This window comes from Stylophora pistillata, chromosome 3, assembly GCF_964205215.1.
Source record: "Stylophora pistillata chromosome 3, jaStyPist1.2, whole genome shotgun sequence".
In the NCBI taxonomy this organism is placed as follows: Eukaryota; Metazoa; Cnidaria; class Anthozoa; order Scleractinia; family Pocilloporidae; genus Stylophora; species Stylophora pistillata.
In genome coordinates, this window is record NC_142521.1 from 13,753,109 (window position 1) to 13,893,160 (window position 140,052).

The 140,052-nt window shown below is 39.2% G+C and overlaps 15 protein-coding genes, 2 long non-coding RNA genes, 1 other non-coding gene and 2 pseudogenes across 35 annotated transcripts in view; 7 read left to right on the top strand and 13 right to left on the bottom strand.

Moving 5' to 3' along the window:
* Positions 1–5,979: 5,979 nt before the first annotated feature.
* On the bottom strand, positions 5,980–35,644 carry LOC111342072 (uncharacterized). The gene is made up of 10 exons (XM_088751745.1): positions 35,456–35,644; positions 35,183–35,238; positions 16,410–17,638; positions 15,573–15,674; positions 14,993–15,237; positions 14,449–14,713; positions 13,672–13,776; positions 13,027–13,274; positions 12,293–12,557; positions 5,980–11,602 (listed from the first exon to the last, which is right to left on the bottom strand). Exons 3-10 carry the CDS (start codon positions 17,608–17,610, stop codon positions 9,075–9,077), a joined length of 4,959 nt encoding a protein of 1,652 aa, XP_088607871.1. The 5' UTR covers positions 17,611–17,638; positions 35,183–35,238; positions 35,456–35,644; the 3' UTR covers positions 5,980–9,074.
* Positions 29,354–38,182, top strand: LOC148734616 (uncharacterized; annotated as a pseudogene). The gene is made up of 5 exons (XR_015998579.1): positions 29,354–29,436; positions 29,965–30,575; positions 30,832–31,063; positions 35,759–36,152; positions 36,267–38,182. The product of XR_015998579.1 is annotated as an uncharacterized LOC148734616 (transcript).
* LOC148734617 (uncharacterized) lies at positions 36,989–37,699 on the top strand. Its single transcript, XM_088752801.1, has one exon. The coding sequence runs from the start codon at positions 36,989–36,991 to the stop codon at positions 37,697–37,699; it is 711 nt and encodes a 236-aa protein (XP_088608927.1).
* Positions 38,183–39,660: 1,478 nt separating the features above from the next.
* LOC148734618 (uncharacterized) lies at positions 39,661–41,069 on the top strand. Its single transcript, XM_088752802.1, has 3 exons — positions 39,661–39,943; positions 40,024–40,287; positions 40,366–41,069. Exons 1-3 carry the CDS (start codon positions 39,721–39,723, stop codon positions 41,067–41,069), a joined length of 1,191 nt encoding a protein of 396 aa, XP_088608928.1. The 5' UTR covers positions 39,661–39,720.
* A 3,021-nt stretch (positions 41,070–44,090) lies between these two features.
* On the bottom strand, positions 44,091–46,446 carry LOC148734619 (uncharacterized; annotated as a pseudogene). Its single transcript, XR_015998320.1, has 2 exons — positions 46,102–46,446; positions 44,091–46,000 (listed from the first exon to the last, which is right to left on the bottom strand). The product of XR_015998320.1 is annotated as an uncharacterized LOC148734619 (transcript).
* A 19-nt stretch (positions 46,447–46,465) lies between these two features.
* On the top strand, positions 46,466–47,423 carry LOC148734620 (uncharacterized). Its single transcript, XR_015998318.1, has 2 exons — positions 46,466–46,667; positions 47,101–47,423. It is a non-coding gene; the product is annotated as an uncharacterized LOC148734620 (long non-coding RNA).
* Positions 47,424–49,756: 2,333 nt separating this feature from the next.
* Positions 49,757–53,003, bottom strand: LOC111342070 (uncharacterized). The gene is made up of 2 exons (XM_022949105.2): positions 51,415–53,003; positions 49,757–50,183 (listed from the first exon to the last, which is right to left on the bottom strand). Exon 1 carries the CDS (start codon positions 52,948–52,950, stop codon positions 52,339–52,341), a length of 612 nt encoding a protein of 203 aa, XP_022804840.2. The 5' UTR covers positions 52,951–53,003; the 3' UTR covers positions 49,757–50,183; positions 51,415–52,338.
* Positions 53,004–57,387: 4,384 nt separating this feature from the next.
* Positions 57,388–60,126, bottom strand: LOC148734621 (uncharacterized). The gene is made up of 3 exons (XR_015998321.1): positions 59,405–60,126; positions 59,047–59,100; positions 57,388–58,374 (listed from the first exon to the last, which is right to left on the bottom strand). It is a non-coding gene; the product is annotated as an uncharacterized LOC148734621 (long non-coding RNA).
* A 10,043-nt stretch (positions 60,127–70,169) lies between these two features.
* LOC148734622 (multidrug and toxin extrusion protein 1-like) lies at positions 70,170–81,299 on the bottom strand. 6 transcript variants are annotated; one of them, XM_088751757.1, is made up of 13 exons: positions 81,208–81,299; positions 78,362–78,459; positions 77,768–77,865; positions 77,076–77,189; positions 76,284–76,351; positions 74,979–75,087; positions 74,536–74,611; positions 74,069–74,138; positions 73,089–73,221; positions 72,672–72,709; positions 72,498–72,554; positions 71,469–71,553; positions 70,170–71,153 (listed from the first exon to the last, which is right to left on the bottom strand). In XM_088751757.1, the coding sequence occupies exons 2-13, from the start codon at positions 78,388–78,390 to the stop codon at positions 70,741–70,743; spliced, it is 1,290 nt and encodes a 429-aa protein (XP_088607883.1). In that variant the 5' UTR covers positions 78,391–78,459; positions 81,208–81,299; the 3' UTR covers positions 70,170–70,740. The 6 variants fall into 6 exon arrangements, with proteins under 6 accessions (XP_088607883.1, XP_088607884.1, XP_088607885.1 ...); XM_088751758.1 differs by lacking the exon at positions 81,208–81,299 and adding an exon at positions 81,028–81,126; XM_088751759.1 differs by lacking the exon at positions 81,208–81,299 and adding an exon at positions 81,028–81,125 and having other exon boundaries at positions 77,749–77,865.
* On the bottom strand, positions 81,204–87,768 carry LOC148734623 (piezo-type mechanosensitive ion channel component 2-like). The gene is made up of 5 exons (XM_088751762.1): positions 87,400–87,768; positions 86,400–86,483; positions 82,692–82,811; positions 82,046–82,088; positions 81,204–81,645 (listed from the first exon to the last, which is right to left on the bottom strand). Exons 1-5 carry the CDS (start codon positions 87,461–87,463, stop codon positions 81,204–81,206), a joined length of 753 nt encoding a protein of 250 aa, XP_088607888.1. The 5' UTR covers positions 87,464–87,768.
* Positions 87,769–93,575: 5,807 nt separating this feature from the next.
* On the bottom strand, positions 93,576–113,183 carry LOC148734624 (uncharacterized). Its single transcript, XM_088751744.1, has 9 exons — positions 113,088–113,183; positions 101,788–103,017; positions 100,949–101,050; positions 100,366–100,610; positions 99,838–100,102; positions 99,054–99,164; positions 98,408–98,655; positions 97,674–97,938; positions 93,576–96,989 (listed from the first exon to the last, which is right to left on the bottom strand). The coding sequence occupies exons 2-9, from the start codon at positions 102,986–102,988 to the stop codon at positions 93,718–93,720; spliced, it is 5,709 nt and encodes a 1,902-aa protein (XP_088607870.1). The 5' UTR covers positions 102,989–103,017; positions 113,088–113,183; the 3' UTR covers positions 93,576–93,717.
* Positions 104,007–105,632, top strand: LOC148734625 (uncharacterized). The gene is made up of 3 exons (XM_088751768.1): positions 104,007–104,270; positions 105,074–105,160; positions 105,452–105,632. The coding sequence occupies exons 1-3, from the start codon at positions 104,224–104,226 to the stop codon at positions 105,630–105,632; spliced, it is 315 nt and encodes a 104-aa protein (XP_088607894.1). The 5' UTR covers positions 104,007–104,223.
* On the bottom strand, positions 104,394–113,138 carry LOC111342074 (uncharacterized). Of its 5 annotated transcripts, XM_088751765.1 has the most exons (9): positions 113,020–113,138; positions 109,858–110,913; positions 109,495–109,642; positions 109,111–109,274; positions 108,794–108,873; positions 108,113–108,605; positions 107,185–107,222; positions 106,611–106,761; positions 104,394–106,315 (listed from the first exon to the last, which is right to left on the bottom strand). In XM_088751765.1, exons 2-6 carry the CDS (start codon positions 110,050–110,052, stop codon positions 108,578–108,580), a joined length of 615 nt encoding a protein of 204 aa, XP_088607891.1. In that variant the 5' UTR covers positions 110,053–110,913; positions 113,020–113,138; the 3' UTR covers positions 104,394–106,315; positions 106,611–106,761; positions 107,185–107,222; positions 108,113–108,577. The 5 variants fall into 5 exon arrangements, with proteins under 5 accessions (XP_088607891.1, XP_088607892.1, XP_022804846.2 ...); XM_088751766.1 differs by lacking the exon at positions 107,185–107,222 and having other exon boundaries at positions 106,611–106,719; XM_022949111.2 differs by lacking the exon at positions 107,185–107,222.
* Positions 113,184–114,760: 1,577 nt separating the features above from the next.
* On the bottom strand, positions 114,761–126,461 carry LOC111342073 (multidrug and toxin extrusion protein 1). 5 transcript variants are annotated; one of them, XM_088751748.1, is made up of 17 exons: positions 126,276–126,454; positions 125,612–125,678; positions 124,705–125,214; positions 123,350–123,392; positions 122,992–123,036; positions 122,517–122,614; positions 121,950–122,047; positions 121,260–121,373; positions 120,522–120,589; positions 119,127–119,235; positions 118,684–118,759; positions 118,239–118,308; positions 117,285–117,417; positions 116,868–116,905; positions 116,694–116,750; positions 116,044–116,128; positions 114,761–115,721 (listed from the first exon to the last, which is right to left on the bottom strand). In XM_088751748.1, the coding sequence occupies exons 3-17, from the start codon at positions 125,193–125,195 to the stop codon at positions 115,309–115,311; spliced, it is 1,938 nt and encodes a 645-aa protein (XP_088607874.1). In that variant the 5' UTR covers positions 125,196–125,214; positions 125,612–125,678; positions 126,276–126,454; the 3' UTR covers positions 114,761–115,308. The 5 variants fall into 5 exon arrangements, with proteins under 5 accessions (XP_088607874.1, XP_088607872.1, XP_088607875.1 ...); XM_088751746.1 differs by lacking the exon at positions 125,612–125,678 and having other exon boundaries at positions 126,276–126,453; XM_088751749.1 differs by lacking the exons at positions 125,612–125,678; positions 126,276–126,454 and adding an exon at positions 125,351–125,470.
* Trnai-aau (transfer RNA isoleucine (anticodon AAU)) lies at positions 117,919–117,991 on the bottom strand. Its single transcript has one exon. It is a non-coding gene; the product is annotated as a tRNA-Ile (tRNA).
* A 1,305-nt stretch (positions 126,462–127,766) lies between the features above and the next one.
* Positions 127,767–128,951, bottom strand: LOC111342076 (dolichyl-diphosphooligosaccharide--protein glycosyltransferase subunit DAD1). The gene is made up of 2 exons (XM_022949114.2): positions 128,651–128,951; positions 127,767–128,056 (listed from the first exon to the last, which is right to left on the bottom strand). The coding sequence occupies exons 1-2, from the start codon at positions 128,865–128,867 to the stop codon at positions 127,926–127,928; spliced, it is 348 nt and encodes a 115-aa protein (XP_022804849.2). The 5' UTR covers positions 128,868–128,951; the 3' UTR covers positions 127,767–127,925.
* Positions 128,951–131,468, top strand: LOC111342078 (DNA replication complex GINS protein PSF3). The gene is made up of 2 exons (XM_022949117.2): positions 128,951–129,595; positions 130,953–131,468. Exons 1-2 carry the CDS (start codon positions 129,194–129,196, stop codon positions 131,178–131,180), a joined length of 630 nt encoding a protein of 209 aa, XP_022804852.1. The 5' UTR covers positions 128,951–129,193; the 3' UTR covers positions 131,181–131,468.
* Positions 131,469–131,565: 97 nt separating this feature from the next.
* LOC148734627 (uncharacterized) lies at positions 131,566–137,431 on the top strand. The gene is made up of 5 exons (XM_088751769.1): positions 131,566–132,547; positions 132,774–132,882; positions 133,176–133,180; positions 133,324–133,489; positions 133,766–137,431. The coding sequence occupies exons 1-5, from the start codon at positions 131,720–131,722 to the stop codon at positions 133,948–133,950; spliced, it is 1,293 nt and encodes a 430-aa protein (XP_088607895.1). The 5' UTR covers positions 131,566–131,719; the 3' UTR covers positions 133,951–137,431.
* Positions 133,522–135,879, bottom strand: LOC148734628 (uncharacterized). The gene has a single exon (XM_088751754.1). It carries the CDS (start codon positions 135,877–135,879, stop codon positions 134,521–134,523), a length of 1,359 nt encoding a protein of 452 aa, XP_088607880.1. The 3' UTR covers positions 133,522–134,520.
* LOC111342077 (sodium-coupled neutral amino acid transporter 7) overlaps positions 136,611–140,052 on the bottom strand; it is a 12,576-nt gene continuing 9,134 nt past the window's right edge. For all 3 annotated transcript variants that reach the window (XM_088751752.1, XM_022949115.2, XM_088751753.1), the window contains 2 exons: positions 139,943–140,052; positions 136,611–139,178 (listed from right to left, as the gene is read on the bottom strand). The exon at positions 139,943–140,052 is cut by the window's right edge and continues 90 nt beyond it. In XM_088751752.1, the coding sequence (XP_088607878.1) occupies positions 139,015–139,178; positions 139,943–140,052 (274 nt within the window). In that variant the 3' untranslated portion in view covers positions 136,611–139,014. The remainder of the gene's footprint in view (positions 139,179–139,942) is intronic.

Below are 140,052 nucleotides of genomic sequence, written 5' to 3' on the forward strand. Positions count from 1 at the left end.
GATGGAATTGCCGTTTTTGGCCCGAAAATCCGCTCTAAAGGCTTGTGGTCGGTAAGGATCGTAAAATGTCGACCATAAAGGTATAGATGGAACCGCTTTAATCCAAATACAATTGCCAGAGCCTCTTTATCAATCTGACCGTACCGTTGTTCGTGTTCGTTAAGCGTTCGCGATGCGTAAGCGATGGGACGACGTATGCCATTGGAATAGACGTGCATTATAACCGCGCCTAGACCATAAGGCGAGGCGTCGACGGATAGTTCTACAGGGAGTTCTGGGTTGTAATGCGTCAAGGTAGTTTCTGATGTGAGCGCTTGTTTCACGTTGCCGAATGCTTGTTCACAACTTGACGTCCAGTTCCACGGTCTATTGCCCAACAATTCATACAGAGGGTGTGCCATAGTTGATAGCCTCGGAATAAAGTTGCTAAGTGCTGCTAGCATTCCCAGGAAGGAACGTAATTCTGTCACGTTACTTGGCGAGGGGGCCTCTCTGATAGCTTTAACCTTTTCGTCCGTCGGCTGAAGCCCCCCTTCAGAAAAGCGTAGATCAAAGTATACCACGGAAGGTGCCAAAAACACACATTTGGGAAGCTTGACTCTTAGCCCGTACTTCTGAAACTCCTTGAAGACATTTTCTAAATTACGAAGGTGTTCCTCATCGTTGACCCCTCCTACCAAAAGATCATCCATAATCACACAAGTTCCCTCCAGACCTGCAAGCACTTGCTCAATAAAACGTTGCCAGATAGCGGGACTGGATGAAATGCCAAATGGCAGACGCGTATATCGAAATAGGCCCTTGTGCATAGCTGTTGAGAGGCCTTATCCAACACCAATTGTTGATAGGCGCTTCTCAGATCGATCTTGGTGAACTTCTTGCATGTAGAAACTTTTCCCCGAATCTCGTCCAACGTTGGAATAGGGAATTGTTCCGTCTGAATTGCGGGATTAACTGTACCCTTGTAGTCCCCGCAAACTCGTACCGACCCATCGGTCTTAGGAACGCTGACAATGGGTGTGGCCCATTCACTGACTTCTACTGGCTCTATGATCCCCTCCTCTTCCATTCGCTTCAATTCTTTCTCCACTGCGGGCCGTATTGCGTAGGGAACTGGGCGGGCTCTCTGAAACACTGGTTTCACGTTTTCTTTCAAATGCAAGGTGGCTGTTACCCCTTTTACCGTACCAAGTTCTACCTTAAACATTTCTGCATATCGCTCCTTTAGGTGCTCAATTCGCTCGTCATTTTCCTGCCCCACCGCTAGTTGGCCATGCGAGGGCGAAAACAAGTTGTGCCAGTCTAAGTGGATCTTCGTCATCCACGCCCTACCAAACAGTGGAGGGGCGTGCCGCTTAGCCCGAACAATGAGTAACGGAAGAGTCATCTGCTGGCCATTATAGGCCACGTCAACTAGGACTTGCCCTGCAACGTCTAGAGGTGTGCCGGTGTAGGCATGGAACGAGCGATTGACTGGTCGTAGTGCTAGGTATTTGAAGTTCCGCTCGTAATCCGCGTAACTCATAACAGACCCTCCTGCCCCAGTATCCACTTCCATGAGAACTTCAACATCCTCAATCCTGATTGGGACCCTAATAGCGGGGGTTGAGATCTCTGAGCCCTGTATTTTAGCCTGGGACGATTCATTTACGCCGAAAATAGAACTGAGGAACTCATCTTCAGTTCCCTCTGGATCCTGATCTGTGTGGCGGACGTGCTGATTTTCTACCCCTTTTCTGTAAGGCCTCATGCTACGACATTCCGATTGTAAGTGACCCATTTTATGACATTTATAACACTCTGCGGTTTTGTATCTACAATGCTCATGTGTGTGGTTCGTTAGACCGCAACGATTACACCTTTTCGGTTTTGTTCCGCCTTGGGCGTTTGCACCGCGATGTCCACTTGATCTTGCCCCGAGATTGCGTGACAGAAATTTGTCACGCTGGACCTTGTTGACGCGTTCGTCGGATTCTTCTCCGTGTGAACCTCCAAGATTACGAACGTCCTTGTGTGCAGCTTCTTGTGCAATAGCAGTGTCCACCGCCTCTTGGAACGTAAAGTTTCACGATAAAAGTTTCTGCTTGATTTGTTCCGAGTGCAATCCACAAATAAATCGATCGCGTAAACTTTCATTCAGTTGCTCATTTGTGAATTCGCACGTCCCTGCGAGTTTTTTTAAAGTTCGCACACACTCAGAGATTGACTGACTTGGTTTTTGACAAGCTGCGTGGAACCGATATCTTTCTGCTACCGTCAAACGCGTAGGCCTAAAATGTGCACGAAGGAGTGTCGCCAGCTGATCAAATGTTTTCGTGTTGGGGGCATCCGGGAACGCTAAATCTTTCAATACTCTGTACGAAGTGCTCCCAATCGACGTCAGTAAGATCGCCCTGCGTTTGGCTGCGTTATCCTCATCATCATTGATGTCATAAGCCGTGAAGTACTCTTGAAGATGCTCATAATAACTCTCGATGTCTTCGGTTTCAGCGTCGAACTCGTTGAAAGGAGGTCTGCCTGCCATTCTCCCGACACTTTCTTCAGTGAAATGTAGTCGTTTTGGACTTCTCGAACGTATTTCCGAATAGCTCTACGCTGGACAGAGTTGCCTTTAAAGCCCACGCGTGGGTTTTGGGAATCCTCGTCGCCACTGAAGCGTATTCAACGAGGGAAAAGGTTTCAATATATTTACAACTTACGAGCACATGGCATTGCTTGACAACCTCACACAAAGATAGGGGGAGACTGGAACCAATACTACTCAGTCTCTACAAATACACCACACTATGTCACTCTCTTTCCTTAAATTTTACGATAAAGGACAAAAGCTCATCAAAGTTTTCTTTGGGTTATTTAGAAAACGAAAGCTCAACATGAGCCCACAGTATATTAGTTGGTGGTCAGCTGAAGAGAAAGTTGCGTTTCGTAGCAACATCCTGTTGTATAAAGCATCCTATTGTGTCAGAGGGTGTCAGGTCTTTTCGTCCAAGAGTCTTTTCGTCCAAGTCTTTTCGTCCAAATGAAGTTGTAACGCAATATATTTTATTAAATAGTGGCAAAAATAAAGACTTGCTTGCCGTTTAATTATTTCACGCGAAAGAAATGGGAATATTAAGCTCGTTGTTAAGCGTCTATTGAGCGTAAAAGGCAACATCACTACGTGTCTGACGTACCCAAATGGCGGCTGCTCGCAACAAGTTCTTTATATATATTGCCTTATCTAGCCTTCCAAAAGTTATTTATTTGCTTCGAGAAAGGACTTAACAATTAAACGAACAGACTTAGGGGAAAATACTTTTGGAAGAAAAGACTTGGACAAAAAGACTTGAACGAAAAGACTTCTGGACGAAAAGATCGTAATTCTGTTAGAGGACAAGTAAAAATAATCATTTCTGCAAGAGGTATAATTTCAGAGAGTGCCGCTTATTTCCTTCAAGTGAATCACTAATTCAGGGATCAAGAATAAAAGTGACCTTGCTGAGGTATAATTTCAGAACGCGTCACTTATTTCCTTCTAGCGAAACACTGATTCAGGGACCGAGAATAAATATAACCTTGCTGCACGTAGTCTCCTTCGCAGCCGTTGTTTGGGCTCGTCACGAGGTAGCGTTGCGTGACGAGCCCAAACAACGGCTGCGAAGGAGACTACGCTGCACTCAGATGTTCGTGTTTCAGTTTCACTTCGGATAAGGGCTTGATGAGGCCAGGGAGAGAAAAGTTGATGATCTCCAAAAGTGTACACATACAAGGCGAGTAGGAAAATTAATGAATGTAATACAGTTTTCGTTTTCGAACCCTGAAATTGTGGTCAAACCACAGGACAACCATGCTAACTGTTCGGTGTCTGTAGAGACTGGTTTACTTAAGAGACGAACTACACTGAATAGAAAACATCTACCGCATCTAACGTGATAAACGTGACTCAGTCATTTAAGAAAAACCTAAATGAAATTTGATTGAATATTAATCGACCTGGGTTTCCGATCATTCATTTAAATTTTTAGCTTTACGTTAAGGGGAAGGAAAACTAGTACATGTACAGAAACACGCTCTTCATCAGACTGCATTGTCATCCAGCTAATAGAGGACTGAGATGCGCGCCTGTCGTCCGCAACTGAAGACTGCATTAACTAGTTCCTCATCTCGTCCTCTGACACACCGAGGCCAGAGAAAATCGAGAAAGGGTAAAAAAGAGAGGGAAGATCTAAACGCCCCAGTCAAAAAATTGAACATAACTTTTCAGTGAGGTGCAGGAAGAATTCATTTATTCCAAATCGTATGTAAATTGCGTTAATTTATATCTGGCTTAATTACATCCGTCATGTCAGTGATGGCCTAAAGAGCTGAAAAAAGGGGAGAGGGTATGGGGTATAAGTCTAATTCCCTAGCTTAAATCTCATTTCCTTTACGGCAAACAGGAAAACTGAGACTCACTGTCCACATCTGGCAGCACCCAGAATCACATGAATATTGTTATCAGACAAGTTCAGTTAAGTCAACGTAGCATTGGCTGCAAGAGACTGAGAGAGAGTAGGAGCACAAGAATCGCTAATACTATTACACCTAAAGTTCAGATGATCCAGAGAAGTATTGAATGAAAGGGCCTGGGAAATAGAGATGCAGCATCAGAGGCAATAATGTCATTATTCCGTAAAAAAAGTACAAATGAGTTAATGCGGTATTGACTGAAAGGGCCTGAGAGAGAGAAGCAGCACCAGATGCACCAATTCCATTCCATCCCAAGACTAAACAAGTCAATGTAGTATGGTGCTTTCCGAGAGTTTTGATGAACTTCGTATAAAACACGCCCGAACCTACTTTGGATCCTGTTGAAGTGTCATTAAGGCGGATCAAGCGAAAACTGTGCGTGCCTCCACAAATTTGTGATGAAACATGGATTGAAATTCCCTTTTTAGTTGATAATGATAATGGGACTGAGTGGAGTTGAATTTGGTCTTTAATCATAGGAGTGAATAACAAAATCGGACGACCGCAAAGCGGGAGTCTCCGGATTCGTCAATGGCGAGAATAATTACAAACCGAACTGGACAACACGAAACCCTGTTACTATTTAATCACGACAGTCAACTACAATTTCTGAAAAAAATGTATATATTAAGGAAAAATGTCTCTGATAGAAACAAAGTCTAAAGTAAAATATCCCTCCATTTTGGAAGTTCCTCATTTTTTAGAGTCAGTGGTTGTTACTATGGCGATTGTGATCAATTCTGTGATTGGCAGTGGCGGATCCAGGGGGAGGGTCCGGGGGGTCCAGACCCCCCTAACAGACCTGACGCTTACAACTTTGAAATTGAAATTCTTACATCGACAGGATCGTATATCACTTTTTAACTAGCTGATCTTTTTAATGAATCCAAGTAAACGGTAAGCGACCATGGAATTCTAACGTGCAACCGCGACCGGTGGGAGGGGGTGTGGGGGGTGTGGGGGAGAAGTAATCTGCCTCAAAAGAGTCCAACAGTCCTTTCTGAACCAAAGTTTCGACCACCCAATCAAAAATTATTGGATCCATCCCTGATTGGTGGATTCATCTGAGTGGCCTTAGTATGCTTGGCTGCTTTAACTGCCCGATCACAGGAGTCTGATAACAGCCAACTGTCCGATTACAGCTATACAGGAAAATTTAAATGAATGAAAAATACAGCAACTAATGTACCAATCATTTGAATATATCAACAAAGTTGAAATGGTAAATTGGCCACCGTTACGATTATAAAAGCTGACGTTTCGAGCGTTAGCCCTTCGTCGGAGCGAAACGAAGGGCTAACGCTCGAAACGTCAGCTTTTATAATCGTAACAGTGGCCAATTTACCATTTCAACTTTGTTGATATATTCAAATTATTTCGTTACCCCCACCGACGCAGCCCCAAACAGCCCTTATTCACAATGTACCAATCACATTTGAGGAGATTGTTCTGGTTATGATTACATCTGATATTGCAGAAAAAGAAAAAAAATACAGGAAAAAGCCAAACTTGATTTTATTGGGATATAGGAGCAAGCAAACGGTGTAATCAAATATATGGAATCGCTTGAAATTTCTCAACAACATCTGATACTTTCCACAGGTTTGAAATAATTTCCAATGGCAATTCTCTATAAGTTGTCTGGCTGCCGAAAATTTAGCCAGAGCGTAGTTTCATTCAATCAATATTACACATTTTTCCGCGACAGTTGGCTCCGGGCCTCCTAAGTGGCTTTATCACGTCATAGAACCCGGAAAAAATGTGTTCTATTCCTTATGTGACATAACTAGTTGCATGCAGGCTTTATAAGATGATAAAGTATCCGCTTGAAGACTTAATTAACCAATCAGACGATGTCTACTAAGTTCGTTATGTTATAACTCTGACACATTCCTTTTTGGCTTTTTTCTTATTTGTATTTGCTTTTTTTCAATGACATTTTTTTGCAAATTGGTTCTGTCTTTGTCTCTTTTTATATATCTTAGGTCAATCGACTATCCTTATGCTTGTATCCAACGACCATGAGAACAAAAAAATTAGTCTTCTTAAAACCTATATCTACATCCTAATCTCCGGCGGTAACACTTTAGGAAATGTTCTTATTTTAAAATGGATGCGTTTTACTCTTTCAATTCTCCTCTCGTGAAAAAACAAAACAAAAATTGAGAGGAGTCTGCGAAGAAAGCAACACCAGGAACACTCCATCAATACCCAATCCAATTTAAAAATGTTTGATAATAAAAATTAACGGTAAAAAACTACGACGTTTCGAAGTCTGCATGACCTCATTATCAAGTAAAATGTTAAAACTGATATAAAATTGTAGCTCAGAGATTATATACAAATAAAATGTGATAACTTCATTAGAATAATGAGCGTTCATTGTTATTGGTGTTTAGCATGTCAGATCGTGCAGTATATGTTTAAATAAATACTTTTGCACGTATTGAGTCAGACTGCGTATTTAGCTTTGGTTTTTGTTCGCGAATGAATAGCATTTCGTGAATTAGATAAACTGATACAGGACTGATACAGGACTGCTCTTACATTACCAGAGCCATGTCGATCAGCGTTACAAAAGATCTCTGCTGAATACAATGCTGAACCGAGCTTACCGCCTGTCATCAACGAAAGAATCTTTTACGAAGGAATGCCAGCATCTCAAGCGGATGTTTACTAAGCTTAAGTACCCAGTGAAACTCATCAACTCAGCTATCGCCTGGTACACGAGTTCTACGACCCAAAGCCGTCACGAAACCCCAACTGAACTTGACGCGGCTACACAAAAGCCAGTCAGAATAACTTTACCATTTAAAGACCAAAAATCGGCCGACACAGTAAGACATCAGCTGAAAGATCTTGGCCGGAAAATCGGAACTGACCTACAACCAGTTTTCACGAGTCGTAAGATCGAGGGAAAGCTCAAGATACAAGAAGAGAAGCCCGCTTTAATTAACCACCAATGCGTTGTTTACACTTTTAAATGTGATTCGTGCGATGCGGATTATATCGGTTATACCACACGCCATCTTCATCAACGCATAGAAGAACATAAAGCCTCTGTCATTGGCAAGCATCTGAAAGAAGCCCACAGTGTAGCGTCCACTAGCCTAGAGGAAATGTTTTCCGTTCTCAAGAAATGCCGCGGGAAAATGGACTGCCTAATTCACGAAATGCTATTCATTCGCGAACAAAAACCAAAGCTAAATACGCAGTCTGACTCAATACGTGCAAAAGTATTTATTTAAACATATACTGCACGATCTGACATGCTAAACACCAATAACAATGAACGCTCATTATTCTAATGAAGTTATCACATTTTATTTGTATATAATCTCTGAGCTACAATTTTACATCAGTTTTAACATTTTACTTGATAATGAGGTCATGCAGACTTCGAAACGTCGTAGTTTTTTACCGTTAATTTTTATTATCAAATGTATTTCTAAACATTCTCTGATTAGAATTTAAAAATGGTCCGCGATAAAGCAATAAAGGAAATACCCGAGAGAAATAAACCGACGCAACGGAAACACCAATCTCATTTGACTCCACTAAAAATGGGTAAATTTATTATTAACAGAAAGGGCTTGGAGAGAGAGAAGCAGCCATTGGAGATGAAATTTTTAATCCCTTATAAGTTAAACCATGGGTCAAAGAAGTATTGACTGTAAGGGCCTGAGAGAGAGAAGCAGCACCAAAATCGCCAATATTATTCCAATCAACGTTCAACTGGGTCAATTTAGTATTGACTGAAAGGGCCTGAGAGCGAGAAGCAGCCCCAGAATCGCCAAAATTATTCCAACCTAGGCCCAACTGGTTCAATATAGTATGATTGACTGAAAGGGCCTAAGTGAGAGAATCAGCACCAGAATCGCCAATATTATTAGGATATAAGCTCAACCGGGTCAATGTAGTATTGACTGAAAGGACCTGATAGAGAGAGAATTAGCACCAGAATCTCCAATATTATTCCAACCTAGGTCCAACTGGGTCAATGTAGATTGACTGAAAGGGCCAGAGAGAGAAAAGCAGCACTAAAACCGTGTATATTAATCCCTTTTAAGTCCAACTGGCTCAACGTAGTATTGACTGAAAGGGCCTTAGAGAGAGAAGCAGCACCAGAATCACCAATAATATTCCATTTTAAGTACAACTGGTTCAATTCAGTATTGACTGAAAGAGCCTGACAGAGAGAAGCAGCACCAGAATCGTCAATATTATTCCAACTTAAGGCCAACTTGGTCGATGCAGTATTGACTGAAAGAGCCTGAGAGAGAGAATCAGCACCAGAAGCACCAATTTGATTCCCATCTAAGTCCAACTGGTTTAATCTAGTATTGACTGAAAGGGCCTAAGTAAGAGAGAAGCAGCACCAGAATCAACTATATTATTCCCACCTAAGTTCAACTGGCTTAATGTTGTATTGACTGAAAGGGCCTGAGAGAGAGAAGCAGCACCAGAATCGTCAATATTATTCCAACTTAAGGCCAACTTGGTCAATGCAGTATTGACTGAAAGAGCCTGAGAGAGAGAAGCAGCACCAGAAGCACCAATTTGATTCCCATCTAAGTCCAACTGGTTTAATCTAGTATTGACTGAAAGGGCCTAAGTAAGAGAGAAGCAGCACCAGAATCAACAATATCATTCCCATCTAAGTTCAACTGGCTTAATGTTGTATTGACTGAAAGGGCCTGAGAGAGAGAAGCAGCACCAAAATCACCAATATTATTATGATCTAAGATTAACTTGGTCAATGTAGAATTGACTGAGAGAGCCTGAGAGAGAGAAGCAGCACCAGAATCACCAATATTATTCACGCCTAAGTCCAACTGGTTTAATGTTGTATTGACTGAAAGAGCATGAGAGAGAAGAGCAGCACCTAAAGCACCAATATTATTCCAAAGTAAGTCCAACTGGCTTAATGTTGTATTGACTGAAAGGGCCCGAGAGAGAGAAGCAGCACCATAATCACCAATCTTATTCCCACCTAAGTTCAACTGGCTCAATGTTGTATTGACTGAAAGGGCCTGAGAGAGAGAAGCAGCACCAGAAGCACCAATATTATTCACACCTAAGTTCAACTGGCTTAATGTTGTATTGACTGAAAGGGCCTGAGAGAGAGAAGAAGCACCAGAATCACCAATCTTATTCCCACATAAGTTCAACTGGCTTAATGTTGTATTGACTGAAAGGGCCTGAGAGAGAGAAGCAGCACCAGAATCATCAATCTTATTCCCACCTAAGTCCAACTGATTTAATCCAGTATTGACTAAAAGAGCCTGAGAGAGAGAAGCAGCACCAGAAGCACCAATATTATTCCCACGTAAGTCCAACTGGTTTAATCCAGTATTGACTGAAAGAGCCTGAGAGAGAGAAGCAGCACCAGAAGCACCAATATTATTCCCACCTAAGTCCAACTGGTTTAATGTTGTATTGACTGAAAGAGCCTGAGAGAGAGAAGCAGCACCAGACTCGCCAATATTATTACGATCTAAGACTAACTTGGTCAATGTAGTATTGACTGAAAGGGCCCGAGAGATAAGAGCAACGTCTACCTCACCAAGTGTATGTGTCGATGGACTTAATTTCAATTCATTCAAAAAGGTATTGGATGAAAGACTTTCCAAGAAAAAGTGTGATTGCGGCGGAATCATTACTGAGGTACAGATCTTAAGTTGCAGGTGAGCCCCAAACACATGAAGTAACTGGGACCGAAGGCTTTTCTTACTTTTGACACATTCCTGTATTAAAGAAATTGCTAATTCTAAGTTTCCCTTAACTTCTTCAAATTTAGAATTCGCACCTAGCACATTTACATGATCAGTAACATTTCGTAAAAGACGCTTAGCACTTTCCTCGCATTGAACCACAACAACTCCACACATGTACAAAAACACTTGCCGCAGTTCCCCCTGAAATCTTTGATCTGTGTTTGTGATTTCTGACTCATCTTCTTCTCTAAGATACTTTAAAGCAAGATGAAAACCGGCGAAGAATTCTTGAAAGCTCTTGTGCAAAAAGCCGTAACGAAAACAAGGCTTTCTCTTACTACCTCCAGACTGGACTGACAGAAATCCAAACTTTTCTACAACCTTGAAATCGTCACCATTTCTGTTGCTTTCTTCGATATATAGCTCACCCTTAAGAAGAGATTGTAACGCTAAACGTCCCAAGCTTCTGAGTTCATCCTTGTAAACTTCAATTATGTCTTCGTTGTCGCTAGAAAATCCGTTCTTTTCTTCATATCTTCTCAAGACACACCGTACGATTTCAATGTATAATTGGGTTCTGCTCTCTGGAAAAGCTTCTTTAAAGTCCTCACAAAGAATGCACAGTGATGCAGTGTTAAGAGGATTTGATATCAGCTGGGATAAATCTGATCTTCTCCGAATCTCTCCAAGAAGTCTTTTAGCTAAATGTTCCATGTTTTTAAAGTACTTGTGAATAAAATGTTTCGCGTCTTCTTTTGTGAATCCTACAATCTCCCACAGATTATTACAGTAGCTCCTCATTTTCATCCCAGATTCATGGCGGGATGTGAAAACAAAAATGCATTTAGGGAGTTTTTTACTTTGAGCGAGATTGACAAACATGTCTATCTTACCATGGTCAGCTTCGTCTAAACCATCTAGAACGAACAAAATCCAGGACTGATTACCACGAATGAACTTGAAAAAACTTTCTTTACATTCTTCATCCATGTCAGGAAGAACTTGTTCATCAATAGCATCCCAAAGGTTGGATTTGATATCATGGCACCTCAGCAGTAAAAGTAAAGAAATCATCGGGAAGGACTCGTCCCAGTGTTCTCGTGACGTTGCCCAGTCGTACGCCAGCTTCTGACAGTAGGTTGTTTTTCCTATACCTGGGTCCCCTTCGATCAAAACAGTCCGTGGCTTTTCGCAATTTCCATGGGTTTTAAAGATAGCAGTCATGTCAGTAATATCGTCCTTCATTTCTCCTCTAGTCTTATCTTTAGCTACAATTCTGAGCCTGGTGAAAATGTCGTTCAGACTAAAACTGAAATGCTTACACCAAGGGACTGGTAGGAGTCGTTCTTCACGTATTTTGTACAGCTCACGAACCCTTTCAATTGTCTCTACAATATCTGTGGAAACGAATTATCATGTGAGGAATGTTACGCCTTTGAGTTTTAATTCGTTAAAACAAATCCTCGTTTCATTTTGGTACCAATAAGGTCTGCTTGTCAAAGGCATGGCTGCTGTTTCAAACACCTTACCTTTTGTAAAAATACCCAAAAGTGTGTGGAGCCAATAGAAATAGAAATAGTTTTAAAGATAAAATTGAATTTTTTTATCTGTTCGTCGTCTCCTTAGAGCTTAAAACCTACAATTCTGGTATATCAGAGTTGCAATTAATACATTAGGTAACTAATAAAAAAGATATCTATCTAACTCCAAAACTGAAAATGTTTTTTAAGCATTTTGAATCTTGTTAACATATGTATTCGCACTTTTCAACTGTAGGGTTGAAAGTATGACTTTATGGTCCCTTAACAAAATGAAAAATTTTCCTGATAAATAAGATTTCTTATTTCTTCCCTGTCACTATATTGAAGGGGCTTTGTCTTTAACCTGCTTTATATATAGCTCTTATATTGGAGACTTATGCACTCAGCAGTCAATTTGGTCCCTTCAATGATTTTTATGACTTCTCGCTAATATGTCGGTTAGTACGTTTTAAAGAGGAAAGATCAAGGGAGTGGACAGAGAGATCGAGTGAATTTTGAGGCTAGATACACCTGAAGAGCATCAGCTAAAAGTATTTTATGCTATACCTTGTTTGAGTCGAAGGCTTACAAAGTGCTCCTCGTGAATGTGACCAACCACAAGTGGATATGATTTGATAATACTGGGATAATCCGGAGTAATCATGAAGTCATAGCCAAGACTGCTGATCACACGAATACAGGTCTTGTAGAAATTTGCTGCGGCGTACAGGATCACGTGATCGCCCCAGGTGCCATCTTTGTCCATGCTTCTCAGGTAAGCAGACCATGATGGATATCCGTGGACAAAGTTGAACAGCTCTGTACCATCAGGCTTTGATAAGGGGAAAATTGGGAGATTAATCGAATGTACTTAATAATAATAAATACATAATAAACAATTTAGCAATGGACATTCCGCTGGGTGGAAAACCCTCGGACCTGGAGAAAAACCTTCGGAGCAAGGACGAGAACCAACAATAAACTAAACCCACATGTGACAAAAGCCAGGTCCGGGAATCGAACCCAGGCCACAGTGGTGGGAAGCGAGTGCTTTCGCCACTTCGCCATCCTGCTCCCCTACTAAAAATCGCCATCATTCACTGAATATTTTAAGATGTGTGGTCAGCATACCATTTAGGTGAAAAGAAAAAGACAGGAGTTTTGCAATATGATTTAAAGTAAACCTTGAGCGTTCTTTTCATTTGACAAACATTTCCTGTAATATCGTTCCGAAGTTGCTACTAAACTCAAATCATTCAAACATTCTCATTAAGTTAAGTACCAAGGATCAGGGGTCTTACCAGCTTAGGAACGTTTTCGAGGAACTGAACTAAGTCCCTCCGTATTTCCTTGTGTGAAATGGTGATTTCTCTCATGCTTTGCAGTTGTTGCGACAATACAAAGAATATACAGTTTCCAGATGCTGAATTGTCACAAATGACAAATCCTTTATCTACAATATTCTTCTGCAAATCCCGCGATAGTTCACTTTCCTCGCGCGTTTGTTGTCTTGAACTCAATTGTTGCAGATCATGGATGATTCTCTTCCCTGGAAGAAAAAGGAGAGGCCTTTAATGTTAAAACCGATGTGACAGTCTTCTACCTGAGCCTTACTTTAATTGGTTTCTTCGCAATGTTTTGGCCATGTCAAAATTTCAAAGAAACTTTTGATTGCTTCACCTGTCACAATAAGCCAACCTCTTAAATTAATGAAATTTTTTTTATCTTTTTGAAATATCGCTATCACGTTCATGGCATATCTTTGCAATTTAGTTTTTGGCTATACTTGGCTATGCAATGCGTGCTCTACTGGTATATTTAGCTATAATTTCACGTTTTCCACTCTTACAGTAGTTTCAGGACGCCTTTTTTAACTTTGAAAGCTAGACATGGTAAATTTATTATGACTTCAGAAGAGGAACATATACTGTTGAGCTATGTAATACCTGCGTGCTGATCAAAATCTGTGGGCTTCACCTCAAGCTTGGAAAGAGAGACACCCGATGGTTGCTGTTGATGTTGGGCTGCTCTTAGCTCACAAACAGAAGCATCTGCTCAATAAAAAAAAAAGTTATAAAATTGCATTCTGTTTTATTCAATGATTTAGTTAATTTGCTTCAAACACACCCAGCCCATCTATCTTGGTTTGTGAGATGGGGACTCTATTGTGAGATAGACATAAAGATTTTAATCATAGGCCAGCAAAGATGAACTTCAAGAGGAGGTCTAACCTTCTGTTTTGTTATGTTCCAGCTTTCTTGGTGTTGTTATTTTCAATTCTGTTCCAAATGTATTGAAACGAACTCGATTCTTTGAGACGTTTTGAGTTTTGATAAGCAGTACTATAGCTCGTCTCGAAGTGCTTTTTTATTCCGGTTATAAGAGCCCCACCCGGATATTAGCCCCTCCGTGTATAAGCCCTCCTAAAATCCCTTACGAAGTTCTATAAGTCCAAGGCTTGTAAGAAGAAGATTACAGTATTTTAAACTCCTATAAAGGGGACCGATGAGCTACGCTGGTGAGTTGGTCCCCTCGATGACAGGTGTAACATGTTCATCGTTTAAATATAAAAATTTTGGTCAGGTTACATTTGCATTTCCATCGTGTCAGGTTAGTAAATTAAACAGGTGGAAAAATCAAGAGAGTGGAGAGAGAGAAGAAGAGTAAATTTGGATACAAGAGACACCTGTAGATGATCTGCCAAAAGTATTTTTATCCCGTACCTTGCTTGGGTTGAAGGCTTACATAGTGCATCTCATGAATGTGACCAACCACAAGTGGATTAGTATGGTTAACACCGGGATGATTCGGACTGATCATGACGTCACTGCCAAGACTGCTGATCACACGAATACGAGTGTTGAGGACGTTTGCTGCTGCATGAAGAATCACGTGATCACCCCAAGTGCCATCTTTTTCCATGCTTCTCAGATAATCGGACCATGATGGATACCCATGGACAAACTTGAACAGCTCTGTTCCATCAGGCTTTATGAGAGAAAAATATGCATATCAAACCAGTGGACTTAAAGTAGCTATCAGTCAATGGATCTTAATGTATTCATTGGTAGTCATCATAGTAATAAAAAAGCCGAAAGAAAAAAGACAGGAGTTTCGAAACGCGGTTCATAATAAACCATGCATTAGTGTTCTTTTCATCTCAAAAGATTTTCATTAACATCTTGCCGAAGTTTGCGAGTAAGTTTAGATGACGCGGTCATTTCAATTAAGTACCAATGATTACCATCTGAGTAAGCTAGATCTTACAAGGTTTGGGAAGTTTTCGAGGAACCGAACTGAGTCCTTCCGTATTTCTTCGTGTGAGATGTTGATTTCTTTCACGCGTTTCAGCTGTTGTGACAATGTATGGAACATACAGTTTCCAGATGCTGGATGGTCACAAATGATAAATCCTTTGGCCGCAGCAATTTTCTTCAGGTCCAAACGTTCAATTTCCTTGTGTGTTCGTTGTTTAGGATTCAACCGTTGCTGATCAGGAATGATGCTCGTTGCTGGAAAAAAAAAGATGTGATCACCCTCTACCTGTACTTTGCCACAATTCTTCTATTAAGAATATTTTCGTCATGTCTGAATTTAAGAGAAATTATCGAATACAACACTTTTCACAGCAAGGCAACCTCTTAAATGAGGAATATTCAATGATCTTCCGAAATATTGTTTTCATGCTCATGGTATTTGGAATTTAGTTTTATGGTGTACTAGGCTCTGAATATTTCACTGTGTTCTACTCTGACGCTAGTTTCAGAAAATGTTTTCAACTTTGAAGTCATACATGGTACATCTATCATGCTTAAAGAGGAATCTATGCTGCAGAGTTGTGTAATACCTGCCCGCTGACCACCATCCTTTTGCGCAACCTGGGAAAGGGATAAACTTGATGATTGGTGCTGACGTTGGGCTGCGCTCACCTCACAAACAGAAGCATCTGCTGAACAGAAAAAAAATACTAATTGCATGGTTTAATTCAATGATTTTGGTTCAGTTGCTTGAATCAAAACTTGCCTTCTCTTATGGTAGTTTATCTGTGGGGTTTGGAACATACATATTAGCACTCGAGTCATGGTTCTAGACATCTGTACTAGTTTTTCAAGAAACTAATTACCAGGAAATCATCTTGATAGCAGAATATTGACAGGTTCTCTCATACTTAAATAAGAATTTGAAAATCTACTCTCTCTCCCTTGGAATCACCCTCTAGACAGCAGCAGTAAAGGTTTCTTTTTGTCGTTCTCCCTCAACCCCCTAAACAACAATTTCAATGATCACATGTTCAAATATAACTTTTTTTCGTTCAGTTAAAGACTGACTCAGCGGTTCCAATCGGTCTTTACGTTCACTTATAATCAGAACCACCAGGTACTCGCCACTATTTTTGTATTCAGAGAATCACCTGATCTACCGTGATAACTACACGACTTCAACTTTCAACTTCAACTTTAACTTTCAACTTTACTTTATTCAGCACTCAAGTTTTAGTTACAACCAGGAAAGGATACATATGTAAAAATTTAAAGGTAACAGTGTTCTATAGCTCGTCATGGAGACTCTGAGAAAACCACGAGTTCTCGAGTTAGCCCCCTTTAGGTAAAAAAGGAAAAAAAAGCGTTTGCTAATCTTTAACAACCCAGAGAAGATAGTTAACTGTTATCTCCGTAACCCATACCATGAAAAATGTCGATCAACTTGTTGACAAAGACTTTACTTTGTGTGGCCCAGCTGAATATCTTGCCGTACGAGGAACGGAGTAATTCTACTTCCTGTAGTCGCCTCTTCCTGTTTTTTCTCCAGACTTTCTTAATCTCGTCAGCCCATACCTTAGAATCTTCTGAGTCAATCACACACGATTCACCAAATGGTACTTTACTCAGGGCTTCTCCAAACCCTGAGTTCTTGCTGACAAGCACAGGGAGACCAGCTGATAAGGCCTCCAGACCAGTTAAGCCAAAGCCCTCAGTCCTTGATGGCATGAGCACTAGATCCACTTCGCAGAACAAGTGTTTCAAACTCTCTCGATTTTCCAGAAAGCTTCTTATAGTCAGCCGACTAGCCGGTACACCGCATTTGCGAAAACGTTCTGCTATCTCTTTGTGCTTTCCTTCTGGAGCACCAACGAAAATGAGACGAGCTTCTTCAACCTCAGCAACAGCTTTGCCTGCGATATCGAAACCTTTCAACTCAAAGTCTTCAGCATCTCCACGGCCAAACATTAGAATGCCACATCGTTTCACGTCTTCATCGACGTGTTCAACATTCTCAAATTCTTCAAAAACACCAGGGGTGATGTCAAGAATACTTTTATCTTTCTTGCACCAGCGGAGGTATCTGCGAAACGCCTCACACAACTTAGGTCCAACTCCCACAACGAGGTCTGCCATCTCACAGAGTTCTACTTCTATTTTGCGCTTTTTCTCGCCGGTGGAAATGGGATTCTGATAGGTTTTGAACATTCCAAGCTCCTCTGGATCAGTGTGGACAACTTGAATCCACTTGCAGTTGTGCGAATTTCTAATAGCTCGGGCTTGATGACCAAGTTTCACCCCATGGCCAACGATGACATCAATGTGGAGCTGATCTGGTGGAAAGCTCAGCCATTCAAGTTCATCGTAGCCAGACCGCCTTGTCGCTCGAACAATTTTGATGTTGTGGCTGAGTGCAGCTATCTCGTCCTGTTCGCTGCATTTTGGCACAAAGAAGGAAATTTGCACTTCAGGAAACTTAGCCAACTGAATGGTTAACTCTCTGTTTAATGTGGATAGTCCACCTTTACTTGATCCCCATTCTGATGCAAGGATTGTTACATTTATCTTCCCATGTGGTGGATACAGTTGATCATTTCTGTTGGATGTATGTTTGGACAAACTCATGCCGGCTCAGGAAAAAGTCAGCTGGCCCCTATGGAAGAAGAACAATTGTTGTAAAAGATAACCATCAAGCAGAGCGTCTAACTAATGAATATGCAAAATAACTTAAGAGTCTCATTTTCAATTGAAAAATGTGAATAACTTATATTTTACAGAGAGTTGACTACAGTGGTGGCCTGATAGATTCAGTCACGATTTTGTTTAGCTAACAGAGTGGATTTGAGTTCTGAAGTTTGTGGGTTGTCTTTTCCAAGTGATATGAAATTAAATCTGAGGAAGCATTTCATATGAATATTTTTTGGCATTTTGTGAACCAGTAGATAAGGACAAAACTTTGCAGAAGGGCCGGGACATTCGGGAAATGATGCAATCTACACTAAAGCCATTGGGAGCTTGATTTGGTTTGAGTGTAGGACTAATTTTGGACAATGCAAACAGGTGAAGTAACACAATGCTGAACGTTGGTTTCTATCGTCCATTGAGGCGCAAAGTTCCATTTTCAATTGGTTGAGAGCAAAAAGTTTACGATAGTTATTGTATTTGGGTTTTGTTGGACTGTATTTTCAATAAACTCAGAAAAAATTAGTTGAGGTAGGTGGATATGGGGTTGCAAATGGAAGAATTCAGGGAAAAAAGATAGGTGCATGACAAGATCAGAACACGAGTAATATTTTAATGAATCAAATGTTGAATAGTACTCTGAAGTAACATTGCAAAGACATTGCTTAAAATTTTAAACCCAATAAGATTTACAATTAGACCTGGAGGTTTTAATTAACAAAAAGCTCAATATAGATAGAGTGTAACTATAATAGATTTCAGGAACAGTAATCAGAGACATAACTTAAACACAACAGAGTTCAATGTAAAGGCAAGTGCATGATGATATCAGATGATTCAAAGTACCAGAATCTTTCAAGTTTTCTCATTATCGAGATTGTAGTTTCATGCCGCTGTTTCCCAAATCCAAGCTACCAAACAAATAACTGAAATGGAGTTGTAGTCAACCAAATAAAGGCCAAATACGTATCTATTGCTACCAAGTTTAAATATCAATGCTTCTGTAGACCATTATAAAGAGAATTTAGAACTGACTGCCAAGCTTTACAGGAAGTCATGAAATGTTAAGGTCTGAATAATTCTAGGCATTACTTGGAAAACACAATACTAATCACATGTCGTACTTTAATAAAAGCAAAACCACTTTGTTACCGAGTTTTAATGTATTACCTCCTCAAAGTTTGGAAACAATCATAATAGACATTTAGCACCAAGTTAACGACAAACTGCAGTTTCAGGTTAGTCGTTAGACGTTTGTAAATCGGTTTAGCTATGTAAACTCGAAAGAATAATTTCATTTGAAGAGGCTGTCATATTGAAATACCAGACACCAGCAGTGTTTGATTTTCAAGTGGTGACAAAAAAAATCTATTTTCACTCAGTGACTAAAAATTTTAGTTAAGCATGTACTAAAAAGACTGATTACGTAATTTTCTTACTAAGCATGTGTTATGAACAGAAATTCAGAATAAAAATCGTGCCGGTAAATGACTCACGGAAAACGTGACCGCAAAGCTTAGTCACGTGAATTCTAGTGGTACATAAATTGGGAAAAACAAAACACTTCACCACTCCACATTTTTTATTGTCCAACAACTTGTTTCAATCTTGGTAAATAACAGACTTCTCGCAGTAATCCGCACTCAGAAGACAAGCCGACTGTAAGAAAGCCGACATGTGAAATCTAAGCAACAAAGATGAACGAACAACTAGATAAAAAATACACTTAAATAGAACATCATAAGCATTAAACTCCAAATATGATTCTTGGAACGTGATAGGATCTCCTTTGTTTTCACGAAATTGTCATGAGAGCCTATCCTTCACCGGTATTGTTCAATCGAGATTCCCATACTTACTTTTGTCGTTTTGAAATATGCCTCCATGAATTCTCAACTGTGCAAGGAGAATGCAACTACGATACATAAATTATTTTATTAATTGACTTAGTTTTAAGCATAACTAAGCTGTAAGTAATTGATACATATATTAGCCCATTACACTTTATATGTAACACTTGATATGTATTTTATCAATGAAATAAAGACTATTTACTTTACTTTAATTTATATAACCTATTTCACTTTACGGCTCTTTCAGGCGGCTTCAGGCAGTTTCAAACACTTTCAAACTCTTTCAGACACTCAGTGGTGCAACCCGCCCAATAGATCAAGCCGAGAGTTGTTGCCATTGACTCCTTTCAGTATAGTAGAACCCGTACCGAAGATTCAAGCAGATCCGTGATGTCTTTTAAGAGCGTAAAAGCTCTTGCAAAAACTGCACTTATAACCCGACCCGGGTCTGGATGAGTTGGCTTGTGTGAGGAGAACTAACTACTCATGATACGATCATCTGAAAAACATTACTCGAGACCACGCCTAAAACCAAGATGGCTGACTCAGACTAGTGTGCCGTACGACACCAGACCACGTAACGGGCGTTCGACTCTCGTGGAGAAATAAATAAAAAAAATAAAAAAATTAATTCGATCATGCCATAATGTGGCTACTCAATTTGTGTTAGCCACACAAAAATGGAACTCGCCATGATTCTAATAATCAGAAATACATGTCTTACAATTATGCGCAACTCGATACCTCTTGTTGGTTAGAACTTGATGCAATCCGCACATACTTCAATTCAAAAAGAAAAATCATTATTCCTGTTCGAAACATTAAATTGCCCCCTTTCCGCATCAACTCATCCGTGCCGTGAGCTCCAAACCAAAACCATTTTACAAAACGTTGGGGCCGACATTTTTGGTCTAGGAGAAAGCCTAGTGTTAAGTGGATAATACAAGCGGTTCTGCTCATTTGCACCTCCATCTTAATGCAAAGAAAGTTATATTGACGTGTTTGGCGACGGTTCGGTTTATTTATCTACAACCCGGCTGACTTTCCATGGATTTTTCCTCAAGGAGACAACACCTCGCTTTCAATAAGTCGAGGTAGTTGCCTAAACCACAAGAACCAAACTAGGTGAGCTTAGACGAAAGTCTTGCTCTCAGCTTTGCCGTGCAAATTTCCGGTGATTTGGTAACGTTCCTTTGAAAACATCCAGTTACGCAGTACAAATTCTTTCAATATCAGTCAAATCGAAGCGAAGAAAAGCAGTTGGTTAATATAAACAAGAAATCGCTTAAATTTGTTGAGAAATCAAATTTCAGTCACAAATGTCTCTCAACCCGCTTTCTGATCTCAGAGCTTTTATCTTTTTTTAAAAAAAACATCGTTTTAATGTCCGCAGTTGCAACACCATTCGAAGAATGTCACTGAGAGTTTATAAAACACTCATAAGGCGTTGGGGTAGGGATTGGTAAAATGCAAGAAGATTGCTGGAGATGCCGAGACTTTTGTTTTAAAACCTGAGACCGGGATTGAACATCTCAGCGTTACAACTCTTTATTATCACACGTACCGTCGATTAACTCGATCAGTTTATTGCAAGTTCATATCTTTGGGAGTGCATTGTTTGACTTGCACTACTCTTCCGTTCGTTAGCGTTCACGATGTATCAGCACCTACACTGAAATATTTTCAAACGTCAATGGTCTTACACAGACTTCCTTTGCTCTTTGACCGAGACCATCAGCTGAAATAAAAGAAATTTCCAGAATTTTTGAACTTTGAAAGAAGTGGGAAACCTGGAGACTCATGACAAAGAATGACTAACGAGAATTCGAGAACGGATATGAATCGCTGCGAGATCCACGTTATCAAACTTTGACGATTAGATTCCGATCTAACAGTGGGGCTCAAAAGCTCACCATTTATGGTCATTTTCTTTATTTGAGGAGATAAAGCTTTTTTTTGTTAAGAACACGAATGGCTTTAATGGTAATGGCTTAAATGACAAATATAATCTACTTCAGTGGAGGGGTAAGGATGTTTTGCTAACAACAACTGATTCACAATTCAAAATTTCACCCACTTAAACCCTAATCGCTCGCTTTAAAAAAAAAAAAGGAATTACACTACTTTTTATTTTCAATCTTTGTGAAAAGCTATTATTTCGTGCTTTTGTCGCTGAAGCCAAAGTAACACCCTCGCGCTACCGTCTCACGAGCAAAGAGATTTTTCGATCCATTCGACCCTTTTTGAAACTCACGCTAGTTCGCGCTATTGACACTCGAGCCAAGCAATTAATTCTTTTTGCGACTTCATTGACACTAAAAATTCAAGAACTATTGCGCCACGAAAGGGAAGTAGATAAGTTTGTTCGAACCACTTCACGTCCCTTTGAAAAACACGCCTTCCGCATTGTTATTGCGCGAGGTAAACTGGAAATGATTTTGCGCCTTCATCAACGGACACATTTCTGAAAATTTTTGAGCCATAATTGTTTCCCGGACCAAGCATAACACTCCCCTGTGACTTCACCAAGCTCAAAAATTTTCGCGTCCACTACATCTTTTAAAAACTCACGCTTAGTGGAGGTATTGTTGTCCAAGCCGCACGAGGAACTCCCTTTGCAAATTACTGAATATGCACATATACGTTTCATAACCGCACTTCAGATACATGTCTTTCATATATTCTTTGTGTTTACTAAACATTCAAAATCATAAATTTTGGCGCTCTTGTTGCACAAGCCATACGAGTAACTCTCTCCACCACTTTCTTGCCATTCAACCCGTTTCGCATCTCTTCAAAAATCCTGCTCTTTGGTTCTATCGTTTTCGGAGACAAAAAAACTCCCTGAAACCGCATCAACAGTCAATATTCGTAAAAAATATTTCAGCACTATTGTCGCTCGAGCCAAAAATTCACACTTCTTTTGTGCTATTGTCTCCCGAACCTTTCCGTGTCGTTTTAAAAATCACGCTCTTTTGTCTTACTGCCGTTCAAGCCTATCAAAAACCCTTCCCTGTGACATAACCGACATTAAAAATCACAAATTTTCGCTCGCTTGTCGATCGAGGTCCACTTTTTTCTTGGTCTATGACTGGAATTTGTTGTTTTAAAATTTGCGGCCTTCACACGTCATTGTTCTCTTGTACTGCAGTGATAAGTCTACATCGCAGTTATAATGCTAATGTAACTCATAGATTATAGAGACGCGTGCCGTAAGAAAAACGCATTTAATTTGGTTTAGCCTTACTGACATCCAGTGCGTAGTAATTTTTTAAAAGTTCAACGAAAAGGTTTTATGAAGTTTAAGCCAGAAAAGTCATCGCCAGAGTACCGAACGAGGTATCAAGAGTGGCCATAGGTATCAGTTCGTTAACCCAGCACTTTGGAGACTTTGTAGGAATTATTCATTTTCTTTAACAGAGTATTTTAATACCAGTTTGTCAAGAGAGAGTGTTTGAAGACATTTACAAGTTTAGATAGCACTGCCTAATATATTCATAAGGCACTTACCAAGCAACATTATTTTAATCTTTCTCGCGGTATTTATTTCTACAAACGCAAAAAGTGTGATAAAATTAGACTTTTTTGGTTTCGCGCACAACTCGCAAGCTATTGTATTTCAATCGATGTATTTCGCCGACTTAACTTCAAAAAGCGAGTCGTCACAGTTTAAAACTGAAATAGGCAAAGTTGTCTTGTATATCAGCTACCACATTAATTACTTCTTGGGGAAGTGGAAATAAATAAGCAAGCGCTGACCAAGTTGCTCGAGTGATGTTTCACGCGTTGAGTTTAAAAGGAATAAAAGCATATGCGTTTTCATGTTTCCTTTTTCTTTCTGAAGTGTTCAAGCCATAGACTGAACAAGTCAGAGTAGACAAGAAAGAAAATGGTCGTAACAACCCTAACTTTGAAGTCAGCACGACTCTTAGGTTACAGGCAATTAATCACCTCTTCCCCCCCCCCCCCCGACTCAATTATTGTCTTCAAATCTTTACGTTAAGGATACCATTCTTAAGAAAATGTTCCTCCACCGAAAAAATAATCACCTGAACTCTTTACCTCGCGATTTAAACCATCCGATGAAAAGGTCCTAGAGGAAAACGAAGTATAGCGCCAAACCTCAAACGAATCAATCCATAACAATAGGCAAAGTTTGATACCGTGACACTTGTGAGCCACGTTAACTTATGACAAAGAATAACGAGATTTCAAGATGGGATATCAACGGTTGCAAAACCTACGATTTTAAAGCATTGTTTTTGTGCTTTAATACAACTTGTAAACGAAACATAAAACGGCACGTTCTCTTGAGATTCGTCTGTCGGCTCCTTGTACTGACTGATATCACGATATAGATAATTTTGAGACTTGACAGCTTAACTCCACAAATCAAGCTAACGATAAAATTAGTTCGTGAGAACATTCAAGGTCTCAATAGCTTTCGATAGTAATTGCCGTTTATGTCAAGAGTCAACTTACTTTATTTAAAATGATGAGGAAAACTACGGGTTTCATATGAAACCACTGAGCCTGACCAAATCAGCACGAGCTGAACCCACCAGAAACCAAAAAGTAGCTTCTACGAATGGGCTAGCTCGTTAACTTCGCCATATACAGATATCTCGTGACCAAATGTTCGGCCTACTCTGGGACCTTTAGTTGCCTTAGGTCGCCTAAAGTCGCCTTAAGTCACCTTCAGTTGCCTTAAGTCGCTATTGGTTACGCAATGTTGTAAGGGTTCCACCCTTATCCCAATTGACCCCTTTCACCCCACTTTAATCATAAGGATCAGAGGAGGAGGCATGGGGGCTGAGTGGTTAGTGCACTGGACTCGACAAAAGTCCAGTTTTGGTGTCTAGTGTTGGAGCATTGGATTATGTTCTTGGGCAAGATACTGTAAGCTCAAAGTACCTCACCATTTCCAGGTGTAAATAAGGACACTGTTTGGCAGGGGGGGAGGTAACCCTGCAGTGGACTATGAGTTTAATAGTTGTTATTGTGAGGTGAGCAATGGCTTCTATATACATAGAAACCCCATGTGAAAATAGTCATGCACCTGTCTAGCCTATGCTGGCATGGGTATTTCCTACATGTAGACAATACTGATGTAAGAAATAAGATACTGTATACTCTTCCATTCTTTACTAAAACAGCTATCTGTTTCAACAAAATTTCTGTCTAGTATTTTATGATGAAAAAGTCGATAAAAGGGTTAACACTGTGTATTATCATCAGGATATAATAAATATTGAATCGCGTAAAACCTACAGTACCAGATCATCAAGATAAAACGATAGAAAGGTATTCTTGCCACTCACTGATACCTTGAGCAGTAAGAATAACATTACCAAAAGTCAACTAAACTTAACTGAAGCTAAATTTTATCCACTTAATTTACCCAGAGTAAAAGAGTGACAAAAGGGGGCAATTTCTCCAGCATAAACCCATTGATCTGTACTAGCTACTTCCGCCATGGTATTCGACCAACTGAAAGCATTTGAACTTCGTAGCTCGACGAACCAACTTAAGGCTAAACATATATCTATCTTAAGAATTTGATAGTCTTTTTGTACATTTCATCTTCATCAGTTGATGATCAACAAACATGAACCACTGCTAAGCAGAGAAAAGCCTTTTACAGCAACCATGGCCGCCAGTAATATTTGATCACATGACTTAAGTTTTGTGTATTGATCAAAGTGTACGTGAGAACAACACGCACGCGAGCCTGCTAAAAAGTGTACCGAGAACTAATTAATTTATTTATGCAAAAAAAAAAAATCATCAAAAAGTTTTGAAAATATTCACTCTGAAAGTTTAACTGGGCAACCGCCCCCATGAAAACACCACACACGTGCTTTTCCCTCGTGGAGTAGATTAACATTATGGCCTGCATTCTTTCCAATCCACTTCCACCGAAAAAGTCCGCCCTGCGTCTATTGACTGGTTACCTGCTTGCATTGCGGAAAGAAAATCCTACCAGTGACACAGTTTTAGGGAAAGTAAAGGAAATTATTCAATGATAGCTGATAGTATGGGCGTACTTAGCGAGAGAAACTCTATAATGTTGTTCCCCTCCTAACTTCGAAGCATGGAAACTAGTTAGGAGCGCAAATGTTGCTGGGAGAATTAAAACAGCCGAGACTATAGAGCCAGTTATCAGCTTGAAGAATTTTGTCGTGACTCGTTAGTTTCTGGACAGTTGTGAGGTAGCAATGAATGCTTTTAAACCTGTAATACTGCCACCAGGCTAAAAATAAAACTGGAATGCCTGGAAGGTCCTGCTGATCCGCTCGACAGTGGAGAAAGACCTTTGCATATGGTTCTTAGTATGGTATTGGAGTGTTTTTTCTAACTGATCTATCTATGTTTTAATCCGCAAAGGGCAATACAGCCCATCTCGGCAGATATACCCACCCATCTCATCCCAGGGGAGGACATCCACCACACAGCAATCTCGTGCGTGAATCATGTCTCTTTCTAAAATTAAAAATGCGTGTCTTTATGTGAATATTTTTGATAGGTTTGTTTAATGTTGGGCATATGACCCATGATGATGTTTTCCTGGCTATTTATTCACTAGCAGTTCAGATATATGAATTTTATATATTCGTTGTGTTTGATTTATCATCTTACGGGTTTATGTCGAATTAATTTGATGACCTGCTCCCAGTTGGCTTGTTAGCTCAGTTGGAAGAGTGCTACACTAGTATTGCAGAGGTCAGTGGTTCGAATCCCGTACAGGCCTGAATTTTTTTCAGGTCTGATTTTCACTATCGCTTAAATATTGCTCTTTACTGCGAGGATCGTGCACAAATACGTTTGACTGTATAATTTAACAATTACTGTTGAGATAATTCTATCGGAATATTTCTTGCTAAATTGGTTTGAAATCTGGATATTTTAGACTATGGTGACTTATGAGCATACAAAAGTTACCAAAATAACCACTGTGTTTATTGCAAAGGATTCTGTAAATATTTTTAAGGTTTATGGAGAGACCGTTGCTATCTTTGATTTTATCACTTCAGTCATATAAAATAACTTTAAGCTGCCGTAAGTCGCCTTAAGTTGCCTTAAATCGCCTAAAGTCACAATGTTTTTTGCTAATTTTGCTTAAGTCGCCTTAAATCAACCGAAGTCGCAACTTAAGGCCCCAGTGTAGGCCTAAATGTTAACGCTCGTGACTCTATTAAACGTCATGCGAATATGCCATAAATCATCTTAATTACTTATGAACGCAAAGTGATTCAACTTTCACAAACCAGTCTCAAATAAATCAAGATTGAAGCAGGAGCACAAACGCTCTTGATAATTGCGTCAAGACCCGGCTAGCTTCAGTTACAATGGTTGATAAAATTACTGATTTGAAATAAAATAATTTAGCACGATCATACCAGCATGGGCTCCGCAGAACCCTCCAGAAACTAAAAGCGAGTTGTACGACAAGTTGGCTTGATAACTTTGCCATTTTTAAATATACCTTGACCTAATGTCAATGCGCCAGTGGCTCGTAACTCTATGCACACTATCAGAATGTGACTTTACATTATCCATTTTACAAAGTAATCCAGTTTTAAGAAACCTGTCTCTAGGAACCTTTAGCGGCCCTCGCGAGATCGAAGGAACTGATAGTGTTATTTCGTGAAGACATTAAGTGCACGAGCGCTTTCCATAGCTATGTAAGGGGCACGCTTCGATAGAAATAATGAGTAAAATTACGGGCTTGAAATCAAAGCCGGATCAGAGCAAGAGCTGAGCCCACCAAGGATAAACCGGTTAGTGCTACTGGGCTGGCTTGACAACTTTGCCTTATACAAATGCCTCGCGACTTTAACAGTGATCGGCCAGTAACTCCTCTCTACATAAATCATTTGGATAAGCCTCGGGTTATTGATATGAATGACTAAATGACTGTTTATTAAGACTCATTACAGCAATATACAAAATGGCTGAATTACAGAGCTATTTACAAAACATATACTGAAATATAGTACAATAAATCCAATAAATACTAAAAAGCATAATTATACAAGCCACTAGGTATACTTATGCGTGACAAACTCTTGTGTGCGCTTGGTCCTACAAGAAGGACGCGTGGAGCGGCTAATGCCAGATCTAAGATTATAATTATGCACAACCTCCTCCTGTTGGGGAGCATAAAATGCAAGGGGTGAATCTCATTCCGGAGTCTATCAATATAAAACTGGCATATATGGGCGAGTCTGTCGCTTAGAGTTGTTAAATTAAGGACATTTAATGCCTCGTTGTAACGCATCAAAGGAAAAATGATGCGCATAGCCCTTTTCTGAATGCTCTTAATCTTATAAGATAGAAAATCTAGTATATTCTGCTAGACAGGGGCAGCATATTATAGAACAAGACGAACAATGGTTGTATAAACCTTAGCCAGTGAAGTTGGAGGCGCACCATATTGCTTAAGGACCCTTAGAGTAAAGCCTTCTGTTTCCCTTTTGCACTATAACTTCTACATGATGGTTCCATTTCAGGTCATTACTTACATAAACGCCCGGTAACTTATATGTCGTGACTCTCTCAACCATGTTACTACCAATTACGATGGGATTCACAATAAAATTATGATTACTCATAAAATTAATTAGCATTTCCTTGCATTTAGTAGGGTTCAATTTCATTCTGTGATCTTCAGAAAAAGCATAGATATCGTTTGTAACAAAATTGAGAAGACTGGCACTGTTTCTGGGGATTATTTCAAGGGCTGTAGTATCATCAACAAACTTTACTCTAAGTTTCCAATCACTTATTTGTCATGATTGTAAACAAAATTACTCCTAACTTAGTGCCCTGTGGTATACCGCCCTTGGGAGTTTTCCACTCAGATATAATGTTCTCAATCCTCACAGCCTGAGTCCTGTTACACAGAAAAGTAATTATTCAGTTAACTAAAACAGGGTGCACATGCATGTTCCTTGGCTCCTCAATCCGCACACTGTGATCAATCATGTCAAACCCTTTAGGGTAGTCATCAAAGAAAAGCCTAGCACCACAACTTCCTGCATCCACTGCCTCATAGACAGCCTGTAGCAAATAGTCTAACGCGTCAGTGGTGGAGTGTCCTGCGCGAGCAAACTGACGAGGGTCGATCTGATGAGACACTTGTGTAATCAAGCGGTCCCGTGTGAATCCCTCAAGCACCTTAGCAAGAGCGCATGTCGGAGCGATGGGCCACAAATCGCTCTCTACCTGCTGCGGGGGTGAGATTTTAGGGATTGGGTTCAGTAATGAGGCCTTCAAGGCATCAGAAAAATAACCCTCGATCAGGGATGCGTTATAAATATCCTTGACAACTGGTGCTAGTTCTTAAGCGAACTCCTTCGGCACTCTGTTTGGAATGCAATCAGGGCCAGTAGCTCTGCCGATCTTCACAGATGAAAGGGCCTGGAAAGCTTCTTTCTCAGATACCAAGAATTCAGGGTTTACTTCCTGGGGGGCCAAGACTGGAGGCTCTAGAGGTGTAAAATGATCTGTCAAACTGGTAAAAAAATTGTTTACCTTACTTAAGGGGGAGAGCAAATCCGAGCAGTTTCCATCCAAGAATTGATAGTACCAATCCTGCTTAATATCCTTTCCAGTGAAGCGTTTCATACGTGGCAATAAAAGCTCAATAGCCCCTTTTCACTCCGAGGATAATAGCTGGTCCTTCTCTAACATCCATCTGCCAAAGGGTCGCCAGACGCTCTCTCTCATATCTCTGAACCGCAGTTTTCTATCCTTTGTTTTCAACCACGTGACAAAACTTCGCTACGTCATACCCGGCCGCCATGTTGGGGGATAACTAAGCTTTCAAAATGGCTTCTTCCGAAGGCGTGCCCGAAGTGAACCTTCAGTATTTGGATTACTTTGTGGCTCTAGAGGGTCCAACGAAGTCAAGGTACCACGAAATATAACTGTTTAAGGCTTTGACCGATATGCGTTGAGAAAAAGTGATTTCTCCGAAAACATCGAGCTCCTTCCGAATGTTCAATATCCAGATATTTTGAACTACTTACAAAAACCCAAATGAAGTTGTTGTGTACGCCAGAGTTAGTCACGGTAGTGTATTTTTTTTCTGATGACCTCGGAGAGAAGCAAACAGAGCAAAATGAAGGACTCATTTTTTATCGACCTCGGCTAACAACTCTTGTTTTGCTAGGTAATTTGGTTATTTTAACTAAGTTGAAATTGCAAATTGGCCATCGTAGACTTAAAAGCTGACATTTCGAGCGTTAGCCCTTTGCCAGAGTGATCTTGTTGATGTTGATACGACAGCTGCAAGTTCAGAAGACATATCACTCATAGGACTCACATTAGCCACTGATATGGCATATTTGAAGGATCTAAATTTTTGGATTTAGAATTAAGACTTTTTGTGTACCCTCACTTGGTGAATCGCTCACTGAGCCCGGGACATCCCACTTTGAACATGGTTTCTGGCAGAAAAATGTGGAACTGTAATTACTTTCAATTGCTACTGCATGGTAGGGTTATGTGAAGGGTGGTCTCATGTTGGGGCAGAGCTTTTTGCTGTGGAGGCTGGTGTTAGAATTAGAGATTCTACCACATGCACACAGGAAAAGAACAAATGGCTTCTCTCCAGTCATGTGAAAGAAATCCCCCATTACCTATAAGTGAGATGGATTTTACCTCTGCCTGAGGGAAGCATGAATTGATGGTGGAGAAAAAGGTTACTCCTATGCCTAGTAGATCTAACCGTGGGATCCAACCAACCAGGACACCCGCCCCAACTCCAGAAGAGCAGAAAACTATTTTTAGAAGTATTTCTGGCTGTACAGTAAACCCAGCATCCTTGTCCCTTGTTGCACCTTTAAATGCTTTAAATGAGCAGTATACTTGTAAAGAAATTGATAATGTACCCAAGCCCTTGCCCAATAGCTTTGTTTTTTTAGAGGAGTGTTTGCAGTTAGACTACGTATAGTTGTTGCAGCAGTGTCAACAAATATTGCTTGAGATTACACCTGATGATTGTCAAGCAGAAGCTTCAACCAGAAAGCAGTCACAAAATAAAGTTTGGTACCAAATGGCAGGCAGGCAGGCCGGGTCATATTACTGCTTCCAGTCTAAAAACTGCTTGCAAAACAAATATAGCTAAGCCTGCTAAGAGTCTTGTCAAGACCATATGCTACCCTGAAGCCCATAAGTTTTCGACTGCAGCCACATGGTGGGGTTGTGAAAATGAGGGTAGGGCTCGCAAAGCTTACCAGATAGATACGAATCAATTCCATGAGTCTTTGACAATTTCTGACAGTGCTCTCAATATTGATCCAAGGTGGCAATATTTAGGAGCTTCTCCTGATGGGATTATTGACTGCAAATGCTGTGGGATGGGTGTGTGTTGTCCATATGCGCACAAGGATTCCACAATCACTGAGGCTGCTGGCCAAAACAACTTTTATTTAAAGAAAGATGAGTTTGGTAAAGTTCATCTTGACAAATGTCAAGCCTACTACCAAGTTCAGGCCCAGATCTTTATCTGTGGGGATGGATATTGTGATTTTGTGGTGTGAACAACAATGGATCTCTTTGTGCAGAAATTCTTCCTGACCAAGAGTTTTGGAAAGATGCACTCTCTATTTCCTCTGATTTCTTCAGCAAGTGCATTTTGCCTAAAATTGTAGGGAAGTAATATACATGCCCAGGGTGTGAAGCTCTAACCATTCCATCTTCATCAACATCATCTGGTGATGAAGATGAAGAAGAGGAAGGGCTGTGGTGCTATTGTCAACAAGATTTGGAGGAAAGCACATTAATTGGCCGTGACAATGATTTGTTCAAGATAAATGGAATCATATGTCATGTTTGAAGTTGAAAGAAGAGCCTTTAGGAGACTGGATCTATCCAACTTTTATTGAAAAAATTAACTGAGCAATCATGATTGAAATGTCAAGGTTATTCAATTGTACCACAATCACCAAAATATTACTTTGGGGGTGCTCCTTTCTTTGTCAAAATGCTTACTGAACTTTATGGTTGTTTGTCATTTAGGTATCTATTAATGACTAGCATCTGTGACACATGCTAAACAACTGTTGCTTGTCAATGGTGTACCTTAAAGCTGTGTTTTTGGCAACTTGAGAACTACTGAAGTTCTTTAATGACAAATTATGGCTAGCATTAACTACATCAGTCCTCTAATGCCTTTAGACGAAAAATTGTGCATAAAGTACCTGGAATCAAACTGGTTGTAAGTCCACCTCGATCAAATGGTACAATGGACTCTTAAATTGGTGACTGCATAGAACCCAATGGCAGCTTAACCCATTAATGGCCGCAGCTTTTGTGGAAAACTGTGTTTTGAAGCTAGTCCAGCAGATTTCGGGTCACTGTTGGGGTTTTAAAAGCTCGAACTTACCAAAAACCACTCGACAGCTCGTGCACTCGACGGCCTTTCGATCCAAATGCAAAATGGCGGCCTGAAAATCTCGGGCACGCGCAGAGAGCAAAATTTGGGTTGAAAAGTCACGCCCCACTTACGACTTCTACTTTTCTCTCTTTCTCCTGCCCTTTTTTTCCCCTCTCCTTGCCTAAAGTTTCTCCTCACTTGCTGGAAATTGAGTAGGCTTCATTTTGGTGTAGAGATTTTTCAGAAACTACTCATTATTTTCAAAGCACATGCTCGGAAAGGTAGGTGGGTAGTGAAACACGATCTTCGTGCAGATTTTCCAGTCAAAGTGACACGGTTTTTTGGCTATTTCTCCAATCTCCTCCACTCAATTGCGCTCATTCTGGTATCGTCTGCAAGATATTTTCAACCCGTTCAAGTACATGCTCGAATTCGTGCTCCAGAGTTAAAATTGATGACGTCACAGGGTGTAGAAAGGGTGTGGGTCCCCATGGGCGCATACGGGCGCACTGGACGTTAATGGGTTAATGTCAATAGGAGCCTGAGACTCGCCTGGTTTTGCCTTTATCTACGAAACGATACCGGCTTCCGCAAAGTATGTGCATGGTTATCCCCCAGTTTGTGTTGTTATTATCAATATTTAGAAAATACAGCGTCAATCCCACAAGTATCAGTAATTAGCTGAATCTCAAACTAAACTATATGCGTATGCGCTAAGATGCGAAAATTATTAATACCAAAGAAACATACAGCCTTGAAGCTTAAACAATAATTACTTTTCAATTGCTTGCTTGTCTATACATGCTAACACAACCAAATTCAAGACAACCAAACACAACACAGAGTTCTGGCATGATAAGAGGGGAAACTAAAACTGTAAAACTATCATACCGGCTTCCGCAAAGCACGTGGTGTTGTTGTATCCAACAAAACTGAAAAAATTTACCGTTCACACAAAATATATTACAATCCAAACTATAGCACAAGTCTTAAAATAGTCTACATTGGCATACCTAATTACAAGTATTGGCAGCTATTTAGAATGCATGACATCGACAAGTATGTGCGTAACACCTTCAACACACACTTCCGACAGCTATGTTACACGGATTGTTGCGCGTGGTTATCCCTCAACATGACTGACCCCGGTTTTTAAATTTATGCCGACGTCACGTGCAAACAAAGAATTAATAGGAGAGTTCAGAGAGGGTGTCTCAGGTCTAGCAAGGATGGAAAAGTAGTCCGAAGTACCAATCTTAGGCAGTTGAGAGAGATCAAATAAATTAGGCATGTTAGTCAGAAACCAGTCCAAGGTCCCCGAGCCTCTGGTTTTAACTTTCACCATTTGCTTACTGTTATTCGCATGGGTCAGATCTTTCATATTAAACACGGTTGACGTGGGATTAAAGTCTCCAGTAATGATTTTCTGTGCATTGGCAGGGCTCGATATTAAAAAAAATTCCAAGTCGCCTTTTGGCGACTATCAGAGAAAAAATGGTCGTCAAGTGCAAAAATGCAGTCGCCAGATAGTACAAGAACAGAAATCAGATTAGAGCCTTATTCAATTGGCATTGTTGTTTGGCTTCTGGTGGAATGTGGCTGCAATTGTGGGGTAGACCAAAATACTCGATCTTGAATGACTTAAAACATGAAAACACTAAAGAAGAAACTCCGAAAGACTTTTGCATGACAATCTTACCTGAAGCAGTAAGCGAAAAAAGTAAAAAGAACATTTCAGGGCTACTTTAGCAAGGAAAATATGTCACATCGCATGCAAGAAATCGTACGATACGAAGGCATCAAACATTTATCAAACACGGCGGATAGGCATTTAATACCAGACCTCCTGTTCTCAACGGATTAATTTTAAATTCAGAAGCTTTTCAAAAAATTATTGTGCCCGCGATCACCATGAAGAAGCCACTGTAATATGTCGTCTCGGAAGACGCAATTTGAAAGCCATTTCAAGTTTTAGCTTAAAGGTAAACAGACTTAATTTGCATTTCCTTCGGCAGAAAAGCAGAAACGCAGAAACGAGACTTAAGAAATTTTTCTCATCTACAATCTTTTATTTATGGGAGAAAGTTAGTTTAGTCGCCAAAGTGGCGACTAAATTCGAGCTTTTAGTCGCCAAGTTAAAAGTTCTAGTCGCATTGGCGACCGTATCGGTCGCAATTTCGAGCCCTGATTGGGGTGTTTGACGAGCAAGGTATCGAGATTTGTCTGAACATGGTCACGCAATGCTGCATTCTCCTTTTTACCAATGACCGTAGAATGATAAATAACACTCAATATAATGCATGCAACAGATCTTGGTAGACTTTACGGTTTTAACATTATCCACAATGACTCGATATTCCGATCTTCACAATTAACCAGCCTCTTGCAAGGGTAGAAAGTCCTGAGATATACGCAAACGCCACCCCTACCGCTCCCTTCGAATCAAATTAAAACCAGGCAAAGCAACTAGCGAGTCATCAGTCTGAGGCGATAACCAAGACTCCGTTAAACAAACCACTTCAGCCTTGTTGAGAGACGCAACGAGCCGCAATTCGTCGGCCTTATTTTGCAGTGCCCGTAAGTTGGTAGACAAGACAACGGGGAGGTCGTAGGTTTTTGCGTAAGGAATCTTTCGAAGCAAATTCCTGTCAAGGATGTTGTCACGCAACTTAGTCGGCGAATCGCACTTTAAGTCCTACTCCCACTCCCCGGCTGTGAAAAAGCCCACTTGTCTTCAGGTCCAAGGAAATATGAGGGTTTTGTGAGAGACTTCGTTTTCAAAGAGAATAAAGTTGTGATCTTGAATATTTAATGGTCTTGTCTTCCTTTGATCTTGAATATTTAATGGTCTTGTCTTCCTTTGGCTTCGCATAATAATTCTTCTTTGAGGAACCGCAGCGAAGACTGTTGTAATTCCGATGACTCCATAAGATTGGCCCATGGTTGTTAGACACGTCGAAGTGGACTGTGAGGTTCACAATAAAGAGACTACACGGAAGAGCAAGACACAAGTATCCGTGCTTCGAGTAACTATGAGCTCGCCGCCTGAGAGCAAATTTAGATGGCAAAACAAGCCGGATAACGTTCACTTGGAGTTTTCTCCCCTCTAGAGTGTACTTGGGTTAGTTAAATAACCTAGTAGCTCGTATAGAGTAGTCTCCGATAACATTTGAAGTAAGAATTAACAATAACATAAAAAGCATCGACGATACCCAGGCAACCATGACGGCGTTCACATGGCCATATAACGTAACAGAGTGATTTAAAGTTAACAAACCTGTATCTAGCGAGATCCAAGGAACAGAAGACAGTGGGTTGCTTTCATAATGGACACTGAAGATAAAAAGCGGAAGCGATTTTAGGGGGCAGTCTATCGAGAGTATCATTTTGAGGAGATATAGCTAGATATTCAAGAGCAAAAGCGCTCTCGATGGTTACGTTACGTCAATAGCAGGCTTGCTTCAGTTAAAATGATGAGTAAAATTACCGATTTGATCATATCAAACCATAAGGCTCGGGTTCAGGACAACATGAGCTGAGCAGAACTCACCAGAAATCAAAACGCGGCCTGTACGACTGGGCTGGTTTACCATACACGAATAAATGTTCCGCGACTGAATGCAGAGGGGCTATTAGGTATACCTTCAATTAACCATGCAACTGTAGCATTACTGTGTACTTCAACGTGAACAAAAGTGCTCTACTTGGCGAGATCCAAGGAGCAGAGGACAGTAATTCGTTTGCGTTGTGAATACGGAAAATGAAAGGGGAAGTCACGTGAAGACGCTTAGGAAATGTGATGATGAGGTCATCGACAGAAATAGCTGATTTTCTAGAACTTTCTCCGTTTTAGCCTAAGAGGCCATATTCTTCGTTTGCACGTGACGTCACACCTAATTATGCGATCTCTGAAAACCGGAAGTCGGCCATTGCTGGTGGACCAGTCCCGGATGCAAACAAAGCGAAGCAGAGACTTTTCGTCACAGTTGATGAGTTTTTGTTGTTGTTTTATTCGGCCATGGGCTATATTTGTGCTGTCAAAGACTGCAGTAACAAAAGTAACAAAAAGCAAAGGGATTCTTGTATACAATATTTTCGCTTCCCCGCAATAAGAAAGAACGGAGGAGATAAACTACGCAAGCTTTGTGAAGATCGTCGACGACAGTGGTTGGCAAACATTCGGAGAAAGGATTTAGATGACAAGAAGGCTGAAAATACGCATGTTTGTAGCGAGCATTTTGTTGACGGTGAGTAAAAAAATAAGGAATAGATTCATGGATTAGGAAAATGCACGCGATACGATTTACGCAAAGATTTTTACGGACCTCAAGTTGATCGCACGTGTTATCATTGCATTTTAGGTTCGCCTTCTAGTGTTTGGGATACCACAGATCCTGACTGCGCACCAACTCTTAAATTAGGCCATGGTGATATATACAATTCCTCGACAGCAGTTGAACGCAATGCTCGCGCAAAAAGCAGGAAAAGACGTAGACAAGAAATAGCTGATATAGAGGCTGAAATTGCTGAAACAGTTGTTGAAAGTGTCGAAAGCCCACAAGTAGAGACTGAACCAACAATAGTTCAAGAATTCAAAGTTTCTGAACCACCTACTAGCGAGTTAATTTCTATTATTTCTGCATTGTATGTATGTGTTCCGATATATTTCCTACAAAAGCTTATCTTGTGGTGTTATTATTTTGAGTGTTTTAATCTACAGTGCGTGATTCAAGTACTCTAAGTGACAACAATTGCCAAGCAGAACAAGCTACTACTAGAGACCAGGAATGCCAAACAAACATAGACCTTACCCAAATGGAAAATGAAAAAACTACCTACAACACTTGATAGAAGAACTATCCAATTTAAAGAGTCAACTCCTATCTGCTCGATTTTCAGAACAAAAATTTAAGAACAATGATGAAAAAACTAAATTCTACACTGGCCTGCCAAACTACAAAACCCTGATGAGTGTATTTAATCTTACCTCTCATTGTATCAAGAGAAACTTTCAGAATGGTCTTGAATCATTTAGTGAGTTTATTCTAGTTCGCGTAAGGTTGAAACTTACACACTTCAAGACATGGCTTACAGATTTGATATTTCAGTAGCAACCGCATCAAGAATATTTGATCGATGGACCCATGCACTAAGTGTTAGATTGAAATTTCTTATATTTTGGCCAGAGCGTGAAGAACTGCAAGCAACTATGCCTAGAGTATTTCAGAAAAATTTTGGCAAGAAAGTTTCTGTTATTATAGATTGTTTTGAGATATTTATTGAAAGGCCAAGTAGTCTAATAGCAAGGGCAATGACTTGGTCCAACTATAAGCATCACAATACCACAAAGTTTTTAATAGGCATAACCCCTAAGGGTACTATCTCCTTCATATCCAAAGCATGGGGAGGCAGAGTTTCAGACAAACACCTGACAGAGCACTCAAGAATACTACGAAAACTTTTACCTGGTGATATTGTACTAGCTGACAGGGGCTTTGATATAGAAGATAGTGTTGGCTTTCATCAAGCCAAACTACACATTCCACCCTTCACAAAAGGAAAAAAACAATTTTCTGCTGTCGAGGTTGAGGACACAAGAAAAATTGCAAATGTATGCATACATGTTGAGCGGGTGATCGGTCTGGTCAGAAGGAAATGCAACATTATGCAAGGGATACTACCTGTACAGTTGGTCACGTTACGAAAAGGAGATGACCTTGCACCGATAGACAAAATAGCTATTATTTGTTGTGCACTGACAAACTTGTCTGTGTCAATTGTTCCATTCCAGTAGAAATTCTTTTTTGATGACAAGAGTATTGAGATATAGAATACATATGTAGTCATTATATCTGACATACACTTTGCTGACAAGAAAAGTGCAAATTTCTGTGTTAATTAGTTCAATTTTGTATAATTTTTGAACAAAGTGTTACAGTGATAAACTGAATGCACTGTACTGTCTACAAGTTGAAAGTTTGACAAGGTAATATATATATAGTGACCAGTATAACATAACAATAATATTTACATGTTCAGTACTAATCCCATATTTGACAAGACTCTAAAATCTATGAAATATACATTGTCATTTCAATTGAATGTCAAAAGAAGTTCTTTTAAGTCCTGGCTAATAATACTTTTTGTAAATAATTTTAAAAATAGAAATTGCTAGAAATTTTAGAATTTCAGAGATGTTAAAATGCCACAAATTGGGACAAAGTTGTTGATTGAATACCATAAGTGATTACTTCTATAGGGATTTATATTAAAAACTTCAAAGAAAAAAACATGATTATAACCTGTGTTTGGTACAAGAGGGGCACACCCACATCCCTTCAGGTACACTACCAAGTCCCACACACTCCATATGAAACCACGTAACTCTGCTGTTCCTGGCACAGGCAATCAGTGTGCTTTCACACTTGTCCTCCTGGCAGGTGCACCATGGCCCATCCTCTTCACTGTCTGATGGTAAATCACCGCCAGATGTTGGTTGACAGCCCCTTATAACCACAGGTAGAATGCATTTTTTGTACAAAGAAATGGCCTTTGGTAAATTTACATTCCAGAAGTGTTCATCAGGCATTAATCTTTGAACAAATAGGTCACACTCTGTCCAAACAACAAAATCGCGTAGGCCATTTCAGTGACAAATAATTGTCACTGCACCTCATAATAATATTGGTGCTTGTTGTCAAGTTCTAGTTCACTGTCGTTGAACCTTAAGCAGAAATCCTTGTCACTGTGGGCAGCTTCTTGAATAGTGGACTTTCTGTGCTTGTATGGACATTTTATTTCACAAAGGCCAATGCCACAGCATTCACACATAACTAGCCCATCAGGGGATGCTCCTAGAAATGGCAACCTTGGATTTAAATGCAGACCACAGTCAGCTACAGAAAGATTTAAATGGTCTCCAGCAATATTGAATATATAATCTTCTCTAGCTTTACTTTCATGATCAATACCCCATTTAGTAGCAGCACTGCTAAAGTGATGGGCTTCGGGATAACACACCGTCTTAATTAAACTCTTTGATGGTTTTTCTGGATTACTGCGGCACGTTGCCTTAAATTTTGAGGCTGTTATTCTAGCAGCTCTTTGCGTATACCACAATTTTGCTTCATTCTGGTTTCTTGTGGCACTTTCAACTGTCTCTGCTTCTTTGAAAATTAGTTCGGTGACCTACCCTGATTTTTTGTATACAAATTATTTACATCATTACGCATTCCTGAAGAAAATTTTTAAAAAATTTTAAAAAAATTTAGCTAGTGGAAATTTTTTTACATTTTAAAACAGCATTTTCCTAAATAATTCAAGTTCTACTATGAAGTTTTTTTTATATCACGTATACAGGTAGAGAATGTGATGACGTTTAAGAAATTTGAAAAAAAAAACTAGGTCACCGACTTGGTTTTTGAGATATCTTTCAAAAACTGAGTTTTAGAGGGTCTTTTAGCACTACTGTACTGTTTCCATGGCAACAGATAATGCCTGACGCACCCCTTAAAGGATTGCCCTAACATAGCGTTATGCATGGAACGCCATAACTGTCTTATGATATTTTGTTTTCTTATCCGTGGTGCTTTTCTTATCATTTTCGGTGCTTGTATTATGATATTCGGTGGTCTGGTTGCTATAATCGGTGCCAGTCACCTTGTACTCGGCTCTTTATTCTTCGATTGCAGCCTACGTCACGCTAATTAAAATTCAGGCTTAAAATAGAAGTCCGCCATGTCGGTGGTGTGACACGCGTGAATTGGCAAGTAAAAACCATTGTTTCTGCTTTGTAATTCGAAAAATTTAACGATAATGCCTTACATGTGTGTCGTCAAAGGGTGCAATCACAATTCAAAATCTCAGAAAGGTATTTGTGGATTCTATAGAATACCTCGTGTAAAAGAAAATGAAAACGAGGAAACAAAAAAGTTGCAGGAGCATAGGAGACGGCAATGGATACAGAATATTTATAGACCGGATTTAGAGAAGATAAATCTAAACAATACTCGTGTCTGTGGACATCATTTTGTCTCAGGTAATTTTTGTATTCTGTGACTCGTTTAAATTTCCCTTTGATAGTTAAATCATAAAAACGAGTGTGCTTCGACGAAATAGGGTCGCCATCAGCTCTATACGACTGCACTAATCCAGACTGGGCACCTACTCAGAATATGGGCCATGATAACATAGCTCCTGAGAGTGTGGGTAATGCTATGTCGAAATACAAACGAGCTAAAGAAAGGGAAGCTAACAAGAAACAAGCTGCATCGAAGAAAAGAAAAACGTCATGTTCAGCAACCTCTTCAACTGCAGCAGCTTCTGAGGTTTTTTCTGCAAGTGCCAGCTTTGTGGATGCTAGAGGAAATACTAGCGCTGAAGGTTTGCGCAATAATGTTCATTTGATAAAACTCTTGTATTTCAATACATATATATTTGAATGTTTTTCATTTATTTCAGCTGAGGCTATAGAAATTGAGGATGTGGATGTGGATCCCCAGACCAAAGGCTGTCAAACTGATAACTGTCTTGTGGTTGACAGGTCATGTCAAACAGATATGACCTTGGCAGATTTTGATCCTCAACATGGGTACATCCAATCCATTACTACTGGGCTCCACGACTGGAAAAAAACTGCCTTGCAGTTGCAAATGTCTCAGAATGGATTTAAAGATAATGATCAGAAAACAAAATTTTACTCGGGTTTACCCAGTTATTTAATGCTGATTCATGTTTTCAACCTGTTGACTCCTAAGATATCAACAAATCCAACGAATGCACTGTGTCAGTTTCAAGAGTTTTTGTTGGTACTGATGAGACTTAAACTAAATCTACCTTTTCAAGATTTAGCATACCGTTTTGGAGTTTCGGCATCAACTGCTACAAGAATCTTCTATCGGTGGATACCTATAATAAGTGAGCGGCTTGACTTTCTTATCAAATGGCCTGACAGGGAGAATTTAAGAAAGACAATGCCTTTGGTTTTCAAACAAAACTTTGGCAACAAGGTAGCAGTAATAATTGATTGCTTTGAGGTATTTATAGACCGGCCATCTAGCTTGATTGCTCGAGCAATGACATGGTCCAACTATAAACACCACAACACAGTTAAATTTCTTATTGGAATCACTCCCCAAGGAGTAATATCATTTAATTTATTATAGGAAATTAACAATGCATGTAATTAACGCGAATTTCAAAAATTCGCGTTAATTTTATGTATCTTAATTTACCTCATTGTTTATTAAAATGACGCTAATTGAAAGCATCGTTATTTAAAGACACCTTTATTATAAGCAAAGCTACAATTCCTCTACGTCACCGTCAGAGTCGGTTGACGCATCATCATTTAATATTAAGTTTAAAATGTCCTTAGATTCATCAGTGTAGCGATCGTCTTCTCCGAGGGGATAACTCACTTCTTCAAATTTCTTGCGCAAAATGTCTATCGCATTTTTGTCATCCCATTTCACGGTCATCGCAATAGGTATTTCTAATCCACCTTGTACAAGTGGAGATGGCTTATATTTTATCGCTGTGACCTCTCCTTTTATGACAGCTTCTCTCTGCAGTGCGTGCCAAATATATCGGCTCAATTCTATTGGAATATGTCCGACCGTAGAAGGAAATATGGTTCCTGACAATATTGTTTGCCCAGCAACTGCAAACTGGTCGTGTTTATTGTCTTTCTCTTGCTTGAACGTGAGCTGTTGCTTTAAAAATGATTTCCAGCTTGTGCGATACACGTGATAACCTCTTAAAGCAGTGTTGAATTTCAATGTGGGAACGGCTTCATCCGTACTTGTACCACTAATTATTTCACTGGCCTACTGAAATGAAGAACCGAGCTCTTTAGGCTTGTACAGCGATTACCTTTATCTTCAATGGTCAACAGTTTTCCAGTCTGAGAGGGAACACGTGAAGACTGGAATTTGTGAACCGGTGAGGACACATGCCGTTTTCGAGACGGAAAGCCACTAAAGTGCAAGATGTGATTTGATTGGTGGATTTCGATCCTTCACGTTCAATTTTATATGAGCGGGGAAAGCCGCGACTTACGCGCAAATGCACCAGACATGTCAATCCTAATGTATTTCACAAGAGAGGGATCAAATACACAAGGCATTATTCTTCCTAGCAGTGAAGAATCTGGATTTTTTCATTCAGAATATGTCAGCACAGTCACAGAAGTGCAGTCTATGCCACAAGTCAAGGGAAAGAGAAAGATCTACCGCGAAGATGAGAAAATTAAAATTGCCAAATATGCCAATAGCCATGGGACCATAAACGCTATAAAACATTTTAGACAAGACTTCTCAAACCTGACTGCACTCTACGACCCTGGGTGGCGAAGTATCGACTTGAAGCGAAAAAGACGAGTTCGAGTGACTGTATTCAAATCTCTGAGAGAAGAGGGAGACCCTTACTGCTGCCTGATGAGCTTGACAGAAAGCTCCGAGCGTTCATTGTCAGCACAAGGACTGCAGGAGGGACTATCAACAAGCATGTTATTTATGGCATTTTGATGGGTCTCATTAAGAGTGATCTCGGAAGATATGATCAGTATTTAAATTTTGTGATGACCAACGGTTGGTTACAGTCCCTGTACCAGAGAATGAACTTGACTCGAAGGATTGTAACCACGTCAAGGCCTGCTATCACCAAAGCAACTTGGCTCGAAGTAAAGGCAACGTTTCTACATGATATAGTGTCCGCTGTAGTTGAAGATGAAATTCCCGATGAACTTATTCTAAATGTTGACCAAACACCGTCTAAGTTCGTACCCACGGATAACGTCACGATGGCAGAGAAGAGTTCTAAGCATGTATTCAGATATGGGAGTAGTGACAAACGTGGAATTACTGTTACTTTGGCGGAAACGTTAAGTGGACAAATATTACTGGTAAGACAAGCCGTTCACTGCCGCATGTCGAATTTCCAGCCGGGTTCTTTTTGAGTCACAATGAAAAGCACTGGAGTAACGTAGCCGAAACAATGGCTCTGGTAAATAAAATAATTTACCCGTATATCACTAAAGTCAAAGAAGAGTTAGGCCTCCCCGAAACTCAAAAGGCATTGCTAGTATGGCATGCGTTCAAGGCACAAAGTACAGATAAAGTCTTGAGCGAGCTGGAAAGGTTAAACATAAACGTTGTCGCAGTACCAAAGAACATGGCTCATCTGTTGCAGCCTTTGGATCCAACAACAAACGGATCTGTCAAGAAGATGGAGAAGCGTGGTTTCAGTGACTATTTTACATCCACTATCACTGAAACATTGGAGAAAGACCCGCAAAGAGATGTCACCACAATCGAGGTGGACCTGAAGCTTTCAACACTGAAGCCAATCCACGCCAAGCTACTTATGAGTATATATGAATTCCTGCAAGGCGAAAAGGGGAGGAAAATCATCTTGAATGGATGGAAAGCTGCAGGAATAACGGAGGCAGTAGAAAGCGCCAGGAAGGGGCGCATTCCAACCCTGGATCCATTCATACCTTAGTATCTTATGTTTTTTGCCGGAAATAAAGAGCAAATTTTGTTGTTGGCCGTTGTTGTTTTCTAACGAAATGAGTGCGAAAAATATTAAATTCACGTCTTAATTATGCAACGTACCGCACGGAAATTCGCGTTAATTAAATGTATGTAAACATGACTTTTGGAAAATTCGCGTTAATTTTATGACGCGTAAATTTTGTTCGCGTTATTAACATGCTTCGTTATATTCCTATAATAAGGTATCTCTAAAGCCTGGGGGGGCAGAGTTAGTGATAAATACCTAACAGAAAATAGTGGCATCCTAAAAAACTTGTTACCAGGAGACATTGTGCTTGCGGACAGGGGGTTCGACATTGCTGACAGTGTTGGATTTCATGGAGCAAGACTATATATTCCTGCCTTCACTAAAGGCAAGAAACAATTGTCTGCTCTGGAGGTTGAGCAAACGAGAAAACTGGCAAATGTTAGAATTCATGTGGAGCGTGTGATTGGGCTTGTCAGGAGAAAATTTACTATTTTGCAAAGCACACTTCCAATTGAGAGCATAACAGCAAAGCAAGGAGAGCCACTTGCTCCCATAGACCACATTGCTACCGTCTGCTGTGCCCTAACTAATTTATCAGACTCAATTGTAAGCTGATGATGATTTATACAGTCTACATAAATATATGTATAGATATGACTTTGAATTATATTTTTAAAATGTTTTCATATTAATCAATTTTTGATGTTATTTTTATTTTACTATTAATTTGTTTAAATATAATTCAAAGTTATATTGGTCGACCTGAATTAGTATCAAGCACTTTGTATGTATTTTTAATTGTATTATTATATTGTATATACATGTATATATTCATCTTTAAAAAGAGAAGACTTTGGATTCTGATATATTTATTTTTTATGATAGATTTAGTAGCATTTTAATTTAGTACAATAAGTTAGAATAATATATAAAAATTAATAATTGCAATAAATATATTAGAATCCAGAAAAGTCTTCTCTTGTTAAATTAATATGCCTTGAAAATTAAAACACTGATTGTAGATTAAGCACTATATTACAAAAATAATCAGAGCACTACATTATTTACATAATCAATTATTTACATATATCGACATGTCTTTATGGCTTGCTGAAACACTGAGGGCACAACCATTTATCCTGTGGGATCTCTTTCAGCTGCACACAACTAGGATGATACCATTTAATTTTGCAGTTCATATTGTCACATCGTATCAGAGTACTGTCTTCAATCAGTTGCTGGCAAATACACCAATAGGCGTCATCATCATCTGAAGATGGAAGGTTCTTTGAACATGGAACAAGAGCTCTTGTGTACCACTTTCCCATTATTTCTGGAAGAATTCCATTAACAAAAAATTCCCTTGCTTCTCTTGTTGCAATAGTCCAAAAGTCAGGATCTGGTGCTATCCTTTCAACAAATAGCCCTTTAGTTGTCCAAACAATAAAGTCACAAAATTCAACATCACAGATGTGCAATTGAGCTTGTACTTGATAGTAGTAGGCATGCTTTTTGTCCAATGTAATACAAGCATCCCCGGCAGATTGTTTCAAACAGAAATTTTTAATTGCAGCAGCTGCATCAAGAGGATAGACATCACGTGCTTTGTAGGGGCACTTTACTTCGCAAATGCCTGATCCACAACACTTGCAACTAACCATGCCATCTGGTGATGCCCCCATAAAAGGCCACTGTAGATTTACATGGAAACCACTGTCTGACAAAGTAAAGTCTTCATGATTTGCTTCCATTTCCCCTACATATGCCTTTCTTACCACATCCTCATATTTCATGCCCCATTTAGTTGCATCATTTGAGAACTTATGAAGCTCTGGGTAGCAAATACTTTTAATTAAACTTTGTGATGGCTTTTCAACTTTTGTGTGGCACACAGACTTTAGCTTACTGGCTGTGATTCGCCCGGCTCTTTGCTGATACCATATCCTTGAATTTGATTGTTCTCTGGTAGAACTTTCAATCAGTAAGCATTGTTCCTTGTTTATGTCAATGGTAATTTCCTTTCCCTTTGACAGCAAGCTTTCAAAGCCTAATTTCATGTACTCTTCCTTAAAAAACTGTTCAGTCAACGGATTTGGGAGAGCTTCCTCTCGAGCCACAAACAATTCATTGTATGGTTCAATAAGGGACAAAATGGCAGGCTTACCTTCACACTTGCTAATGTTAAAAAAAAATTGTTTTGTTCCTCTGTTGTGGGTCTTATTCCCCTGTTTTTGTTCACAGGAAGGTCCCTTAATGTCATTGGAACCTTTCCTTTGTCAGTGAGGAGAGCATGTTTCTGTTTAGCAGATGACAAGTCCATTTCTGACACAGGTAAATATGGTATTTCCTTCACATGACATGGCACTATCCATTTGTTTTCTGATCCGGTACAAGTCACGGAGTTCTGCATTCTTGCCCCTGTTTCACAAGCAAACAGCATAGCACCAATGTGAGAACACGCTTCACTCAGACCAGCCATACAATCGCAGTGACCAGTTAGCACAGTTCCATTTTTTGCTGCTAACATCCATGCCTTTAAAGGAGTGTCGCGAGCTCTTTGAGAATGATTTACCTGACAATAAGAAAAGGTAACTGTTATTAGCTTTATCTACAAAACAAGTCATAATAATGCGTGGTTTCTATTGCCACAGTGTACGTTTTCGGTTAGCTTACCCTTGCAAAAACAACTACTTTGTCTTCACTAACTTCTTTCATCTGCAGCACATTAACCCAGCCAGATACAAAAAAATTAAATGCATCCATTGATTTGTATGCCTTCATCTGTTGATTGGTAGCCCACGATGTTTGCAAGACTAAATAATTCACAATGTCCGGATATTCTACCCGAGGAATCATTGCAAAATCTTCAGAAAAATCAGACTTTTTCAGCGCATAAGGATCAAAGCCAATCTCATTTACTTTCTCGCAATATCTGTCTTTTGTTGGACCATCCAACGAGAAGAAATATTCGGAAAATTGAATGTTAGTGCTGAAAGCATTTAGCTGAGACGCCATTTCGTTAATAGAGAGCTTAAGCATCGGACGTTTTTGTTTCACGGACGTCAACCGGAAGTTTAAATATGAGCTTCGCAATCAGTACGCATGTGCAGACGTTTTTGACGTGAGGTCGCAGACGTGAAAGTGGGATGTTTGCCGTGCGTGTTGTTTTGCTCTGTTTCAGGACTGTCTCAGTACAAGACTGACACCATGTCTTCATTTTCAATCGTCAAATCAAACCCGTAAGTACATTGTAGGTTTCATAAGAAAGTAGTTTTTTATCTGCACTTAAACAATAACTTTTAAGAATGGGACAAAATGTGCCTAACTTCGTGTTTGGCACAAGTTTCCGCAGGTTCTGTTACTTGGTTTTGTTTGATCGTGAATTCTTTTTTGTTTGTCGCCATTCTTTTAGTTATCCTACGAGCAGAGGTTTTTTCCAGAACAGGAAAAATACTTATATAATAGCAAGTTATCTTGCCATGTGTTTGTTTTTGTTATTAGTTGTTTTCTTTTTGTCGAGAGGTTTATGTCGTTGCCGTATTTCACGTTCAAGAAAGTGCATTAATTTCCCCGCCATTAAGCTTTTTATTTTTAGTGCTGAAATGTGATCAACTATTTTATACAGCTACTACCTACAGTAACACTAGCTTCTATCTTTTTTCTTTTATGTAGTGGGCCTATGGAATGGTCTGAACAGCACGCCGTGGCACTAATGAAAGAAGTCAGAGTGCAGAATCCGTTTAAAGCAAAGAAGAAAACGAGCAACCGAGCGCAAATATGGCTGTCGATCGCAGAGGCGCTAAGTGGATTACAAGATCCGTTATTCAAGGATTCAATGACAAAAGGATCAGTGCAAGATCGTTACGTTTTGTAGTGCAGCCCCTTTATTCGATATAGCATCCGTGTAGGTGTTGAAGTCACGTGGATTCAGTAGATCATGATTCCACTGACACAGTTTGTGACCATGTATATCGTAAATATAATTCATCACCGTATTTGATATCATGCTAAGTTCAGGAACCGGTCGGCCGAATCGTGCGAGCATGTCGCTATATCGGCAAGGAAACGACATTCGCCTGAGCAAAATACATAGCCCCTCTAACTTGTCGGCAGTGGTTCTCTGATTACAGTGCAAGGTGTCCGGTAGTCGAAGCGCATCAGCCAGCAGTGGAAGGTCCTTTTTTTCAACTCTAAACTCGGACTTGCACTCAGGTTCCTCGATACTCTCGATACTAAACCTCGCGTATTTTTCGTACGAAAACTCAGGGTTTTTTGTCGAATTCTCTTTCAGTAATATCAACAGTTCCTCATCTGACACCAGTCCCTGGTCATGAGCGATTAAAAGTGATTTTCTCACATCCTTTAAATACGGCATGTTGCAAATTACGGCCACATTTCCTTTGTAAACAATGACCAAAAACGTGACAACTGTGATCAGCTGTCACGTTCGTGGTGACGCAGGTGTCCAGCTTAAGTAAAAATTTCGCGCCTAAAACGCCGTTGTCGTTCCAGTCTCCCCCGGTATTCTGACGTCCGTGACATCAAAAACGTCTGATGCTTAAGCTCTCTAATGTGTTTACACCACCAGCATGGCGGACGGCAATGACGTAAGTAAGTTTAGTCACGTGTTTGCAATCGAAGAATCCAAGGTACTCGTTAATTTCCACATTATACCTGGTGTGAAAGCCCTCATAATCACTGCTAACCGCTTTATACTCGGTACTTGGATCAATTTTAGTGGTGCAGCTTTCTTTATATTCAGTGAATAATTTGCCATGCTCTGTGCTTTTTACGTAATCAGTTTGCACCTGATTTGTGGTCAGTTTAGCATCTGGTTTGGTGCGAACATCTTGCTACTCGGTGCAAACAACTTGCTACTCGGTGCTCAGCGATTCGGTTCACACAGCATTATATTCGGAGCATTTGCAACATGGTATTCGCTGAGCCAGTATATCTGGTCATCTAAACTACTCCAAAGCACATGCTCACACCGTATTCGTGAGACTGGTCCCCAGAGCCCACCGTTCCGATTCATCACATGGTCAGCGTGCGGCTCTGGGACGAGAATTGGCGATATCTGCGTTCAGCGAACATGACGAATATACACCAATCACAAAATGGCGACCATGGTGACTGTCTTCGGTGTTGAGAAAATTGAAAATGGACGGTTTGATAGATCGGTTTGAAGAAGAAAAAATATGCCTGACATGGTTTGTAAACTGTCCCTGCATGAATTCAAGGAACTTGGCCTACAAAATCGGTGCGACATAATGACTTTAAGAATAACCTGTACAACGTTTGGTGCGGAACAACCAATGAAATTTCCAAGTGCTCTCGGACCTCCTGCTTTCGATATTCCAAAGTCAGTGCTTGAATGTTATTTGGAAGAAGACTTCCCTATCTCGGAAATTGCAAATATGATGTCAGTATCTGAAAGTACGATTTACCGCCGAATGAGACTTTACGGGCTAAGTAAATTACAGTTTTCCAACATATCTGACGAGGAACTTGATCACCAAGTGCATGAAACCTGCCTAGTTGTCATTTAGTATGAGTTACTCATATTATTATCACTGGTTTGAACCAGTCCACAACCGACGAATGGAGTACTTAAAGGTGCCCACTTCAAGACATCATAAGGGCAGGAGCCACTAAGAAAAAGGGTCTCAAGGCAATTCACAAAAACTGCCTTTATGATCTGCAAAGTCAGGAACTTAAAAGGATACAGCAAGCCTCACCCTTTACTTCAGAATAGCTAACAAGATTCATTTGTACTTAGCAGACATTCTAAAACCTGAAGTTATGATCAATCTCTTGACTGACATTATCTAAATTTACAGGCAAAAACTGTATGAATTGCCCCAAACCTAAGCAGTGCAAATTTTTTTGCATTTCAACTGTAACAAAACAACATCTACATTGTAAAGACTACTGGTACTTCATGACCTGTAGCATGGAAAAAGCAGAAAAATGATAGTTCATAATTTTCTCGAGGGTGGCAATACCTGTACTTAAGCATGACCAAAGTAAGCATTTAAAAATGCTAGGTCATACAAGTTATAACTGTTTTTCTGTCGGAAGGCCATGATTGACGGATGGCCGTGGGAGAGTTAAACGGCAAATGCAAGTATTTTTTTGCAAGTTCATTGTCTGCACCTGTTGTAAACTGCAGTATGTGGCCAAGGCCTAAACCAGCTCTTCTCCCACCTTTAGGTCAAAGAAGCATGACGAACTGTTTTAGTTACATTATTTGAATATATTTGCTTCAAAAAACCTATCTGGTATAATATTGCAAATAGATACTGTATAAGTAAGTTCAACAGCCTTTACATGATAAATCCATCCTTGATGGTCAAAAACAATTTTCAATATCTGGTTTAAGTCATATTTTGTCAGATTCAGTTTGCCCCTTGTTAATCTTAGATATTTAGATATGAGCAGTTGTTCCTATTCCTGAGTTATGTTACATGTCTGAGGCAAAGATATGTTGCCTCCACACAGGGAGAGATTTTTATTAGCAAGATGCATTATGTGTGAATGTGAAAGATTGTTCATATTGAATGTCCAATAAACTTACTTCCAACCTCTCTCAAGTATTTCAAAAACTGAGAATAAACAGAATTTTCAAATTTTCTCTTGTTTGATCCTTCTTCACTGAATTCCGGTTTCAAAAAATGAATGACTTTTCTCACATTCAGAGTTGCTGCTTGGCTAGGTCTCAACAGGTGCAAAAACAGGGGGAGTTGGCATCCAAACTGTTGAGATAAAAATACTAAAGAATTGATTGATGCCCACAAAACACATTAAAGTTAGGAAATTTTTACAAGGCCGAAATACTCAAGTATGTTCCTGTACACAGAGTATGCAAGGCTGTGCTCCAAAATAAAACTGAAGAGAGAGCACCAATGCTCTTAACCAGTGCTATCAAGGGTGTGCAGCATACAATTTCTACAAGAAAAGTAAGATTTTATAGTCATCCAGAAACAACACTGGCAGAGTTCAGCCTTGGTATGACTGTATGATTGACTGCCTGATGAGGAATAGTCTATGTTTTGCTAATAACAATAACAAAAGCACTTTAGACCACCATAGTCTTCGGCTTCCTGGTGGTAACAAAAAGATCAACAACAAAAACCACATTATCCTATGAAACCAAACATTTCACCACCAATCACATTTATTAAAAACTGTTCTGAGTATGGTGTTTACTCCAATAAACCCTGCTCCCAAATGAGTCACTCCAAATAATATTGACATATGACTGTGCTGTGGCACTTTTTTCAGTAAAATATAGAATGATATGATTTTGATAAAGGACAGCTTGACAAAAATGAAATGCTTATTACCTGTTACTTAGAAAACTTAAGGTAAAAAAAATATACGTGCACAAGTGGTAATAGGATTGAGTGGGGGTACTATCCATGGAGCAATCTGGTCTTAGTGGCTTTCAACATTTAACATCTCAATCCTGAATACCCTGAATTAGGACAGGAACTCCTCTATGAATTAACAAAAAATAAGGATTAATTATTGTGTCAACAACAAAAAGCAAGAATGTCAGGATTTGAACATTCATTAAAGTACAAATTTCTTGAACATCAGTTTACATTTTTTTTACAACTTTTGCACAAACTATCAGAATATGGAGCACAGGGCTCCAAGTGCATTGATCAACCTTTTTTAACACAAATAAAATTTGTCAAATTGAATTGCTGACTGGACTAATTCAGGTTGATAAACCCTAAAGGGGAGCAACAATTGATGCTTGATTTTCATTGGCTGTTAAACTGTCCAGCTTCACCTGTCTGATTACGTAGAGCTTCTAAATGGACAGGCAAAGCAGGACAGTTCTGCTGCTAAATCAGCCAAATTAAGCAATATCTAAGGGAAGTTGAGAACCAATCAGATTAAAAAATTCTGTTGTTGACACAGTTATGCCATAAATAAAACTGTTTCCTAGAACAAATATGGTGACAAGAGTAGTACCTCATCATAAAATTGTACTTCTAAGGTCTTTCTATTTCTGTAGTCTTGCAGACAACTTAACTCATCAAATGATGACTGAAGTAGGTTTGAACAATCAACAATAATGTAATTGGTTTCTCCTTCTGTTGGTTCATGCAGCATTTCCAACTTCTAGGTCTCTTCCAGTTACTATGTTTTGTTGAAAACACTGTAAGATCTCTACTGGATTGTTGACATCATGTGTCTGGCAATAATGGACAGTTTTATTGACAACTTCATCCACTGACATTTCTGCCATGATTAAGGAAGTGTCAATACTAGGGTCTTCTGCACTTGAATTGAAAGATGGAGGGTTAGTTGGATCTGGATTCATGGAAGTAGAACTTCTCTCTACAACTGAAGGACTGTGGGAAACCAGGGAATAAACAGCAGAGGTGGTGAGATTCCTCTGGGTGCTTTCCAAAACTACATGGCTTGAAACAGCTGTTGTAGTTGTTGAGGACCCAAGAGTTGTTGGTCGTGTTTCAAACACAGAAGTTTGCAGGGTTGAATCATCGATCTCATCATCTGTATCTTCACAATCCCATAGATGCTTTCTTAGTTCACGAACCAAAATCTCTTTCTTGCATTTGTTACATTTTTCTTTAAGTGCAGATTCAGCACCCTTTAGTGCAAGGGGTCTCGTAGAAAGGGATTTTCTGTATAGGTACCAGATATATTTTTCTTTGCCCACCTCTCAGATTGACAGTCTACAGTTCGGACTAATTTGGATATATCAACAAAGTTGAAATGGTAAATTGGCCACCGTAATGATTACAAAAGCTGACGTTTCGAGCGTTAGCCCTTCGCTCCGACGAAGGGCTAACGCTCGAAACGTCAGCTCTTGTAATCATTACGGTGGCCAATTTACCATTTCAACTTTGTTGATATATCCAAATTATTTCGTTACTCCCACCGACGCAGCCCCAAACAGTTTCTTTCGAAACTATCAGCCTTTATACAGTTCGGACTGCACTGCATTAGCTCAAAGCCGCCACATGTTCGAAGGGCGGGAAATCCTTCTGGTTCCCCTTGACTATCCAAGGCATCTGAGCTAATCTTTTCCTTAACGGTATTCTCATCATCTTCAATATCGAGCTTAATCTTCTTCAGTCCAGGTCCGGCTTTGAAAAGTATTTGCTTTTCAACTGATGTAGGCGTTTTAAAACTAAACCGGTCGGCTACACAAACAAAGTGAGCGGTCCATAGCTTCGACTTTGTGGTTGTTTTTCTTCGTTTAGAATCACTCCTAGAGGCTACTCTCCCTTGCCGTCGCGGATTAAACAAAGCTAATCGCTCTTCTCGATTTCTTGATGTGGATGCATGGGAAACTTCGGAATTTGCCTGCTTCCTTGCCTTGCAAAGATTGCGAAGACGTATGCGTTCGCTGATGGTACAAACACCAAGTCGAGCTAACTCGCTGTCTGAAGCTGAAATTACGGTGTCAACTTCCACTTTCTCATCATTGAATCTATCAACTAGAGTTCCCAAATTCAGTTCTCGAAGTACGTCATCCATAAATTTAAGACATAAAAATGACCTGTAAGGTTACGGTTTGTACGAAGACGGGAAGAAATTTCTCTTGGCGCGTTAACGGTGTGTACGTCATGTATCGCACATGTTCACTGACCGTAGCCGAACGCTGACCATGTGATGAATCGAAACGGTGGGCTCTGGGGACCAGTCTCACGAATACGATGTGAGCATGTGCTTTGGAGTAGTTTAGATGACCAGATATACTGGCTCAGTGAATACCATGTTGCAAATGCTCCGAATATAATGCTGTGTGAACCGAATCGCTGAGCACCGAGTAGCAAGTTGTTTGCACCGAGTAGCAAATGTTCGCACCAAACCAGATGCTAAACTGACCACAAATCAGGTGCAAACTGATTACGTAAAAAGCACAGAGCATGGCAAATTATTCACCGAATATAAAGAAAGCTGCAACGCTAAAAATTGATCCAAGCGCCGAGTATAGAGCGGTTAGCAGTGATTATAAGGGCTCTCACACCAGGTATAATGTGGAAATTACCGAGTACCTTGGATAAAGAGCCGAGTATAAGGTGACTGGCACCGATTATAGCAACCAGACCACCAAATATCATAATACAAGCACCGAAAATGATAAGAAAAGCACCACGGATAAGAAAACAAAATATCATAAGACAGTTATGGCGTTCCATAGTTATGCATATGTCGAGTTATTATCCTGATGATAAGTTTGACAGTCCTGATATCTTTTACTGATTGGCGCTTGCTGCTAATTGTTGAAAACCCTTTCGAGCCTCCTTAATTAGAGTACTTCTAAAAAACCTGACAAGTTGACGTCTCATGAGTCAAGCCGACGCGAGTACCACAAAGATCTATCGCTTCCCTATTTGCTTCCCTTTATACGCCTTTAATATTAGAAATGCTTACCGAGATAAACTTCATCGTTGTTTGTATTTCGACTCACTCAGAAAGCTCGTCAAAGTACGGCACAACTCATAAAATTACTCAGCGGTACTACTGAGCAAAACGTTTGATAAGATACATATTTACTACCATAATAAGGTGAACATTAAAGTTTCGAGACGAAAAATCGATATTTGAGAGAGATTCTGAAGAGTTATCTTAGTAAGGAGAGCAAGAATCCGTGTCGGAAACTTGCTCTGATCATGAAGTAAGTGGCGTGAAAATTGTGGTGTGTTGCTTGCTGACAGGAGATTTGTAAAAGCTGAAGGCTGTTAAAGCGATTTGACAATGACCGGAAATTCCCGTCTGTACACGAGTGTTGTTTCTTTTCCCTAGTTTTTCGTCAAGCTTGAATTATGTTAATTTATTGTCTTTGGGCTTGGTTTCCCGGAGGGTAAAGGTAGGTCAGGTTTTTGCGAGAGTTTAAAGGCGCTTTTCTCATGCGGTAGCATAGGTGGTCTAACAAATATAAATATCAGATGTAGTTTGTGAAGATCGACTAATGTTTTCTTCTAGTTTGACTTTACCTTTGGCTAACACGACTAGGAATAGTGTTCCTCTTCCTGTTAATTTAAATTGAGAATAAGATCGAGTGAAAACAGTGCGAGAGATTTGTGAGAGAGTGCATATGAGACTATAAGGGCGTGTGACATCGCAAACCGGAATAAATTCTCTAAATTCGTAAGAAGACAGGCAAGAAACAGTGTCACGCAGCTTTGTTTTCTGTGGCGTGACTTGACAAGCGTTCCATTTGTAAACAGTGATTGATATGAAAAAGTTTTGCTCTGAAACAGTGCGGCTAAAGAGAAAAGGCAGACCAGGAAGACATGGGCAAGCAATCCACCATGGCCATCTGCAGAAATCATCCCCTTCCCACTGTGCTATCGTCTCTTCAGGGCTATCCACAACCCCAATTAAAAATAAGTCCGCAATGCGTACATGTGTGGCTTACGAAATTGAGCACAAGTAGCCCAAGATCTGTATATGAACCGCACAAGGAACACAATAAGGCATATCGATTTGTAAGGATTTGTATGGGCTTATCTACTAGATGTCCATGGAGGTAGTTAAAAATGAAAATATTCAATGAAAATGGCTTACCTTATTCCATGCATGTGTTGTTTGCTCCTGGTGTCGTTATTTTACCGATTTAACTTGATTTAAGGAATTTTTTTTTAATTCTGGTTTTCAAAAGAATTGCTTAAATCAAGTTAAATCGGTAAGATAACGACACCAGGAGCAAACAACACAGGTATGGATTAAGGTAAGCCATTTTCATTTAATATTTTCACTTTTAACTACCTCCATGGATATCTAATAGCGAAGCCCATACAAATCCTTATAAATTGATATGCCATATTGTGTTCCCTGCGTGGTTCATAGAGAGAGCTTGGGCTGCCTGTGAATTGAGCTGCTCTTTGGTGTCTGGTGTCTTATTGAGTTTCTGTTAGAAGAGCAAATATCTGATTACGGTTAGATAGTTTTCAATATTGTACCTGTTCATCGATAAAATAAGATAACTAGCATACAATAGTCTCAAAAAAGTTCATTACAAAGGTGAGGGTTAATGGTCAAACTTTGTTATGGAGGCCTCATTTTGACAACAAAGGTTCCACATGCAACCTGTGGATTTTAGGAACTAAAAAGTGTCAGCATCATCTCCCACAGTGGCCTAATAGATTCGGTCATGATTTTGTTTACATATCTGAGTGGAATAGAGTTCTGATATTTTTCGGTGGTGTTTTCCAAGGCAAGTGACGTGAATTAACTCTAGGAAAGCATTTCATATGAAAATGTTTTGCATTTTGTGTACCAGTACGAGAGGACAGAACTTTCCAGAAGGGCCGAAACATTCTGGAAATGATGAGATCTACACTAGAAGCCATTGGTAGCTTGATTTGGTTTGAACGTACAACTAATTTTGGACAATACATACATGTAAAGTAACACAATGCTGAGTCTAGGTTTCTATTATTCATTAAAGCAGAAAGTTCTTTTCAGTTGGTCGAGAGCAAAATGTTTACTCTAATTATTGTAATGATTTGGGTTTTGCAGGACTGTATTTTCAATAAAAAACAGAAAAATTTAGTTGAGGTAGGTGGATATGGGGTTACAAATGGAAGAATCTAGGGAAAAAAGATTGGTACATATGATTAGAACACAATATTTTAATGAATCATATGTTAGGTAGTACTCTTAAGTAACGTTACATTAAAACTACTATTATTTTTTAACCCAATAAGATTTACATTTTGACCTGGAGGTTTCATTTGGCAGAAAGTTCAATAGAGAGAAGTGTCACCATAATAGATTTTAGGAACAGTAATCAGAAACATTACTTAAACACAAGAGAGTTCAATGTACGGGCAAGCGCATGATGGTATCCATGATGTGATTTAAAGTACCAGAATCTTTCAAGTTTTCTTATTGTTGATATTGCTATTTCATGCCACTGTGTTTCCCAAATTCAAACTATGTGGAGACATGAAAAGGTGAACTTGACATCATCATGTAAATGGTCAACTTGACATGCTATCAAAATTTGTCCTTCAGCTGAAATCTTACTCAGGAATGAAATTTTGTCAGTGTCTGTCAATATACCTAAAAAATTCAGGCCTTTGTTTTTTTTGGTCAGCTACTATGTATATCAATCAGCACAACCTACTTCGAGTAAATCTGATTAGTTTCTAGTGTGATCTATTGTTGCTGAGCCCACCAGTGGTTTACATTTGTACTTGAGTGGTTACTTTTGCACTACTAATACGTTTCCTTACTCGGAACTGGTCAGCTCAGACGACCACCACAAACCGTATAATATTATCCAAACTTTAATGATTATTCGATCTAAGAGAAATACATGTGTAATTCCAAATCAGAAAACGCAAATTTAGTCTTAATCTCATAGCAAAATTCAAGAAAACATGACTGGAAACTTACTTCTGCGGCGGGTCGTAAAAACAGGTTTCTCACTTCAGGTTAGCAGATTCGGGTAAGCGAACAGATACAAAAATCGACTTCTCTCTCTTACTGATTCTTCTGAAAAACTGGTTTAAATCACGACAAGCTAACACTTTAAATCATTGTGAGGAATTAATGTCAATCACGAGTTGTGTTAATTAAATTATATTTATCATCATAGGCAACGCCTATTTACTAAACGAAACAATACATGAAAAAGACACCAGTCCTGTGGCTGTTTTCAGCCAATCAAGAGTGTAATTTTTATGTATATCGGTATTGCGATGAATTAACTAAAACCCAACATGTAAATGAAAAGGAGTTATCGTCTGCCAAATAAAGACTTAATACACATGTATTGTTACCAAGTTAAAATATCAATGTTCATCTGAACCATTATGAAGAGAATTTGGAGAACTGCTAGCTTACAGCAAGTCAACAAATGTTAAGGTCTGAATAATTCTAGGTATTACTTGGGAAACATGATAATAATAATAGTAATAATCACAATAATAATCAATATTAAACTAATTATAGGCCTTTATAAGCAATGGAATATAAGTGTTGTAGAAAATCATTCATGAAAACCAAAACATCACATCAGGGCGACCCTAAAAGCCAGAACGATGGAATGCCGGAACGACGGAACGACGGAATATGACCCCAAATCCTAAAACCCGGAGCGGATGTGAGGACATGTTGACAAAGACGATAACGCACGTGACTAAAACTAAGTGTTGATTTTTATTTTCCTTTACTGAGTGTTATGAATAATTGGGAACCATTTATATATGTGAAAGGTAACTGCTTGTAAACCTGTTCATTTATCTTTTGTTCTGCTAAATTTGCCATGAGTTTTAGTTGCGGCATAGGAAGTCGCACAGCACGTGAAAACTAACTTGACCTACCACATTGCAATAAACAATTGGAACATATATTTAGTGGCTACGTCTGCATGTATTTAATGAAACGTATGCTTGTAAGCGTGAGAAAGTCATGGGAACCTTCCCACGCTTCTCAAAATATAACGACGTTAAGTCGCAGCTTCAGTCGACTTAGACTAGCGTAAGAGCCCTAGTTGCGAGCCCTTTAATAAGAGCTTTTCTTCGTCCATGAATACATTTTAGACCTCGAGTAACACTAGTTGAAGAGAGGTTGTGTGGGTTCATCGCGTGGGAATTTTTCGTGGTGTCAAAAGACAAAGAATTACGTTTCCCATGGAAGGCCAATTTTTAAAAACGCCAGAGTTGAAGATTTGCAATTTGCTGAGGAAAAGAAGAAATCCACTAAACGAATTGGTGACAGCCTCTTTTTGTTCGCAAAGTCTATTTCTTTCGCTGATCTGTGAGCTGAACATTTCATAGGAGAATGGTGGTGTTTTGGACACCTGGTCCAAAAAAACAATCTTTTTGAAATTCTTCTGGACGGCTTCCTTGTGCCAACTTCCTTTTGTCTTTTAACGCCACGAGAAATTCCCATCCGATGACCCCATGCAACCTCTCTTCAGCTAGTGTTAGCTAGTGTCCTCAGCTAAAAGGAAAAAAATCAACACTTAGTTTTAGTCACGTGCGTTATCGTCTTTGTCAACATGTCCTGACATCCATTCCGGGTTTGAGGATTAGGGCTCATATTCCGTCGTTCCGGGTTTTAGGATTAGGGGTCATATTTCGTCGTTACAGGTTTTGGGATTAGGGGTCATATTCCGTCATTCCGGGTTTTAGGATTAGGGGTCATATTCCGTCGTTCCGAATTTTAGGATTAGGGGTCATATTGGCGTCATTCCGGATTTTAGGATTAGGGGTCATATTCCGTTGTTCCGGGTTTTCGGATAAGGGGTTATATTCCATCGTTCTGGGTTTTGGGATTAGGGGTCATATTCCGTCGTTCCAGGTTTTAGGATTTTGGGCCATATTCCATCGTTCGGGTTTTAGGATTTGGGGTCATATTCCGTCGTTCCGTCATTCCGTCGTTCCGGCATTCTATTGTTCCAGCTTTTAGGGTCGCCCTCACATCATTCCACATTTTGTGTTATCCAAAAACTTGTCTCAATACTGGCAAGTAAAATATTTTTAAATAGAACATCATAAGCATCAAATTCCAAAAATGATCCTTAAAACGTGATAAGATATCCTTTGTTTTTACGAAATTGTCATAGAAGCCAATCCTTGACCTGTATTGTACAATCGAGATTCCCATACTTACTTTCGTCGTTTTGAAATATACCGCACTGGTTGACCAAAATTTATCAGGCGAGACCTTCAAATAAGAAGAATCGAATTAGTGTGTCTTTGTACGCTGCAGATAAAGCATAGTGAGTACACAGATTTGAAACGAGCTTGAATGTTTTATGTTATGAAAATAATAATAATAATATCTATTACCCTTTTCCGATCTATCATGATTGTAGGATCCTTGTGAATTACGAAACTGCTCATGATAGTTTTATGACAACCGTCGATTATATATTCTCACACGCTTCTAGCGAAAAAGAGAATAACCCGATCCATGAAGATGGAGTTACCGCAACTTTAATTAGACGAGCATTGGAAGGGTTACTCACCAGAAAGCCTAGCCGAAAGCGTGTAAATAAAAAGCAAGTTCGGGCCTACAGAGGGCTAACGCAAAAGCATGACAGTCAGCAATGTTCAGTGGAATCGACAAATCCAATGGTTGGGTTTCAGGTGACGTCACAAGCTTTGCTGAAGTTAGTGTCCGCCATGTTGGTGTCCCTCGGGTGTCAAATTTATGAATAACTAGTTGTCGCGTTCCCGATGCCGCAGACACGTGGTGTTGTGCACCGGAGTTCGCCAGTATAACCACAGTGTTGAACTTTAGACAAGCAGCAGCATCAAACTCTTTATTCACTTAAGCTGGCAGTCTTTGTACAGCACAGGCGGTAAAAACTATAGAACGGATACATGAAGGTTCGATATAAGGAAAACCGAAAGACTACGAAACTAGAAATGATAAAAATGAGGAATATTACAAGCGTAACTTACATCGGATCTTGACTCCAGGGTAGAGAACTCCTAAACTTCGTTCGGCTCCGAAATGCTTTCGCTACAGTGACTCCTCGCAACTGAGCTACTTGCTTATAGAAGGCGAATTTAGTTCTTACACTTTGACGTACGGGAAATAGAAATGAACAGAGCTTTATGTAGCTAGCTTTGAGCGGATATTCGCTAGTCACGGAACAGAAATCAAACAAAGCGCGCTAACAAATTAAATAGAAGGTCATTGAAAGTTTCTTAGTGTCTTTGTGCTAAAAAAGGAAGAGTTACATAAGTAAAAAAGATTAGAGTTCGTATCCGTAAACGTGACACTAGTCGATTTCTATAGTGAAGCCCTCTCTCTCATCGCCGTATTATTTCGCCAACTACATGAATATCCAGACAGAAAAAAGCGATAAAAGTATCCGGCATTCATCTTAAGGTATCCCAGTGCTCTCTGAGTATGCCGAAAGCTTAGAGAGTTGGAAGGAAAGATGTTTGCAAAAGATCTCGGTCATTGGGGTTGACCCTGCAAGCATACCAGCCGAGAAGTTCAGTCCAAAATGCTTGCCTCCTGTGGAAGCGTCGGACTTGCTGAGTTACCTCGTTCTTGAGACCAGCTTCTACACCAAGAAGCAGTTCAAGGCGTTCAAGAGTCTAGAGGCGTTTAATCAAATGGTGTCGGGATTTGTAACCTCAGTTGTAGGCAAAGTAATCGCCGGCAAGTATGCCGTGAGAGCCCGAGTTTGGCATTCACAGCACATGAATGATCCTTTAGTGAACATTTGGGTCATTTCCGAAAACGATGGGACTATTTTGTCAGCCCATTGCTTGGGATGCAAAGCTGGACTGGCTGAGTCATGCTCACATATCGCAAGTGATTTATTTATGTTTGAGGTAACTACTAGAATTCATGGCAAGCTCGCTGGGTGTCACGAAAACTCAGACACCGAAAACTCAGGTCCCTCGAAGTGTTCTCCAAGCTTTCGAAGTGCTCCATAATTCGATAGTGCATAGCATAAAGCATGAACCAATTTTTTTTATAATATAACCGGTGGAACAATGCAACAAATCCGACGCGAAAGACGGACAACAATATCAAGAGTGATTCTTCGGTGAAGCGAATCGTGACGGCGCTGATGCCGAGTCTTCTTTCGCGTTGTTTTTCTCTTTCTGCCTCATTTAAGAACTCTAGCCCAAGGGTCGCAAAATTGTCTTCGTTTTGGGACTGGTGGGCCGAGTCTCTGTTTGTATCCATTATTATAGCGAAATATTTAAGAATTTTAACAGAGCGACAACAAGGGTCTGTGCAACGAAGTACAAAAAGGTAAACAAACGTCCCTTTCGGCTCGTCAAAATCACGCCACATTTTAATACTTTGATGTTGGAGCGAGCGCATTTGATCCCGTTAACTGTGAATGAAAAGTTCAAAATTAACGGGAAAAATGGAGGTAAATCTAAGCTAAATGAAGTCTTGTGTCACTCTAAAATGTTTTAATACTCAACCATCGGACGATTTTGCGAAACGTGCAACTTGCGGCCTTGCTTTTGCTGCTTCAGTTGGATCAAGACCCAAAAGGTCAAAATACACGCGGGATTACCAGGAGTGATCATGAGTCGAGTTTATCTCTTGAATTTTCGAGGAGTCTGAGTTTTCGGGGTCTGAGGTCTGAGGTCTGAGTTTTCGGGGTGTGAGTTTTCGTGACACCCCAAGCTTACTTGCACTCAGGTAAAATGCTCATGGATTTTGCCGACATAGGTCAATGAAGTGCCGTATGCGAGGGCTAAAGACATCGATTTCTCATCGGCTAAGAAGCTCAAAGAAAAGCTCGACCAAAAAATCGAAGATCTACAACAGCCGTAAGCCTCGAACCATACAACAACTTCTAGTTCCTCCTGTTCTTCCCCTTGATTTGCGATGATCTTAGGTATAGCGCATTAGATCGTATATATAATGAATTTTGCGCTATAGAGATAATAAAATTATTAAATTATTATACGAAAAAATCCTTAGTCTTTATGCTTTCCACTTTTGCTCGAACAGCCAACAATAATGCATAAAACCATCCCTTCTTTCTCACATGAACTCTTCGTTAGATACGGTTTGTTTACGCTCGAGGGACACCAAGATGGCGGATATTAACCGTTGCTAAGGTATTGGTCACGTGGGTGAAACCCAAGGATAGATGACTGAAAAACCCTTCTCCATGCAGAGGATATTGCTTCAACTACATGGAACGTCGTAATGCAATTCATGGAAAATTCATTACCTGACTCGTGAATTCCGCTTTAAATTGCACTTGAAAACCGATATCGCACTCATCGCTTCGCGATTCGGGGAAACGTCGTGGATTTCTATTTTTTTCTATCCATCTCGGTGTGTGATTGGCTGCTGGAAAAGAATGGATTCTGGTCAATATTCCCGAGGTTGTAGTCGGACGGTGAGTTTTACCTTTGAGCAATCTGGGACTTCCCTCCCTTCACGGGGACTTATTAAACTCGTCACCAGGTGCCCTGAGCTCTGTGCTAGTTTGAATTGTGCCAGTTGGGATCCTAACGGTTTCGGGCCGCCATGCTAGTGGGTCAACGTAGAAGTTTTACGGAGCCTGCTGGCTTCGCGTTTCAAGCTGGAGCTGCTTTAGTGGATTCACGGTGTAGAGTTATTCTTATTCTACGAGCTCGGTGAGTTTATTTGGCGACTGGATTGGATTTTCGCGAATTAAACCAGCTGGATATAGGGTCGATCGGTCGCCGACACTGCCGTCAGGCTCCTACCTTGTCTCTCTACTATGAAGGAAAGGTGAAGAAGGCTATTTTTCCCGAAACTTCTTGCACATATCAAGGACAACAACAACTCACCACATGGTAAGTTTCATTTATTTTTTATTTCCATTTTCAAGCAAATTTCCAGACCTAAACTTCGCCCCATATGTTCTCTCTCTTTAACCATGTGTACGTGACGCAAACAGTGAGCCTGGGTTACCCGTGGTCATGTTTGTGATATCTTCCTTTATCTCTCCTTTACTCTTATCTGGTAGGAGTCGCTCTTCGTGTATTTTGCACAGCTGACGAAACCTCTCAATCAACTGGCGAGGCTCAGAAATATCTGCGGAAACGAATTATCATGTGGTGAACACCGTTTAAATTCGTTGAAAGAAGTCCTAATTTCATTTCGGCACCAATAGCACTCTAGCTGTCTATGTGATTTGAAAATACCCAGAAGGTGGGTCGAGCCCACAGGAATAGTTAAAAACCTAGTATAAAACTTTTCATGAGTTTATCGTCCCTCTTAAGCCTAACATCTAATTTTTATTGTGGTTTGGTAAGTCCAACTTTAAGCCCAAATGCAGTAAATGGCTTGAACCCGGGGGTAACATGTGAAGGTGTAGTCTGATCGTCCGGGTGAGTGTAGTCACAACTAGTATGCGACTCGACAGACAGCTTATCCGACGAGAACAAATACCTTCATCGTGTTTTCTCGAAGAACAACTACAACAACGACTTCATCCGACGAAACACTCACCGACCCACTACCACTACCGAAACAAACGACACCGAAACAAACGACACCACAACCCCTTCGACTACAGCAACCATACCGTACATAAGAGGCATGTCTGAAAACATCTCGCGCATCTTACTACCCTTCAATATCTGCGTCGCCCACAAACCTATCACCATACTACGTCAGTTACTAACCAACGTTAAAGACAAAGACGAACCGAGGAAAAGACAGGGAACGATTTATAAGATCAATTGTTCCGACTGCCAAGCCTCCTACATCGGTGAGACTGGTAGAAACCTCACAACAAGACTGACTGAACACAGACGGGCGACGAGGAAAGGTGATGTCAGCAATCACATTGCTGAACACCATCGACTTACCAACCATAGCATTGACTGGGACTCTGCGCAATGCCTAACCTACAGCACTGACTATTTTCAACGACTGACTCTGGAAAGCTGGTTTACTAACTTAGAACAGACTCCCATAAACAGATGTCAACAACTACCCGCTCCATACAAACGACTCATTCACGACATAAACATCACAAACGACCGAAAAATAACGACCTAACCTTACCGACAGATCAAAACAGACCAATCACGACCGACTTACGTCACTTGAGTCTTACAGCCAATAACATCACGGCAAAACCAACCGATCATTTTACACGAACTGGAATAAGAACATTCTACTGACAACAATCATTCACTTGACTCTGATGATGACTTCCGCACAGGTTGTCGAAACGTCAGTCACTACCACCGACAACAGTCCTTCTCAGGACTACACTCACCCAGACGATCAGACTACACCTTCACATTTAAGCCCAAAGTAGAATGAAGATTGCGTTAGAAAACATCTTCCTTATTCCTTCCCTCCTGTTCACTTATTGACTAGGCTGTGATATTCCGGAAGCTGCCGCTAATAAGCCCCCTTATTATCCAACTACACCTAGACGAGTACAAATAACGCCATGGACAAGTACAAATATCACACGGTATTTGTACTCGTCTATTGTAGTACCGGTTAAACGGGTTTTCTCGCAACACGCAAGCGAATAATTGGATTGTAGCTATGCAGAAAAAAAAGAAAAAAAAAAGTGGCGGACAATTTGAATCATATTTCCGACGACGAAGAGTCGGAATGGCTGGCACATATAGATCCAAGTTCATTAGATTAATCGAACGAAGAAAAACAGCTTGACGACCACAAAATTTCTTCATTTAATGAAGAAAATAGAAACAGCAACACAACAACGCGCCAATTCCGTTCCGCTTCGCATACTTCTGTCACGCACTCCCCGTAAATAAATATCCGCGAAATTCGCCCACACTGAAATAACAGTTTGGCGTGTTGGATAATAAATAACTTATTAGACGTTTTTTTGTGTTGTATCACTGAGTATTTTCACTCGCCCTACGGGCTCGTCAAAATACGTCACAACTCGTAAAAGTACTCCGCGATACTACACAACAAAACGTCTAATAAGATATATCTCTTCCGCCGCCGCGTATATGCCCCCTATACCAATGAACAGAAAAATTAAAGCTGACTAGCGAAGAATTCTTGAAGGCTCTTGTGTAGAAAACCATAACGAAAACAAGGCTTTCTGGTACCACCTCCAGACTGGACGGACAGAAATCCAAACCTCTCTATATCCTTCAAATCGTCACAATTTACCTTGCCTACTTCGATATATAGCTCACCCTTAAGAAGTGATTGTAACGCTATACGCCCCAAGCTTCTGAGTTCATCTTGAGTTCGTAATCTTCAATTATGTCTTCGTTGTCGCTGGAAAATCCTTTCTTTTCTTCATGTCTTCTCATGACACACCGCACAATTTCAATGTAAAGTTGTAAACACCTTTCTTTTGCTTCAATGATAAAAAATCGCCACTGATTATATTAAGTGTTGATGAGTTATTGTAAAATCAATAGAGTTTATGTTCAAGGGTAAAATGCGTTTTGGGCCTGACTCTGAACAATTCTTGCCCAAAACAGAGGCAAGGGTTAAAATTAATTCGGAAAAGGGTCCTAAACATATTTAACTCTAAGAAAACTCTTTTACTATCATTATATCACTCAATAGGGTATTGAGAAACCATGAGATAAAAAAATGATAGCAAAACAGTCTGAACAGTCTCAGTTGTGAGGTTCCAGTAGGCTTAATGCTGAAGTCTCCTTTTAAACCTGGAAGATAGGCCCCAATGCCCAACATTAAGCAATAATCTTAAAATTCTGGTTATGCTGGACATTACTCATTCATAAAATAATACCTTCTCACTAGAATTATCTGATTCAGCAATCGCCAAGCTACATTTAATTTCAGCTACATGCAATTGTGATATTAATCATAGCATACAAAAAGAAGTAATTTCCTATATTCACTCTGAAAGGCTTTTACCTGTCTCTCAGCTGAGTAGGACTGTAGTCTCCCTCGCAACCATTTTTACTCTCATCACGAAACGCTCCTCCTCACGGCCTAGTTTGTGGGGAGGAGCGTTGCGTGACGAGACTAAAAACGGCTGCGAGGGAGACTAAGTAGGACTGAGGCCAGGTCTTTGGATCCAACCACTGTGTTTGGCTTTCATATCTTGATCCACAGTCGTCTTGATTAAAGACCAAATGAAAATCACTAATGAGAACTCTGTTTACTAAATTGCCTCTCAATTAAACAAAAAACTGAAAAAACCATAGTTTTAAAGCACATAGTTTTCAAGCACAGTGTGTACAAAGAGAATGTAAAAGAGAAGTGGATGTACATGCAGGATAACAAGTAGTTTGAACTCCTCAGCAACAAATAATCATGTAGCCTGATCATCTGTGTTAGATTAGCCCTCAAAAAGGAGTGTTGACAACTGTGGCCAACAGTTTGACAACCACAGCTGATGTTATTACCAGAGTAGATTTTGATATGGCAGAATGTAGTAAGGTCAGTAAAAGAAAATCAAAATTTTCAATAGAACAACCCAGCTCTAAACATAAATTTTTACACTCAAAAATGATATAGCTTACATTTATGAAGTACGTAGTTACTAAAACCCGGAACGACCCACAACGGCCCACAACGACCCACAAATTAACGACCGAGGACGATCTCAAAACGACCCACAACGATCACACAACAAAATAAACCAAATGAAAACATTTCCAAAAGACAACGTTCCCGGTGGCAATTGTGCAATTATCAAAGTCCCTAACGGGTCAGCAAAGATTTTCACTAAAATGCCTCAACATCATAAAAATAGTATTCTGAAGCTGGTTGTAGGTTGTTGTACATGGTTTTAGGTCATTTTATTTTTGTTAGTATTTACGTTCACCAGATCTGTCATTTTTCCCGCGAATGTAATTGAAACCAGATCTGTCGTGTCTTAGCGAATGTAGATGGATATTTACAAACAGCAAAGCTGATGAAACTTTTCATGTGATTTATACCTATCTTTATTCGATGGCCAGCCGAAGAGACATCGATCGGATTTACAAATGTCTCTCTGAATGGAGATTCCTTCTCGTGAAAAGCTGCATTTGCTCATTCATTTTGTCCTGTTTTTGGCAACCCTATGAATGTGTTACCGTACAATCAAAGGTATTAGGGAGTTTGAGCAAATCACTACGGCTGGCGCTGCTACGGCTACCGGAGGTAAAATTGTCCAGAAACGAGTCATTGCGCATGTCAGTGGTTCCCATCTAGCCGTAGCGGGAAATCCTTCTACGCGAGTGGGAAGGTTTCGGCGTAGTCTGTGGTACGTGAACTTATCTCGCTTCTTTCTTCGCTTTATACATTCTCCTGAGCAATTTTAACTATTGAAATACACTTAACATCTTTAAAAATAGCTTATCGGGAATATTTATCAAGCTTGCTGTCCCTTACCGAGTGAATCTGCCTTTACTTTTGCAGCCGGGTTTGTCGAAGGATCGAAGCAGTGTGCACATGGAGAACGCAGCGAACGCAAGGAGAAATGCGTAAGTAGAAAGTCTAACTTTTCTTTTTCAAACCTCAAAGACTACTTGAAATTCAAATAGCTGAAGCCGAGGAATGACGAGGGTTATGAGGGACCGTGTAGAAACACTACTTTGGTGTTTATAAGCTCCAAACTGGCCATTTTACAACACGTAAGCTTAAATATTTTAATTTACTCATTCACTGTGGAAAGGATCGCTTACAATTTTTTTTCCAAACGTTGGAATCCCTCATTCCCTTTGAACGAAGTCATTTTGAGTTTTTAGACGTGCAAAAACTACCGCGAAGACTCCTAATTTATTGGTTTTATTCATTCTCCGCGCGGTCAATAAAAGCCCTTTCGAGCCTTCTTTTGATCACCTTCGTTCGTTTTTAGAGAAATATGGGCATCGGTTGACTGCCATTTATCGCATGGCCATTTATCGCAAATGATTTATCGCATGGCCATTTATCGCAAATGATACCGTCAATCATCGAGAAAGAGAAGGAAACTCTAAAAACCGAACTCTCACTCCTAGATGGCTGCTCAGTCATTTTCGATGGGAGTACAAGGCTAGGAGAAGCTCTTGCAATCGTTGTGCGTTTTGTTGATGACGAGTAAAATGTGCAGCAGCGCCTAATAAGACTTAAAGTCTTGGCTAAGAGTTTAAAAGCGAACGAACTTGCTCAATGCCTGATCCAGTCTTTGGCTGATGAATACTCAATCCGCCATGGTGTACTTCTTGCAGCCATGAAAGACGGAGCCGCGGTCAATCATGCTGCTTTGGAGCAGGTTAAGTTCTTTTTTCCTCAGCTGCTAGACATTACGTGTTTCTCTCACACCATCGACAGTCTTGTTCAGTCGAGCGTGAAGTGGTAAACAACGAAAATAGAATGGCAGCTTCGTCAACTGATGTTCTTTTCGACATCGTCAAAGGGAGGCAGTGGTACTGTCACCACTTTTCTGTAAAAAATACTCCGCATGACCAGCTATCGTTAATTGTTACATACTCCTTTGACAGATTTGCGTTCGTCTTGTTTGCTATTAAACTAATCTTGTAAAAGTTTTACAGAAACTTATTGCTCTCAACTTTGTCGTGGGAATCGCCGGTGACTTTCTAACGTTCGCTTAGAAACATGCGGCTACAAGGAATAAATAATTCAATTTCCATAAAATCGAAGAGAAAGAAAGTCCAATTTTCAGCCTCAAATTTTCGCACCCCGCTTTCAGAACTCAAGTACTTTCATCTATTTGTTAAGGATACTTTACTCTTCACACGTACCACAACATTAGAAGAAGCTCAGTCAGAAATTACAAAGTTCTTTCAAGGGGTTGAATATCGAGTTGCAAGAGTACGACATTCCATTCTGCTGGAGGATTTCGTCTCGCTGACGAGATAGCGAAATGATTGGGTTTTAGGTCTCCATTACGGCGACGGTCGATTATCCACATTGACAAATGGAAAATAATGACACTCAGTATCAAAAGCGAATGTAAGCTTAGTCTGTTTTGCAGTACAAACTTCCTACCTTGCAAATCATGTTCTTAACGATTTGGTTGTAAAGGTCTAACTGTGTGGATTGGAAAGGGATGCCACGAAGGGCCTGTTTTGATAATAGGGACTTTAAGCAAACCCCGACGGCTACGGTAACGAGAATATGGAAAAACAATTGTTCTAACTTGCAGAACAATAGCCCAGCACGTGCGTTTTAAAACTTTGTACATTTCTTAGCCGTCCTTTGCAAAACAACAACGTGAAATCACCAAAATTTGCGTCGTCTGCGAACCGAAACCGCGGCGGCAAATTATTTTAATTTGCATTTGGAACTCAACGCTACTTTTATGCGTTATGTTGAGTTTGAGGTCTGGCGCCCTGTGAGACGGTAAACACATGCAGCCATTTTCGAAATTCTAACTAAAAGTAGAAACTCATTTTTTAATCGACGTCTTCCGTGGCGTTGCCGTCCTAAGTGCTTTAAGGCCCTAATAAGTCGGTTAGCATAGGAATACTGAAGCTGTGTCTCCTTTGCGGCAACCTTCTACCTCTGCAAATCATGTATTTAACAATTTGGTTTTAAAAGGTCCAACTGTGTACATTGGAATGCGATGCCATGAAGGGCTCGTTTTGATAATTAGTCGGTTGTCTTAAGAGTGCTGAAGCTTACTTCTGTTCATACCATCTCTGATATTAATAGCCCTCGTCAAACGTATAACTCTCACAGCAAATTTTAAATAGACACCATCGTAAGCAGCGTTTTAGATCGAGCTGTGGTATGGTGTAATCATTTGCCTTATTATCTCAAGAGTAGTTGCCGGCTAAGCGAGCTTAGCCTACTCAAACTGTAAGACTTGCTGGCGCAGCAGAAGACGATAGAAAGCGGTGGATATTCGGCATAGGCCTTACATTTAAATTCTGAAAAGTACTCACACTTATTCTTGCAATGCCACACAGGCGTACCCAGTTGGTAATTGAGGTTGAAAAAAGAGAAAACCAACCTGCGTCGATGGTGATTCATTTCTACGTACAGAGAGACAGTTTAAACTGAAAGAGGAAACTAGAGAAGGAGGCGCTCTTACTCTTGTGACGTTATTTACCTAGGCGAGGGTCCCTGGCACTAGGGACGTCACGCCACAATATTCTCCAGTTCTTGCACCTCCTGGCGTCTGATTTTTAGTCCACAGATTCCAGCTTCTTCTGCGATGCGAGTGCTTCTTGAAACCATCTCTCAGCGGACTTATTCGCCGCTTCTCTCTTCTACCTCCTTTTAATTCAATTGGAGATTTTTTTTGGGGGGGGGGGGGGGGGTCAGCCATCGTCAAACATGATAAAATTGTCTTGTCATTTATTCACTCATAATAATAATAATAATAATAATAATAATAATCATCATCATCATCATCATCTTTATTTAACGTGGAGAAACACTTAGCTAAAAGCAAGTTGGTTACAGGTTTTCCACCAAACAACTGAAACAAATAATTCAAATTGAAAATAACATTGTTAAGAATCCCATCTGGCCGAAGGCAAACCAGTTGGCTATTTAAAAGCATGGCCGAGGATTTGAACTCGGAGCTACCGTGAAACAAATCCAGGTAGTGGTCAGGGCGGGACTCGAACCCGGGAGCGACGGACTGCGAGTCCCACACGCTGACCACTCGGCAACACTGCCATCGTTTACTAAGTGAGATATACTTTCTGATACAATTCACTGGATATGAATTCCAGAAATTGTTTCCAGAATCGTTTACTAAGTGAGATATACTTTCTGATACAATTCTCTGGATATGAATTCCAGAAATTCTGTTTCATTCGTTATAAATACCGTAATTTCATAGAAGTAATGCAATGCTAAATGAAAATACTTTTCAGTACACTTTCAGTAGATAAATAAAACGGTTTTGCATTATCTTCGTTTTCATCCGTATAGCGGCGATAAAAAAGTGGCATTAAAAAAAAATTAAATAATCGTCTTATCTAAATTAGTTAGGAGGGGTGCTTGGGTGGTGAAATTACCAGTAATGTTACCACTAACTGTCTTATTACCAACGGTCGGTGTTTCATACGAGGGTGGTAACGGAACAAGAAAGCGGACCACAATAGCGGCGCCTAATATCAGCAATGAAATACCCAGAGGAATAAGCCGCTTTCTTATGAGAGACTTTTTCTCCGATGATATTAGTCTGATAAGATGATTTGCATCACAAGCTCTCCCTGAAGCATTGTCTTCTTGCATCAATTCAAGTTCGCCATGAGACTCAGTCCGTTTGTTCTCGTCGCTTGTCAAGAGTTCAAAATGATTATTTCCCGCATGAAATCGGCGTAGGAATGGCAGGGATGAAGTTTTGTAAATCCAGCTTGACAACATCGCATCTGATTATGAAGAAAGAAAACAAACACATAAGCTTTTCCATTAAATTACGGGTTAGAATTGGGGATGACGAGGTTACTGATGGCTCTCCATTAACCACAACACCTGATCAAAAGTTCCTGGGCGTTCCACGTCACGCGGGAAATAGATGAATTCTAATAAAATAATGGGCCTGTGGTCGCGAAGACTTCACATCACCTACCGTGGGAAGGTGACGACGTCTTTTCAGTATTTGAATAAATATCACAGAGAGGTTATAGGCATTTCAAGACCCGCTTTCACCTCTAACCACACCCTTGATATGACACGGCCATTACCTCTTTCTCTTCTGCTAACTTCTACATCTATCCAAGTCTCTGATGTATTGTACACCGCTGCCTTGCCTGCAGTTCGTCCTTTGGCCTAATTGAACCGAACAAAAAAAAAAAAGCAGAATTAAATGAACAACAACAACAAAAAAAAACAGAAACAAAAAAACACACACACACAGAGGAATCCAAGGTAAAGAATAAGTTTACCAACCTCTACCCGTTAGGGGAATTAATTTGCTGTAAACCGTTCAATTCAATAAAAATCGTTCATGACTCATTGCGCAAATAGCTGAAAATTTAAGAAGCCACCCCAACGCCCTTTATGTCCCTTGTCCCTTTGTTTTTATGAAAGCCTCTCTTTCTGATAAAGCCCTCCTCACTAAGCGTTCAGGGAGCAACCAGTTAACCTATTACACAAATGCTCCAGAAAAGGCTTTAAGAGACTACCATTACGACGAGAAGTTATCTAGGGAGGATATTTCCTTCTCCGCTTTACTTCCTGTTGAAAGAATATAAAGTAGCAGCCCTAGAGTTCGTTAATCTGAGAATACACAGATAAGACCACGTGACTACTAAAAATTTAACAAATGGTAAACACCACAGCGTACACTATTGAGTTATGGATGCACGCGGGAGGTTGCTAAGCACGAAAGAAGCGTAAGAGTCGCTCGAGGCGACAGCCGAGAGCGACTCTAGCTTCTTGAGTGCTTAGCAAACCTCCCAAGTGCATCCATAACTCAATAGTGTACGCTGTGGTGTTTACCATTTGTTTTATAACATAACATTGATACATTGTAGCTAAAGAGTTCCCGTTTATTTAACAAATCTTACGCGACCAGAAAAAACAAGCGCGCGCGGAAAAATAGTCTTTGCATTTGCTCACGTCAGCAGCGTACACCCATGGGCAAATGGGGAACGCTAAATTGACCAATCAGAGCGCGCGCTTTACTTTGGTTATGTTATAAAAAGAATTATAAAACAATAACAAGTAACAAGAAATATTAAATATGATAAATTACTGATTGATAAACTCACCACCTGTGCTTGTTTCTCCCAGTCTGTTCTCCACAGCAGAATCACATATAAAGACGCCTAAAATACAACCATAATGGACTTGTTGAAGGAAGATAGATCCAAACTATTCCAAAGACACCAAAGGCCTTTAAGTACGAAAACTGAAAAGTAACTCAATGGCAGTCACCGGCTCACCTGAGTTAAGACGCCAATCCCTAAGCCTATCCAGAGACCTTCAAGCCAAACGACACCAGTAAGAACACATGGCAAACTTCACACGCTCCCACAAAGCAAAGCGGGCGCACATGACAAACAATCTTATGACTAAACCTTGCACATTCTCATATAGCGACGCGAGCGCACGCCAAAAGTACAAGGGAGAAGCGATATGAATGAATATCGCCTTCTAAGATGGTCCACTTATGTCACCGAATATGGCAAGAAAATACTGATTGTATTAGCCAAGCTAAGAACGAGCAGAGTACTGCTAAGACTACTAATTTAATCCAAACATAACATAAAAACCATCGTTTCACTGAAAACGGCATTCAAAACGTTGGCATATTTGCCAAATTTGAACACTGATGGAGCAGTTTTCACTTCCCGCTTTACCTGTAATTTCATGGAAGACTAAAAACATCAATGTTATGCCACAAGGAAGCCCAATACAGCAATAGGCAAGAAAATTGATCAGCACTCCTATTGTCTGCCGGCCTGATCCTCTGATAATACCACTGCAAACACCCTAAATTAAAAAATCATCAAAAAAAAAAAACATGAATAATAATAATAATAATAATAATAATAATAATAATAAAAGTCTTTATTAAGCACTCTAAACAACAAACGTGTTTAGTTACAATGATATGAACTCAGCAAGTATAAAACTAATTAACTAACTAAATTACTAACTGACTAACTAATAAGAGAACAAACACCTATTGACAAAAGTCCTCTTGAAACGTTCAGTTCTGACAAGCGGGAGAATATAATTATGGCGCACGCGGGAGAATATAATTACGACGCACGCGGTTGTATTGAAAGTTGTGTTAGCGGTACGCTAGAAAAGCGACTTATTCTACTGACAGCTAAAAAAAGAAAAAAACAGTTTCCTCCTCGCCTGACCATTTTCGTTTGAATACTGACTAAAAGGTAATGAACATGTCATTCGCCATTAAAGCCCAATGAACAGTGGTTCACGTATGATGTACGGATCCTCGCAGTAGAGAGCGCTATTTATGCAATAGCGAAAATCAGACCTGAAAAAAATCAGGCCTGTACGGGATTCGAACCACTGACCTCTGCGATATTAGTGCAGCACTCTACCAATTGAGCTAACAAGCCAACTGGGAGCAGGCCGTTAGGTTGATTCGTAATAAACCCGTGATGATAAATCAGATATGATGAATATATGAACAGTGGTTTGATTACATCGTCTTCTACAATGCAAGTACAAGATTACCACCAAGCTTTTTTTTTACTATAACTATTCTTATAAAATTGTAAAATACGACGTCGAAGAACAGAGGTGATGAAAACAGTCAAATATATAATTGTAGTCTACCTGACATCTGATTAGAATTGATCTTTACCTGGACTCCATCAAAGAGAAAATAGGCGGACATGAAGCGAATATTCTTTGTGTATAATGACAACACTTCGCTGCAGGAAAAAACGATTTTCACTGAGTAAACATAATAATAAAGTGTTATTTATTTCGTGGCGTTTAAGGTGTTTAATAAACAAACAGAAAGGCAAATGTCGCAGCTGCGAATGATTTCGATCGGCATGCGCACGAAGTTACGAGAACTGCACACAAGAGCCGCACACCTTTGGAAGGGAATTCTATCTCGATTGTTTGGTCCCTCGCACGCAGGTTTCTTTGGTTAAGAGGCCATCTGTAGCCTTGAATTAGAGATGCTGTAAATGACAAAGTCTTTTTGATAAAGCAGTAATCTGAGGTTCATACGTATATCTATCACAGCACCGTAACTGATAACATTGCAAACGAGCTATTAACTCTGAAACGAGTAATGGTCTTAGTGAATAACGCACGAACCTGTTATTGGTAAACACTCTTCCACTCTTATCTTGGAGTCCAAAGAAAATGGCAAACACAACAAGATCTATACATACTGTAGGTGAAAAAAGTTTTCTTTTCAATTGAGAGTCGAAATCACGTACCACAGTCTATGCCACAAACACTAAGTAAAATGCAACCAAAATCAAAGGGCCTTTTGCAACAGTTTATCAAGTGATTAAAAATAGACGAAGTTGCTGTTGAGGCTGTATGAATTTCACGAAATGAAAAGTTTGTGCTTCCTTTAGCCAGAATACTATTACATGTACTACTATGACCAATTTAAAACTTGAGTCTTTATTACTTTTGTCTTAAATCAAGAATGGTCTGACTGCAAATTTTGGTGAACTCATATCGGTATCTACGATTCCATTACGCCGACTTTCAGGGAACTATTTTGATAATTGTCTACAGGTTTTTACCAATAAGTCCAATGGCCACTTTTGCTGCCCTTTTTGCCGCATCTGGGTCACCAGCACCCAAAGCATTTCCTACACGCACACCAGCAGCAATACTTATTCCAAGAGGAATCTACACATGTGAAACAACGGAGTTTAATAGCTTTACTATATAATATTTATAATGGTAATTGAACTGAGTGGAGTGCAATTTGGACTGAAATGCGTGATTTGAAATCACAAGTATGATTTCAGACCAAAATTGCACGACACGAGGTTCAACTACCACTTTATTGCATCCATTTTGAAATCGCCCAAATACAGGACTTGGTCAATTCAAATGTTTTACTGATGCAATACTGAGCCGGTTTTTAAATAAAAAGCGGAAACGGAAACGCTTTTACATCTTATTTTCGTATGATGCACGATCTTCGCAGTAGAGAGTGCTATTTATGAAATAGCAAAAATCAGACCTGAAAAAAATCAGGCCTGGACGGGATTCGAACCACTGACCTCTGCGATACTAGTGCAGCGCTCTACCAATTGAGCTAACAAGCCAACTGGGAGCAGGGCGTTATGTTGATTCGTAATAAACCCGTGATGATAAATCAGATACAATGAATATATGAAGTTCATATATTTTGAACTGCGGTATTAGATACGTATGATGCACTAGTATCGCAGAGGTCAGTGCTTCGAATCCCGTACAGGCCTGATTTTTTCAGGTCTGATTTTCGCTATTGCATAAATAGCGCTCTCTACTGCGAGGACGTGCATCATACGTATCTAATACCGCAGTTCAAAATATATGAACTTCATATATTCATTGTATCTGATTTATCATCTGGGGTTTATTACGAATCAACATAACGCCCTGCTCCCAGTTGGCTTGTTAGCTGAATTGGTAGAGCGCTGGAGGATCGTGCATCATACGTATCTAATACCGCAGTTCAAAATATCTGAACTTCATGTATTCATTAAAATCTTATTTTGTATGCAAAACAGAAAGACTTTGACGTCATGTGTCAAAAACTCAGTCAAGCGTAAAATGATGCGATTTAGAGCAAAAACTGGTGCGATTTGGGAATAAATCGCACCAATTAGACCCAATCAGATTACAGGGACCACCAGTGATTTCAAAATGGATACGAAATATAGACATGTACGTATCATGACAGGGTATTCGAGAAGATCTAAAAATAACAAGTACAAAAGAAGCCTAAATGCATCTTCATAAATCGTACTACTTTTAATTGATACCATCGATTTCAGTTAAATCTTGATTTCATCATGATCTTTTCATAAATTTCAATTTAATTTCTCACTTACCATGAAATGAAATGCGGCCCACTGGAAAATGACACCATATGTTGCTAGTTGGTACTCACCATAAGTCCCTTTGAGCGTAAATGAACAGAAACTATCTATACTTATTACTTATCATCACACGGCTATTACAGTAAAATGAACTGCATATCATAAAGTACTTGTCCAGTTGAGTGTCAACACTAATCGTTAACTTTGATCTATTGCTTTCACTATTTAACTTCATTCTGTGATCAGATGCTTGAAGCTCTCATCAGGTTGTTGTGTTATTTTTCTTCGCTCTAGAAGGCCTTTTCGTTTTGCTAAGTTTTGTTTTAATGACATAAAATCAAAATGTGAAGGAGTACTAATGCTTTTCTTAAAGGCTACTTCATAGCTTGAAACAAAGCAAATTGTGGCAAAAGATCTGTCGTCTTTTTCAGGTAAACTAGACTAAGTGTACCTAATAATGGGCAGAGACAGGAGTGTGTCTGCTTAATTCTGGTTCACTTTAAAGTACATAGGAGAGGATAACTTTTTGTCCTTAGGCTGGAATTTATGTAGGACAGTGTGTCCACTAAAAAATGGGGTCTGCTTGGCAAAGGTTTTGCTTGCTGTCAATTTTGTTAACTCATAGGCCTCTGACATTTCATGAATTTCATTGTACAGAAATTAAGTATGAACCAGGGTTTGGATAAAATTGCAACAATTTCATATCAAAAGGCATAAAAGGTAGAAAATTTCCCAAATTCGCACTGAAGCATCTACAAATAACTTCCTGTTGTTTTATATATTTAAGACCATTTAACCAAATACCTGCAAGAAATGATCCTATTTCAAAACTCCACCACTCAATCCAAATCATCACCATTCCAGCCACAGCAAGCTTGATAAACTGTCCCCAGTCTAACAGACTTTCTGTGGTCCAGCCTAAATACAATTATATCATCAGACAAAATCATATTGGAGAAGCTTGCAACATCCCATAGTATCTACTAAACTATGCTATATGGCACATCTACAGATATTAATACAAACAAATATCTTTGATGATAAATTTTTGGTTTAATGTTAGTAACAATTTATGATGAAAATGGTTTTTGGCGACCAACAAATCAAGAAGGGTTGAGATAAATAAAAAGTAGTTGCCATGTAACCCATCCCAGACAGCAGTTCCCAAAGCTTCCCTGAAAATTAGCCACTACTCATTTCTATTCCTGGGTGGAGAGGGGCACTGTTAGAGTAAAGTGTCTCACCCAAGAACACAATGCAATGACTCTGCCCATCCTCTGACCTCTACCCACCGCCCATTGTGCTAACTTTTGCGCAATCTCACCTCCACCTCTCCTCCCTGGCCAAATAAATTCATGGCTACCTGACTACTGAGGTGGCCCTACATGTATAATTATATCCAAACTGACCCAAACACTTAAGCCATTGAGTTCAACTTAATTTTTGTGTCAATCAGTAAATTTCCAATTGAAAGTACCTAGGTGTGTTTTTAGTACTTGGCCATGTTTTTTCATCCAACTTAAAAACCCTCATGTAAGCAAATGTCAACAAAAATATGATCACATTGGTAAATGACCAGCAGATGGCAATCCCTCTGAAAAGAGACAAAGCCAGATTAGTAATATTCCCATCCATTCAAGTTTTAAAAAGTTAATATAACCCCACAATAAGCCAAGGGCAATTAAAACAGTTTGAGATTCTTTAAGGAAAATGGCTTATGACCACATTGGCAACAAGTTCAATTTAAATTAACTTTTTAACTCCTAAGATTTGATGGTTAATTCTTTCCTTCAGCTTTTAGCCGTTTCCTTGTAAATTAGTCACAGATTTTGTTTGATTTTTCATTGAAATATCTGCAAGGCTTCATCCATGAGAATATAGGTTTTATGCCAATCATACATTTGTTTCTACAGTTGTACCTAGTTTTAGTGCAAATTTCTCTATATTGGCAGGTCCACATCAGCCTTTGGCTGGGTAGCTATTACAGCTACAATCAAAGAACCTGCCCTGCCAAATGAGAGATGGATCAACTGATTGACTGATCAACTGAATGACTGACTGAATGTAAAAAAACTTTAGGAGATGCTAACCTGAAACCCCATTTGAGGACACACACCATCAATGCATTTATACCAATTTGAATAGCATTGGAGACAGCGCCAACATAAAGGATTGGTTTGACAACACCCTGCAAAGAAAATTAATGAATTTTATCATTCAACTGTACTTTGTAGAGTACAAATAATGCAAGAGACAAGTACAAATATAATGCAACATTTGCACTCCAGAAATATTCGTGAAATTTGCCCCCACTGAAATAACAATTTGGCAATTGTTGGATAATAAATCTCTTATCCCTGGTGAAAATCCTGTCCAGGATCCTGCAGGATCCTGTAGGATCCTATAGGATCTTGATTTAAATCCTGACTAGGATCCTAGAGGGATAACAAATCCTGAATAGGATCCTAAGTAGGATCTTAGAGATAAATAGGATCCTATGTAGGATCACTGGTCTGATCAGGATCCTGGACAAGAATGATATCCTGGATATATAGAGGATCCTATGTAGGATCATTATCCTGATCAGGATCCTAGGCAAGAATAGGATCCTGGATTATATATAGGATCCTATTTAGGATTACTATATCCTGATCAGGATCCTGGTCAAGAATAGGATCCTGGATATATATAGGATCCTACATAGGATTACAGCATTATAACACTTTCCTAGCATTTTAGTCTACACCTTTGATGTTTGATGTCATGTTGTAATTAGTACCCGCTTTTGTATTACATCATATTGTAAATAATTTATTCATCTATTGTATGCTATATAATTGTTCATACGCAGTTACTCATTAACTGAAGATGGCATATGCATGCCAAAACATGTCTTTCAAAAAAGTTGTATATTTCTTACAATGTCTACCATATTTGCTATTACTGCGACCTTGTGGAATTATTGTTTTAACCGAATTTTAAAAAAGGTGAAGGTAAGTCTTAAGATTATAACCTTGGAAGAAGATCAATTATTAATCCTGACTTCATACACAACTCCAAAATGGCCTCCACCGCCTTGGATGATTTGCTAGATATAGGGGAATTCCATGCTGACAAAGATGATTTAAGACAGGTCAAGAATCACACAAAAGATTACATAGCAGGACTAAAGGAAATAGATGAGGAAGAAAAATTACGAGCGCACGTCATGGAAGCTTTTTTCGCATTTGTAAGATATTATTACAAGAAATCTTTGAAGCCTAATCCGTGTGATTGTGCTGATTGTAGAAAATGGGAGGAGAAATTACAAGAATCCGACGACAGGAACATTAAAGACTAAAGTCACAGCAGATAAATTGTTAACCTTAATTGTAATTTATATTATTTTCTGTGTATTCTAGTGGAGTGAATTTGTTATAAATAAAGTTCCTATTTTTAATTATATTCCATATTTTTCGTGACTATTACACCACATTTTTACTACATACACTACAAATGCTCATGCGCAGTTTAATCAACACTACTGAGCATATCTTGTGTAACCACTAAAACTCTCCCACATGGATTGCATTTACACTACTGTTTCATATATAAAATCGACTGACTCAGGTCTAACTGCACAGTGATTAAACAACTTAGAAAGTAAACTAAATTAAAATATAAATAAACATGTAAATGAAACAACTCTAACTTTAAAGCATGTAATTAAAATAACCCTAACTGTAGTCCTAAAACTGTAACCCCTACAGTCTGTGTTTATTATTCCCACAAGGCCAAATAATCTATCAGAGTACAACAACAAAGACAAATGCATATATCTTATTAACCAAGCGCGAGGGCCGTACTGAGAGAATATTGGCCCAAGATCCTGGTCCGTACAAAAAAGACCGAGGGCTGATATTCTTCCAGTACGGTCCCGAGCAAGCTTGGTTAATAAGAGATTTATTATGCGACTAAAGTTCAAAGGAACACAAGTGCGGTATCAGTGGACAGTGTCCAGTCCAATATTGAGAGAATATTGACCGGCAATGGAGCATTTTTGATCGGTTAAATTTAGTTATTGGCCCTCTGACTGCCGGAGTCGTGTAATAAATCAGTTTACATAGGGATCCACAAACATTTACAGACGAATGCTTGTGAGCACTGAACTACAGTTACTGTTACGGTGTACATGTAGTACCTGGGAGGCACAGGTTCAAATCCTGTCAAAGCCTGAATTTTATTCAGACTTCTTTTCTGCAATTGATCAACCTTTTTAACTCCCACAAGTGATTGACATTGAATTTTCCTTCTAATATTCCTACACTATGTAGCAAAGAGGTTATAAGAATACTCAGACTTATCAGATAGCAGTTGCTGTCTTGATGTAACACCAAATTCTCCATATATAAAGTTGAAAGGAAATGTGTAGCAGCCAGAGGGGAGAATTAACAATCAGATCTTGGAAGTTAAAGGGTTAAATTGCAGTTGATCTGTGAGGCCCATTTCTTTGCTTGATTATCATCCCAGGGCCAAATGGAATTTATTTCATAAAAAGTTGAAATCAAAATTACAGACCAATTTATGGCCTTTAACTTTCACGATCTGATTGCTAATTTTCCCCTCTGGCTACTTAATACTTCCTTGTAAATTACATGTGGTGATGAGAATTTGGTGTTATACACAAAGATCAAGATAACAACTTCTACCTGATAATTTTGAGTATTCTTATCACTTGTTTTCTGGAAAATGTAAAGATATTTTAAGGAGATGTTACCTGTTAATCACTTCACGAAGTCAAGAGTACAGTATCCATTTATAAGAACCTTATGATTGTTTTTTCATAATTGTAGACCAGACCTAGATGGCTTTGATTTGGCTTGGTGAGTTTTAACAGCCAAGTTTCAGGGCCTCTGAAAGAACTTGCAGTTTATTGTGGGTGTCTAAATTATCTCACCTGGCAAGTAAACTTTCAGGTGGAAGAGCCTTTTGAAAAAATTGAAACTGGTACATGTAGAAGGTCAGAACATGCAGACCAGAGTAAACCATCAGAGCTAGTCTAACAGAAGCAAATGCTGTCTTTCGTCGTAATCTAACTGCCTTATGGCATGCCCACATTGTTCCCAAGATCAGGAACATTATAAAGTATATTGCAGAGGCTAGAGATGGCAGCATTATTCCACCAGCAAGTAACATAACAGCAATAAAATATGGCATCACATTGTCCCACGAGGATGAGTCAGATGAAATTCTTATATGCTGTGGTGTTGTTGAGTGTAGAGCAGAGGAATCCACTAGCCCTCGGCAACACACGACACATGTTATAGATACGACTATGACCACCACATCTGGGGCGATGATTCTGAATACATCTAGTGCTGAGACACCATCAAATCTGTTGAAACAAAAATTCACCTTTTTCAAGCTAGTCTGCACTTAATCACATACAGTTGTATATTGTGTATCTCAATAATCTAAGTTTGTTCAGACAACTTAACACAGCTGATGACCATAACTTCATCACAGATATTTCAACTGCATCCAGGCAATAGATCACCATTTTTAATCAAATGTTGGTTTTATTACTTGAGGTATGTGTAATGACATATTTACATCCCTTGGAGATGAAAATAAATTTATGTACAAAATACAAGAATTTGGGAACTTTTCGTAAAGTCCACTCGGAGCAAAAAAAAACACTCAAGCTCAGATCCACTTTTCATAGGGGCAACAACAAATTCAAATAAAAAAAAATACATGGGAGAAAAGTCAAGTGGTGAGAGCCGATGTTTTACCTGCTGAGTCCAATCTGCCTGGTAAGTTGTTCATATGTAGAACCTACATTGAAGAGAAGAGTGATTGATTTATTGCATAATACATCAACCCAAAAATATGAAGCTGAATCCCTTTACCATTTAGTATTCTGTACAAATTACAGTGAAAAACAATGAAATCTGGTGGTAATAGAAAACAAATCAAATAAACCTTTTGGCATCAAGATCTAAAGATCTTTTCATTCTCTACATTACAGCTCAGACTTTTCTTATTCTTTACCTCTGAGAAGTTGATGAAATTAAACACCATCCTGCAGTTCTTATTTTTCTTGCTCCTTATCACTTTTTTGCTTGAAAATTTATCGATACTGCACTAGAGAAATTCTGTTTTGGACACTCCTGGGGGTTAACTCTTTGACCCCAAGAGTGACTAACATCTAATTTCTCTCTACATAATCATTACTGAATCAAACATTAAGATTTTAAGAATACAAGAAATGATCAGCCACTCAAGAAGCTCCTGTTTGTTATAAACAAAATAATTCTCTTTGTCAATACCAAAGGAAATGTATAGAGAACAGTATGGAGAATATGCATGCTGACCTTTGGATATTAAGTGTTAAGGGATTAATATAAAGAACACTCACACAGCTCCCCTTGAACTTACAGTTTGGAAAAAAATGTCCATATGGTGGTAATGCTGCTAACACTATCTGGAATATGATCTGTGCCATCAAGGCAAACACTGATAGGCCAAGAAGTGTCCTCTGAAAATGTCCTGTGGGGCCTAAAGTTGTTCAAATTAAAATCAAATTTTGAGTTAGCCAAGAGTTCCTTTTTTTTTTAAGTTTATATATTGTGGATAGAAACAAACTAATTGAAATCCTTGTCAAGTATCCTGATATCAACACAGTAAGTTATAAGTATAGTCTCTAGGGCAACAGAGCAATATGATAACATTTTGCTGAAAATTATACATCGAAGTCACACAAAGGGGAACAAGTACAGGTAGCAATTGTACAGATGCTACTAGAGGGCAAGCCATAAAATATGTAAGGTAGGTTTTTAACTTAGTGTTCAATATATTCAGCAATTTTCGTTTCGTCTTGTTTACATAGGATTCAAACACAAGACTGTTACTAACATTATATCACATTAGTTTTATTTCTTGACTGAAATATTCATGTCCTATTTTTACTATCTACCACTGTATCTATCACTATCTATCACTATACTATCTATCACTGCAGCATGATCCCACAAGCGGTCGTTGTAAAATTTTCATTTTATCTGTTTCTACAAAGGAACAGCTGCTGGAATTTGACAATTTTCGTGTCACTATTTCTCCTTATCAGGTACATTGTAATATATTTAACAATTAATCCACTCACACTTGTTGGATATGAAATGATAGATAGCCAACAAGGCGGGTAGAGGTGAGTTGGCTATAATCATCTCATATCCAACAACCATGAGTGGAATGATTGTATTGAAAAAAAAACGCCCCCAAGATATTGGACAAATCTTCTCGACTTTATTTTGTTAGAACAAACCGGATGTTATAATGTACAGATATTAGATTATGGTACCGTATTTCTTCACCTATAAGCCGATCTCGGCTATAAGCCGAGACCCTGACTTTCAGGGTCTTTACGCTACACTCAAGCTGCCCAAAAAAAAAGGTAAAACCATCGGCTATAAGCCGAGAGCGAAATTATTGATTGTAACTGGCCATTTGAGCAAGCGAACCTCACGGAAAACATAAGAAATTGACTCACTAAACACAAAACCTAATGAATTACAATAAACACAAAAGAAAAAAAGCGAACCAATCAAGAGATATGAATATCAATTGATCCAACGAACTGTATAAATACTACCACGCGACAACAGATTAACCACAACAACAATAATAATCTCAGTTAAACGTTTCAAAGTATCAATCTATCGAGTATACCTTTCGTCGCTGTCACTTTTTATCATCATGCCTAAAGCACGCCGTTCCTCGTATAGTATGGCTTTCAAGATAAAAGTTATCGCGGAAGCTGAAGCGGTAGAAAACAACTCGGAAATCGCTCGAGAATATGGACTAAGCGAGTCCATGGTACGACGCTGGAGAAGAGACCAGGCGACTATTCTTTCCGGAGAGCTGAAGATGTCTGCAAAACGTGCGACGATGGGCCGTTTCACTCCGAAATATCCCGAACTAGACCAGCAAGTGATGGAGTGGTTTTCACAGCAAAGAGAACAAGGTTGGTATTTACTTTTCTGTCTAAAATTTTAAGAGTTTTTGAAGAGTTGAATGATATCGTCTTTCAGTGCGTGGGAAACAGAGACTTTGATTGGTCAGAAATATGTTGTTGTCATGACAATTTCATAACATGTCACGAAAAGAGTGCTGCAGTCACGAATCTACGGTTATCTCGCAGCAAAATAAGATTGTTATTTTATTTTTCGTAGGTATTGCGGTGAGTGGATTGATCCTTCGCCTTAAAGCTAAAGAGCTCTCCGATGATCCTGCTTTCAAAGCTTCCCGTGGATGGTACGAGAAATGGAAACGACGCCACTCGGTCAGCATGCGAACCAAAACAACTCTGGCCCAGCGATTGCCCGCCGATCTCGAAGAGAACATTGTGTGCTTTCATCGCTTCGTCATTGCAGCAAGAAGACGCGCCGACTACCCTTTATCCCGCATCTACAACATGGATGAGACACCCATGCGTTTTGAGCTGCCATCGAACCGAACACTGGAATTCAGTGGAAGCCGAACAGTGCCAGTAAAATCTTGCGGAGCGGAAAAGCGGAGCTTCACCGTCGTTCTTGCTGTTGCTGCCGATGGAGCAAAGGTGCCACCGAAAGTCATCTTCAAAGGCGTCCGTACACCGAGAGATCTGGTTGTGCCGCATCCTCTTCGTGTTTCCTTCCATAAGAAAGGGTGGATGGATGAACAGGGCATCCGAGAATGGATTCGACAGAGTTTGCCCCGTGCCGAGCGTTCCCTTTTGGTGTGGGACTCATTCCGAGCTCACTTGACCGATTCCGTGAAAGATGACCTGAAGCAGCGAAACATTGACGTCGCAGTTATCCCTGGTGGCCTAACCCCGGTTGTACAGCCCTTGGATAAGTGCCTAAACAAGCCATTTAAAGATAATGTGCGCCGAAAGTACTTGGCGTGGATGACATCTGGGCCATTTGAGTTTACCCCAGCTGGGAAGAAGAAGGCGCCAAGCAGAAATCTTGTCCTCAGGTGGATCAAGGAAGCATGGGCAGAGATACCCGAAGAGATGGTTGTCAAATCCTTCAAGACCTGCGGTATTTCCAATGCCTTGGACGGAACAGAGGACGACGTGGTCTACTCTGAGGAAACCCCAGAAGTAGATGATGAATACATAGAAGAGAACGAGTTCGACACAGACAGCGAAAACGAAACGGATGGCGAGTAAACCATTGGGTTGAAAGCCCTTGCACGTATCCGTCAAACGGCTCCTTTAGGAGCCACCAATTTCATAAAAGTGAATAACCAATATTCAGAAGTTATTTTTGTTGTGTTTTATTACTTCTGCTTCATTGCTAACTTGACTACAAGCCGGGGGGGTAAAGTTATTCAGCAACTGTATATTTTTAAAATGTAAAACCCTCGGCTATAAGCCGAACCCCGTTCTCCGTGAAAAATCTCCCAAAATTTTGGGTCGAAAACTGAAAAAATCGCTCGGCTTATAGGTGAAGAAATACGGTATATTGGCTCATATACCATAATGGCTAAGCCAATAAAAAGTCTTGAATTTCATTATCCAATGATCCAGTTTTTAATAAATATATATTCTTGTAAGAAACCCAAATAGCTACTAAATGAGAGAAAAGCTATAGAAGTGAATAAATACCATATGTTTATATTGATTGATTGATTGATTGATTGATTGATTGATTGATTGAAAAGAAATTGAAAATTACAACTATTAGAATAGACAGTATTTTTTTTTTTTTTTTGGAAGCATTTTGACTTGCCTATGAGCTATTTACCACTAACACTACCAAGGCTGTGCTTAAGGAAAATTGAGTGGAGCCCAGTGCTCTGAAACTGTGAAATTCAGGGTGCCCAGCATATGCTTTGTCTGAAAAAACTAAAATTCCTGAGTTCCCCAAGAGCAAAAGTAAGGTGCCAGGGGCCACCGGGTGCTGCTAGACCACAGCCTTGACTACAACTGAGATAATCTTCCCCGTGTAAGATGATGTATAGAATCTGAGTTATAATCTCTCTTGCCTTAAACACAGCACCCCTCCCTCTCCTGCCCTCTCCCCCCCCCCCCCATTGCCTCAACATCCCACCCCTCTACCAGAACACTAGCTTGGGAAATAAACAAGATATTTTTCAAACCTCGTGAAGGATTGGGAAGAAGAGGAATTGCTAACAGGCAGCATAAGTAGATAACAGAGAATCCATTAAATCTGAAACAACAAGCTGAAAATACACAAGGGAAGAATCATTTCAGAAAAAGAAGAACTTGAATAATTCTGTGCATCAGCCAAATGTGACAAGAAACAATTTATTGATCAATTTATGTACATAAAATAAATACAAGAGAAAACATCTAATTAAGTTTTTGCCCCTACAATATCGAAAATTCGAAACACACTAACTGATCAAGTTATGCACATAAAATAAATACAAGAGAAAACATTTGATTAAGTTTTTGCCACTACAATATCGAAAATTCGAAACACACTAATTGATGTCTTTTGGTGATAATTCCAGCTTTCACAGCGCTCACAACATAAGAAATTTGATAACCAGAAAACAATGGAACAACTGTTATTGATTTCTATCAATTTCCAACGAGTATCGATTGCTTCAATTGTCCAGGCCTGATGCAATTGAAAGACTGCCAAAGATACTTTGTTGAATGGGTAGTTTAGAGACTGGTACAGCCAAACTAACTTGTCAGTACCAAGAAATTACGTCACCGTCAAAATACTCGTGGTAATAAATCAGTCGAGAGCTTTATATACTTTGAAGTTGAAAGGCACAGACTCGATAATACAAATAATACGTTTAATCTTCATAAAGAAAACAAATGTGTTCTCTCAGTAAGCGACTTTCACAGTCCACTGGTTTCATGACATTTGAATTTAATTCTTATCCATCTGAGCAGGTTCGATCAAGGAGATCTATCTTTGCCGGGTTGGCTGAAGGATTTCGCTATCTTTCTCCATCGTTAAATAAATAAATAACGTTTAGGCTCGACAAAGATGGGAAAATTGAAGCTCGATTTAACCAATTATATCCGAGAAGTCCCCCAAAATTTTCAGGTTGAAAAGTGCATGTGTAAGAATGAGATCGCTGTTGCGAAATCATCATTATCAAAATCAGTCCCTACCTCCTAGAAGAACGAGAGGAAGAATCCACCTGAAGAGAAACGTACAAACCACAGGCGAAGCCATCTTTAAGTATTTCAGCAAATACTCGCCTCTCTCTTCAACCCAAAATATAATATCTCCTCACTAAGAGTCACGTCGTGTCGTACGCGTGTTTCTCAACCCCCGAAACGGGGGACATGTCCAAACGGCTTCGTAAACACGCTCCTTGTGAAATAATCGAGTAAAGATAAACTTGTGCAAAAGATTCTGACAATAACTCAAGTCCTATGTAACTCTCTTTCCTTAAATTTTACGATACAGGACAAAAGCTCATCAAATTTTTCTTTGGGTTATTTAGAAAACGAGAGCCTAACATGAGCCCTCAGTATATTACTCGCTGGTCAGCTGAGAAGAAAGTTGCGTTTCGTTGCAACATCCTGTTGTATAAAGCATCCTATTGTGTCAGAGGGTATCAGGTCTTTTCGTCCAAGAGTCTTTTCGTGCAAGTCTTTTCGTTCAAATGAAGTTGTAACGCAATATATTTTATTAAATAGTGGCAAAAATAAAGACTTGCTTGCTGTTTAATTATTTCACGCGAAAGAAATGGGAATATTAAGCTCGTTGTTAAGCGTCTATTGAGCGTAAAAGGCAACATCACTACGTGTCTGACATACCCAAATGGCGGCTGCTCGCAACAAGTTCTTTATATAGCCTTATCTAGCCTTCTAAAAGTTATTTATTTGCTTCGAGAAAGGACTTGACAAGTAAACGAACCGACTTAGGTGAAAATACTTTTGGAAGAAAAGACTTGGACAAAAAGACTTGGACGAAAAGATCTTAATTCTGTTAGAGGACAAGTAAAAATAATCATTTCTGCAAGAGGTATAATTTCAAAGAGTGCCGCTTATTTCCTTCAAGTGAATCACTAATTCAGGGATCAAGAATAAAAATGACCTTGCTAAGGTATAATTTCAGAAAGCGTCACTTATTTCCTTCTAGCAAAACACTGATTCAGGGACCGAGAATAAATATAACCTTGCTGCACGTACTCTCCTTCGCAGCCGTTGTTTGGGCTCGTCACGAGGTAGCGTTGCGTGACGAGCCCAAACAACGGCTGCGAAGGAGACTACGCTGCACGCAGATGTTCGTGTTTCAGTTTCACTTCGGATAAGGGCTTGATGAGGCCAGGGAGAGAAAAGTTCATGATCTCCAAAATTGTACACATACAAGGCGAGTAGGAAAATTAATGCATGTAATACAGTTTTCGTTTTCGAACCCTGAAATTGTGGTCAAACCACAGGACAACCATGCTAACTGTTCAGAGTCTGTAGAGACTGGTTTACTTAAAAGACGAAATACACTGAATAGAAAACATCTACCGCATCTAACGTGATAAACGCGACTCAGTCATTTAAGAAAAACCTAAATGAAATTTGATTGAATATTAATCGACCTAGGTTTCCAATCATTCATTTAAATTTTTAGCTCTACGTTAAGGGGAAGGAAAACTAGTACATGTACAGAAACACGCTCTTCATCAGACTGCATTGTCATCCAGCTAAAAGAGGACTGAGATGCGCGCCTGTCGTCCGCAACTGAAGATTGTACTAACTAGTTCCTCATCTCATCCTCTGACACACCGAGGCCAGAGAAAATCGAGAAAGGGTAAAAAAGAGAGGGACGATCTAAACGCCCCAGTCAAAAAATTGAACATAACTTTTCAGTGAGGTGCAGGAAGAATTCATTTATTCCCAATCGTATGTAAATTGCATTAATTTGTATCTGGCTTAATTACATCCGTCATGTCAGTGATGGCCTAAAGAGCTGAAAAAAGGGGAGGGGGTATGGGGTATAAGTCTAATTCCCTAGCTTAAGTCTCATTTCCCTTACGGAAAACAGGAAAACTGAGACTCACTGTCCACATCTGGCAGCACCCAGAATCACATGAATATTGTTATCAGACAAGTTCAGTTAAGTCAACGTAGCATTGGCTGCAAGAAACTGAGAGAGAGTAGGAGCACAAGAATCGCTAATACTATTACACCTAAAGTTCAGATGATCCAGAGAAGTATTGAATGAAAGGGCCTGGGAAATAGAGATGCAGCATCAGAGGCAATAATGTCATTATTCCGTTAAAAAAGTACAAATGAGTTAATGCAGTATTGACTGAAAAGGCCTGAGAGAGAGAAGCAGTACCAGATGCACCAATTCCATTCCATCCCAAGACCAAACAAGTCAATGTAGTATGGTGCTTTCCGAGAGTTTGATGAACTTCGTGTAAAACACGCCCAAACCTACTTTGGATCCTGTTGAAGTGTCATTAAGGCGGATCAAGCGAAAACTGTGCGTGCCTCCACAAATTTGTGATGAAACATGGATTGAAATTCCCTTTTTAGTCGATAATGATAATGGGACTGAGTGGAGTTGAATTTGGTCTTTAATCATAGGAGTGAATAACAAAATCGGACGACCGCAAAGAGGGAGTCTCCGGATTCGTCAATGGCGAGAATAATTACAGACCGAACTGCACAACACGAAACCCTGTTACTAATTAATCACGACAGTCAACTAAAATTTCTGAAAAAAATGTATATATTAAGGAAAAATGTCTCTGATAGAAACAAAGTCTAAAGTAATATATCCCTCCATTTTGGAAGTTCCTCATTTTTTAAAGTCAGCGGTTGTTACTATGGCGATTGTGATCAATTCTGTGATTGGCAGTGGCGGATCCAGGGGGAGGGTCCGGGGGATCCAAACCCCCTAACAGACCTGACGCTTACAACTTTGAAATTGAAATTCTTACATCGACAGGATCGTATTTCACTTTTTAGCTAGCTGATCTTTTGAATGAATCCAAGTAAACGATATGCGACCAAGGAATTATAACGTGCAACCGCGACTGGTGGGAGGGGGTGTGGGGGGTGTGGGGGGTGTGGGGGAGAAGTAATCTGCCTCAAAAGAGTCCAACAGTCCTTTCTGAACCAAAGTTTGGACCGCCCAATCAAAAATTATTGGATCCGTCCCTGATTGGTGGATTCATCTGAGTGACCTTAGTATGCTTGGCTGCTTTAACTGCCCGATCACAGGAGTCTGATAACAGCCAACTGTCCGATTACAGCTATACAGGAAAAATTAAATGAATGAAAAATAAAGCAACTAATGTACCAATCATTTGAATATATCAACAAAGTTGAAATGGTAAATTGGCCACCGTTACGATTATAAAAGCTGACGTTTCGAGCGTTAGCCCATCGTTTCGCTCCGACGAAGGGCTAGCGCTCGAAACGTCAGCTTTTATAATCGTAACGGTGACCAATTTACCATTTCAACTTTGTTGATATATTCAAATTATTTCGTTACCCCCACCGATGCAGCCCCAAACAGCCTTTATTCATAATGTACCAATCACATTTGAGGAGATTGTTCTGGTTATGATTACATCTGATATTGCAGAAAAAGGAAAAAAATACAGGAAAAAGCCAAACTTAATTTTATTGGGATATAGGAGCAAGCAAACGGTGTAATCAAATATATGGAATCGCTTGAAATTTCTTAACAACATCTGATACTTCCAACAGGTTTGAAATAATTTCCAATGGCAATTCTCTATAAGTTGTCTGGCTGCCGAAAATTTAGCCAGTGCGTAGTTTCATTCAATCAATATTACACATTTTTCCGCGACAGTTGGCTCTAGGCCTCCTAAGTGGCTTTATCACGTCATAGAACCCGGAAAAAATGTGTTCTATTCCTTATGTGACATAACTAGTTGCATGCAGGCTTTATAACATGATAAAGTATCCGCTTGAAGACTTAATTAACCAATCATACGATGTCTACTATGTTCGTTATGTTATAACGCTGACACATTCCTTATTGGCTTTTTTCTTACTTGTATTTGCTTTTTTTCTATGACATTTTTTTGTAAATTGGTTCTGTCTTTGTCTCTTTTTATATATCTTAGGTCAATCGACTATCCTTATGCTTGTATCCAACGACCATGAAACAAAAAAATTAGTCTTCTTAAAACTTATATCTACATCCTAATTTCCGGCGGTAAAACTTTAGGAAATGTTCTTATTTTAAAATGGATGCGTTTTACTCTTTCAAATCTCCTCTCGTGAAAAAACAAAACAAAAATTGAGAGGAGTCTGAGAAGAAAGCAACACCAGAAACATTCCATCAATACCCAATCCAATTTAAAAATGGTCCGCGATAAAGCAATAAAGGAAATACCCGTGAGAAAAATAAACCGACGCAACGGAAACACCAATCTCATTAGACTCCACTAAAAATAGGTAAATTTATTATTAACAGAAAGGGCTTGGAGAGAGAGAGAGAAGCAGCCATTGGAGATGAAATTTTTAATCCCATATAAGTTAAACCATGGGTCAAAGAAGTATTGACTGTAAGGGCCTGAGAGAGAGAAGCAGCACCAAAATCGCCAATATTATTCCAATCAAGGTTCAACTGGGTCAATTTAGTATTGACTGAAAGGGCCTGAGAGCGAGAAGCAGCCCCAGAATCGCCAAAATTATTCCAACCTAGGCCTAACTGGGTCAATATAGTATGATTGACTGAAAGGACCTAAGTGAGAGAAGCAGCACCAGAATTGCCAATATATTTATGATATAAGCTCAACCGGGTCAATGTAGTATTGACTGAAAGGACCTGATAGAGAGAGTATTAGCACCAGAATCTCCAATATTATTCCAACCTAGGTCCAACTGGGTCAATGTAGATTGACTGAAAAGGCCAGAGAGAGAAAAGCAGCACTAACACCGTGTATATCAATCCCTTTTAAGTCCAACTGGGTCAACGTAGTATTGACTGAAAGGGCCTTAGAGAGAGAAGCAGCACCAGAATCACCAATAATAATCCATTTTAAGTACAACTGGTTCAATGCAGTATTGACTGAAAGAGCCTGACAGAGAGAAGCAGCACCAGAATCGTCAATATTATTCCAACTTACGGCCAACTTGGTCAATGCAGTATTGACTGAGAGAGCCTGAGAGAGAGAAGCAGCACCAGAAGCACCAATATTATTTCCACTTAAGTCCAACTGGCTTAATGTTGTATTGACTGAAAGGGCCTAAGAGAGAGAGAAGCAGCACCAGAATAACCAATATTATTCCCACCTAAGTCCAACTGGCTTAATGTTGTATTGACTGAAAGGGCCTGAGAGAGAGAAGCAGCACCAGAATCACCAATATTATTCCGACGTAAGTCCAACCGGTTTAATGTTGTATTGACTGAAAGAGCCTGAGAGAGAGAAGCAGCACCAGAATCACCAATATTATTCCCACCTAAGTCCAACCGGTTTAATGCAGTATTGACTGAAAGGGCCTGAGAGAGAGAAGCAGCACCAGAATCACCAATATTATTCCCTATTAAGTCCAACTGGTTTAATGTTGTATTGACTGAAAGGGCCTGAGAGAGAGAAGCAGCACCAGAATCACCAATATTATTCCCTATTAAGTCCAACTGGTTTAATGTTGTATTGACTGAAAGAGGCTGAGAGAGAGAAGCAGCAGCAGAATGGCCAATAGTATTCCAAAGTAAGGTCAACTGTGTCAATGTTGTATTGACTGTAACTGCCTGAGAGAGAGAAGGAGCATCAGAATCGCCAATATTATTACGATCTAAGACTAACTTGGTCAATGTAGTATTGACTGAAAGAGCCTGGGAGAGAGAAGCAGCACCAGAAGCACCAATACCATTCACACCTAAGTCCAACTGGCTTAATGTTGTATTGACTGAGAGAGCCTGAGAGAGAGAAGCAGCACCAGAAGTACCAATATCATTCGCACGTAAGCCCAACTGTGTCAATGTTGTATTGACTGTAAGGGCCTGAGAGAGAGAAGCAGCACGAGAACCACCAATATTATTATAACCTAAGTCCAACTGGCTTAATGTTGTATTGACTGAAAGAGCCTGAGAGAGAGAAGCAGCACCAGAATCGCCAATATTATTCCCACGTAAGTCCAACTGGTTCAATGCAGTATTGACTGAAAGAGCCTGAGAGAGAGAAGCAGCACCAGAATCAACAATATTATTCCCAACTAAGTCCAACTGGCTTAATGTTGTATTGACTGAAAGGGCCTGAGAGAGAGAAGCAGCACCAGAAGCACCAATATTATTTCCACTTAAGTCCAACTGGCTTAATGTTGTATTGACTGAAAGGGCCTGAGAGAGTGAAGCAGCACCAGAAGCACCAATATTATTTCCACTTAAGTCCAACTGGCTTAATGTTGTATTGACTGAAAGGGCCTGAGAGAGAGAAGCAGCACCAGAAGCACCAATATTATTTCCACTTAAGTCCAACTGGCTTAATGTTGTATTCACTGAAAGGGCCTAAGAGAGAGAGAAGCAGCACCAGAATAACCAATATCATTCCCACCTAAGTCCAACTGGTTTAATGTTGTATTGACTGAAAGGGCCTGAGAGAGAGAAGCAGCACCAGAATCACCAATATTATTCCGACCTAAGTCCAACCGGTTTAATGTTGTATTGACTGAGAGAGCCTGAGAGAGAGAAGCAGCACCAGAAGCACCAATATCATTCACACGTAAGCCCAACTGTGTCAATGTTGTATTGACTGTAAGGGCCTGAGAGAGAGAAGCAGCACCAGAACCACCAATATTATTATAACCTAAGTCCAACTGGCTTAATGTTGTATTGACTGAAAGAGCCTGAGAGAGAGAAGCAGCACCAGAATCGCCAATATTATTCCCACGTAAGTCCAACTGGTTCAATGCAGTATTGACTGTAAGGGCCTGAGAGAGAGAAGCAGCACCAGAACCACCAATATTATTATAACCTAAGTCCAACTGGCTTAATGTTGTATTGACTGAAAGAGCCTGAGAGAGAGAAGCAGCACCAGAATCGCCAATATTATTCCCACGTAAGTCCAACTGGTTCAATGAAGTATTGACTGAAAGAGCCTGAGAGAGAGAAGCAGCACCAGAAGCACCAATACCATTCACACCTAAGCCCAACTGGCTTAATGTTGTATTGACTGAAAGGGCCTGAGAGAGAGAAGCAGCACCAGAAGCACCAATTTCATTCACACCTAAGCCCAACTGGTTTAATGTTGTATTGACTGAGAGAGCCTGAGAGAGAGAAGCAGCACCAGAAGCACCAATACCATTCACACCTAAGCCCAACTGGTTTAATGTTGTATTGACTGAAAGAGCCTGAGAGAGAGAAGCAGCACCAGAATCACCAATACCATTCACACCTAAGCCCAACTGGTTTAATGTTGTATTGACTGAGAGAGCCTGAGAGAGAGAAGCAGCACCAGAACCACCAATATTATTATAACCTAAGTCCAACTGGCTTAATGTTGTATTGACTGAAAGAGCCTGAGAGAGAGAAGCAGCACCAGAATCACCAATATTATTATGACCGAAGTCCAACTGGCTTAATGTTGTATTGACTGAAAGAGCCTGAGAGAGAGAAGCAGCACCAGAATCGCCAATATTATTCCCATGTAAGTCCACCTGGTTCAATGCAGTATTGACTGAAAGAGCCTGAGAGAGAGAAGCAGCACCAGAATCGCCAATATTATTCCTATGTAAGTCCAACTGGTTCAATGCAGTATTGACTGAAAGAGCCTGAGAGAGAGAAGCAGCACCAGAATCGCCAATATTATTCCTATGTAAGTCCAACTGGTTCAATGCAGTATTGACTGAAAGAGCCTGAGAGAGAGAAGCAGCACCAGAATCGCCAATATTATTCCCATGTAAGTCCAACTGGTTCAATGCAGTATTGACTGAAAGAGCCTGAGAGAGAGAAGCAGCACCAGAAGCATCAATATAATTTCCACGTAAGTCCAACTGGCTTAATGTTGAATTGACTGAAAGGGCCTGAGAGAGAGAAGCAGCACCAGAAGCACCAATATGATTTCCACTTAAGTCCAACTGGCGTAATGTTGTATTGACTGAAAGGGCCTGAGAGAGAGATGCAACATGAGAAGCACCAATATCATTCCGACGTAAGGCCAACTGTGTCAATGTTGTATTGACTGTAAGGGCCCGAGAGATAAGAGCAACGTCTTCCTCAGCAAGTCTATGTGTCGATGGACTTAATTTCAATTCATTCAAAAAGGTATTGGATGAAAGACTTTCCAAGAAAAAGCCTAATTGCGGCGGAATCATTTCTGAGGTACAGGCCTTAAGTTGCAGGTGAGCCCCAAACACATGAAGTAACTGGGACCGAAGGCTTTTCTTACTTTTGACACATTCCTCTATTAAAGAAAATGCTAATTCTATGTTTCCCTTAACTTCTTCAAATTTAGAATTCGCACCTAGCACATTTACATGATCAGTAACATTTCGTAAAAGACGCTCAGCACTTTCCTCGCATTGAACCACAACAACTCCACACATGTACAAAAACACTTGCCGCAGTTCCCCCTGAAATCTTTGATCTGTGTTTGTCATTTCTGAATCATCTTCTTCTCTAAGATTCTTAAAAGCAAGATGAAAACCGGCGAAGAATTCTTGAAAGCTCTTGTGCAAAAAGCCGTAACGAAAACAAGGCTTTCTCTTACTACCTCCAGACTGGACTGACAGAAATCCAAACTTTTCTACAACCTTGAAATCGTCACAATGTATGTTGCTTTCTTCGATATATAGCTCACCCTTAAGAAGAGATTGTAACGCTAAACGTCCCAAGCTTCTGAGTTTATCCTCGTAAACTTCAATTAGGTCTTCGTTGTCGCTGGAAAATCCGTTCTTTTCTTCATATCTTCTCAAGACACACTGTACGATTTCAATGTATAATTGAGTTCTGCTCTCTGGAAAAGCTTCTTTAAAGTCTTCACAAAGAATGCACAGTAATGCAGTGTTAAGAGGATTTGATATCAGCTGGGATAAATATGATCTTCTCCAAATCTCTTTAAGAAGTCTTTTAGCTAAATGTCCCATGTTTTTAAAGTACTTGTGAATAAAATGTTCTGCGTCTTCTTCTGTGAATCCTACAATCTCCCACAGATTATTACAGTACCTCCTCATTTTCATCCCAGATTCATGGCGAGATGTGAAAACAAAAAGGCATTTAGGGAGTATTTTACTTTGAGCGAGATTGATAAACATGTCTATTTTACCATGGTCAGCTTCGTCTAAACCATCTAGAACGAACAAAATCCAGGACTGATTACCTCGAATGAACTTGAAAAAACTTTCTTTACATTCTTCATCCATGTCAGGAAGAAGTTGTTCATCAATAGCATCCCAAAGGTTGGATTTGATATCATGGCACCTCAGCAGTAAAAGTAAAGAAATCATCGGGAACGACTCGTCCCAGTGTTCTTGTGACGTTGCCCAGTCGTACGCCAGCTTCTGACAATAGGTTGTTTTTCCCATACCTGGGTCCCCTTCGATCAAAACAGTCCGTGGCTTTTCGCAATTTCCATGGGTTTTAAAGATAGCAGTCATGTCAGTAATATCGTCCTTCATTTCTCCTCTAGTCTTATCTTTGGCTACAATTCTGAGCCTGGTGAAAATTTCGTTCAGACTAAAACTGAAATGCTCACACCAAGGGACTGGTAGGAGTCGTCCTTCACGTATTTTGTACAGCTCACGAACCCTTTCAATTGTCTCTACAATATCTGTGGAAACGAATTATCATGTGAGGAATGTTACACCTTTGAGTTTTAATTCGTTAAAACAAATCCTCGTTTCATTTCGGTACCAATAAGGTCTGCTTGTCAAAGGCATGGCTGCTGTTTCAAACACCTTACCTTTTGTAAAAATACCCAAAAGTGTGTGGAGCCAATAGAAATAGTTTTAAAGATAAAATTGAATTTTTTTATCTGTTCGTCGTCTCCTTAGAGCTTAAAACCTACAATTCTGGTATATCAGAGTTGCAATTAATACATTAGGTAACTAATAAAAGAGATATCTATCTAACTCCAAAACTGAAAATGTTTTATAAGCATTTTGAATCTTGTTAACATATGTATTCGCACTTTTCAACTGTAGGGTTGAAAGTATGACTTTATGGTCCCTTAACAAAATGAAAAATTTTCCTGATAAATAAGATTTCTTATTTCTTCCCTGTCACTATATTGAAGGGGCTTTGTCTTTAACCTGCTTTATATATAGCTCTTATATTGGAGACTTATGCACTCAGCAGTCAATTTGGTCCCTTCAATGATTTTTATGACTTCTCGCTAATATGTCGGTTGGTACGTTTTAAAGAGGGAAGATCAAGGGAGTGGACAGAGAGATCGAGTGAATTTTGAGGCTAGAAACACCTGAAGAGCATCAGCTAAAAGTATTTTATCCTATACCTTGTTTGAGTCGAAGGCTTACAAAGTGCTTCTCGTGAATGTGACCAACCACAAGTGGATATGATTTGATAATACTGGGATAATCCGGAGTAATCATGAAGTCGTAGCCAAGACTGCTGATCACACGAATACAGGTCTTGTAGAAATTTGCTGCGGCGTACAGGATCACGTGATCGCCCCAGGTGCCATCTTTCTCCATGCTTCTCAGGTAATCAGACCATGGTGGAAATCCGTGGACAAAGTTGGACAGCTCTGTACCATCAGGCTTTGATAAGGGGAAAATTGGGAGATTAATCGAATGTACTAAATAATAATAAATAAATAATAAATAGTTTAGCAATGGACATTCCGCTGGGTGGAAAACCCTCGGACCTGGAGAAAAACCTTCGGAGCAAGGACGAGAACTAACAATAAACCAAACCCACATGTGACAAACGCCAGGTCCGGGAGTCGAACCCAGGCCACAGTGGCGGGAAGCGAGTGCTTTCGCCACTTCGCCATCCTGCTCCCCTACTAAAAATCGCCATCATTCACTGAATATTTTAAGATGTTTGGTCAGCATACCATTTAGGTGAAAAGAAAAAGACAGGAGTTTTGCAATATGATTTAAAGTAAACCTTGAGTGTTCTTTTCATTTGACAAACATTTCCTGTAATATCGTTCCGAAGTTGCTAGTAAACTCAAATCATTCAAACATTCTCATTAAGTTAAGTACCAAGGATCAGGGGTCTTACCAGTTTAGGAAAGTTTTCGAGGAACTGAACTAAGTCGCTCCGTATTTCCTTGTGTGAGATGTTGATTTCTCTCACGCTTTGCAGTTGTTGCGACAATACAAAAAATATACAGTTTCCAGATGCTGAATTGTCACAAATGACAAATCCTTTATCTACAATATTCTTCTGCAAATCCCGCAATAGTTCACTTTCCTCGCGCGTTTGTTGTCTTGAACTCAATTGTTGCAGATCATGGATGGTTCTCTTCACTGGAAGAAAAAGGAGAGGCCTTTAATGTTAAAACCGATGTGACAGTCTTCTACCTGAGCTTTACTTTAATTGGTTTCTTCGCAATGTTTTGGCCATGTCAAAATTTCAAAGAAACTTTTGATTGCTTCACCTGTCACAATAAGCCAACCTCTTAAATTAATGAAATTTTTTTTTATCTTTTTGAAATATCGCTATCACGTTCATGGCATATCTTTGCAATTTAGTTTTTGGCTATACTTGGCTATGCAATGCGTGCTCTACTGGTATATTTAGCTATTATTTCACGTTTTCCACTCTTACAGTAGTTTCAGGACGCCTTTTTTAACTTTGAAAGCTAGACATGGTAAATTTATTATGACGTTAGAAGAGGAACATATACTGTTGAGCTATGTAATACCTGCGTGCTGATCAAAACCTGTGGGCTTCACCTCTTGCGCAAGCTTGGAGAGAGAGACATCCGATGGTTGCTGTTGATGCTGGGCTGCTCTTAGCTCACAAACAGAAGCATCTGCTCAATAAAAAAAAAAGTTATAAAATTACATTCTATTTTAATTCGATGATTTCGTTAATTTGCTTCAAACAAACCCAGCCCATCTATCTTGGTTTGTGAGATGGTGACTCTATTGTGAGATAGACATAAAGAGTTTAATCATAGGCCAGCAAAGATGGACTTCATGAGGAGGTCTAACCTTCTGTTTTGTTATGTTCCAGCTTCCTCGGTGTTGTTATTTTCAATTCTGTTCCAAATGTATTGAAACGAACTCGATTCTTTGTGACGTTTTCAGTTTTGATAAGCAGTACTATAGCTCGTCTCGAAGTGCTTTTTTATTCCGGTTATAAGAGCCCCACCCGGATATTAGCCCCTCCGTGTATAAGCCCTCCTAAAATCCCTTATGAAGTTCTATAAGTCCAAGGCTTGTAAGAAGAAGATTACAGTATTTTAAACTCCTATAAAGGGGACCGATGAGCTACGCTAGTCAGTTGATCCCCTCGATGACAGGTGTAACATGTTCATTGTTTAAATATAAAAATTTTGGTAAGGTTGTATTTGCATTTCCATCGTCTCTGGTTAGTAAATTAAACAGGTGGAAAAATCAAGGGCGTGGAGAGAGAGAAGAAGAGTAAATTTGGAGACAAGAGACACCTGTAGATGATCTGCCAAAAGTATTTTTATCCCGTACCTTGCTCGGGTTGAAGGCTTACATAGTGCATCTCATGAATGAGACCAACCACAAGTGGATTAGTATTGTTAACACCCGGATCATTCGGACTGATCATGACGTCACTGCCAAGACTGCTGATCACACGAATACGAGTGTTGAGGACGTTTGCTGCTGCATGAAGAATCACGTGATCACCCCAAGTGCCATCTTTTTCCATGCTTCTCAGATAATCGGACCATGATGGATATCCATGGACAAACTTGAACAGCTCTGTTTCATCAGGCTTTATGAGAGAAAAATAAGCATATCAAACGAGTGGACTTAAAGTAGCTATCAGTCACTGGATCTTAATGTATTCATTGGTAGTCATCATAGTACTAAAAAAGCCGGAAGAAAAAACGCGGTTCATAATAAACCATGCATTAGTGTTCTTTTCATCTCAAAAGATTTCCATTAATATCTTGCCGAAGTTTACGAGTAAGTTTAAATGACGCGGTCATTTCACTTAAGTACCTATGATCACCATCTGAGTAAGCTAGACCTTACCAGGTTGGGGAAGTTTTCGAGGAACCGAACTGAGTCCTTCCGTATTTCTTCGTGTGAGATGTTGATTCCTTTCACGCGTTTCAGTTGTTGTGACAATGCATGGAACATACAGTTTCCAGATGCTGGATTGTCACAAATGATAAATCCTTTGGCCGCAGCAATTTTCTTCAGGTCCAAACGTTCAATTTCCTTGTGTGTTCGTTGTTTAGGAATTAACCGTTTCTGATCAGGAATGATGCTCGTTGCTGGAAAAAAAAAAAGATGTGACCACCCTCTACCTGTACTTTGCCATAATTCTTCTTTTAAGAATATTTTCGTCATGTCTGAATTTAAGAGAAATTATCGAATACAACACTTTTCACAGCAAGGCAACCTCTTAAACGAAGAATATTCAATGATCTTGCGAAATATTGTTGTCATGCTCATGGCGTTTGGAATTTAGTGTTATGGTGTACTAGGCTCTGAATATTTCATTGCGTGTTCTGCTCTGACGCTAGTTTCAGAAATGTTTTCAACTTTGAAGTCATACATGGTACATCTATCATGCTTAAAGAGGAATCTATGCTGCAGAGCTGTGTAATACCTGCCCGCTGATCACCATCCTTTTGCGCAACCTGGGAAAGAGATAAACTTGATGATTGGTGCTGACGTTGGGCTGCGCTCACCTTACAAACAGAAGCATCTGCTAAACAGAAAAAAAATACTTATTGCATGGTTTAATTCAATGATTTTGGTTAAGTTGCTTAAATCAAAACCTGCCTTCTCTTATAGCAGTTTATCTGTGGGGGTTGGAACATACACATTAGCACTCGAGTCATGGTTCTAGACATCTGTACTATTTTTTCAAGAAACTAATTACCATGAAATTATCTTGATAGCAGAACATTGACAGGTTCTCTCATACTTAAATAAGAATTTGAAAATCTACTCTCTCTCCCTTGGAATCATCCTGTATACAGCAGCAGTAAAGGTTTCGTTTTGTAGTTTTCCCTCAACCCCCTAAACAACAATTTCAATGATCACATGTTGAACTGCAACTTTTTTTCGTTCAGTTAAAGACTGACTCAGCGGTTCCAATCGGTCTTTGCGTTCACTTATAATCAGAACCACCAGGCACTCGCCACTATTTTTGTATTCAGACAATCACCTGATCTACCGTCATAACTACACGACTTCAACTTTCAACTTCAACTTTAACTTTCAACTTTACTTTATTCAGCACTCAAGTTTTAGTTACAACCAGGAAAGGATACATATGTAAAAATTTAAAGGTAACAGTGTTCTATAGTTCGTCATGGAGACTCTGAGAAAACCACGAGTTATCGAGTTAGCCCCCTCTAGGTAAAAAAAGGGAAAAAAGCGTTTGCTGATATCTTTAACAACTCGGAGAAGATAGTTAACTGTTATCTCCGTAATCCATACCTTGAAAAATGTCGATAATCTTGTTGACAAAGACTTTACTTTGTGTGGCCCAGCTGAACATCTTGCCGTACGAGGAACGGAGTAATTCTACTTCCTGTAGTCGCCTCTTCCTGTTTTTTCTCCAGACTTTCTTAATCTCGTCAGCCCATACCTTAGAATCTTCTGAGTCAATCACACACGATTCACCAAATGGTACTTTACTCAGGGCTTCTCCAAACCCTGAGTTCTTGCTGACAAGCACAGGGAGACCAGCTGATAAGGCCTCCAGACCAGTTAAGCCAAATCCCTCAGTCCTTGATGGCATGAGCACTAGATCCATTTCGCAGAACAAGTGTTTCAAACTCTCTCGATTTTCCAGAAAGCTTCTTATAGTCAGCCGATCAGCGGGCACACCGCATTTGAGAAAACGTTCTGCTATATCTTCGTGCTTTCCTTTTGGAGCACCGACGAAAGTAAGGCGAGTTTCTTCAACCTCAGCAACAGCTTTGCCTGCAATGTCGAAACCTTTCAACTCAAAGTCTTCAGCATCTCCACGGCCAAACACTAGAATGCCACATCGCTTCATATCTTTATCGACGTGTTCAGTATTCAAAAATTCATCAAAAACGCCAGGAGTGATTTCGAGAATATTTTCATCTTTCTTGCAATAACGGAGGTATCTACGAAACGCCTCGCACAACTTGGGTCCAACTCCTATTACAAAGTCTGCCATCTCACAGAGTTCTACTTCTGTTTTGCGCTTTTTCTCGCCTGTGGAAATGGGCTTTTGATAGGTTTTGAACATTCCAAGTTCTTCTGGATCAGTGTGGACAACTTGAATCCACTTGCATTTGTGAGACTTTCTAATAAATTGAGCTTGGCGCCCAAGTTTCACCCCATGGCCAACAATGGCATCAATTTGGAGCTGATCTGGTGTAAAGCTCAGCCATTCAAGTTCGTCGTACCCAGGCCGCCTTGTTGCTTGAACAATTTCGATGTTGTGGCTGCGCGCAACTATTTTGTCCTGTTCGCTGCATTTTGGCACAAAGAAGGAAATTTTCACTTCAGGAAACTTAGCCAACTGAATGGCCAACTCTCTGTTTAACGTGGATAGTCCACCTTTACTTGATCCCCATTCTGATGCAAGGATTGTTACATTCATCTTCCCATCCGGTGGAGGCAGCTGATCATCTTTAATGGATTTATGTTTGGACAAACTCATGCCGGCTCAGGACAAAGTTCAGTAGACTCCTATGGAAGAAGAACAATTGTTGTAAAAGGTAACCATCGAGCAGAACGCGCAACTAACGAGTATGCGAAATACACTACGAGTCTTATTTCCGATTGAAAATTTTATATAACTTACATCTTAGAAAGAGTTTACTACAGGCAAGAAAGCCAAATTTAGCTTGATCGAATCCATACTTAAACTTAGTCTCCTTTTAACGCACAAAAGTTAGCGGCCAACAGCCCAAGCTACAGCATCTAATCTTCAAATCGATAAATCTAATATTCCAGCAAACAGAAGAATGCAACCCGCCATGACTTTAATAATCAGAATTGCATGTCATACAATTTTGCGCAACTCGACACTTCCCGTTAGTTAGAACTTGATGCAATTCGCACACACTATAATTTAAAAACAAATTACTCCGGTTTGAAATGTTGTTGCCTTTCCGCATCAACTCATCCGTGCCGTGAGCTCCAAACAGAAACCATTTTAAGAAACGTCGAAGCCGACATTTTTGGTTTTCAATCAAGGAGACAATACCTCGCTTTCAATAAGTCGAGGTAGTTGTCTAAACCACCAGCTGAGAACCAAATAGGTGAACTTTGACGAAAGTTTTAACAGGTTTCATTTCGTGTAACTAGTTTCAATCAATCATAACTAAAAATGAGGAAAATTATAAACACATCAAAAATCCTTTCTACGTTTTGCAAAGAATCATTGCGAATTGGTACACTATACATTGTTTTGATTGTCGAGCACTATTGATTGGTCGTGAAATATATCAAGTCCAATGCAAATTTGATTTTATCTTTTACAAACCACTTTAAGTAAAGAAAGACTAAAACCTGGGAGGTCATAACTAACTTGAACACATTTGATTTCATGCCTTTGTGCATCAAGCGATTCATGGCCAGAAATTCATGTCACTTTTGCACGCGGCACCGCTGACCGAAACGCAGCCTCTAGAGACGACCAGCACATTGCTAGTCTCCCTCGCAGCCGTTTTTAGTCTCGTCACGCAACGCTTCTCCACACAAACGGCTGCGAGGGAGACTAGCACATTGCTCGCACATGCTAAATCTCCTCGGTACATGCTGCGATTAATTGTCGAGGAGCCTCGATCGTGTCTTGTAGATGGATTACAAAAAAATTAGACAACACATCAACGGTGGAACTCCTTGGTCACTTATACAAGGACTACCGTTCGAAGAAGAGGAAGAGAAAGGATGTTTATGAGGTTGAGCGGCTCATTTCGAAACGCGAAGGAATTGAGGTGAGCAAACAAATAAGTTCATTTAAGTTTCATCTATTCGCTCGTCACTTTGCGGCCCGTTTCCGTCGCTTGGCCGCTCTGATTAGATTTTGAATAAGAAAAGATAAAACCTCCAAGAGCAACTTCAGAATACCCGGCCATTTATTTACATCTTTTAGAGCTATATTTTCGTCTATATTTTACTTCATATAATTTAAATAGTTACATAGCAGGTCCACATCAGCTGATAGCTGCCGATGCAACTATTACTTCAGTAATCTTTCTAATTTTAACCTGCTTTATCAAATAAAGAATCGATTGATTGATTTAGCTTCTTAAGAAATGAGGAGTATGAAAACAAAAGCATCCATTTAAATTCAGTGAGATATTTTGTTAAAGATCCTTGAATTTGACCTGAATATCCATGCCCTTTTCCATAAAGTATATCTCATATTATTAAAAACTGGATCATTGGATAATGCAATTCAAGACTTTTCATTGGCTTAGCCAATATGGTATATGAGCCAATATACCATAAACTACGATATGGTAAGCATACGCATAAGCTTAAAATTGAAAGGGAACTAAAAATGTAATAAAATTTAATAATTTAATGTAGCGTTTTTAATAAAAACAGTTATTCCACTCGCGTTTGTTGGATATGAGATGATTATAGCCAACGAGGCGCTACGCACCTCGTTGGCTATCTATCATCTCATATCCAACGCGTGCTCGTGGATTAATTGTTAATTCGATCATGGCTTTTATTTGTTTTTCACTATTTGCCAATTTCTCAGAAGCACTGTGTTTCGCGATATTTTCAGGATAGAGTACTTGGTTAAGTGGAGTGGCTACTCCAAATATGAATCCACGTGGGAGGTGTCGGACAACATTTCCGAGGATTGTATTTGGTCAGTTTTTTAAAATAAATATTACCATACAAGTGTAACACACTGGTCTAGTACTGCGATTTCTTTTCTGTGTGTGTGTTCTAAGTTTAATTTTATGTGAACCTTTGACATTGATGCAAAGTAATTGTTTTGTTTCCCCCTATCTAAAATTTTAAATAAACTTGTATACTTTTTAAAATTATTTAAGCTTATGAGACATGGAATGAAATGCAGAGAAGCATACGCAGTCTCTTATTTGTGTGGATAGTGAAAAACCTCCATAAAATAAAGACTCTGATTCTGTATTGTTAGGTTGTTTGAAAATCCACAGCCAGGAAAGAATGAAGTAGTTCAGGCAGTAGACAGCTTCAGAATAGCAGTAGAAGGAAGATTGAAATCTAAATGCTGCCTTCCAGTGACAATCGATTTTCCTTCTCACATTTTCAAACACTTGTTTGAGGGTAAAGGAGAGTTCACTGGCGGATGGCATTAGCTTGAAGAGAGGCACTTTGACAGAAAATATTTTCCACATGATTGGGATAGGTGTCTTGACTCTTTTGGAGAAGGGCATAAAAATTTTTTTTCCAGTAAGAATGCGTTTTTTCTTGTCCTGGTCATCAAAAAGGTATTTGAAGCTGCAAAGTGGGGAGGTGCAGCCATGCAGTAGGGCTTACCAGGAATGTCTCTCCTTTTCCTTTGCAAGAACTCCATGTTAATATAACTTTGCCTTTCTTAACTATTTACTGAAAGAGGTCAGAGAGAGTAGACAGGGTTTTACAATTCAGTTGGCTGAAAACTGCTGAACCTGGAATATTTTATTTCAGAATTCAAACTTGAGCTCTGCATTGACAAGTGATAATTGTAAAGTACATTTAATCCATCTCTCACTTGCAAGAGTTACCGTCCAAAGATCTGGAAAATTCTAGCACACTACCAATCAGAGAAAACCACAATACGGTTGTCATCATGTTGACAAGCGTCTGATTTTTGCTCTAGATTCTTTAATTTCAGAATCCCAGTACTTTTCATATTTTTTGTTGTATGCTCTAGGCAATCTTTCTCTTTTTTGCAATGCCCATTGACGACCTTCTGTGCGTATAATGTCTGCTGGACTGTCCCAGTTGTTGGATTTGCGTCTCAAAACTCTTCTTGCATCGTCATTATTCTTTTCTACTCCTGCAATTAAAATGACAGCAGCTAGTTATATTTTAAACCTCTAGGCAGGCATTGAGATATATGTAGAACATGGCCTATTAAAAGCTTATTCAAAGCTTAAACCAGGTGTGAACAGTAACCACTTAAAAAGACCTAAGAGAGTCATTTTGTTAGAATTCCATTCAACAAAATATTCTTTGTTGACTTGATGTTCTGCCAGAGATTTTGTGTAAAATGTGTTATTTTATTACTGATAATATCTTACAGCTGTGTAACAAGAATACTCTGCAGAGGGTATGTGAATTCTGACATGTACCTTGTCCTGTAAACTGTTTCACATTGCTGTGTCTTTTCATGGTTACTGGGACATGGAATATCGTAGAATGCATGTAGCATGTCACATTCTTTTTACCATAACCAGTTCTCTTGTTGCCCAAGGAACAAAACAAATTCACCCAATCTTTTACCTTTAAAAACAACAATTATAACAACAACAAAAATACTCTGGTAAGAACTAATATATCAAACACAAGAGGCAGTGTTTCATTGGGATATCCAAACACAGAGAAGAGAGTTGAAAATATGACGTGCAGCAGATTATTTTTGACAAAACTTGAGGTGTTTGGATAGCCAATGAGACTCTCTCAAGTGTTTGATATATTTTCTCTATCAAAACAAAAACTAAGGAGGAAATGGAGAAGTAAAATTGACAAAATCTGTGCTAATTGAGACCAAAACTCCTTCATGGTTGTGAATTTTCTTTCTTTTAACTTAGCGAGTTATTAATCAGAGTTTGAGAGGTTAACCTCTGAAGCACAGACTGAACTACAAAATGAACATAATTTTAAAAAATTAGGAAAATTTGAGAACAAGAAATTGATTGCCAGCACCTTTTGGCAGAATGAAGAAGCATCTACAGAGCCCATCACTGAAATGTGACATTATGAGATCAATATATTTTAGGTGGTTGAATAGGGGATACATGTACTTGTATTCATGTGCTGAAGGTCAGATTTGACCACCTAAGTTTTTTTAGAACATAGCTAGCAGAGCCGCGCAATCAAATTCAGTATATGTAAGCGTGCTCAAAATCCCGATAGTGCACACTGATGTAGCGTGAGCAAATCACTTCGGCAGAAAATTTTTTTTCGCGCAAGCTGCCATTGTTAGCTCGGGGAAAAATGATATATTTCATGACAATAATGGATACAAACAGAGACTTGGCCTACTAGTACCAAAATGAAGACAATTTTAGGACCTTTTCCCTTGGGCTAGAGTTCTTAAATAAGGTAGAAAAAGAGAAAAACAATGGAAAAGGAGATTCTGCATCAGCGCCGTCATGATTCGCTTCAATTGCTATTGTTGTCCATTTTTCGCGTCAAATTTGATGCACAATTCCACCGGCTATGTTCTAAAACAATTGGTTCATGCTTTCAGCTGTGCACTATCGAGTTATGGAGCACGTGGGAAGTTTGGAGAGCACTAAGAAGCTAGAGTTGCCCTCGGCTATTGCCTTGGGCAACTCTTATGCTTCTTTCATACTCTCCAAACTTCCCGAGTGCTCCATAACTCGATAATGCATGCTAAAGCATGAACCAATTGTTAAATAACTCAGGTAACTTTGTATGGGCATGTACTTTGCTCTAATGAGCCATACAGTAATTTGTAGAATTTTGTTAGTGGGTTAAGATATTGATTTACTTGCACACAGTTTTAAGAAAAACTGTAACCACATTTGTTAAATGATGCAGCTTAAAATAAAGTAATAATGTTTTTCAGTTTTAAAAATTTTCTTATTTGAAAGAGTAATATTGGTACCTTCTATATTTTCTCCACAGTTGTAGCAGTGTCTTTTCTCAAAAGAGTAGAAAAGTGTCCAGGGAAGGTCCTTAGCAACAGCTTTTTTTCATTTCCCATCAGACTGGTCCAGTCATGGGTACCTGAACCTTTGCCATCGGCATTCTTTTTCTCCCAGACATGGAATGTTATGCCACATTTGTTTATGGTCTGCACTGCCTCCTGCAAATGCTGCCCTATAGCTTTAGGATTAGAAACTTTATTTTTGTGGGCTTCCTCATCATCCCACTCAATCATCTCATCCAGAAGATTGCAAGTAAGTACATCTGTTACCCTTAGTAACAGATGCAGCTCATCAAGGATGATGTGACCTAGGGGTATGTTGAGTAGTGGGAGGTTGATACAGGAAAAGTGTTTGTTTCCTGGCTTTAAATGACAGCACCTTTTTAAATCTTCTAGTGTTCGTTTCTGTGGGCTGCTTTCGTATTAGTTCTCTGGCTTGGACATATCATACCTATGGTGTGAAAAATGAGGTTAGCTCTCTAAACTAACAACAGTCAATGTACACAATGAAAATGTGTTGCATTTGTAAAAGACTCCAGGTGGAGCATCTCTGTCACTAAATGTTAAAAATGGTTGGTTTCTTTCTATTGACATGTTGATTTTAATCTGCTAGAGTATTTCTCTATCAGATTCACTAACCTTCTATCTTTGTGTATTGTGCACCACAAGCAAGAATAGTGTGATGTAGCACCACTTAGACCCATGATTAGCAAAAGAAACTGGAAGAGAGGATAATAATATGAGGATTTGAGAAAAGTAATAACAGTGTCAGTAATAGTGGAATTAAGTATATTTTCCTGAGCATCATATTTTGTTTATATGGTAGAAATTTGAGGATGATTTGTTTCAACTTCATTTAAATGAGTTAATGTCAGTGATTGATTATATAATATGGGCCCAAGACATCCAATAATCAAACCCATGTTCATGCATCTTCAAATGTAACATTTACTAACTTTATAGTCTCCACCAAGGAATAACTCCACAGGGATTTGGTTTTCCTCCACTTTGACAAAGCCAACCTCTTGTGCTTCATTGATTTCTTGTAAGACATCCTGAAATGACTCTGCAATTGACGTATAATCCTCACTGCCTTTCACAACTGCAATCGTGCGGTTCCCTGTTAAAATTAAAATGTGTGTGAGCATGTGTTTACAAACAGCTCTTGTGTTGGAAAGGGAGACAAAGTGATTAGCAACATTTGTATCCTTAAGAGGTCTTCAGGCTTTAATATAGTTCACCTGATTAAATAAAATGTTAAGAAATGTTGTGAGCTAATTAGTGACTTATAAGCTCTTTTTGTTTGTAAATCAGTGTTGTTTAGCTCTACCGTCAAGTACCTCTTGATGACATAAGTTGGTCTTTTTGTAGAATTGAGAATGACAAGATAATGTAGTTGCTGTTTCTTGTCATTTGTGCGCCATCTCCACTGATCTTTACTTTAATCGGTCTCTGTGTATCACTCACTGAATGACCACGTGATTCTTCCTAAAATTGCATGAATAAACAGAATGATGTTAATTTTATGCTGCATGTTTTAGTGTGAGCTGAAAAGCTGTGAATACTGAACATATTTCCTGTGTCTATGGTACACGTACATGTATTTTGTTACACTCCCAGTGGCATGCTGGTTCAAGTTAAAAAATCTATTACATAAACATATTTGAAGAAAGACTTTTACAAATGAATGCTATGTAACTTACCAACTCGATTATTTGCTCCTTTAGCAATTCTTTAAATGAAGTTTGTACACCCTGTGATTTCCCAGGTGTAACAATAAGGTGACTTAATTCATTGAGATGATTCTTGCACTGTTTTACCAAATATGATCTTGGCAGTCCTTCACACACCATTGTTAGTTGATGGTAGAATTCTTTGCTCACACTGAACCGGTCCATTAAAAATAAAACCTCTTCCACTTTCTTTTTGTCATCTTCTATGAGTGTTGAGTATTTTGAAGTGCTACCAGTGTCGGTAGGGACTGTTGAGGAAGGGTCATCTAAACTGAAATTATGGGTTGTGCATGTACTGTTTCTTTCTTCAACCTCTTAACTGTTCAGTTTGAGGCCATAGGCTCTAAAAAACCATAGAGCTTTTTGTGCCCTGATTTTCAGATATCTCCACTTCGTAGTGGGACTGAGGGTTGATAGTTCTTTTGCATTTTTGTCTGTCCCACTTTTTGTTTCCAGTTTTTTTAATATATTTTTTCAGTGACTCAGTTTCAGTTAACATCTGATCTTCCCTGATTTTTTTTTGCTTGATCTCCTCAAGGAGTTCTTCGTATATTTTTTGGTTTTCTTTTACTAGATTTTTTTCTTATTTTTGTCTCTTTTTGTAATTCTGTATGCAACATCTCAACTGACTGAACTTCCTCCAAAAATATATTCATCCTGTAACTGCCACTCAGCAAATCCTTTATTTTGCGGCCAGATGCGGTTTTAAACTGATTTGAAATCGACGCACATTTCACGCAAAGGCGCTCCTCGATTCTTCCTGCCGTGTCTTTGATAGCAAATCCACCCCCAGGGATGTGTTCATTTAAAACCCGCACAAATGATTTGAAGTCCGCAGTGTTTTTTTAATGGTTTCCCAGCAGAGCAGCAACGTAATGGGGATGTCAACACAGCAAAAGGATTCCTTACTATTTTGTTTTTGTTGTTGTACATATTTCAGCTGATTGTTCCACCAAGGCTGGACAGTTGTGCCACGGATGTCTTCTGATACGTAATGAGGTAGAAATCTTCTTGCAGTTGGCATATCTGACATTTTTAAGTAAAAGATTTTATCTTTCATCGATGAATGAAATGCAACAAAGCTGTCAAATTTGCCACGCGTTTATTCATATTTCGCGGCAAATTTTATCTTCGTTATCACGTATCCGGATATATACAATCATCTTTTGCCTTTTTTAGACAAATTAAAAGGTCTTGTAATAAGACGATGACTAGTACTTAGCCCTAAATCAAGCGATGAGAGCAAAATGGCGACTAGAAATTAGCAGAAGATCGATGTATCGCAGGAAAGATAGTGCCATGATGCGCTGAACATTTTCGAATGCTCTATGTCATCACGCTGCTGTGTTATTTATGAAGAGACCCGAATATTGACCTTCATTGTTGGGGGATGGGAAGGACAAGGATGCATTTACAGATGCTTAAACAATGACAACTTCAAAGAGATGAATGTCAACTTGAAATTTCGGACCGAACAAATTGAAATTTACAGACGGTGTTGTGCCCACGAAGCAAAGAAAATCATCATTTAGAGCGCGGTACTTGGTGTTATAGATATTTGTACAGAATACGAAGGTAGGTTTTACTGCTTTTCAATTTTTGGTTAGGAAGCGCGAAACTTTAAGCTACAGACTCGTTTTTGGCAAATTTTTAATCCATGGAAGTTGCACTGTCTATATCAGATCGAACATTTTACCCAGGCTCATAGGATTTTGTACAGTTTATCGCAGAAGTTAAAGTGCCACATATTTCTCTCTAAAATCGGTTGTTTACACTAAAGGGTTGTTTTCCAAGTGTCGATAACTACTGCGCGTGCGTGAAATTAAATTCTGGCCATGCATTCAGTCTTACCCTTGATGAATAATCTACGTTCCCCTATTGTAATCAGTCCACCCTTGACAAATCATGAAAAGAAAAAACGATCCACCAATGTCGAACTGAAATGAAGGAAAAAAACCCTTCTTCCAAACTGTTGCCATGCAGGTTGTTATGTTCAGATATTACGATGAAACTCACGCATGAGTTCGTTCGCCGCTTCTTCAGTCGAGGGTGGTGTAAGCCACGCCGGAAAATATACTTATTTAAGAAGGCAGCTTCGTCAACTGGTGTACCGTTTTCGACATCGTCAAAGAACGATATTCATTCTTAAGGTGGTGATATCATCACCTTTCTGTAAGAAATACTCCACATGAACAGCTATCGTTAATCGTTACATACTTCTTTAAAAGCTTTGCTTTCTCAGTTCTTGTTTGCTGTTAAACGAATTCGGTAAGCGGAGTGGTTGAGAAACGTATTGCTCTCAGCTCAGTTGCTTTGTTACGTTTACTTGAAAACTTGCCGTAATATACAAGGAATTCATGTTTAATTTTCCTGAAATCGAAGGTAAAGGAAGTCCAATTTTCAGCCTCAAATGTTTCCCGTCCCGCTTTGAGAACTCAAAATACTTTTATCTATTTCAGTTGTAATTATAATGATTTACTGTTCACATGTGCTACAACATTAGAAGAAGCGCAGTCAGAATTTTTAGAGCTCTTTGAAGGCGTCGAAGATCAACAGTTTCTTGGATATGACAACAATACGCTAAATAATTTCGTCTCCCAGACAAGATAGCGAAATGATTGGATTTCAGGACACCACTAATAAGACAGCAATGAGCTGACGACGGCTGATCATTCAGATTGACAAATTATCACTCAGTAGTAAAAGCGAAAGTATGCTTTGTCTGTTACGCGGTAGAAACTTCTCTCCCAGCAAATCATGCTTTTAATGATGTACATTGGAAGGCTACACGAACTCACGCCATGAAGAACTCGTTTTAATAATAAGTCGGTTATCATAAGAGTGCTGAAGCCTATAGTTTTGTTCCCACTATTTCTGATACTAACAGCCAAAGCGTCAATTACGACTAGTCAAACGTGTAGCTGTCATAGCGAATTTTAAACAGAAACCATCGTAAGCAGCGTTTCAGAGCTGTGGTATGGTGCCGTCATTTGCTTAATAATCTCAAGAGTGGTAGTCGGCTAAGCGAACTTAGTTTACTCAAGCTAGAAGATTTGTTGGCGCAGCAGAATATGATAGAAAGCGGTGGATGATCAGCATAAGTCTTACATGTAAATTCTGAAAAGTACTCACACGTATTCCTGCAAAGCCACACAGGTGTACCCAGTCAGTAATAGAGGTTGAAAACAGAGAAAACTAACCTGCGTCGATGGTGATTTATTTCTACATACAGAGACAGTCGAAACTGAAAGAGGAAGTTAGAAAAGAATGCACTCCTTTTTTGTGACGTCACTAACCTAGACGAGGGTCCCTGGCACCAGGGGCGTCACGCCACAACTCTCGAGTTCTTACACCTCCTCGCGTCTTCATTTGTGATCCGCTGAATCCAATGTCTTCTACAATGCGAGTGCTTTTTAAAATAATTTCCATCACTCAGCGGACTTATTAGCTACTTCTCTCTTCTACCTCTTTTGAAATTCAATCGGAGATTTTTTGGGGGGCGGGGGGTAGCCATCGTCATACAACATGCTAAAATTGTCTTGTCATTTATTCACTCTTGTCTCATATTAACCCTTTCACTCTCAGAAAATATAACATGTAACTTCACCCTATAACATCCGTCCATCATCCACCAGATAGGTAATGAGAATACTAAAACTTATCAGGTAGAACTTGTTACCTTGATCTAACACCAAATTCTTCTTACTAGTTAACAAAGAAATGATTAACAGCAGGAGCCCATCACTTCTCCTGGTAGCAGCCAGAGGGGAGAATTAACAATAAGCTCTTGAGAACAAAAGGGTCAAGTGAGATATACTTTCTGATACAATTCGAAGGAGGCGGTATAGCCGAGTGGTTAGGGTGCTGGACTTGTAATCCGGTGTCCTGGGTTCAAGTCCTCCACCCTGCCTCTCACTGGATTTGTTCTCGGATGCCCCTAGTTCAACTCCTCGGCTGCGCTCCATAAATAGCCCACTGGTCTGCCTCCTGCCAGTGGGGATTTTTAAGCTCTTGAGTGCTTTAAGTCCCTAATAAGTCGGTTAGCATAGGAATACTGAAGCTATGTCTGCTTTGCGGTACAAACTTCTACCCCTGCAAATCATGTATTTAACGATTTGGCTTTAAAAGGTCCAACTGTGTACATTGGAATGCGATGCCATGAAGGGCTCGTATTGATAATTAGTCGGTTGTCTTAAGAGTGCTGAAGCTTACTTCTGTTCATACCAACTCTGATATTAATAGCCCTCGTCAAACGTATAACTCTCATAGCGAATTTTAAATAGACACCATCGTAAGCAACGTTTTAGATTGAGCTGTGGTATGGTGTAATCATTTGCCTTAATTATCTCAAGAGTGGTTGCCGGCTAAGCGAGCTTAGCCTACTCAAACTGTAAGACTTGCTGGCGCAGCAGAATACGATAGAAAGGGGTGGATATTCGGCATAGGCCTTAAATTTAAATTCTGAAAAGTACTAACACTTATTCTTGCAATGCCACACAGGCGTACCCAGTTGGTAATTGAGGTTGAAAACAGAGAAAACTAACCTGCGCCGATGGTGATTCATTTCTACGTACAGAGAGACAGTTGAAACTTAAAGGGGAAGCTAGAGAAGGAGTCGCTCTTATTCTTGTGACGTTATTTTCCTAAGCGAGGGTCCCTGGCACTAGGGACGTCACGCCACAAAAATCTCCAGTTCTTGCACCTCCTCGCGTCTGATTTGCAATCCGCAGATTCCAGCGTCTTCTGCGATGCGAGTGCTTCTTGAAACCTTCTCTCAGCGGACTTATTCGCCGCTTCTCTCTTCTACCTCCTTTAAATTCAATCGGAGATTTTTTTTTTTGGGGGGGGGGGGGGTCAGCCATCGTCAAACATGTTAAAATTGTCTTGTCATTTATTCACTCATAATAATAATAATAATAATAATAATAATGAAACAAATAATTCAAATTGAAAATAACACTATTAAGAATCCCATCTGGCCGAAAGCAAACCAGTTGGCTATTTTTAAAAGCATGGCCGAGAATTTGAACTCGGAGCGACCGTGAAACAAATCCAGGTAGTGGTCAGGGCGGGACTCGAACCCGGGAGCGACGGACTGCGAGTCCACACGCTGACCACTCGGCCACACTGCCATCGTTTACTAAGTGAGATATACTTTCTGATACAATTCACTGGATATGAATTCCAGAAATGGTTTCCAGAATCGTTTACTGAGTGAGATATACTTTCTGACACAATTCACTGGATATGAATTCCAGAAATTCTGTTTCATTCGTTATAAATACCGTAATTTCATAGTAGTAATGCATTGCTAAATGAAAATACTTTTCAGTACACTTTCAGTAGATAAATAAAACGTTTTTGCATTATCTTCGTTTTCATCCGTATAGCGGTGATAAAAAAAATGGCATTAAAAAAAAATTAAATAATCGTCTTATCTAAATTAGTTAGGACGGGTGCTTGGGTGGTGAAATTACCAGTAATATTACCACTAACTGTCTTATTACCAACGATCGCTGTTTCATACGAGGGTGGTAACGGAACAAGAAAGCGGACCACGATAGCGGCGCCTAATATCAGCAATGAAATACCCAGAGGAATAAGCCGCTTTCTTATGAGAGACTTTTTCTCCGATGATATTAGTCTGATAAGATGATTTGCATCACATGCTCTCCCTGAAGCATTGTCTTCTTGCATCAATTCAAGTTCGCCATCACACTCAGTCCGTTTGTTCTCGTCGCTTGTCAAGAGTTCAAAATGATTATTTCCCGCATGAAATCGGCGTAGGAATGGCAGGGATGACGTTTTGTAAATCCAGCTTGACAACATCGCATCTGATTACAAAGAAAGAAAACAAATACATAAGCTTTTCCGTGTAACACTAAATTACGGGTTAGAATTGGGGATGACGAGGTTACTGATGGTTCTCCATTAACCACAACACCTGATCAAAAGTTCCTGGGCGTTCCACGTCACGCGGGAAATAGATGAATTCCAATAAAATAATGGGCCTGTGGGCGCTAAGACTTCACATCACCTACCGTGGGAAGGTGACGACGTCTTTTCAGTATTTGAATAAATATCACAGAGGGGTTATAGGCATTTCAAGACCCGCTTTCACCCCTAACCACACCTTTGATATGACACGGCCATTACCTCTTTCTCTTCTGCTAACTTCTACATCTATCCAAGTCTCTGATGTATTGTACACCGCTGCCTTGACTGCAGTTCGTCCTTTGGCCTAATTGAACCGAACAAAAAAAAAAAAAGCAGAATTAAATGAACAACAACAACAAAAAAAAAGAAAAAAAAAAGAAAAAAACACACACACACAGAGGAATCTAAGGTAAAGAATAAGTTTACCAACCTCTACCCGTTAGGGGAATTAATTTGCTGTAAACCGTTCAATTCAATAAAAATCGTTCATGACTCATTGCGCAAATAGCTGAAAATTTAAGAAGCCACCCCAACGCCCTTTATGTCCCTTGTCCCTTTGTTTTTATGAAAGCCTCTCTTTCTGATAAAGCCCTCCTCACTAAGCGTTCAGGGAGCAACCAGTTAACCCATTACACAAATGCTCCAGAAAAGGCTTTAAGAGACTACCATTACAACGAGAAGTTATCTAGGGAGGATATTTCCTTCTCCGCTCTACTTCCTGTTGAAAGAATATAAAGTAGCAGCCCTAGAGTTCGTTAATCTGAGAATACACAGATACAGACCACTTGACTACTAAAATAATGAATTATAACACAATAACAAGTAACAAGAAATATTAAACATGATAAATTACTGATTGATAAACTCACCAGCTGTGCTTGTTTCTCCCAGTCTGTTCTCCACAGCAGAATCACATATAAAGACGCCTAAAATGCAACCATAATGGACTTGTTGGAGGAAGATTGATCCAAACTATTCCAATGACACCAAAGGCCTTTAAGTACAAAAACTGAAAAGTAACCCAATGGCAGTCACCGGCTCACCTGAGTTAAGACGCCAATCCCTAAGCCTATCCAGAGACCTTCAAGCCAAACGACATCAGTAAGAACATATGGCAAACTTCACACGCTCCCACAAAGCAAAGCGGGCGCACACGACAAACGATCTTATGACTAAACCTTGGACATTCTCATATAGCGACGCGAGCGCACGCCAAAAGCACAAGCGAGAAGCGATATGAATGAATATCGCCTTCTAAGATGGTCCACTTATGTCACCGAATATGGCAAGAAAATACTGATTGTATTAGCCAAGCTAAGAACGAGCAGAGTACTGCTAAGACTACTAATTTAATCCAAACATAACATAAAAATCATCCTTTCACCGAAAACGGCGTTCAAAACGTTAGCATATTTGCCAAATTTGAACACTGATGGAGCAGTTTTCACTTCCCGCTTTACCTGTAATTTCATGGAAGACTAAAAACATCAATGTTATGCCACAAGGAAGCCCAATACAGCAATAGGCAACAAAATTGATCAGCACTCCTATTGTCTGCCGGCCTGATCCTCGGATAATACCACTGCAAACACCCTAAATTAAAAAATCATCAAAAAAAACAATAATAATAATAATAATAATAATAAAGTCTTTCTTAAGCACTCTAAACAACAGACGTGTTTAGTTACAATGATATGAACTCAGCAAGTATAAAACTAATTAACTAACTAAATTACTAACTGACTAACTAATAAGAGAACAAACACCTATTAACAAAAGTCCTTGAAACGTTCAGTTCTGACAAGCGGGAGAATATAATTATGGCGCACGCGGGAGAATATAATTACAACGCACGCGGTTGTATTGAAAGTTGTGTTAGCGGTATGCTAGAAAAGCGACTTATTCTACTGACAGCTAAAAAAAGAAAAAACAGTTTCTTCCTCGCCTGACCATTTTCGTTTGAATACTGACTAAAAGGTAATGAACATGTCATTCGCCGTAAGCCCAATGAACAGTGGTTCACGTATGATGTACGGATCCTCGCAGTAGAGAGCGCTATTTATGCAAAAGCGAAAATCAGACCTGAAAAAAATAAGGCCTGTACGGGATTCGAACCACTGACCTCTGCGATATTAGTGCAGCGCTCTACCAATTGAGCTAACAAGCCAACTGGGAGCAGGCCGTTAGGTTGATTCGTAATAAACCCGTGATGATAAATCAGATATGAGGAATATATGAACAGTGGTTTGATTACATCGTCTTTTACAATGCAAGTACAAGATTACCACCAAGCTCTTTTTGACCATAACTATTCTTATAAAATTGTACAATACGACGTCAAAGAACAGAGGTGATGAAAACAGTCAAATATATTATTGCAGTCTACCTGACCTCTGATTAGAATTGATCTTTACCTGGACTCCATCAAAGAAAAAATAGGCGGACATGAAGCGAATATTCTTTGTGTATAATGACAACACTTCGCTGCAGAAAAAAACCATTTTCACTGAGTAAACATAATAATAAAGTGTTATTTATTTCGTGGCGTTTAAGGCGTTTAATAAACAAACAGAAAGGCAAATGTCGCAGCTGCGAATGATTTAGATCGGCATGCGCACGAAGTTACGCGAATTGCACACAAGAGCCAAACCTTTGGAAGGGAATTCTATCTCGAGTGTCTGTTCCCTCGCACGCAGGTTTCTTTGGTAAGAGGCCATCTATAGCCTTGAATTAGAGATGCTGTAAATGACAAGGTCTTTTTGATAAAGCAGTAATCTGAGGTTCATACTTATATCTATCACAGCACCGTAACTGATAACATTACAAACGAGTAATGGTCTTAGTGAATAACGCACGAACCTGTTATCGGTAAACACTCTTCCACTCATGTCTTGGAGTCCAAAGAAAATGGCAAACACAACAAGATCTATACATACTGTAGGTGAAAAAAGTTTTCTTTTCAATTGAGAGTCGAACTCACGTACCACTGTCTATGCCACAAACACTAAGTAAAATGCAACCAAAATCAAAGGGCCTTTTGCAACAGTTTATCAAGTGATTAAAAATAGACGAAGTTGCTGTTGAGGCTGTATGAATTTCACGAAATGAAAAGTTTGTGCTTCCTTTTGCCAGAATACTATTACATGTACTACTATGACCAATTTAAAACTTGAGTCTTTATTACTTTTGTCTTAAATCAAGAATGGTGTGACTGCAAATTTTGGTGAACTCATATCGGTATCTACGATTCCATTACGCCGACTTTCAGGGAACTATTTTGATAATTGTCTACAGGTTTTTACCAATAAGTCCAATGGCCACTTTTGCTGCCCTTTTTGCCGCATCTGGGTGACCAGCACCCAAAGCATTTCCTACACGCACACCAGCCGCGATACTTATTCCAAGAGGAATCTACAAAATGTGAAACAACGGGGTTTAATGGCTTTACTATATAATATTTATTGGGGAATAGTCCACGAACAATAGACATGTATCATGACAGGGTATGCGAGAATCTACACATGTGAAACAACGGAGTTTAATGGCTTTACTATATAATATTTATAATGGTAATTGAACTGAGTGGACTGAAATGCGTGATTTGAAATCACAAGTATGATTTCAGACCAAAATTGTACGACACGAGGTTCAATTACCACTTTATTACATCCATTTTGAAATCGCCCAAATACAGGACTTGGTCAATTCAAATATTTTACTGATGCAATACTGAGCCGGTTTTTAAATAAGAAGCGGAACCGGAAACGCTTTTACATCTTATTTTCGTATGATGCACGATCCTCGCAGTAGAGAGTGCTATTTATGAAATAGCGAAAATCAGACCTGAAAAAAATCAGGCCTGTACGGGAATCGAACCACTGACCTCTGCGATACTAGTGCAGCGCTCTACCAATTGAGCTAACAAGCCAACTGGGAGCAGGGCGTCATGTTGATTCGTAATAAACCCGTGATGATAAATCAGATACAATGAATATATGAAGTTCATATATTTTGAACTGCGGTATTAGATACGTATGATGCACTAGTATCGCAGAGGTCAGTGCTTCGAATCCCGTGCAGGCCTGATTTTTTCAGGTCTGATTTTCGCTATTGCATAAATAGCGCTCTCTACTGCGAGGATCGTGCATCATACGTATCTAATACCGCAGTTCAAAATATATGAACTTCATATATTCATTGTATCTAATTTATCATCAGGGGTTTATTACGAATCAACATAACGCCCTGCTCCCAGTTGGCTTGTTAGCTCAATTGGTAGAGCGCTGGAGGATCGTGCATCATACGTATCTAATACCCCAGTTCAAAATATATGAACTTCATATATTCATTAAAATCTTATTTTGTATGCAAAACAGAAAGACTTTGACGTCATGTGTCAAAAACTCAGTCAAGCGTAAAATTATGCGATTTAGAGCAAAAACTGGTGCGATTTGGGAATAAATCGCACCAATTAGACCCAATCAGATTACAGGGACCACCAGTGATTTCAAAATGGATACGAAATATAGACATGTATCATGACAGGGTATGCGAGAAGATCTAAATATAACAAGTACAAAAGAAGCCTAAATGCATCTTCATAAATCGTAGTACTTTTAATTGATACCATCGATTTCAGTTAAATCTTGATTTCATCATGATCTTTTTCATAAATTTCAATTTGATTTCTGACTTACCATGAAATGAAATGTGGCCCACTGGAAAATGACCCCATATGTTGCTAGTTGGTACTCACCATAAGACCCTTTAAGAGTAAATTAACAGAAACTATCAATAGTTATTACTTATCATCACACGGCTATTACAGTAAAATGAACTGTATATCATACAGTACATGGTTTTACTATGTAACTTCACTCTGTGATCAGACGCTTGAAGCTCTCATTAGGTTGTTGTGTTATTTTTCTTCGCTCTAGAAGGCCTTTTCGTTTTGCTAAGTTTTGTTTTAATGACATAAAATCAAAATGTGAAGGAGTACTAATGCTTTTCTTAAAGGCTACTTCATAGCTTGAAACAAAGCAAATTGTGGCAAAACATCTGTCGTCTTTTTCAGGTAAACTAGACTAAGTGTACCTAATAATGGCCAGAGACAGGAGTGTGTCTGCTTAATTCTGGTTCACTTTAAAGTAAATATGAGTGGATAACTTTTTGTCCTTGGGCTGGAATTTATGTAGGACAGTGTGTCCACTAAAAAATGGGGTCTGCTTGGCAAAGGTTTTGCTTGTTAACTCATAGGCCTCTGAAATTTAATGAATTTCATTGTACAGAAATTAAGTATGAACCAGGGTTTGGATAAAATTGCAAGAATTTCAAATCAAAAGGCATAAAAGGAAGAAAATTTCCCAAATTCGCACTGAAGCGTCTACAAATAACTTTCTGTTGTTTTATATATTTAAGACCATTTAACCAAATACCTGCAAGAAATGATCCTATTTCAAAACTCCACCACTCAATACAAATCATCACCATTCCAGCCACAGCAAGCTTGATAAACTGTCCCCAGTCTAACAGACTTTCTGTGGTCCAGCCTAAATACAATATCATCAGACAAATCATATTGGAGAAGCTTGCAACATCCCATAGTATCTACTAAACTATCCTATATGGCACATCTACAGATATTAATATAAACAAATATCCTGGACGATAAATTTTTGGTTTAATGCTAGTAACACTTTATGATAAAAAAATGGTTTTTGGTGACCAACAAATCAAGAAGGGTTGAGATAAATGAAAAGTAGTTGCCATGTATCCCATCCCAGACAGCAGTTCCCAAAGCTTCCCTGAAAATTAGCCACTACTCATTTCTATTCCTGGGTGGAGAGGGGCACTGTTAGAGTAAAGTGTCTCACCCAAGAACTCAATACAATGACTCTGCCCATCCTCTGACCCCTACCCACCGCCCATTGTGCTAACTTTTGGGCAATCTCACCTCCACCTCTCCTCCTTGGCCAAATAAATTCATGGCCCCCTGACTACTGAAGTGGCCCTAAATGTATAATTATATCCAAACTGACCCAAACACTTAAGCCATCAAGTTCAACTTAATTTTTGTGTCAATCAGTAAATTTCCAATTGAAAGTACCTAGGTGTTATTTTAGTACCTGGCCATGTTTTTTCATCCAACTTAAAAACCCTCATGTAAGCAAATGTCAACAAAAATATGATCACATTGGTAAATGACCAGCAGATGGCAATCCCTCTGAAAAGAGACAAAGCCAGATTAGTAATATTCCCACCCATTCAAGTTTAAAAAGTTAATATAACCCCACAAGAAGCCAAGGGCAATTAAAACAGTTTGAGATTCTTTAAGGAAAATGGCTTATGACCACATTGGCAACAAGTTCAATTTAAATTAACTTTTTAACTCCTAAGATCTGATTGTTAATTATTTCCTTCAGCTTCTAGCCGTTTCCTTGTAAATTAGTCACAGATTTTGTTTGATTTTTCATTGAAATATCTGCAAGGCTTCATCCATGAGAATATAGGTTTTATGCCAATCATGCATTTGTTTCTACAGTTGTACCTAGTTTGGCAGGTCCACATCAGCCTTTGGCTGGGTAGCTATTACAGCTACAATCAAAGAACCTGCCCTGCCAAATGAGAGATGGATCAACTGATTGACTGATCAACTGACTGACTGAATGCAAAAAACTTTAGGAGATGCTAACCTGAAACCCCATTTGAGGACATACACCATCAATGCATTTATACCAATTTGAATAGCATTGGAGACAGCGCCAACATAAAGGATTGGTTTGACAACACCCTGCAAAGAAAATTAATGAATTTTATCATTCAACTGTACTTTGTAGAGTACAAATAATGCACGAGACAAGTACAAGTATAATGCAATATTTGCACTCCAGAAATATTCGTGAAAATTTTGCCCCCACTGAAATAACAATTTGGCATTTTGGATAATAAATCTCTTATTAAAAATTTTGTTGTGTAGTATCACTGATTGTTTTTAATTGTTGTTCGTATTTTGATGAACTCATCAAAATATGGCACAACTCATAAAAATACTCAGTGATACTACACAAAAAAACATCTAATTAGATATATAAATTTAATGACATTTCAAAGCATGGTATAGATGTAACAGAATATGAAGTGTGCTCACAATAGTTTAAGACATGATACCTGGGTCTGAAGATATCTTTGTAACAGAAAGAACATGAAGATGGCCTGTGGAAAAAAAAAAACAACATTAACTAGGGTTTAACAAGTACAAGAGTTCTGATTATATGATGATAGAGCAATGCTGTGTTTTTTTTCATATGATGTATTTTTTCTATCAATGGTAAATATGAGTCAATCTTAAACAGCCCAGAAGATAATAAAAACAAAGACTGGGAAAGTAGTAGAGAAAAAATTTTCTCCCTGGCCTCCCCTGGCAACAAACATTGCTTTGCCTGTATGAGTCCAAGATCATGGTAACTCCTAACTTTAACATGGAATACTCATCTATGAAATAAAAGAAAAATTTTGAGTGACTTACTATTGAAGCAGGAATGCTCATCAGGGCAAACTCCTGTGTCAGGCTATAGGAAAAATAAAACAATAAGGTACCAGACCTCTCATCTAATTAAATTGGAACACAGCATCCAACTTCTGCATTGAGTTCCAGTTTACATCTAATATTAGCTCACACAGCAACCTGCTCCCCAGCTTCTACACCCCAGAATCTTATGCACCAATCACTTCGAAGCTTCAAAACCTGCACAACCCTTAGGCATTAGATCAACATTCTTGGCCAGCTTTTTAATTACATGCAAAGATAAGGAGACTACTTTAGCGGGTGAATTTCAACATTGGAAAATGATGCTACGAGCACTACAGCAGCAAAAACTAAGCAACTTTGCTAAATTTTACAACATTTGTTGATCACCCAAAGAATTGTTCAATATTGGGTGGGGCATTTGAGGGGGGAGACAGTAGGGGGTGGAGAGGGCATGAATTTGAACAAGCCAATCTTTAATACTTCAAATGCCTAAGAGGTTGCCTGGGGTGGGAGGGGAGGAGGGAAGAGATGTTGAAGATTGATGCATTTTTGTCTGCTCCTTACTGTTGAGTCCTGGTTTTTCTATTAGTATTCATAATCATTTTTTAACCCTTAACTCACAAGATCTGGGCCCAGTTGTTCAAAGCCTGGATCATGCTATCCAACCGATAAATTGTAATTTGGCAGAAAGTGTGAACAAAACGTACCACGCTAGCCACTGGAAAGTAATTTCTGGAGTGGATAGTGTTATCCATCTTTTGAAAAACTGGGGCCTAATTGCTTATCCTCCCCCTCTAGCTGCTATATAATATTATTACCTTGCAAATTACTTAATATGAGAATTGGGTATTAGATCCAGACAACAACCTCTACCTGATAAGTTTGAGTGTTCTCACTACCTGTTGGCTGTATAATGTATGGATATTAAAGGGAGAAGCTACTAAGAGTTGTTAATCTCTTCTGGGAGTTAAAGACTAAAATAAATACAGGAATGACTTTTCTCATATTTAATTAGCTTGTGAGGGGACCCTTAAAAATTAGGGCTGGGTTTTCAAAGCTGGGGTGAGAAAATCCAGCATTAGTGTGAAATCTCATTTCAGATCTGAAAGCTTTAAAAGAAAATTCAGTATAGCTGTCTTTGTCTAGAAATTGATTATTGGATGCCTTGAAAAGAAGAGAGAAAATTATCCCGAAAAGGCTTCTGAACAAAGGAATAAAGGAACCTGGATTAAAAATTTAACCTCGAGTTAGTGCTAATCAGTCTTTAAATAACTAGGCCCAGATTCATAAAAGTTTAGGATTAGGATTCTAAGGATTATAATTTAATTGAAGTTTCTTTATACTTCACTCACTGGGCAACATTTCTCTTCTGGCCTACCATCAACAACAGTTGTTCAGCATTGATCCAGAGGGCGCAGGTTAATATACATGCAATACCCAATATCCAAACCCCTCTCTGAAGTGCAATGCCTGCCATGCGATAGTTCTTGGCTCCAACAGCTTGTGAGCCTAATGTCTCCAAAGCGGAAGACAAACCAGTGAACAAAGATGGTCCCGTGACATTTATGAATGAAATAGCTAATGTTCCTGCTGCTAGTTCAACCTCTCCAAGACGTCCCGCAAAAAACAGGGTTATCATGGAAATCAGATGGTAGAAAAAGTAAGAAAACACAGTGGGCCATGCAAGAGTAAACAGTTGTCTGATTTCAATACAGGTACTACTTGATAACAATCCACCTAAACAGCCAGATGTCTTCTCCAGTTGATAATACTCATCCTGTTGTCTAATATCTACATCAAATTCGTCGTTTGGTGACACAGATTCCAACACATCATTGGCCATTTGGTTCTAGTGATGAGATCTGCAAACAAGATAAATCAAACAGAACTAAGATAAGATGATTACCCCCGAAAAATCCTTAGTCACGTATACCAGTTTCTGCTTTAGTTTCATGATTAGTTTTGGAGATTTATATGAAAAACTGCACTGCAATTTACTTGGAAATTTTCAAATGATGCTTGAAATACCAAACCTAACTACATCTAAGGCTTTAACTCTGTTCAACTGAATGATTTTCCAGTCAAAATAATGATTATTTCAAATTGATTTCTTGTACATTCCTCTGGGTTGCATAATGCTCACTAAATTTACCCATATCCTCATAGATTTCCTAAAAGGAGCTGTGACGGGTTGGGGACAAAATATTCCCATCTTTCCCCTCGTTAGGCGGGTAAGGATACAACTATCTCCCCCCTTACTTTCAATCTTCATCAGGCAATAAGCGTGATTCACCGACGGGGAACAGATGGTCACGATTTAGTCTTGCTGAAAAAAATTGAATGCAATTATAAACTAGAGCATCAGTTGTGGGAGGAAAAACTTGCCGCGCTGCCACATAATCATTCAATAGTATAGAGATGTAGAAGAGAGAAATCCTTGAGATGAATTATGGACTACGGGACAATTAATGGACCAAGGACTTGCTAACCGGTTTTGTAACGCGAACGAGGGTATTCAACGAAGCTAAAACTACAAGTTGCTTGAGAAAATCGCGCAGAGCGACTTGAAGAATTTAAACCAGTATTCTTGAAGAGTATCGTATTTGGAGTCCATCTTTTCCAAGTTTCTTGATCTTGACGAGTTACATCACAAAACTTTCAGCTGATCTTCGACGCGCGTTCAAACAAAGCCTTTTGTTATTGACCCTTTACCAACTTTATCGTGTCAACGCCGCGCTAAACGTTCATTGCCGTTGCAGTTGTACCTTGCCTTAAAATCCTAATAGTTCTCTTTGCACAACGGATAAGACGTGAAAGATCTGAGCGTTCGGATTTTATAGCGCATTTATCCTGCTTAAGCAATGGGAACCAAATTATTATGGCAACCGTTCTCCACTCTAAGCGCTTATCATGCCGTTCTTACCTATTTCAAGCACTACGGCTTTATCCGAAGACTTAAGTTTACCACGATGTTGCCTGGCTTCCAACCCTCAAAAGGATCTATACTCAGATTTTGCTGACTTGACCAAATTCACCTGCTTAGGGTATTCACCTTCATCAATCTACCCTGTCCGAAATGTCATTGCTCATCCTAAACCATTCCCAGCCCCCCTCAATGTTCTCTGACCTGAACAGTAATTATAAGACCCTGAAAGTAGGCAGCACTTCTCAATCAACACCCGGAATCAAAGATAAGATAGTTATCTTCACCCCACTTGCCTTTTCATCCAGCACTTGAAATTAAAATCTTTAGCCCTTTACACCCTGACATCAGTGTGCATATTCTCTATACCCTTTACAATCTTGTCTCTATGCACTTCTGAAAGGATGCTGACACAAAGAATTTGTTAGACTATGTAGAGCTTCTATGATTGGTGATCATTTCCTTTCTTCTCATGACCCTAGTATGATGCATGGGCGATAATGTTAAAGAGAAAGTGGATTCTAGTCAGTCTTAGGACATCAAAGGGTTAAATGTTTTTAACTAAGTAGCCGGCTGGCATTTGTCTTTGGAGGTTCAGTCATATCTTAAGACCAAAAGAATTGAACAAACAAAGAGAATAAGGTAAAATTTAAAAGAACAAAATGACAGGGCCATGACACTGGTTCAGGCATGCATATATCTTAGGGCTACTTCAGATCTTAGATCAGGATTGTTTCAAAAAGGTTCATTTAGAAGATGAAATACTTCACAGCTTGGGAGAATTAAGGATGAGATCACAGCAGCTCATTGGGTACAAAAGGATAAAACCCTCAGGACAGAATTTGTCCTTACATTATCAACACAGTATCTAGGAGTCAAGGGATGAGAATAAAGAAAAATATCCAAAAGAGGTTTATAAGTTGATCCAAGACTAAATGTTCTGAGTTTACTTCACAAAAAGTGTATCCCAACAGTAAGGGGATTAATGATGGTAATTGAACTGAGTGGAGTGCAATTTGGGCTGAAATCATGTGCTTGATTTTAAAATCGAACGAGCGTGCAGCGCAAGTTCGATTTGAAATCACAAGTATGATTTCAGACCAAAATTGCAAGACACGAGGTTCAATTACCACTTTGTTACATCCATTTTGAAATTGCCCAAATGCAGGACTTGGTCAATTCAAATATTTTACCGATGCAGTACTGAGCCGGTTTTTAGAAAAAAAGTGGAACCAGAAACGCTTTTACATCTTATTTTGTATGCAAAACTGAAAGACTAATGTCATGTGTCAAAAACTCAGTCAAGCATAAAATGATGCAATTTAGAGGAAAAAATGGTGCGATTCGTGAATAAATAGCACAAATTAGAGCCAATCAGATTACAGGGACCCCCAGTGATTTCAAAATGGATGTAATAAAGAAAGACATCTTTGGAGTGAGGGGTTGAAACAAGATTTGACCGCATAGAACAATGCCTGAGACTGCAAAAAATCATTGAAAATTGTGTATTTAATACAAGTGTGGTCTTAAAATGTTGATATATTGACAGTTGGATACTAGTTGAACTGTTGACAATAGCTCTATCTTGTTCCTGGTTTTAATTTTTCTGTTCAGTAATGAAGAATGTTTAAAATTGCTGCAAAAACTTCCTCAACCAATGAAATTCATGACCACAAGATGGAGAATGATACTGGCAAAGATAAAATCAGCAAATGCTCTCTCTGGGGAAATCCCTTTGAAGTCAGAATAGTTGGCTGGGTTGCTCTGAACTCGTAGACAAACTGTAACAAAAAGCATCAAACCATCAGATGCTATAAAAGGCTAGAGGTAAAATAGCTCATGTCCTCTTACAATAACAAATAGTTGTGAGGGAAATCAAATAAACTGTTTCCCAAGGGACCAGTTATTAAGAGATTAGTGGATGCAAACAAATAAAGAGTGCCTGAGAGCACAAAATAACACAATGCTTAAATGTAATGCCACCATCCTGCCACCTTCAATCATGCTCTGTTTGTACGCAATTGTGGGTCTAGCTTTACCTCGAGCATATGTTCATTTCCACCATTACAGGACATTTGACTCTTATTTATGGACCTTTTTTTTCAAAATTAAGCCCATAGATGATCTCAAATATTTCTGAAAATCACTACAGCTTGTGATCTCAATGGTTCAGAAAAATCACAGCAAATTATAGCTTTTGAAACTGTGCACCACAATAGTACACTTCATCTACGCAAATACCACATGTCTTGTGAGATCTACCAACATACGTGTCACACGTTGAAACTAAGGTATTACATTTCCCGCAGAATACTTAAAGAAAACATGATAATAAATCGAATGAATATAAGCGTTCGATGAATTTATCTTCTCACCTCCTAAAACAAAAGATCCAACGCAAGAAATAAATCCGGACAGGAATGAGTTGAATGGAAAAGTTCCCACTAAGCAACAGTACACGAACTGAATGATCCCTGTTAGCATGATGTAGAACAGATACGCATCGACTATCTTGAGCTTCTTTGGTGTCGTCTGGTTGTATTCATCGTAGAATTTTACCAGGATGTTCTTTATGTTGGAGAAAGTATCCATATTCCTTTCGGATTGGTATCCCTTAAGAGAAGCAGGGGTCTTTCTTCACGACAAAGGGCTCGAAGAACGGAAGAGGAATGAAATGTAAAGCATCATGGGTTTTGTGGACGGTCTGGACTGGCGCTAGTTGTAACATTTTGGCGCCGAAATTTTTCTCTGCTTAGAGTGTAGTCTCTGCGAAGATTTCCTTAATTTGACGCTGCATTTTTTCGTTTATTCTTCTACAACGATGCACCGTTGATAAGAGTTACGGATGAAGTAGTAGATCAAATACAAGGGTAAATATAGAAAGTCACGTTACTTTGCCAAAGAAAAATATATCCACTATGACTTCTGAAGGACCTCCGCTTCGTTCCCATCCAAGCTCAGAACTAGATTACTTTGACATCGACGACATACTGGCCACACAAGGAAGAATTCCTAGTAAACTAGAAGCACAAGTTTATAATCTGGGTTTCTTAGATCCTAGTTCCGAAGGAAATGATCTCCAGGCTGGAGCAAAACTCGAGCTTCCATTTTGGCTGGCGAAAGAACTTTGCAACAGGAGAAGAAAAATAGTCTCGGTGGACATTCCTAAAGCTTACAAAGACGGCTACCGAGAGATTTTCAAAGCTGATGCTAGTGTTGTGGATCTTCATCGGTTAGGGCCGTATTTTTATGAGTTTGGAACAAAGTTGCTGCTTTTTGATTTTGAAGAAAATTCCCAAATGGCTTCTTCCATGCAGGAGGTACGTTTGTTTTTATTTAGAGGGAGGTGATGGTGGGGGTGAATTTTTTTTTGTCTTTTTTCCCTCGTGGGTTGTGTTGGTTAGGGAGGGGAGTGGGGTAAGTGTTATTGGTCAAAGTCTGAAATGAAGAGGGGAGCAAGATTTCTGCAGCACCACTATATTTCATTATGTACTGTCCATGGATATAGAAAACAATAGAGTATGTTTGAGACTGTGGCTTTGCCTTAGAATATTTTTTTTTTATGTCGCTCACAGTGCCCGTGGGCAAGATGAAGCAAATCCTGTCTTCTGATTGGCTACCTGAGCGGGCAAGAGGGGCCCATCTTGCCCGCTTGGGATTGCTGTGTTGATCCCATGCATGAAAAAAATTGAATTAGAGCTAAGTTCATAATTCTTGGACAATTTCAGCAATGGAAATGCAAAAAGCAGCAGAAGATAGTCAAAACAAAGAAAGCAGAAATGACCCTCATGATTTTATTGTGCTACAGACACAGTTAGCTTTCTTTCCTGGCTCTTGAAGTGAGCAAGTCATTGTTAATTCTTAATAAAGCGAAATATTTTTGTGATATAATAAATCCTTTATTAACCAAACTTGTTCAGTCAAGATGGCTAGAAATTAGCCTCATTCTTTTTTTGCATTTTTATTGACCTCAACTTCATCTCGGTCCATAAAAATGTGAAAAAAGAACTCTGCAAATGTCCATCCATCTTGACCTCACCCTTAGTTAATAACACATATTATTATATGGCTGTGTCTCACAAGGACTGGGAACTACTGAATTCACGAATTTGATTGGCTGAAATCAATATTGAAAGCGGTCTAGATTTTCCCATCTAGACCAGCATCTAGACCGGTCTAGAAAAAAAGGTACAAAGAATATAAAAATTGGCCTATAAGACACAGCCCTATAATAAACATCTTATTAACCGAGCTAGGTTGGTCTGTATGGGAGAATCTTGACCTCGGTCGCTAGTACAGACCTCAGTACTGGCGACCTCTCAGTTAATGAGAACTAATATATGGAAATCTTTACAAGAAATGATCTTCCCAGGTCTGCTACAGTTAAGGAAATTGCAGAAGAGAATATTTAAACAAATTAAGGCTGTAACAGGATTTTCACCCTTGCTTTTCAGACACTCTGTAGAGTTTGATATACCAAGAAAAACTAGGAGCCCATCAATATTTCCTTTCAGCGAAAAAGTAAAGGGCAATAATGTGGAGATATCCCTGTTGCAGTTTGCTTGTTTTTATTTTGTTTTTTTGACTTACTTTGATCTGTTGACTTGCTCGCCCATCTCGAGGTTATTTGTAAAGATATTTAAAACACCTGTTAATGTAGCTGGGCTTTCTTTTCAGACTTTCATGAAGAGATTTAGAAAAATAATGGATTCTTCTCAGAACTCTGCAAATGAGGATACCTCCTTGTTAACAAACAAGCTGGATCACATTGAAAGACAGGTGTTCTCTGCTGGGCGCAAGGGAGTGAAAGAATTTCTTCAGTGGGAGGCTGGCAGAACATCCAAACTTATGACGTCAGAGACTGTTGTCAACCATAAAAAACGCAAAAGGTCTATGATTGAGTAAATTTCACACCAGGCTGGGTCAACACAGAGGTTTGGAAAATGCTTTAGGTTTTTTGTGTTATTGATTGCACAGTGGCTTTTGTAACTTACAGGGCTCGACACTAACGGTAGCCAACTAGCCACAGACTAGCAGAAATTCAGTTGTGGCTAGTGGTCTTCGATTTCTACCAGCCAATTTGGCTAGTAAACAAACTGAAATTTTTGTAACATCTAAGTTGTCACTAGCCACTTGGCTAGTAAGTTGAAAAGTTAGTGTCGAGCCCTGAATTAGAAGAGAAGTGTGGTGGCCGAGAACTGCCAATAGAAAAATCTGCATTTTTGAAAGAAAATTGTTTTCTTTTTTATTTTGATTTACATTTTTTTTTATTTTTCAATTTATTTTTTTATTTTTAAAAATAGAGTGAAAGTAAAATCAATTGAAATAAAAATAAAATAAAATAAAACCAAAGTAAAATAAAATAAAACCAAAGTAAAATAAAATAAAACCAAAGTAAAATAAAATGAAATTATTCGACCCAGCCGAGAGCTGCCACTACCAGCATGCATTGCGTGCATCGTAAAGATCCAAAATGGCGGGAATATAGGGACTGTTCTCCCGGGCTGTTCTCGAAAATGGCGGATAGCAGGGTTTCATCGTGGAAAGAAGACGATCCCCTTAAAGGTGCACTGCAGAAGTATGTCAAACAAGGCCTCAAACGCGAAGAAGCGATCGATTTTTTACGGAGAGACTTTCCTCAATACGCCTGGAGTATCCGAACACTCGACAGACGTTTACGCCATTTCGAAGTTTATTACAGGGATGACACTGTTTCGGTTGAAGATGTTAAAGAGGCTGTTAAAAAGGAATTGGAAGGACCAGGAAAGCTATTGGGATATAGAAGCATGCACAAGAAAATAAGACAAAAATATGACTTGTTAGTTACGCGAGATCAAGTTTACGATGTGATGTCTGATCTTTACCCCGATGGACTTGCTGCTCGCGGAGGCGTTGGAGCTAAGAAGGCAAGGCGAAAGAAAGGAAACTTCTCTTCGAAAGGACCAAACTGGGTCCACTCCCTGGACGGTCATGATAAATTAATGGGTTTCCAAAATTCCACTTTTCCGATTGCTATTTATGGCTGCTTAGATACAGCCAGCAGAAAGCTGCTATGGTTGCGAGTTTGGAATAAGAACTGTGACCCGCAATTGATTGGTCGTTGGTACTTGGAGCATATAATGGAGACCAAGGTAATTCCTGCAATGATCAGAATCGACAAAGGTACAGAAACAGGCACCATGGCCACAATTCATGCCTTTCTTCGTAGACATCACACTGACGTTGTGGATCCTGCAGACACAATTTTGTATGGTCCATCAACTTCAAACCAAGTAAGTAAGTTCATCTCTCAAGTGCTGTCTAATTATATTATGTGAGTGTGCCAAATTAGTCAACGAGTCTTTCGGTGACTTTATTTGAGTGCCAGGAAAAGTATTATTGTTGTTTGTTATTTAATCATTTCCTCAGTAACAAGTAATATTTTAGTCCACCCTATCATCTGATTTCCGGCAAATGCACATTTCACAAAATGTCATTTAAAAAAACGTTTTCCTCTAGATCGAAAGATGGTGGAAAGAATTACACGAAAGAATGGAAAAATTTTTCAAAAGTCAGTTAAGATGGCTTAAAGATCAAGGGCATTATGACCCACATGATGATATTGACAGTTGAGAATGGGCAAGTCTCCCCCCTCCACCTCCGCCCACACGCACACATACACAGGCTATTCATTTCAAGGTTTGTTTTTAAACTCCAAAAGTGACATTGAGTTATTGTTTTAGAATATGTTGCAGTTTTGCTAGGGCATGGCACGTGGGTGATTGAAAGCTCAATCAACATAAACATTATTTTGCCTAAAGTTAATATACATACATTTTTTATAGCAAATTAATTAATTTCTGTATGAATGCAATAACACATCCCCTCCCCCTAAAGCTTATATATACTCGAGTCAAATAGATATGGTTGAGGGGGCCCAGGAAAAATTTTAGTTAGGGAACCCCCCCCCCAAAAAAAAAAAACTTGCTGGCTTATATATTGTAATTGAAACTACCTATACACCAACGTGTTTGTTACCTTTGCTTATTTTGTTTTCCTACATAGGAAGCTTCTTTCTTTTATTATGGTTCCTGTGGTTCAGAGAGAGCTAGATACATTCAAGGAGATGGTGTGGAATTCCCACAGGATCAGAGCCCAGAAGGACACAGTTTTACCAGATGGGGTCCCAAACCATATTTACAGTTTTCCTCAGAAATATGGGCTTGAAGAACGCGGTAAAAAAATTATAAGGTTTTGTCAAAACTGGTTTTGGGATATTTCTGTTTTATTCAAAGTGAACTATGGCATAGTTATAATGCTTCAACAATCAACCAATGATAATTTATTTGTAGAAATTTCAAGGCATAATTTTATTGCCCAGAAGGAAATTATTTGTTGCTAAAATCCTTGGGCCTGAAAGTCGCATATCTATAAAAACCTAATGTGGTGCTGACACTGCCAGTCACACTAGATGATGAATGCTAAGATTGTTTTCTATTGGCAATGTGCAGGTCTTCAAGTAACTGATGATCAACTAAAAGAAGCTGCTGTCCAGTCAGGCATCCTTACTGTTGATGATGACTTTCTCGCCCCTGAGTTCAGAGCAGAGTGTGAACGAATCATTGACACTGACCATTTGAAACCTGCTGATTGCAAGGAAGCATTTCTTTTCCTAAAGAGAAATTTTTCTTTGTAATAACTCCACTGTTTATCCATGGTGTTATGCCCTTGACTCTATTTTTATAGTGAAAGCAGCATGTTTTCTCCCACATCCTCCATTTTGTTACTATGAACTTTGTGCAGCCATAAACAACAAATTCATCGAATGATAATGTATCTGAACATGATATCCATAACCTTTGTGGAAATAAACTGGAACGAACAATAACACTGATGGCAATAACAGTAACATCGAAAGGGCAGCAGAAGCAAGAAAAACTATGCACCTTACTAATACAAATAATACAAATTTTAACCATCAATCCTCACATGGTGGGTTGAGGAGAAACATTAACAAGAGCAGGTGTTTTGGTGTCCTAAATTGGGGTACATGAAAACATATCTGCTTGAGGGTGAATTCAGCAACAACAAGGTTGGTTAATATCACAATCCTGCAGCCCACCCCTGGAAACAAATTATGACTGCCCCGTAAATTATGATATGTAACCATGGGATTTTATGTGAACTAGCTATTTTGTAAACAGTGTATCAAGTTTTGTCAACAATGTCTCAATGTTCACAATTTTATAGCAGCTTGAGTTGCCCCTTAATTTTCTATTGCTGGTAGGCCAAGCAAGTTACAGAACAAACTACAAGTGTGCTCTTTCACAAATGTTGAAATTGCTACTTTGGAAAGATTTCCAGTACAATACAGGTATTGCTTGTCACCCTCGTCCAGTAAATCTGTAGAAGCAATTTCTGGGTCAAATAAGTCATATCCACTTCCCTGGATGTCAACTAGCATAAGTTTTTTCTTTGATCTCTCATACGTGAAGTGTGTCAAACACTCTGCCTTCTGGGCCATCTCATCTGTAGGATCGACACAGGTTTGGCCAGTGTTGTTTACGTACTTCTTAAACTGGCCAGGGATAAATTCTTCGACTGTAACATACTCCCCCTCGTCTGTTTCTCCATGAAAGATCTTTCTATATCTAAATGCAGTTCCAAAAACCTCGCTTTCCTCCTTGATTTCTGCCTCAAGTTGCGAAGCAAAATTCCTAGCTAGGAGATGCATCTGAACAACCTTGCGGTTGTGTTGCTCGATAGTTTGACCGGTATCCGAGATGCACTTTAAAGCACTTGGTAGATAGTGCTTTATCACCCACGTTGTCGGAACAAATTCTGGATGTTTGGATGTTGCTTTGAATGCTTTACGGAATCCACCAGTTCCGATTGCCTCTTTATCCTCATAGAACTCGACAGTGGTTGGAACTTTGGACCACGACAAAACTTCCATATCGAATCTGAAAATTCTCACAATAGTAGTGGCGTTATTTGTGCTGATTTTGCCAAGTTTGATCATGTCAGAAATTGATAAACTTCGAGAGTAATACGTACTTTTTGTGCCCGCTGCTTGTGTGGGTAATTTCTGTCTCGAATGCATAAGTTTACTGGGGCTTGACCTTGATTTTGACGGCGGAGGATTAAATTCGGTATAAGTCGAGGACTCTCCAGTTGCGTCCTTCCTCTTTCTCGTGGAATTCTGGGTGCTGTTGACATCGCCTTCATCAGCTGGATCTGGAATGAAGCGGGCGTATACAACCTTTAAGTCCGGTATTTGGGCAAGAGTCTTGCACGATGGGCCCTGTTCTCCTGCTAAGATATCACATACGAGATTCTTTCCGATTTTTTGTAGAAAATGCCTCTCACAAGCGCTCTTGATATTACCAATGGTCAATTCCTCCGTTTCGTCGAAGGGAACAAACTCTCTTGGCCCAATCCTTGTATACTTTTGGGCCTTTCCAGAAACTTCTGCTGACAAACGTTGAACTGTCAGTTCATCTTTCCTTCGATGGTCCTTGGGCTGGTTTTTTTTGGTACGCTTTGCTTTAACTTTTTCATTGAGCCTCTTCCATGCATCGGCCATGATGAACTCGAGCGTGTGACAGTAACGCACGCAATGCATGCTGGTAGTGGCAGCTCTCGGCTGGGTCGAATAATTTCATTTTATTTTACTTTGGTTTTATTTTATTTTACTTTGGTTTTATTTTATTTTACTTTGGTTTTATTTTATTTTACTTTGGTTTTATTTTATTTTACTTTCACTCTATTTTAAAAATAAAAAAATAAATTGAAAAATAAAAAAAAAATGTAAATCAAAATAAAAAAGAAAACAATTTTCTTTCAAAAATGCGGATTTTTCTATTGGCAGTTCTCGGCCACCATAGAGAAGTATGCCAATGAGAGCAATTTTTTATACCCCCCTCTAAAGATTATCTCTGAAATTGATTCTGACTGGAAGAATTTGGTTTTATTATAAGATAAGGTCCATAAGCTGATAGGTTTTTTCTGTTCCTGTCACCTGTTAATAGGATTAAGTATTACTGCGGTCAGGAGAAGTTCTATGTCATTTAAGTCTGGGGGGTAAATGGTTGACCTATGTCCACTCCTTTCCATGCTCTGTTCTGTCCTCAACTTTTTTTCAAAATGAGTCCCCCAATTTATTTTTTGCAATCTTCTAGATTTTACATACCTTGTTCATTATTTCCCTCACTTTTCTTAAAGTAATTTGCAGTTTGAATTTAAAAAATGACTCAATAACATACATTTTTGGCCAAACACATCTTAAGAAATTACCTATCACCTGTAGATTCATTATAACTACATTTGATTTCTATATGACTTAAGACTATCTGCTTCTTTTTAATAGACTTTTATTAACAGCAAACTTGTTTCAAACAAAATACCCGCTTGTGCCAAATAGCAATTATTTATTATTAGCAATATCACTCAATCATGTACTATTGTTAGCAGCTAAGAGTGGATTTTACAATTCTTAAAGAGGTAATTTTTTTTTTAATATCTTAGTACTGGTATTAAAATTGATAGTGGTTAATTAAAATAGACATAACACCTATTGTAGATGTTGATTTGAGTTTTCTTTTAGGATCTGATTTTACAGTGGAATCCCAATTTCTTGAACCTCCAGGGAAACGCAAATTGGTTCAAGAAATCGGGAGTTCGAAAAATCAAGAGTTCGAGAAATTGGGGGTGAAATTACAAGTGAAGCAAATCCAAGAGAAACAAGGTTTGGTTTGAGATATCAGGAGGTTCGAGAAACGGAGGGTTCAAGAAATCGGGATTCCACTGTTTTTACTAGCATTTAACCCTAACTTATAACATCAGTTCAGATAATTTATGGCTCAACACTAAAGGTAGACAACCAGCCACAGACTAGTAGAAATTCAGTTTTGGCTGGTGGCTTTTGATTTCCACTGGCCAGTTTGGCTATTAGTAAACAAACTGAAATTGTTGTAACATCTAAGTTGTCACTAGCCACTTGGCTAGTAAGTTGAAAAGTTTGTGTCGAGTCCTGTAATTTGGTATTGGAGCAACAAATAATCTCTTAATTTATATAAATATTATTTTTTCTTGTCAAGTTAATATTGTTTTGATATTGTAAGGAGAAATTCTTTCTTGGTCACTGTAGGAATTAAAGGGTTAAAAAGACTTACAAATGTTGTATAGTTGCTAACTTACAATTACATTTTGTTTGAAGGTTGATTAAGGAACCTAAAACCCTCAAACAAGTACAATATACTGATAACCTTCAGGAGACATACCAACATGATGCAGTAGTGTTGCCTCACTTTTCCAGCCTTTGATCAGCTGAAAATTTGATGTTGAGGTCGTGGGTACTGAAATGCCTTGCTTGCTTGAGCCTAAAATTTCGCAGACCACAACATCCCCAACAAATTTACCTCAATTTTCCATTTTTGTTACTTCTATCAGTCATAGAAATGACATCAACTGAGTAAAAAACTATAAGTACAGCTTTGCTTTGGGACTCTGCCTTATAAATGAACACATTTTCTCCCAACTAGCTTAAAGTATGAAATTGGATTGGCATCTTAAATTTGCAATTAGTTTATAAAGTAATTCTGAGCAAATTCAGCCTTTCACTTCCAAGATCTAATTTCAATTCTCCACATCATTTCCAGATTTCCACATCATCTTTCAGAGCTGATCTTTTTTTGAAAAATCAAATGACAAGCCCTCTGTCATTGAAATGTTTCTACTTTTTATCAACTTTCCTGTTGAATTGTACAGATGAAAAGGAGGAATTTATTGTTGGTCAATCTTGGCATTGAAAGGGTTAAATTTCATCAAACTCCTTATCTACAATCACAATTTAATACATTTAACAGCTTCAACCAAAGTTCACTCATGGGTATCATAACAGCTATTGTTTTGAAATGAGCTATTTTGCTTCTGTATGGTTAACAATGATATTTACTTTTATTGCTCTACAATAGCTTAACAAAAATAACTCATTAGTTTCCTCTCTAACAGCAATGAATAAATATAAATTGCTTCTCATCAAAAAAAAAAAGGAAAGAAAAAAATATCCATGACTTTTTATAGCTGATATGATCATTGTCTTTTTATGAATAGCCCACCCATTCTGTGATAGTTTTACAGTGAAAATTTTGGTCCTTGTTTACTGCTCATGGTAATAAAGAAGTCAGTCAAGATGGTGATTATTGCTGTTTGAGAGGTTCCTTCCAAAATATTATTTGAAATTACATATTAAATAAAAACACACTTTGAGATGCAAGAGTGACAGGGTCAAATGTTTTACTTACATAGAAAAGCCTTCTTTGATTAAAATTTGTTGAAACAGAAGACCATGTTAAAGATGCAAAAATGTTTTAAAAGGCTCTAACATTTCAGCCTACGCATGGTAACATGTAATCACTCTTGTTTTGATTTCAATGTATTTATACAATAATGATTGAGAATTTAAACCATGATTATATCCAAAAGTATTTGTGACAACATGGTCCTCTCCCATCATTTCACGAATACTAGTATAATCATCATTATCATAAAATCTGTATTGCCCTACTATACCCGTGTTCATATTGAAAAGCATTGTTAATTTAAAATATCCCCCCTTTGAGAGCCATATGCCATAACACAGCCAGGACCAGAATTAGATGTAGCACCCTAAAACATGCAAGGTGAAAGCAGAAAGAAAAAAGTAAAAAAGCAGCCAGTGAACTACTGTCTTTGATTAAGGGTTAGATTACTGGTGGGACTAAGACCCAACTTTTCCTTTTATGTCCTCCATTATGGAAAACACTTCAGAGTATGCAAATAAGAACACTCCAATAGTGACATAGCAGGCACCAAGAACAATCAACAGTTTTCTTGTCAAGGTAAGAACTGGATATTGTAGCATCTCTTGAACAAGGCATATCCCTAAAAGAAAAGAAAAAAAAAAAAGGGAAAGAAAAAAGGTAAGTTTGTGCAAGACTCCAGACATTCCAAGTGAAAAAGTTTGAGGTCATTCATGGAAGACAAATTCTGTTTGTGTTTTTGTGTGTGCTGTGCAACTTTGTAAGGAGGATGTCAGTTCTAATAAATGGTGAGAATATGTTTTAATTATGACAAGTTTAAAGTTAAGACATCTATTCAGAATTTATGAAATTTAATAAAACGTTCCTTGTAATATCTAATAGTTAAGCTACATCTTCACTGTTTCACAAATAGATGCCATGTTGCCATGCATCTTTTCTATAAAAGATAATCAATGAGGTCTAAATGTGGTAGGAACAATCAAGTGCCATACAAGCCCCAGCCTAGTGTGTCACTAATCTCTGAAACACCTTTTGACCTAGACTTGCCCCAAGTTGTCTTTTTATGCTCGTCTTTAAGAAAAACGAGCGAGGAAGTCAGAGGAATGAGCGTATTCCACCCCACTGGACTCCCACAAAAACGGACTTTGAGAAAGTCTACTTTTGACTTCTCCTTTGATCCATTATTGCACAGAGGCATGGCAATATGGAACTGATTTGCTTTGTCTTTGCTTGGTATAACAAAGAAGCAAAACTTGTCAATATCTACCAAGTTTATGTCCTCTAATAGATCATGACTATGGTAATTAATCAAAATTCATCTTGAGTGTAGAATTCAGCATGTAATTAGTATAGAACATTTGCACTTGGCATGAAGTGTTTGCTCACCTGGGTAAAAGAAAATGAACAAGGCTGCCAGTCCTCCCACAAATGTTATTGCATACAATACATCTTGCATATAGATAGAAATTATAAGGGATAACCCAATCCATGCCAGT

Coding starts and splice junctions, on each gene's coding strand:
- LOC111342072 (XM_088751745.1), bottom strand. CDS start 17,610: ATGAGTTTGTCCAAACATACATCCAACAGAAATGATCAACTGTATCCA. Junction 15,675..16,409: donor GTTGATCGACATTTTTCATG/GTATGGGTTACG, acceptor TTTTCTGTTCAG/CAGATGCTTCTGTTTGTGAG. Junction 13,275..13,671: donor AGATTTTGATCAGCACGCAG/GTATTACATAGC, acceptor TTTTTCTTCCAG/GGAAGAGAATCATCCATGAT.
- LOC148734617 (XM_088752801.1), top strand. CDS start 36,989: ATGGCTTACAGATTTGATATTTCAGTAGCAACCGCATCAAGAATATTT.
- LOC148734618 (XM_088752802.1), top strand. CDS start 39,721: ATGCCTTACATGTGTGTCGTCAAAGGGTGCAATCACAATTCAAAATCT. Junction 39,944..40,023: donor TGGACATCATTTTGTCTCAG/GTAATTTTTGTA, acceptor TCGACGAAATAG/GGTCGCCATCAGCTCTATAC. Junction 40,288..40,365: donor AGGAAATACTAGCGCTGAAG/GTTTGCGCAATA, acceptor CATTTATTTCAG/CTGAGGCTATAGAAATTGAG.
- LOC111342070 (XM_022949105.2), bottom strand. CDS start 52,950: ATGGATGACGTACTTCGAGAACTGAATTTGGGAACTCTAGTTGATAGA.
- LOC148734622 (XM_088751756.1), bottom strand. CDS start 77,906: ATGGATGGGAATATTACTAATCTGGCTTTGTCTCTTTTCAGAGGGATT. Junction 74,139..74,535: donor AGAGTGTTTACCAATAACAG/GTTCGTGCGTTA, acceptor TTTTTCCTGCAG/CGAAGTGTTGTCATTATACA. Junction 72,710..73,088: donor AGTCTTCCATGAAATTACAG/GTAAAGCGGGAA, acceptor TTTGGCTTGAAG/GTCTCTGGATAGGCTTAGGG.
- LOC148734623 (XM_088751762.1), bottom strand. CDS start 87,463: ATGGCTTCGCCTGTGGTTTGTACGTTTCTCTTCAGGTGGATTCTTCCT. Junction 82,089..82,691: donor TGGACATTTTTTTCCAAACT/GTAAGTTCAAGG, acceptor TCTTCAATGTAG/GTTCTACATATGAACAACTT. Junction 81,646..82,045: donor AGGCAGATTGGACTCAGCAG/GTAAAACATCGG, acceptor TTGTTTCAACAG/ATTTGATGGTGTCTCAGCAC.
- LOC148734624 (XM_088751744.1), bottom strand. CDS start 102,988: ATGAGTTTGTCCAAACATAAATCCATTAAAGATGATCAGCTGCCTCCA. Junction 100,611..100,948: donor GGATGGTGATCAGCGGGCAG/GTATTACACAGC, acceptor TTTTTTTTCCAG/CAACGAGCATCATTCCTGAT. Junction 100,103..100,365: donor TCGAAAACTTCCCCAACCTG/GTAAGGTCTAGC, acceptor TCTCTCATAAAG/CCTGATGAAACAGAGCTGTT.
- LOC148734625 (XM_088751768.1), top strand. CDS start 104,224: ATGTTTATGAGGTTGAGCGGCTCATTTCGAAACGCGAAGGAATTGAG. Junction 104,271..105,073: donor CGAAACGCGAAGGAATTGAG/GTGAGCAAACAA, acceptor CGATATTTTCAG/GATAGAGTACTTGGTTAAGT. Junction 105,161..105,451: donor ATTTCCGAGGATTGTATTTG/GTCAGTTTTTTA, acceptor CTGTATTGTTAG/GTTGTTTGAAAATCCACAGC.
- LOC111342074 (XM_088751767.1), bottom strand. CDS start 110,052: ATGGACCGGTTCAGTGTGAGCAAAGAATTCTACCATCAACTAACAATG. Junction 109,643..109,857: donor AGGAGCAAATAATCGAGTTG/GTAAGTTACATA, acceptor ATGCAATTTTAG/GAAGAATCACGTGGTCATTC. Junction 109,275..109,494: donor CCAACTTATGTCATCAAGAG/GTACTTGACGGT, acceptor TAATTTTAACAG/GGAACCGCACGATTGCAGTT.
- LOC111342073 (XM_088751748.1), bottom strand. CDS start 125,195: ATGGCCAATGATGTGTTGGAATCTGTGTCACCAAACGACGAATTTGAT. Junction 118,309..118,683: donor AGAGTGTTTACCGATAACAG/GTTCGTGCGTTA, acceptor TTTTTTCTGCAG/CGAAGTGTTGTCATTATACA. Junction 116,906..117,284: donor AGTCTTCCATGAAATTACAG/GTAAAGCGGGAA, acceptor TTTGGCTTGAAG/GTCTCTGGATAGGCTTAGGG.
- LOC111342076 (XM_022949114.2), bottom strand. CDS start 128,867: ATGGATACTTTCTCCAACATAAAGAACATCCTGGTAAAATTCTACGAT. Junction 128,057..128,650: donor TGGATCTTTTGTTTTAGGAG/GTGAGAAGATAA, acceptor TTTTTGTTACAG/TTTGTCTACGAGTTCAGAGC.
- LOC111342078 (XM_022949117.2), top strand. CDS start 129,194: ATGACTTCTGAAGGACCTCCGCTTCGTTCCCATCCAAGCTCAGAACTA. Junction 129,596..130,952: donor TGGCTTCTTCCATGCAGGAG/GTACGTTTGTTT, acceptor CTTTCTTTTCAG/ACTTTCATGAAGAGATTTAG.
- LOC148734627 (XM_088751769.1), top strand. CDS start 131,720: ATGCATTGCGTGCATCGTAAAGATCCAAAATGGCGGGAATATAGGGAC. Junction 132,548..132,773: donor GTCCATCAACTTCAAACCAA/GTAAGTAAGTTC, acceptor GTTTTCCTCTAG/ATCGAAAGATGGTGGAAAGA. Junction 133,490..133,765: donor ATATGGGCTTGAAGAACGCG/GTAAAAAAATTA, acceptor GGCAATGTGCAG/GTCTTCAAGTAACTGATGAT.
- LOC148734628 (XM_088751754.1), bottom strand. CDS start 135,879: ATGCATTGCGTGCGTTACTGTCACACGCTCGAGTTCATCATGGCCGAT.